General features: G+C 33.9%; 2 protein-coding genes and 2 long non-coding RNA genes across 6 annotated transcripts; 1 reads left to right on the top strand and 3 right to left on the bottom strand.

Annotated features, from left to right (window-relative positions):
- Positions 1–4,025: 4,025 nt before the first annotated feature.
- On the bottom strand, positions 4,026–36,433 carry LOC134250094 (uncharacterized). The gene is made up of 6 exons (XM_062732446.1): positions 36,259–36,433; positions 33,775–34,808; positions 30,078–30,144; positions 18,059–18,265; positions 11,720–11,857; positions 4,026–4,998 (listed from the first exon to the last, which is right to left on the bottom strand). Exons 1-6 carry the CDS (start codon positions 36,431–36,433, stop codon positions 4,355–4,357), a joined length of 2,265 nt encoding a protein of 754 aa, XP_062588430.1. The 3' UTR covers positions 4,026–4,354.
- A 3,955-nt stretch (positions 36,434–40,388) lies between these two features.
- Positions 40,389–84,766, bottom strand: LOC134250093 (uncharacterized). Of its 3 annotated transcripts, none has more exons than XM_062732443.1 (10): positions 84,531–84,766; positions 72,138–72,722; positions 70,159–70,704; positions 68,494–68,545; positions 65,037–65,261; positions 54,188–54,727; positions 48,754–48,851; positions 43,971–45,200; positions 42,437–42,479; positions 40,389–41,382 (listed from the first exon to the last, which is right to left on the bottom strand). In XM_062732443.1, exons 2-10 carry the CDS (start codon positions 72,717–72,719, stop codon positions 41,093–41,095), a joined length of 3,606 nt encoding a protein of 1,201 aa, XP_062588427.1. In that variant the 5' UTR covers positions 72,720–72,722; positions 84,531–84,766; the 3' UTR covers positions 40,389–41,092. The 3 variants fall into 3 exon arrangements, with proteins under 3 accessions (XP_062588427.1, XP_062588429.1, XP_062588428.1); XM_062732445.1 differs by having other exon boundaries at positions 65,037–65,258; XM_062732444.1 differs by having other exon boundaries at positions 68,494–68,542.
- LOC134250091 (uncharacterized) lies at positions 59,317–61,037 on the top strand. Its single transcript, XR_009988420.1, has 3 exons — positions 59,317–59,408; positions 60,489–60,654; positions 60,908–61,037. It is a non-coding gene; the product is annotated as an uncharacterized LOC134250091 (long non-coding RNA).
- A 28,391-nt stretch (positions 84,767–113,157) lies between the features above and the next one.
- Positions 113,158–114,814, bottom strand: LOC134250092 (uncharacterized). The gene is made up of 3 exons (XR_009988421.1): positions 114,575–114,814; positions 113,642–113,693; positions 113,158–113,553 (listed from the first exon to the last, which is right to left on the bottom strand). It is a non-coding gene; the product is annotated as an uncharacterized LOC134250092 (long non-coding RNA).
- Between the last annotated feature and the right edge of the window lie 447 nt (positions 114,815–115,261).

The raw sequence follows: 115,261 nt of genomic DNA, 5'->3' as shown, positions 1-115,261 counted from the left end.
TAAGAGGTGCATATTTAGTGTGCAAATCTTTGGTGACGTCACGCTCTAAATTGCAGTGACAGGGAAAATGATAGGCACACATCAAAAAAATGCACAGGCATATAACATCATTTTTGAGAGGATAGAATTTTAACTAACATGAAACTTGATAAAAATAAATAAATAAATAACATTTTCAGGTTTTTTCACATTCTTCTGTTCATACACATGCCCATATTTTTACTATAAAAAAGAAAACAAAAAGGTTGTCAGGCTTTGTATGTGTTACTGGGGGGGGGGGGGTAAGGTTTCGTGGACATTTTCTATAGACATAGAGTAAAAAGATATGGTTAAGGTATCTGGAAAAAAGTAAAGGAGGCACTGTCTAAAATAAATAATCCGTCCTAGATTGATAATAAAAAAAATAATCTTTCCTTGATTATCCCCCCATGGTTTTTTTTCGACTTTAATTTTGTTATTTTCATTTACTCATTTAATTTATTATTTTTTAATATATATATATATATATATATTTTGCCTGTCAGACTCTTTCGTTGAAGAAGGAAATAAATAATATGTCCTAATCTTATTAGAAATCGATAATCTGTAAAAGAATTATATGTAATATGACTCGGAAAAATTTGTTACCCCACCCCCTTCAGAATCACATGGTCGTCCCCATACAGTATCAGTGCAAATCTTCAAATTTCTCCTCGATGTGTGTTTAGTAATGTATCTCGAAACTAGCATCTTGATGTAATGTAAATACTAGTAGATATAGAAAGAATCATTTATTGTAGTTTGTAGCTGTGCTGTGTGTCTAATGCATGAATGTTTCATTGCTATATAATGTAGTCACATATCTTTAATGTAGTCACATATCTTTAATGTAGTCACATATCTTTAATTTAGTCACATATCTTTTTATCCTAACACTTTGCACGCTTGCTTGCTATAGTAGCATATGCACCCTTTGATCCTTAATCACCCTCTGCTGTGTGCTAGCTAGCTTGTAATACAACTGCATGGTGAACGGTTTTGTGCATCACTGCATGGGTCATTAACCAGTCACTTTCAGCACAGAAAAACTGGGGGTTCTAGCTAGTGCTACGCCAAAAAACGTAATACTGAATACAGAGTTTATTTACCCTGTTTTAAATCATGGGCGTCCGGAAGGGGGGAGGGGGTGAACTTTTAAAAATCTTCACAAGTAACACAGATAATTACAAAATATACAGGTAAGTACCTATCAATAATTTCCAATTCAATCTGTTTTTAATGCAGGAACAATGTACTTCATAAAAAATTTGTTAGCTTTTTTAACAATGCTTTGAAAAAGAACTTCATCAAAATATATTCTGTCAACAATAAAACCTTTCTTGATAAAAAACACAAAATCGCACCACTGTTTTTTACACACTCCTAATTGTCCTTGTATTTGAATGTACCAAGAAGAATATACTTTCAATTGGACATTTTCATTTTCATCTAAACGGACATGATAGTGGTCATCCAAACATGCTTCCTTGGGAGTTTTATTTTGATGTACAAATGAACACTTTACTTCTAACAATCCTTCTCCACAACATTTACATTTCACTATGCCATCTGGGGAAGCTCCTAAATAAGGGGCATCAGGATCAATAAATAAACCACACAACCTGATTTCAGCATACTTATGACTTTGTTTATATTGTTCAAAATACTGATGCCTAGCAACAGGTTCATTCAATGAACCAAATGACATAGAAGGGGAACATCTGTTTGTCGTCTTTCCCATTATCTGTTTTGAAATATAATTTTCAGCATTATCTGTAAATCTGAAGCATTTAACAGATGAAAATAGTGATGCAGTTATTCTACCCTTTCTGTGTTCGAACCAATCAAAATTTTGGTTTTGACCTACAGTTACCTCTTCAATTTCACTTATTAATCTAGAATTAAAAACATCTTTCAATTTGTTTGTAACTGAATCAATTTCAACACTATTTATATCCTTGAATGCATCAGTCATAGAAGGAAGAACAGTCTCATTATCATCTTCACTGTCAAATTCCTTGGAGTATAATGTCTGCAAAACTAAAGCATCAGTACCTTTACAAAGATTATAAAAATCTTTTTCGTGAGATGGTATCTCTTGAGCTGGTACCCTTGGGTCATAATTACACAATGTGGGCACAATGGATGGTTGTTGGGACTGGTCAATCCTCAAATCTATATTGCTTATTTCACTTGGTACTGATTTTTTCCTTGGCTTATCCCAGACACATTGTATGTCTGTACAGGCCTCTGTACTTCGGTCCCTGTGCCTTTCACAAAAACTGGACAAAATCGACATACTCGCTCTCGGTATTATGCGAGGTTATAATCTGATATAAATATAAAAGAACATTTTATCTATTTTTTTTAAAAAACATATTTATGATAATTTTATATTGTTTTAAGTTTTGATTTCGTCATATCTGAAAGATACCTCCAACTGAAGTTCGTTAGCTAATTCACACAGGCGAACAAGTTCTAGTTTCCTCCGCAAACTACACTGTATGCCTCTTTCTTGAAGATATCTCTTTAAATCTGGGACTTGCCAGCAAAAGAAATCAACGTCCTCGTCCATTTGTCAACGTAGTTTATGATTATTGTACAGAAAAATGACTGAAAAGCTATCAATAATTCAATTTCATTTGTTTCGATGGTAAACAATGTAAACCGGAAGTACCCTTGTGGAACATTTTTGATGCGGCGTGACTAAAAGTGGAATAAAAACGGTGTTCCGGCATAACTCGAAACGCGGCTATTACAAAAAGTTGTAATGGAACAACGATATATCATAGCATTGTACATGTAAAATTCTCTCTGAAAAATTCCAAACAAACCAATCACCTTTCTCTTACTGACATATCCATAGACAAAAGTAAAAAAAAAGACACAGTCTCAATTTACAACAAAATAGGTTGTTGTTACATATTGTATCATATTGTATGATAACATACCTTCTACTTTTATTACAAACCTGTCATTTGTCCAAATATCGTAATATACAGATATATATTTTTACTTGCATCCATACACTGCAAGTTATTGCATATACTATTCCCCTATTCCATTATATTATATTTAGGTCAATACAATGTTTTTGAAATTAGATACCTGAGATGTAAACTATTTATCGAGGCCGAAGGTTGACATGAATATTGTACTTCAACGATGAGTAAATCATCGTATTTACCAAAAACCAGCAACATTTTTATTCTATAATTCAACTAATAGATTGATTGATTGATTGTATATTGTTTCACGTCCCTCTCAAGAATTTTTCTTCATATGGCATTTGCCGGTGGAAAGCTGCAAATGTTGTCCTTTACTCCGAACTCAAGGCCATTGAGCAGGGAGTGATCTTTTTCGTGCCAGCATTTACAGCGACACAGGACATCGGTTTATACGGTCTCATCCGAAGGACCGGTCTCCACGTCCCGCAGTGGGATTCGAACCTGCGACGTAAGGATTGACTCCTTTCTTCGCCTCCCTAGAGCAGACGCTCTAAGCACTGCGCCACACGGGCGACTTGATCTAATTAGAGATAAAAGACAAAAATTATTTGTGGATTGATAAATTAGTCTGTCCACTAATAGAGATAACAGACTAATTTATCAATCCACAAATAATTTCATTTTGACAGGAGATCAGGTGTAAGTAAGATAATCTTTTTAAACTTTTTTGTTTCAATTGTAATTTCCAATGTATTTGTGTTGTGGTCCAATATACAGAAAAATCTGTCCTTATGTTCACTTGGGAGGTCAAACGAAGGCGAACATAACATACTGTAAAATCACATATTTCCGAGAGGTAAAATTTTCATGGTTTGTGGAAAATATATTAGCATATGGTTGATTTCGTGGTTGAAGAATTTTTAAGCTGTAATATATGTGAAAAAATTGCATTTTGTGGCGGACATAAATTTTTGGATCACTTTATAGCTTGAAAAAAAATTAACAAAAATTAAATTAAAATGAATGATATAACAGTAGTATTTTTACTACATTGCTTGATTTCAGCCAATCAGAGAATAGAGATTTGCAAGTAATAAATCATGTAACAAAAAGAAATCGTTTTCACTGCTCAATTATCAGCCTTTGTCACAGACAGGGTCAATGTACATGTAAATTCGCTTAACATATCCATGCACGGACGATGTACATGTACACATATCAATGACAAAATAAAACTGCGTATTTAGACACAAATTCAAAGTGATAATTATGATGCTTTTAAATAATACAGCTACAAAACACAGTTGTGAAATCATAATATATCATGGCGTATCGTCTTTCTCATGATATTTCAAGAGAACAGGGGACCAATTCACTGATCACGTATCTCAGAACAACTCCTGTTCAAATTCAGGTAAACAGGATTCAAGTAAAGATCTTATTTTTCTCATGGAGATCCCCGACTCTACCAGCAGATCAGGACGTTTCATGTCTTTCTTTTTGAAATAATTATAAAATATTTTGGGGTGTCCATGTAAAAGCATCCCGTACACTTTAATGGTGCCTTTATCAACGATAGTGAGAGGGGCACCTGAAGCACCATGAGCAGTGCTGCTGGAGCTATGAAATAAAATTTTGTCCTCAGATATAACACACGGGGCATAGTCATCTATTATATCGAGCTCCTTTTCTGGCCACTCCTTTTTAAAGAAAGCAATTCCTTCTTTTTTTAGTTCAGTAAGTTTTGTTTCGTTGTCTATGATTGTATATCCAGGATCATGCTGAAGTGGGATTCCATCAGGATGACCAAACACGTGAATCTTTTCTTCAGAAATGTTATATTCCACTAGATTAAAGAATCTCGGTTCCGACTCTAGCTCTGCAAGCTCTAAAATTAGGACATCATTTTCTGGAGATGCAAATGCTATATCAGATTTGAATTTGGCAATCCTTCCCACTGCTCCTTCCTTCAAAAATTCAAATTTAATTTCATGTTGCTCGGTTAAAATCGACGCTAGTCCCATTACTCTACCTGTGAAAAATACGGGGAAAAAATCACTTAAAAATATTTTGTATTAAAATACAACACTTTCATTTCTAGCGTAAAATTATTGTAAAGTGCATAAAAATTGGAATGGCAAAATCTATTTTCTTATTTCAACGGGCTTATTGCATGTTTTACCTCTTTTGGAATTAAAAGTGTAAATTATTCTTTATTGGCACCGTTTATGTGTGTTTTACAATGAATATATCGCGGTAAAGAAAGTTAATATTCATGACTCAAATGAAAACTTTGATTCAAAAACCAAAGTTACAAATGTAATTAGATAAAAATCACATGATGCAGTGATTCCAATGCCTTATCTGCCTTTCAAGTTCTTCTCACTAAACAATTGCGAAACAACCTGGATTTTCTACTTTCTGGTAGATCAAATAAATGATTTTACAATATGACATTTAACATCAAACCTTAATATGTGTGAATAGACAATAAAAAAAACTCTTTAAAGAAAACTCTAAACAATGAATAATATCATCGTCGATAGCGAGGGAAACAGGGTGAGGGTAAAGAAATCCACTGTTACAATGCAGTTTTATTTGTCACCATATTTTATAAACAATTTTTACATCATATAGCATTGTTATATTTTGTTGTTTTCATAGATTATGCAATTATGATATCAATTTAGTCTCTGTCAGAGCGATAAACAACCTTGTCGTCTGTATCAGCTGTTCCAGTTGGCGGTAATAGGATGTGAATTTATACCTATGGAGATTTAATTTGCACAACATCGTCTTAAAAAGCCTGGACTATCTTGATCGTAAGTTGTATTTAAAGCTGAAATACCGCAAGTTTTTATGTTATTTACTTTCTAAAATTCCCTTGCAGCATTTATGTATTAACATATAATTTACATGCCTTTTCAAATTATTTTTGTACAGTTCTTTTAAGTCTCACGGCTGTTTTGATGAGTATTCTAAAGGTTAAACCCGTTTATAATTTCGTTCTGAAGGATTGTATGAAGTGTAGGAAAGTAGTTAAGTTTTTGTAATTAATATCTTTATATTGATATTTTGGGAAGAACTAAAATATTTAAAATTGACATGCATAAAGAAAGACCTTTCTCCTTGCAAAGGGAGGATTACAACTTGATGAATTAAGTCCCAGTTCCTCTAAAATGCAATTAGATAACAAGCCTTAAAAACATTGTCTATGTTGTTGCACGCTTTTTATTTGATAGTGAAAACACGTTTTCTATGCTTCACGATGGAGAAAATAGTCAGGCTTAAAAGTGATGTCAATTTACAGGAGTGCGGAAAGAAAAGAAGCATGTACTTTTAACATTTCGAAAATGTTGATGAACAAGAGGCCCATGGGCCTTATAGGTCACCTGAGCATTATGCAACAACTTTCCAGTAGTTGAATTTGATTCAAGTTTTGAGCCAGATGCTATGGCATTCACAATTTTGAAAGAAGCAACATTCATCATCATAACTATACACTTAGCAGTTGCTTAGGTTGGTTACTTAATACACATACGCAGGGTAGGGGAACAAAAAATACATTTCAACTCATTAGTAGTATTCAGCTATAATCAGTAGTGACCCTACCACAAATGAACCCCTGACCCTAAGGCCTAGATCAGCACAATGCACAATTTTTGACAAGGCATCCTTGCTTTTCAAAAATATTCGATTACTAGTAATATCGTCGAAGAAGCAGATTTCAAACCAGTCATTTCTAATACATAGGTACAGCCTCCTCCTCGCAGGGGGAATAAGGAAACATACAGACTAAATCAGTGCTATATTATGATGTCATAGTAGACTGAATGACACCAATTTAAGAACACAAGTCTTGTTATCATTTAGAGATGTGTTATTAACTCTAGAAAATGAATAGAACCGTGTAAACAATAAACGCAAATAAAATGTTTTTATTTTGATTTGCTATGTAAGTCATTTTGAGTACAAACTACCAACGATGACGTCATATGTGTATATCAAGTAACTTGGCCTTGGGAATTGTTTATGTCGTGAATTTGGCTAACACAACAGGTACAGTTCCTGAAACGTTCTACTTTCCCACCTGAACCGTGAACGAACGCAGAGCGAACGGTGGGTGAACGATGTGCGAACGGTGAACGGTGAGTGAACGCAGAACGCGAACGGAGCGCGAACGCGAGCGCAAAGTGAACAGTGAACGCAAGATGATAAATTTATTTGGAATGCCTCCGATCTTTTCCTTGCACTGAAATTATTCTATAATTCTAATTTCAGGTGCTTAAATATAAAAAAACAAGTGATAAATAAATAAATAAAATACATTTTTGTTTTGTATATATATTTACATGTACCTATGTTTTTAAATCGATATTTATATAATACGATTTTATTTGCCGTAAACGTGTATTTGTTTCCGAACGCGTGTAGATTAAATATAAAATTAATCTATAAATATAGTGAATACGCTTATACTTTTCACAAATAAAATAACGTGGACTTCTGATGATAAAACTACTACTTATAGAATAAATCAAATACATTGTACGGGGTTGAAACAAACATATAATCTTTCCGAGCCAAAGCAATTCTCAGTAAGATAACGGATTTTATTCAAATTCACAATTATCTGTTGACATTGACTGTTATCGTACTGCATAAAAATTATTGTTTTATTTAAATTCTAATGCAAAATATTCTATATTTATTGATGTGCCTTTTGCATTTTTATGACGATTATTTTAGCTAACTTCTCCATGTATCTTTAGACATTTCCCGGCCGTGATTACCGAGGTATTCTCGGTCAGTCAAGATGTTGGAAAGTGACATTCAAATTATTTGTAATAAATCAAATTTTCAGGACTATATAAGCATAGGCGTAGTCACAGGGGGGGCAGCGGGGGCACTAGCACCCCCACTTTCAGATCTGGGGGGGCAAGAGTATGTTTGTGCCCCCCCCCACTTTTTAATGAAAAAAAAATTGAAAGTAAGTTGCCTTTGAAAAAAAGTTGGCCGTGCTAGTATCGTGCTTGTCCTGTCAATCAAAATCATTCGACACTGTGCAGGTGTGGAAATTGCGTTTCACCGAACATGCCGAAGGCAAATAGTCACTTAGTATTGCAAGAAGTTTAATATTTTTTCCTATCATTTCTAGATCTGATTTTAAATATACTGAATGGCAAACATATATTTAAACATATGTTAAGGTACGGGGAAGGAAGAAATTTTTCTTCTTTAAGAAAATAACAACTTGAGTCATGTTTTTATGAGTAAAATGACTAAAGTTAACCGCGTAATTTTCATTGAAATTCTCACTTAAATGGGATTCAAAGAGAAAAATATTTGTATAGATTAATAAGGATGGTGTAAGAGAAGTATAATGTCGAACACCATAGAGGGTTTACAATTTCTTTATATTTACTTTAAATTTATTTTTTACATCATTTTCAATTAAATAAGACCATAAAATATATACCAATCCAGGCATCCATTTTTTGTTTGTATCATCTGTCCTTAATACTAGACTATTTTAAACAATTCATCTTTTCTAAATATTTAAAACCACACCATCAATTTAATTACCTCTAAAGATATTAAATTAACTGAATATTTGTAGTACTGTTCAAAATTTGCAAACCTACATGAAGTTAGAATACGTGTTACTGTAGAAATATTTTTTTTATGTATTCCTGTCCTGTAAAAGACTCGAATTAATTATTATTCATCTGTTAATAATTCGTCCTCTTTAAATTACAACAATTTGATGCCGTGCGTGAAGCATTTGTACATTGCCCTTTTTCAAAGTTAATATTTTAGCATCGTTCTACATACATGTAGGTACTTAATGTATTATTTTGCAGGAAAATGTCATGAAATAAGTAACTGAGTTATAATAATAGAAATATAAATATCATAGTGTAACGTTCTTACAAATGTACAAATGATATATGATTGAGTTCGCTTAGGTTTCCTTCCTAAGAATCACGTTTATTATATAAAATGAACAAACTTCAATAGCAAAGGCGAACAACTGACTGAAATTCACTATATATACTTTTTTCCTTGGTCCTACCTGGATAATGATTAGTAAACTAAATAACAACGAACTATAACGAAGGAATCACTTACAATCAAACCAAATAATCAAATATAAAATTATCTCTGTAGCTGCAGACTGAGTGGTATAACGAACAGTTCTGTTGTTTCCCGACACAGTCTGCAACTACCCTAAACTACCCTAAACACACCAAAATAATCACAAAGTAACATTATCATATTAACATGATTAAGACACACAAACACAAGCTAAAGTCACCAAGACACCATAGCTACTAACAGGACACGACTTTTGGTAAGACACAAGCTAAAGTCACAGAGACACCATAGCTACAGTCACAAAGACACTAGGGAACTGGGTCCCTGGGCTGAGTGGTCTAACTAACAATTCTGTTGTTTCCCGACACAGCCCAGGTACCCTTCCCAAGTCACCTAACTCCAACAAGAGTTACACCAAAAGTAAACGAAACAAGATTGATCACTGTATTTATACTATTTCTCCTATGCCTAATTGCTACTCATTGGTTAATAAATTCTAATGATTTGGTTGGCTAAAATATCAACTCTGATTGGCTATTTATAATATGATTTGATTGGGTGATTCAAAAACCTATTTCAATCCACTTAACTAATTCTTATTCATTACAATAGATAATTTTTGCAATGAAATAATCATTCTTCAAACACGATATCTAAGTTATCTAATTTAAAAAACATGTAAATCCTTACCATAAAAAGAAAAAGTCCTTTCACTTCGGAGATCCGAATGACAATGAAGACTGAACGATAAGTGAACGGTAAACGCAAGGTGAACGGAAAGTTAACGGAACGAAGAGCGCACGGTGAACGCAGGCTGAACGAACAGTGAGCAAACGGAAAAATGGGAAAGCATAAGGTTTCTGGGACTGTACAGAGATACGTAAAATGGAGTTTCAAAGGAATATTGTGTGAAATTCATGTGTATTTCAGTTATCTAAACGGGTATGCAAAATCAATTTCAACGATTATATTCTATTTCGAAGACAGTCAGTTATATACGTAGCCCGGCCGGCCTTTTCACTGTCATTCATGGCATAAATAATGCGACAGAACAACAATAATCTGGATATTTCAAACATGAAATGTGTACAGAAGGAAAGTTTGCCTTTTGACAAAATTAGAAAGTGCTGCTAGAATACCGAGTGAAGCGGGGTTTTACGAAAAATCTTGCTTCACATGTGTTAAATTCATAACATAGGGCAGAGTTTCGTACGAATATGTGGAATAATTATTTTACTCACAGGAAAGTGGGATTCTAGCAACACTTTTTATGAAAAATAGATGTTTTTCAACTATATTATTTAATCAAAGACAACACCAAAATTGGGTATTGTTGCTCTGTTAGCTTTTTTATTAAGGAAAAGTTCGCTATAAATTGAAATCACGTGATGTCGTGGCGGTGGTACACGTCTTTGTGTTAGACACTTTTTTATCTGTATGCAATAGTTATATGTTTTAACAGTTTACGTTTATCAGCGGTTTTGGTAATTTATTAAACTTAATTTTCTTAAAAAGTCTAAATTTCCGGAGAAATGACTAATATGCTTCCATAACATACTCGAGGTGACCCTGGGTGCTTAAAACTCACAATCAATTCTTAAGGTCATTGCTCATCATGTCCTTGTCCTTGTATTTACATAGAACAGGGAATGTTTTTATAAAAATTCTTACTGGAAAAAAATTAATTAAATGTGTTTTTAAAAACGATTTAAGCTGGGTTTTTTTTTATAAAATGCAATCTTTCCAGTGAATGCAGATATCACCCAGTCTGGACTTCAATTTCTAAAACAAACATCAGTTACAGACAAAGTATTCATTAATCTTAATGTGACAGATAAAGATAAGCCTCTAAATTTTCTGCAACAAGCACGATAATTAATCCAAATTAATTAATGCAAAAGTTAAATAACTCTAACAAAAAATCACAGTGGAGAACAGCGATGTACAGTGCCTGTCTGGCACGCGTACATTGATCAAAAGTACTGTACTGTGCTTTACAGAGGTTGAGTATTGTACGTGTCTGTGATGCACAATGTTGTACTGTGGAGGCGTACAATGACAGGCAGTGGTGTACTGTGCTGTACAGTGGGGGCGTACAGTAATGTACAGGTATGTTCAAAAACTAACAATGAATCTGTGCTGTGATTAACCGAGGATTATAGTAGGTACAGGGATTTTTTGTACAGTGCTTAAACAGAGAAAAGCAGAACTTTGCGTTTATCAGTATCAGAGATTTTTCAGAATATCAGGGAATTTTAAGTTCAGTAGTGTTGGTTGAATCATGTCACAGAGGGGTATGCATCCTTTGTAAACCTTCCAAATCTATACATAAATAATCCATTATCTAACACATCAAACCAGATAATATCAACATTTGACTGCGTTTGCGAAGAGGGTCACAGTTAGGAAGATATAATTTCCAAATTTTTGATTTTAAACCAAATAATATAAAAATAAGTAGCATCAAGTGAATTTCCAATTTTCCGTATATGCTCTTTGACATGAAATCAACTTAAAGGTATAAAAACAATATTCATTTAAATTTTGAAAAACTACTTCATACATTATGGAAGCTGACGATGAAAAAGCAAAAAATATTTTCATTTTTAATAGAAATGATATGTTAAAAAAGAAAGATCAAAAAGCACAGTTACCTTTCCTCTTATGGTCTAATGATGGAATGAGGTTAGATATATTCCAACTTCCAGTCACCGGCAATTTGTCTTTAGTCCATTCTATCATTTTTCTTTCTTCTTCAGTCAACAATTTATGTACTTCGCTCCAAAGTTTCTCTACAAAAAAGTCTAAAAAGTCAGAATTCAGAATATTTTCCACCTTACCTACAACAAAACACTTGATGAATTTTTCATTCTTTTTTTATAACTTGTATTTTTTGCATCCATAAAATATAAGAGTTTCATCGGTCACAACTGTGTAAATGTGATCCTTTGCTCTTTATCAACAGATTCATTTCCTCTTACATGTACATAGTCATATGTTAACGTTTGGTTACATATAAAAGCATCAACCCCTCGCAAGAAATTTTGAACAAACTTCTTTATTAATATTGATAATAAGATACTGTCTGTTATGCGTCGTTGTATTGACTTTTAATTTTTCTAATACATGTTTATATTATCGGCCATAAGAAAGATCGTTCCATGATGAAATATTTTCAGAAAATTTAAAGTAGAGTGCTTTAGATTTATATAAATTCATTTCTAATAATAGGATTTCTCTTTCATTTGAAAAATATATATCACATCTTTAAAGCATCCGAATGATAGAACTGCTAGTCATTTTGGGTGATATCAAAACATAATTTTAATAGGGACCATAGATCACTTTTTAAAAGAATAGGTTTGTCATTTTTTAACTTTTCAAAGACTTGATAATTTTTGCATTGTATTTAAAAGGATGTTTTGACCTTTGTGCTTAATATATCTCACAAATACGAGTGTTGTTCCAGAAGTTCGTGGATTTTCTTTCTAAAATTTTATCGCGATTTGATGAAACCAAACAACAGGCATATTCATAATATAGAGTCATAATGCGACAATATTGGAAAATTTTACAACTTTCCAATTACCAATGAGGTTCACACGAGCTTTCTGCAAATGGATAGTTGTGAAACCCGGGAGAGACTTCGACGTGACGTCTTAGATATGTCACGTCACGTTATAGATGCAACTCGCCCTCATGTCCAATTTGAATTCGTACTTCTACAAAAAGCTGTCTTTTTTAAAAAAAAAAAAAATTTCTCTCAAAAAAGCTTGGATATCCTCTCGCACCAATTTATCTTCATTTTTCACTCATATTTCAAATTACTACCCATCTTTCCATCCGATGTTTCAATGATGATCCAATTTCAGTAGCAATGTCAAGAACTGTGCTGCAGTTGACAACGTCCATTAACGCTTTTAATTTTTTTAAAGGGGATCTGCACCTAAAACAGTCTCTTCAAAAATCCTCTACACCTTTAATCAACTTCCATGGCAGTTCTATTCTCTTAAATTTCTCATGCCACCGAAAAACAAGTAACTAAATGCATTTTCACCAAGCCTTTGTTTATTATATACGCGTTTAAGATAGAGTGATCCTGGATTTTTCACAAAACGTATGACCTGACCGAAATTTGACGTTGTCTAACAACTAAAAGATGAACAATAAATAATTAATTAATGAACTTAATATCCAGTAAAACTTTCAAAAAAAAGGTTTATTAAAGACCAAGCAATCGTAATAATGACATAATTTTCGTTTTATATACCACACAGGCCGGTTTAAATATCATTTCACGTATTAAGAATTAAATGAAAATGAATGTGTTAATGTCTCCCCCGCATTACCAAACAACCGTTTCTATGGCAACTACCATATCAAAGATATTTAAAATGTTTTTAAATTTAAAATATTCATCAAGTGTCTATATTTTCAATTGTAATTTTCAACCAATTCAACTTAAAAATGAATAAAATATAAAAAAAATTCTACGAACTTTAGGATCAACCCTCGTATGCATCAATAATTCCTAATTTTTCTGCATAGACATAATCTGATTTAATATTTTCCCTCGCCTAAAGATAGTAAAAACCTTATCAGTTGATAGAATCGAGTCTTTAAAAGCGAATATCACAAACTGTAAATACCCTTTCAACGAATGTATTTTGAAAAATAAAAGAAGAATGTTAAATGAACTTTCTTAAAAGACTTATTTGATCTATTGCTTACGAAAGAAGATGGTTTACGATGTGAATTTTATAAATGCTTCGGTAACATATTGGCTCTTTCTTCTATCAGGTATTTCTGTCCATTTTTGACAATAGGGAGCTGAGTTTTACTCAATGTACATGTGTATCTCTTGTACAGTTTAAAGTCAAAGCGGAGATAAAATGTTTTAAGAATAAATAATACAAACTTTTACTTAAGAAATCAAATTATCTTGTTGTGTTCAGAAACCTTTTCCGTAATGTAGATCATTTTACATTTTTTTCTAATTGACTTTCAAATGTAATAAATATGGAAAGAAATGATAAAAGATGATTTAAAAAGTTTATAAGCAGTCTTAAAATATGGGGATATTGTTAATGAAGAATTACATTTGCAGAAATAAGGAACGAACTGGGTACCTTTCCCACACATAAAAAACAAAAGAACAAAATCATTTACACTGGAAAAACAACTTTATTCAACCAGGTCAGGAAAGGATGTCTCCTCTAATGTCAACAGGAAATTTGTCTGAACAAATATAATTATTATGCCCACGGATCGAAAGATCGGGGGTATATTGTTTTTTTCCTGTCTGTTTGTTTGTTAGTCCCACTTTAACCTAGCACATAACTATTGAGTGGTTGGTGCTATGGCTTTCATAATTCATAGGTGTGTTACTTGTGACATGACCTTTCTTTGGGTATCACCAAATTTGACCTCTTGATCTTGACCTTGGAGTTTGACCTACTTTTATGTTTGTTTGTCCCCCAACTTTAACCTAGCCCATAACTATTGAGTGGTTGGGGCAATGGCTTGCATAATTCATAGGTGTGTTACTTTTGACATGACCTTTCTTAGGATACCACCAAATTTGACCTTTTGACCTTGACCTTGGAGTTTGACCTACTTTTATTCTAATATGCTATCAACTTTAACCTTCGCCATAACTTTTGAACAGATCGAGATAGCGACTTCATATTTAAAATGCATACTCCACTAAATAAGCACTTTCAACTGACACCAAGGACAATGACCTTTTGACCTTGACTGTGACCCATATGCTAAAAATAGATTTTTCGAACTTTCGGTATAACTTTTGAACCATAGGAGATAGAGACTTTATATTTGGTATGCCTACTTCACTAATTAGGTGCTATCAAACGACACCGAGGTCAATGATCTTGTGACCTTCACTGTAACCTTTATGCTAAGAATATCTTTTTCGAACTTTGTTACGGCCGGGGGCACAGTGTTTCACAAACACATCTTGTTTTGTAGAGGAATTTTGTCCGAACAAAAATAATCATTTTCGACAAAATGTATTATACTTGTCATTTCTTTTTTTTATTCAGACACCTGTAATATTTTGCTTCGCTGAAAAGAAATCAACTTGTTAATAAGTAGTCCTCATTGAAAATGACAAAAAACTTTAAAGTTTTATAACCTCACAGAGCAGCAGATAACGATACAATTTTGCGTTCTGCTTAGGAAAAATCCTGATTTGTCTTTTAAAGGCATATATAGCGTAACTGATCAAAAAAATATTTTTTTTGAAAAATGCAAAATTAAGTAAAGAAATATATATAATACATTTAAATTAAAACTTTTCATACAATTCTGTACAAGGAGAACACCTCGTTTTATCTAAAAATACGATTTTATCTTCTCTGTAATGTGTTATTTTAATCTTTTGTATTTTCTTCCGTATCGGAGAAAATTCTAAGGAACCAAATTAAATTGTGATATCTTTATAACGTAATTTTGTAATTTACGGAAAATTTCTATCTTTATATAAAGTAATGATACAAATAATAAGTTCTTATAATTTTAGTATCATAATTTTTATTGTACACACGCCATATATGGCATTACGATGTTTGATGAATGAAAAAATGTTAAATGCTAATTGTGCAAGTGGGGACCAATAATACCTGTCAGGCAGTTTTTGAGTAACTGCAGAGATTGTGTGTTGGATGAGGACAATCCGTGAAACAAGAGGCCCATGGGCCACATCGCTCACCCGAGCATTGTGGCAAGGAAAAAGTAGAAATTGGTTTACTATTGAAAAGATTAAACCTAAAAGTTTTGCCCAATTATTTGAACAAACTTGTTCTATATATTTCTATATAAAACTTTGATCAGCCATTGTGGTCCCGCCCTACCCCCGGGGGTCATGATTTGAACAAACTTGAATCTACACCACCTGAGGATGCATCCATATAAATATGAGCAATTATGACTTTGCTATTCTTGAGAAGAAGATATTTAAAGTATTTTCCCATATTACTAAATAAAACTTTGGTCGGCCATTGTGGCCCCGCCCTACCAAAGGCGGGTCATGATTTAAACATACTTGAATCTACACTACCATATAAATATGAGCAATTATGGCTTTGTTGTTCTTAAGAAGAAGATTTATAAAGAATTTTCCTATATATTTCTATATAAAAATTTGATCAGCCATTGTGGTCCCGCCCTACCCCCGGGGGTCATGATTTGAACAAACTTGAATCTACACCACCTGAGGATGCATCCATATAAATATGAGCAATTATGGCTTTGCTGTTCTTGAGAAGAAAATTTTTAAAGAATTTTCCCATATATTTCTATATAAAACTTTGATCGGCCATTGTGGCCCCGCCCTAACCCTGAAGGTCATGATTTGAACAAACTTGAATCAACACTACCTGAACATGCTTCCACATAAATATGAGCAATAATGGCTTTGTTATTCTTGAGAAGAAGATTTTTGAAGAATTTTCCTATATATTTCTATACAAAACTTTGGTCGGCCATTGTGGCCCCGCCCTATACCGGGGGGGGGGGGGGGGGCATGATATGAACAAACTTAAATCTACACTACCTGAGGATGTTTCCCCATAAGTTTCTTGGCACAGTGGTTCTTGAGAAGAAGATTTTTTAAACATACCACCAAATTTTCACAAATTCTCAATTATCTCCCCTTAAATGAGGGTGTGGCCCTTCATTTGAACAAACTTGAATCCCCTTCACCCAAGGATACTTTGTGGCAAGTCTGGTTGAAATTGGCCCAGCGGTTCTTGAGAAAAGTCGAAAATGTGAAAAGTTTACAGACGGACAGACAGACAGACGGACAGACAGACAACGGACAGACTGGTGTCTTCAGCCAGTGTGTATACCTTGTGCACATTGGTGATCTTACCGACCATCGAATTAACATTCGGGCTTTTGATGACTACCGCATATGCTAACATGATCAAGAAGCAATCAAAGCGTTTACTTTTAATTCATAAGAATATGTCATAGATATAACCAATCTGTCAAATAATTAATAGTATAAACCATGCCTATATCGTTATAATTTTGATTCTAGAAGGGGGGATTTCATTTCACGATTACAATTTTAAAACTGGTATGTCAAAACACGTTAGTATACGTCTTCCAACATTAAATTTCAAGAAAATAAAGCGACCTGCATTTGAAGTTTCACGGAAGTTATTCAATCAAATAAATAATATTATTTAAAAAAAAAAAACAAACAGTTACGGTACGGTATATTAACCAGTTTCAGAGAGGAAATTAGTAGGATAATAACATCTTGCTTTGCATTTAATATTTGAAATTATTAATCCCGAAATAAAAAAAATACGATGAAGGCTATTCAATTCCTGTCTCACCTAAGCTGTCGGGGAATCATTCTCGGTCCGAAGCTCTGCATGCCATTATTTTTTGCATACCCTGCATTAAAATTACCTTCGATTTTTCTTAAATATTTATTTAGACTATTATATTTTGTAACAATTTATCCTCAAAACATCGTATCTATTAGTTTGTTATTTACCAAGAGACTTATTTATGACCAATGCACTTTCTTCTTTCATTTTGTGTAGTCTACACGACGTGTATTTTGAATTACTCCCCTTTTTGTCGCCTGCATGATTAATAAACAGATCTTGGTACTATATGATTAACAAACACACCGCTAGTATATTGGAATTGTCGAACTATTAAAAAAAATTAAAAGATAGAATTTAAGAAGGATTCTCTTAATTCTGTCAGGAACAAAAAAAAGGTTTTGGCTTCGTTGTACAGTGTGATAGGGAAACGCATACAGGTAATACACTCGGGTAACATCCTGAGTATATAGGTAGTATACACAACCCAGCGTCGTTCCCTCGGGGCTTCTAAGCCGCTTCGATTAAGCTCCACCCCACACCAAACTTACCTGAGGAAAACCGTACGGTTGAAAACCTCGGTCTTTAAGAGAAAATTGTATAATATACATGTATATCCTTAGTACATACCCAATTTTTTCTCCATGACATGGTAGGCTGTCATGACGTACTTGCTGCCCACTCTAAATCCTGTTCCCACATCATAAACATCACCACCTTTAGTAAATTGTATGCGGCCTACCCGTTTTTCTATTTCGTATTTCCCTATGATCTGGGTATGCACCAATGGATAAGAATCATCTCGATCCTTTCGGAAAGGCTCACCACGCTGTCGTTCTGATGAAAATTCATTTTCATTTAAATTCACATATTTAGTTCTTTTTGAATAGAATATATAAAAAGCTAAAAATAAAATCAGTATTGCTTTGTCACTGTCGTCTTAGAATCTATCTTTAAATACGTTACATTTCCAATTTAAATTGATATTTTATACTTATCAATGTAAACAAAACAAGAAGCCCATGGGCCTTTTAGGTCACCTGAGCATTATGCAACAACTTTCCAGTCATCGAATTTGATTCATGTTTTAAGCCAAATGCTATACGGTTCACAATTTTGAAAGAGGCACCATTGATCATCATAACAATACACTTAGTGGTTACCTAGTTTGTTTACTTAATACCCATAGGCAGGGTAGGGGGACCAAAAATGCATTTCAAGTAATCAGTAATATTCAGCAATAATCAGTTATGCCCCTATAGCACATGAATCACTGACCCTTAGGCCTAGATTCACACATTGCACATTTTTCTAAAAGGCACCCTTGCTTTTTCAAAAATATTTGATTAATAACAAGGTGCAGATCTCAAACAATTCATCCAGTTTTAGTATATAAGTACACCCCCCGCTATGGTATCCCTGACCCTGGGGCCTTGAAATACACAATTCTGGAAGATTAGGGCCCTTGCTCATCATAAGTATAAAGGTAGTTCATCTGCTTAATACCCAAGAGCAGAGAAAAAAACTTTTAAAGATTTAATGTATTTTCACTAAATAATCTATAGGGCCCCACCCTATCACCAGAACCCCTGACCCTGGGGCCATAAAATTCACAATTTTGGTAGCAGCACTCTTGCTCATCATAACTATGCACTTAGTTAGTTTGATTAAAACCCAGGAGCAAAGAAGAATATTTTCAGAGAATTCATGAATTTTCACTATATAATCTACAGAGTTCCGCCCTAACACCAGAACCCCTGATCCTAGGGCCATAAAATTCACTATTTTGGTAGAGGCACTCTTGCTCATCATAACTATGTATTTAGTTAGTTTATTTATTACTGGGGCTATGAATTTCACAATTTATTACCCAGGAGCAAAGATGAAGATTTTAAAAGAATTCATGAATTTTCACTATAATAATCAATAGAGCCCTGCCCTAGCACCAGAACCCCTGACCCTTGGGCCATACAATTAACAATTTCTGTAGAGGCACTCTTGCTTATCATAACTATGTACTTAGTTAGTTTATTTAATACCCAGGAGCAGAGAAGATTTTCAAAACAAGAGGCCCATGGGCCACATCGCTCACCTGAGAAGCTTTGACCATTCTGTTCTTTACTAGATTTCCCCCTTGTAATACATATTGTGACCACACCCTACCCTACTGATAATAATTTAGACAATTTGAAATCTACACTACCCAAGGATGCTTCCACATAAGTTTCAGCTTTTCTGGTCCAGTGGTTCTTGAGAAGAAGATTTTCAAAGATTTTTCCTATATATTTCAATGTTAAACTTTGATTCCCCATTGTGGCCCCGCCCAAGCCCCGGGGATCAGGATTTGAACAATTTACAATCTACACTACCTAAGGATGCTTCCACATAAGTTTCAGCTTTTCTGGCCCAGTGGTTCTTGAATAGAAGATTTTTTAATGACCCCACCCTATTTTTGTCTTTTCTTGATTATCTCCCCTTGTGAAGAGACTTGGCCCTTCATTTTAACAATTTAAATTCCCCTTCACCCAAGGATGCTTTGTACCAAGTTTGGTCGAAATTGGCCCAGTGCTTCTTAAGAAGAAGTCGAAAAAGTGAAAAGTTTATGGACGGACGGACAGCTAGACGGACGGACGACGAACAAATGTGATCAAAAAAGCTCACTTGTTCGGCTTAAGGTCATACGCAACGTAGTTTGAACTTTTTGGGGTTCTTCTCTGGAGTTGAAGAGTTCCACAAAATGAAAGACCCGTGTGCAATATTTTTAATGTCTATATATGGATTTGTACACCTCTTCTTAAACAATTTTTGATGAAAAAAAATCTGGAATTTATGTTTTATAATTTTTGTACATTTTTATTGGAATAATGCTAAATTTTTCAAAATTCGATATCTTTTCAAAACCCCCGGTAACGCATGCTGATTTTTTGTCTAAGAACATGTAATAATATTATAAGTTTAAATTTAGAATATCTTGGAAAATTATCAGTAGGTAAGGTACGTTGCGTGTGTCCTTAAGTGAGCTAAAAAACATAAATTTTCACTATAAACATGTAATCTATAGAGCCCACCCTAAAACCAGAACCTCTGACCCTGGGGCCAAAAATTCACAATTTTGGTAGAGGCACTCTTGCTCTTCATAACAATGCACTTAGTTAGTTTATTTTATTACCCAGGAGCAGAGAAGAAGATTTTCAAAGAATTCATGAATTTTCACTATATAATCTATAAAGCCACACCCTTAGACCAGAACCCCTGACCCTGGGGCTATAAAATTCATAATTTCTGTAGAGGCACTCTTGTTCATCATAACTATGTACTTAGTTAGTTTATTTAATACCCAGGAGCAGAGGAGAAGATTTTCAAAAATTCATGAATTTTCACTATATAATCTATAAAGCCCCACCCTATTACCAGAACCCCTGACTCTGGGGCCATAAAATTCACAATTTTGGTATAGGCACTCTTGCTTATCATAACTATGTACTTAGTTAGTTTATCTTATACCCAGTGAGAAAGAAGAAGATTTTCAAAAAATAAATGCATTTTCACTATATACTTATATCGCACCGCCCTAGCACTAGAACCCCTTACCCCCGGGCCATGAATTTCACAATTTTGGTAAAGGACTCAATGCTGATTACAATCATGCAAACAGTTTGACTGTTTGATGTCCAGGAGTAAAGAAGATTTTTAAATATTACATTAAAATTAGTGGTTTTTGCACCACCTCTAAGGCCCCAGGGGGGCAGGGATCATGAAATTCACAATTTTGTTCCCTTTCACCCATAGATGCATTGTGCCAAATTTGGTTGAAATTGGTTCAGTGGTTGCAGAGAAGAAGCTGAAAATGTTCAAATGTTAACGGACGATGCACGACGCACAGACGCACGACGACGGACAAAAACAGATAGCAATAGGTCACCTGAGTTTACTCAGGTGACCTAATAATATAAATTTATATATGAACAATTATCTTGATCCGAATCCATCACATACCATCACATCGAGTTGACAGCTGCGGATTTTTAGATCACGCTAAGTGTCTTATTTGATCTGATAGTGTGTGCCTGTCAACGAGACGTGACACGCCCCTTCGGATCAAGTTACAGTCATAATAAAAAATTAATTATATAACCCATAATAACTAGCTTGATATAGCAAGAATAAAAACAAAAGTATGATACATTTTGCCTATTGATGCGCAATAAAAAAAAACGTTCTGTTTCTGCGTACCATATCAGTTTCTTAGAGTGGTGATATGGATTTTGAAAACCAGAGAGTGGTGATCTCAAAAGTCTGGTCACAACGACACATATTTGCGTAGAATTAACAGCAAAACTAAGTGATACACAACAATTCTCATTTGAGGCTTATCTGTGGTCCCCGGATACTCATCAAATTTCGAACATTTATCAAAGGCTTTAAAAATGAAATATCATTATTAACTAGTGTCTTTATTATTTGAATCTTCATATAAAAATATCAATTGTTATACACAGCATACGAAGCTGCGTTTTGAGGTTGGGGTCCTTTGATTTTCATGTATCAAAAGAAATCATTGACAGGTACACACTTTCAAGCTTTCGTAAACACCGAGCACAGATTTGTTCAGAGTCGAGTTTGATATATAATGTGTATATTATATGTGTAAAGGTTGTGTAAAAATATCTTTGTTGAACAACTTTGTGCTCTATGCTTTTTAATTAAATGTATTGTGATTCTGAACCTCGTCGCTGTCTTTATTTACATGCGAGTAACCTCTTTATGACCTGTTTCGATTCACAATAAGCCACGTGGACTTGTGTCGTTACAGGTAAATGGCCACAGTAAACGTGCTGGCAAGCAGTCGGTTGAAATGTACTCAGTCGATCATATTTCGGTCAGCATATGGACTTGTTTGGTTAAGGTTTCGTCAAAGTTCAACATATCCAAAAATTTATTTTTACAATAGCCCCAAAACTATGTGAGGTATAAAGTTAAAACTTTTACAGTGTATAAATTTTCCATTGATTAACAGATAGAAAGTATCACTTGATAAAAAAATACTTGGAATAATATTAATTGAGAAAAATTCTTCTTAAAAATGCATGTATTTTCAAAAAAATACACCTAATTAATTCCGTGCTCCTAGTGAAAACCATCATTGCAGAAATAAAATATGTTTATCAATGAAGGGCAAGTTGGACTTGGATAGCCTCTGGAAAGTTGTTTTCCCTGTTTATTTTGTCCAAATGTTAAGACGTGAAAGTACATTGCAAATGGCAGATTCTATAGGGGTCTTGTCTTTGTACATGTCTTGCTTTCAATAACAGCCTTTCAGAGACCATTCACGTCCAACTTGCCCTTCAATAATAAACATATATTATACTTCTGCAATGATTGTTTTTTACAAAAAGGACAGAATTAAGCAGGTGCATTTTTCTTTAAATATGCACATTTTCTGATACAATTTTCTAAAAAAAACTATCTTTTTAAAAATATTTGTTATCAAGTGATACTTTCTATCTATTAATCAATGATATATTTATAAACTGTAAACGTTTTGACTTTATACCACACAAAGTTTTGGAGCTATTGTAAAAATAAGTTTTTAGACTTGTTGACCTTTGACGAAACCTTAATCTTGCTAAAGTTGTTCATTCACATTGCTGGAGTTTTGTGCATAGAAAATTGTATTTGTTGTTGATTGTGAATCTTGAACAAATAATTCGTCTCTGAAAGGAAAATTTTATATATCACGGGTATTCTTTTTTTAGAATCTAATCTGAATGTCTCCGCCCATTTACATGTAACATAAAAACCGTAGTCTGATGGAGGAGAAAAGATCCGGCATTTTTCAGCGCGATGGGTGTAAAAAAAATTGCATGCATACTTTGATATGTTTAATAATTCATTATGAATGCACAATGATTTTATTAGAAATACTTTGTTATACACAATGAAATCAAACAAAATACCCGTTACTTCTATCTATCCAGTAAACCAAGGGTGTAAAAAGGGACCACGCAACTATACTTAAGTGGAATACTCCTTTAATTTGTAATACGAATTTATAAGAATTTCAATGAAAAATACTTGCGTATAAATACAAGAGTCGATCCAAAATTAATGTCACTATGTCCATATCTTTAATATTTGTCGTATTATCGAATATAATGCATTAAACAGGTTGGAGAGAAAACTCGAAATCGGGTATTATCCGTGAAATTGCGTATAATACCCGATATTGGGGTATAGTTGAATCTGCAAATCGGGTATACTGTACAACTTTCTATAAACATAGGTAATCAAAGATTACGACGCTCACCTCGATGAATGTTATCAGTTTAAGTAATGCAAATCTCACATCATATTTTTTTAATAAAAGTATTCATCCCAACAACAATATTCTTGCAAGTTGTGTTTAACCCCTTAACAAATGGCATATACACATTTCTATCCGTGTGCCATGAAAAACATGTATCGTGTAAACAAATATTCATAAATGTTAATACTGCAGATATCAAGGACTTCAAGTTCACTGGGATTGATCTGTTCCCAAAACTCAACCTGGTCTCTTGTATGGAAAATAAAGGTCAGATCCAGCATCTAAAGCAAGTCTGATAGTGTCCATTCCTAGAAACATCATCCATGCAAGTTTGGTTTAGCTAGGGCTAATAGTTACTTGGGAATGAAAATGTAGGTCAGATCCAGCATCCGAAGCAAGTCTGGTAGTGTCCATCCTTAGATGCATCATACATGCAAGTTTGGTCCAAATAGGGCTAATAGTTACTTGGGAATGAAAATGTAGGTCAGATCCAGCATCCGAAGCAAGTCGGGTAGTGTCCATACCTAGATGCATCATCCATGCAAGTTTGGTCCAAATAGGGCTTATAGTTCCTTGGGAATGGACCTACTCTATAAACTTGAACCTGGTCACTCATCTGGAAAATATAGCTCAGATCCAGCATCCGAAGCAAGTCGGGTAGTTCCTTTCCTAGATGCATCATCCATGCAAATTTGGTCCCGGTAGGGCTTATAGTTCCTTGGGAATACACCTGTTCCTAAAACTTTAACCTGGTCATTCATCTGGAACATGAAGGTCAGATCCAGCATCCGAAGCAAGTCTGGTAGTGTACATCCCTAGATGCATCGTCTGTGCAAGTTTGGTCCGGGTAGGGCTTATATTTCCTTGGGAATGGACCTCCTCCAAAACTTTAACCTGGTCACTCATCTAGAAAATGTAGATCAGATCCAGCATACGAAGCAAGTCGGGTAGTGTACATCCCTAGATGCATCATCCATGCAAATTTGGTCCCGGTTAGGGCTTATAGTTCCTTGGGAATGGACCTGCTCCAAAAACTTTAACCTGCTCCAAAAACTTTAACCTGGTCACTCATCTAGAAAATGTAGATCAGATCCAGCATCCGAAGCAAGGTCGGGTAGTGTACATCCCTAGATGCATCATCCATGCAAATTTGGTCCCGGTAGGGCTTATAGTTCCTTGGGAATGGACCTGCTCCAAAAACTTTAACCTGCTCCAAAAACTTTAACCTGGTCACTAATCTAGAAAATGTAGGTCAGATCCAGCATCCGAAGCAAGTCTGGTAGTGTACATCCCTAGATGCATCATCCATTCAAGTTTGGTTCAGGTAGGGCTTATAGTTACTTGGGAACAGACTTGCTCCTAAAACTTAAACCTGGGACGCCGACGCCGGGGGTATAGCACAAGCTCATCTCGACTTCGTGGAGGTGAGCTAAAAACTAAAGAATAAAGCCAGTTACTTTTACATGTACAGCAGTATCTTGTGGATTTATTTTTATTAAACCTAATTCATAGCGTTGTCAAATAAGTTTAAATCATACGACAAACACTGCTTGGTAACAAAGAGGATACAATGACGCTTTTATTTTTCAATATAGTTTCTAAAAACAAATAATTACATTTCGTTTGTCTTTTATTTTCCATTAAAGTATTCCATAGACTTAATTTTCTAAATTGTGCACTATCGACAAAATGTGAAACTTTAAAGAAATTAAACGACTAACGCTGTGGTATGTATTTTTTTCTGAAAAATGTATGGTGTCCCTTTTACGTGATATATAAATTATTCCTAAAAGTTAGTAAGTACAGTATAACCTAGTCATAATAGAATACCAACATTATTATAAAGAAGAAAATAAACTAAGATCAAATAAATACCAACAATAAAACAGGTTGAAAATAGCTCATTGAAGGTGAGTATCTTTTAATGTCAATTTACATGTATCATGGAAATTTTTATTTAAAGGCACCATAAATGTTTTGGTTGCATTTTTATCGATAGAAAATACAGTGCTCCCCCGTTATAATCCCCCCCGTTATAATGCCACCCCCGCCTACCGCCAAAAAAAAGTCAAGTCCTGATTTCCTCGCTATATAAAACCCCGTTTTACCGCCATCCCCCGCTTATCGCCATCCGCCAACGTATTTCAGGTACAAATCTGTCCATTACCGTTATAATCACCCCCGATAATTACCGCCAATTACATCTTCAGGGAGGGAATTTCAGTGAACAGTCTTAATCAATTATCCGCCATTAGTCTTCCAGGTATCAAAGTTTGGAGTAGATAATAAGTTACATACATAATTATAACTTGAGTTCAAATCTTTACTCTTCTTTTTGAAGTCTGAATATGGCTGACTCGCCGAAATCAAGGCGCGTTATCTTGGAATTGAAACAAAGACTGGAAATCATTAAATATCACGAGTGGATTGTTTTGACAAAAATAATGCACCGAAAGTATTATTAAGTGAAGGTATTCCCTTTATTAAACAAGCATGGGAAAGTGTAACCCCCGACACAATTAGAAATTGTTGGATCCACAGCGGGTTAGTCACAGATAAAAATCGATCTATAAATAGCACACCTGTTGACGATTGTAACCTTACGGTGTCTTTGTCAATTGATATGTTTTTCAAAAAACAGTGATTTTTTGACAAGCATACGTAAGCTTTTGATCCGAGCTTTTATATTTGATAATTATTTGTTAATTTGTTATAAAAGCATTAAAATCTTGAAATACATGTAGTACATTGTTAATAAATTTGTTTTCATTTATTTGTGCACGTCAGCCCCCCCCCCCCCGATATAACGCCACCCCCGTTATAATGCCAAAATGACGAGGGTACAAATGTTGGCGTTATAACGGGGGATCACTGTATGCTATTTTACCTTTATTCGTGTGAAAATTGAGAGCGAGAAGTCATGTGAACAGGATTTTCTCCTTGTTTTTTTTTTTTTGGGGGGGGGGGGGGGGGGGGTTATAAATAAAAGTCAAGTGTGTACCATCTTTTCATGCGCTTAATAAACATTGCATTTCTCAAAATAGATCGAGTTAGTCATATTCAAATATGAATAACATAGTCAAATTTTAACATTTCTTATAGTTTTACATTTATGAGAGCGTGAATTTTCTCTTTTTGGGGGGGAGGGGGGTTATAAATAAAAGTCAAATGTGTACCATCTTTTCATGAGCTTAATAAACATTGAATTTCTCAAAATAGATCGAGGTAGACATATTCTAATATGAATTACATAGTCAAGTTTTCACATTTCTTATAGTTTTTACGTTTATGAACATGTTAACGAACAAACTGAAATAATAGAGTGTTCAATTGCGCCTTGGGCACTCTTGTCTTACTTTTGGGGGACATAATTCCTCATCGGATATTAAAATTTCATTAAATTTGTAGCCACTTCCTTTCTTTCTTATACTATTTGATAGACATGGTAGATTTTACTTTCTGTTGTGTATTTTACACGAATTTATCGCTATCTTAAAACCTCATTATAATATGCTATACAATGCAATATCTGATTGGTTCTAGACAATTTGTCACAGTTTAATTATATATTTTTAATGGTAGGGAAGATTTATTCATCAAATAAAAATTATATACAATTTAATTAGGTAAACAAAAAGCAACCTGTTAACATAATATGATACTACAAGTATTTAAAAAATAACTAAAATTCATGTTAACTTTGTAACACATTTTTCATTATAGATGAGTATTAGGAATAGTTATTGCCCTGAATAATATGTATCACAGATGAAATAACTAAAAGAAAACTGTGACAAAATGATGAAATTCAAAGACGTATAGAAAAAAAACTTAATAGCATTATCATTTAATTCAATGATTGCGAAAGGAGGGGTCTCTTGGACATATGCAGAACACAGTCGAGGTTGTTTTGTCAGAAGTGGTCAAGAAGCCTTTAGCCCCCCCCCCCCCCCCCTTGAAGTCGCCAAAAAATGGTAAAATATTAATGACTTAGTGAAATTTAACGATCAACAGTAACGGTCTCTCATAAGTTGTATTCCTGAAACTATCATTGTCTATGCTAAAATGTTGAAGACATATTCTTAAAATATGTATGAATACTGTATACAGGGAAATTTTCGCCACGTTTAATTTTCGCCCCATTCGCCCTAGTCTGGCGTGGGCGAATTTAAAACGGGGTGAATTCAATGTAAACAGTATATCTTAAATCAAAAATCTTTTTGGGCGAATTTAAAACGGGGCGAACTTGTTTTCAGATGTGAAAGGGCGAAAATAAAACGGGGTGAAAATAATCCTGTATACAGTAAAAAAAAAGATATTTAAAAAAAGAGAGAAAGAAGGTTTTAGCCGAAATTTTAAACATTTTTATCATAAAATTATTTATGCATTCATAAATAAATCTGATTTTATGCACAAGATGAATGTGAAAGAAATTATTGACGCATAATTAGATATGAAATACAGTCCCTAATTTATACATGTCAAATATCTTGTGTGTGAAATGTGTTTCCGTAGAATTTTGTTTATTTACAATTTGTCCATGTTTGTCGTGTTGATATGGAATTATTATAAATTCCCGAATTCTGATACTGTACAATTCTGTTGTGTTAGGAATGAACATGGGGAAGATGCATATTCTTTCAACATTATGAAAAATATAAGCAAATCGAACGCCCAAATTTTTACTTGCCTAGTGATACCCTTAAAAAACATTTGTTTCTAGATGAAAGTTAAATCGGCAACATGCGCCATCCCATTGTTTTAGTTTTATTGGGTGATTGCACCTCCAATACCCGATAACGCGGATTCAACGATACCCTAATATTGGGTATTATACGCGAATTCACGGATAATGCCAGATTTCGAGTATTCTCTCCAACCTGTTTAAATGCACTAAAATAAATCTAATCAAAATTGAATATTTCCTTTCAGGTATGTTAATTGTCAGCTTTTTAGAAAAGTTTGCGCGAACCTCTTACTTAAAAACTATACATTAAAATTCAATTCTTTTTAACATATTTTAATTCTACAATTTAATAGTTCTGAATTTCAACAAAAATGTGCTCATAATGCTAAAAGAAACAAGATTTATGAGGGACTATATTTTTTGTGGTGGAATGATATTTAGCAGATAATCCTGCAAATCAGCACATTTATTAAATTATCCTTGAACTGTAGCCTCACATACTCTTACTCGGAGAATATTTCAGTTGTGATATTGCTAGGAATATTCAATATAGGTCTTATTTTATATTTTTAGAACAAGTTTTACATCTTCCTTTAACAAACTTTGCAAAGAAAAAAAAAGATATGTCACATAAGTCAAGATAAAATTTACATCATTTTTCGCCTGAAAATCACATATTTTGACAAATATTTCAAAATTTACACCACTGACCCCAACTTTTTCTTTTATTAGTTTAAAGTACTCGATACTTGTGACTGATCAGGACTTAAGTTGTAAAAAAGCTTGATTTAAGAAAATGTTTTATTGCCTATTGAGTTTTTTAATATCCCAAATATGTTACTTTTTAGTGCAAAAATGTCATACAATAAATTGAGTGCATTAATTTGCAAGTTCAATGATAAATATTATTCAAACTATTTTACGCAAAATAAAATTATATTTATTTCCATGATTTTATCTTATAAAATACGATAAAGGTTAAAGTAATTTACCAAAGTATTAAGGTTTAAGTGCAAAATGGTCAACTTAATTGTACCGTAGATCAGTAAGATACACACTGACCCCCTATTTTCTCTTCGATTTTAAATAACACTATACGAGTACTTATCTAAAAATATACTACTAAAAAAATCCCATACTTATTAAATTTCATGAGTGGCATACCTTAATGATGTTTAATTTAATTAATTTTATAGACATTAAACATATTAAGGGGTTCTAAAGATTTGATGACAGGCTATGTGAGTAATTGCCCTTTGTTTCCCTTAGATGTCTATGTAATTATCATCAAACCCTTAAATTTTTTAAATAAACTGTAGAAATAGTGAACATCTTTTAACACAATCAAATGCTTACGTTGGTTGTTTGTACGGGTATTCATGTCGCAGACGTTGAAAAAATCTATAACCCGCATTAGCGTCACTGTGCGCATTACTGATCCAACAGTTATTGTTCAAGAAATATATGCGTGCGACTTGCTCAGTGTAGTTTATGGACAGTTTAATTTCAATGTTTTTTAGAGGAAATAAGGGAATAAATATTCAGTAGATGTAGATATAATGTCATATTAAATCAATTTTTAAATGTTGAACTTTATTTTAACACAATTTTATTGTAGAGTATAAATTATGAAGAAAAAAAATTAGTTGCTTTACCTCTCCCGTCAGTCCTTTCAAGAGGGAACTGCGATACAGTTGGGAAACTTTCAGTCTCTTTAAGATTCTAAAAAGGATAATGATCATCAATCAAATATTTAAGTTTAATTGTAATACATGACTATATAAATTTCACTAATATTATATAAGTCTGATGCTCGAACATCGAAATGATGCTTACAACAGGTTGGGCCTGTCGTAACAGAACTGAGACACGGGGACGAAAACGTAAAATTTCAATCAATCATAAATTTTTACAGAGGCTTAAAATACAAATAAAGTAATATGCAAAAAAATGTCAACTAACAAACATAACTAGAACTGTCCAATAGGGACAAATACCCCCGCTGGGTTTTTCAGAGTAGGTGCCAAGTCAGAAATATTTTATGGATCTAGTAAGATGTGTTCACTATTGTCTAATCAAGTGCCCCGCCACAGCATGATACGCCCATCAAATATTGTTCGATAATCATAAATTGGTTAGGGTGCAAGAAAATCAAATAACCTTGATTAACAGATTGACTCAGATTTCAATGATCTAATTTCCATTTCTTATCTTGTTTAAAATATTGTACATACATCTCTAAGAGACTTACAGTGTAGGGATTAATTAAGACAAATAATACATCATATAATTCTAAACTGGCTGTGTTAGAGCTTAACAAATATCCATCTGCAGCTTTAAATTGTTTATTGCATATTTTGTGGTATAATGGAAATGCTGCAGTCTAATAAAAAAAATCAAAAGTTAATTATTCTTTAGACTATAAAATTCTAAGTGAGACATGACTGCAATTTGTTGCAAATATATAAAAATTGAAATGTATTTTTTTTTCATTGAACACATGTATAATTAATATTAATTATATTATACAATACTAATTCAGTTTTAATCATACACTAAAACATCAATTTGTTTTAATTACATTACACCAATTGAAAGATCCTTATCTGAACTACAGCCATCAAGAACTCTTAATTAACACAAGCAACTATAAGGCCATTTCTTTTTGCCAAACTCCCAAGAGATGAATTAAGATAATACTGCATGATGCTCTTGCCAGTTAACTCCCCGACAATGAACTCATTAATTTCTCTCTAATTTGACATGCACATTTCTGCTATCAAAAATTTTCCTTGACCAGTGCTTGATAATTATGCCCATGGGACAAACTGAATTCCTCTCAAATCATTAACATTTGTTACAGAATTGGCTGTAAAGTATATGATAAAAAATAAGTTTTTACTTAATTTAGCATTTTTTAATAAGGATACAACTATATTTTTACATTTTTTAGGATTATGAAAATTAAAATTTTAAAGACTTAGTTTTTTTAAAAAAATCACTTAAATTAAAGGTCACAGTGACCTTAAAATAGGTCGGGACACACCGTCTACCCAAGATGCATAAATTAACCAAGTTTGATGATTGTAAGTCTAATAGTTTTCTAGTTATGAGCCAAACAAAATCACAAAATAAAAAAGGAAAAACGCCTGTAAAATGCAGAAAAATCATCCAATCATGATGAAAATCCCAGGTGCACACCTTCATATGGTGAATAATAAGTGTATAAATTTTCAGACAAATCCATCAAACAGTTTCTGAGAAACGGTCCGGACAAAATCTTGTCTACAGACAGACAGACGGACATGTTGATTCCAATATACCCCCCTAAACTTCGTTTGCGGGGGTATAAAAACTTGTAACTAATGACAGTCACTACAGGAAGCATGTTATAGGTGGAAGAAGACAATATTTGCCATTCATTGTATCCTAACAACGGTCAACAAGAAAATGTAATTCAAATTCAGCATCTGAAGCAAGTTTGAGAGTTTTCATTCCTTGATTCGTCCTTTGTGCAAATTTGATTGATATACGCTTATAGTTTCTTGGTTATAGACCTGCAAATATACATTTTACCTGCATTATCTGGAAAATGTATGTCGAATTCAGCATGTGAAGCACGTCCATTAATGTGCATCTGTAGATTTGGCATCCATGCAAGTTTGCTCAGTATAAGACTCTTAGTTCCTTTGAGATGAAACCTGCATAGAAACTTACCTTTTCACTCATCCAGAATATGTAGGTCCGATTCAGCATCCGAAGCAAGTCTGGTAGTATGCATCTTTATATGTATCATACATGCAAGTTTGGTCAATAAAGGGCTCATAGTTACATTGAAATGAAACCTGCATCAATAAGTAAACCTGTTCACTCAACCGGAGAATGTAGGTTAGATTCAGCATCCGAAGCAAACCCAGCTGTATGCATCCTTAAGTGTATCAACTATGCAAGTTTAGTCAACATAGAGCTCAAAGTAACTTGGAAATGAAATCTACACCAAAACTTTTAAACTGTTCACTCATCTGGAAAATGTAATTCGAATCCAGCATCCGAAGAAAGCCTGGTTGTATGCTTTCTTAGATGTATCAACCATAAAAATTTGGTCTTTATTGGGCTCAAAGCTACTTTTATCATTGAGTCAAGACTTGACTGACATCTTTCATACTAATTGTTAGTCCAGTTTTTATATATATTTGATTTTCCTTATTTCCTGATCATGACAAGAAGCACACAACAGTCTTGACCGATAAGCTTGGATGCACACTTTTTTATGGCACCTGAACCCACCTCTGATGTTTTGGCGGTCCGTGTTTTCTCTGCTCTTATTTTGTATTGTTTTATTTCTATCTTTTGTGGATTTTGAGATTGAATACTGTTCGTTATCTCCATATCCTTCTGTGAAATGAGACCAGCACCAAAAACATAAACCTTTTCAAACATCAAGAAAATGTAGGTCAGATTCAGCATCTGAAGCAAGCCTGGTTGTGTGCATCCTTAGATGTATCATTCACGCAAGTTTGGTCAACATAGGGCTTATAGTTACTCGGAAATGAGACCTACACCAAAAGCTGCATCAAAAAATGTTAACCTTCCCAAAAAAACATTACCCTGGTCATTCCTTTGCTGAAATAACAGCATTTGAAACATTGACTGGTAAAATGAAACACACAAGAACCATCTTCCATGCATGTCTAATTCAATATAGGACATAAAAGTACTGAAAAAAAATCCGCTTCAAAAAAACCTAACCTTAACCCGGGACGCCGACATCGACACCGACGTTATTACACAAGTTTCCCAAACTTCATGGAGGTGAGCTAAACATAATGTACGCAAACAGGAACATGTTTAAAAAGAAACCATCATCCAAATCAAGCCATAATTTTTAACATGATTAAAAAAAAGACCCTACCGCGATCATAATGCGCTTATAAATACTTTACTACGTTTCTCCTCCAGTTTTCGGTCACGCTTTGATCATGGTAGAAGTGCGTCTGTGTGAAGGGGGGGGGGGGGTATTGCGTAGACATTTATTGTAACATCTTGCTTAAAACCAAAAAAGCACGTAAAACAGGGGATAAATAATATTTCTTGATATAGATTTTCATTTTTAAGTAGATAAGGACAGCAAAGCTACAGATATGGACCTATGAGCGGCAGTCAAGGTCAGTAAGCGATTATTTTTACACCTACTGCAACAAAGGACCTTCGTTTAGATGGTCTCACTCAAAGGACAAATGTTCACGTCCCAAGTTGAGATTCGAACCCACCACGTAAGGATGAATCCTAGCTTACTCAGCAACTCTAAAACATATAAGCGACTGGAAGTAGAGACATATTCATATTATATACCTGTTCCCAGAATCTCCTTGTTTCTTGTACATTTATTTGGTGGTTTTTTCCAATTGGACAGCAGGAACACTCGATGTTTTCAAGTCCTAATTGACAAAGATCCTCTACTAGTGTAAACGACATATCATTTTCGTCACAAAATATCTTTTGGCATTTGTATCCTCTCTGGAAAGTCAAATTTGTGTTTTCAAATGTTTGAGTGAGTTCGTTTAGGCCCATGTCGATTAAACGACCTATTTCACAGGAGACTTCAGTTCTTATGTCCAAAGCATTGACCACGACTTGCAACTGGATGTCTTTATCACAAATACCGAGAAAAACAGTGTGGTTTTTGTATTTAAAAACTGCTGCTGTTTGAAAAAGACATCTATAGGTTTTGTCCGGTACAACTTTCCATTTGAGAGAACTCACGCAATAAGCTACGAGCCTATAAAACACAAATATGGCAAATGATGTGTATCGAAAACACAAAATTGAGGAGCATGCTTTATTTGCTTTAATGATGTCTTTTGTAAACGGCTTTTTGTTCATACAAGGCACATACCAAGACTGGCCTTTACCTATTTCACCAATACTGACCAACATTCGGAGTCTCTCCATATAACTCATTAGTTCCGTTTTGTACTCTATGTACGATGGCGCATTTGTTGAGTCCACTTTTTCATCTTTCCAGAGAGCTTCGACCAACTTATGGTTTAGTTCTCCCGTCTGATTGAAATTTTCCCATTCTGTAATATGTTGTCTCTTGCAGTCTCTGTTGATATGCTTTTTATCCGCTATAAGCCTAGAGAATGCATCAGAAAACCATTGTAAGCTAAGGATTGCGTGTGTGCCAGTCCCTTCTCCCTTGAAATACAATAGAATTCCATGATCATGAAAGAATGTTAAAAAATTAGGTATTTCTTCTTCGCTTTCTAGGCGATATTGCTCAGGAACTTCTCTATTCATTTCCTGAATTTCCTCGTAAGATATGATTGGTTTTCCAGAATCTCTTAAGAGGTGTTCCAGTAAGGCCCAAGATGAGTATATATATACTCAACAAAAAAAGAAACGCATATTCAGATTTAACAAGATAATCTAAGTTTTCAGCTTTCTCCTTATTTTTAGCTCTACTGGACAGAGACCAGAAGAGCTTATGCGATAGTAATGCGTCCGGCGTCCGTCCGTCTGTCTGTAAACAATTTTTCAAAATGCTACTCCTCCTACAGTTTTGGTCTAATTTCAATATAACTCGGCACACAAGTAGACTACACTAAGATACATAACTCTGTGTATCGGTTTTTGATGTCGTTGGATGGTGTTGCCGTGGTTACTAAAAATAAAAATTTCTGTGAAATTCTTTCAAAATGCTACTCCTCCTACAGTTTTGGTCTGATTTAAGAATAACTTGGCACACAAGTAGACTACACTAAGATACATAATTCTGTGTATCGGTTTTTGATTTCGATGAACGGTGTTGCCGTGGTTACTAAAAATAGAAATTTCTGTGAAATTCTTTCAAAATGCTACTCCTCCTACAGTTTTAATCTGATTTCAGTATAACTTGGCACACAAGTAGAATACACTTAGATACATAATTCTGTTTATCGGTTTTTGATTTCGATGAACAATGTTGCAGTGGTTACTAAAAATAGAAATGTCTGTAAAATTCTTTCAAAATGCTACTCCTCCTACAGTTTTAATCTGATTTCAGTATAACTTGGCACACAAGTAGAATACACTTAGATACATAATTCTGTTTATCGGTTTTTGATTTCGATGAACAATGTTGCAGTGGTTACTAAAAATAGAAATGTCTGTAAAATTCTTTCAAAATGCTACTCCTCCTACAGTTTTGGTCTGATTTCAGTATAACTTGGCACACAAGTAGACTACACTAAGATACATAAATCTGTGTATCGGTTTTTGATTTCGATGAACGGTGTTGCCGTGGTTACTAAAAAAAGAAATATCTGTAAAATGTTTCAAAATGCTACTCCTCCTACAGTTTTGGTCTGATTTCAATATAACTTGGTACACAAGTAGACTACACTAAGAACATAAAGATACTTTATCAACGATCATTATTCTATTTATTGCTGTTGTAAAGTTTCAAATCCCAGCTGCTTAGGTACTTTTCTCTTCCGTTGCTATAAGTTCAAACCAGTAGAGCTTCAGTCTCGACAGAGACTTCTGGTTTTATAAGTGATTTTGAAGGGTTTTGATAAAAATCAAACATGTCCTGTTTCGCGAGTAGTAAAGTGAAGTTTATGTCATTGTCGACGCCTCCAAATTTTAGGGGCATACCGTCGAAAACAACCATAGGTCCTTTGCGACGTCTAAGCGCAACTGGATTTCCAATGTACGGATGTCGTGCACAAATAACAGCTCCCCTGTCTCTTGTGAACAATTTATGCACAATTTTTACATCCAGCAATTTTAGCAGCAGTTTTTTAAAGCAGTTCTGAATCGCATGAGGTGCTGAAAAAGGGGGGGGGGTCTGACGGTCCTGCCTGGGTGTGGTTACCTGCCGATAGCCAATCCTTTGGTCTTCCCACGTTGATTTAACGGCTGCAAAGCCCATTGATGTGTTCCAAATGCTCTTGCAACTTCCTGTTGCATAGCACCATTTAGTATCATCATTAGCCTGGTTGTATTCATCATTGTTTCGGCGTGGCATTGCGGCATCAACACTGCAATCAAATCTTAAATATAGGAGTGATAATATTTTCTCTAAATCCAAAATATCAACGAAAATAGACATCCAATTGTGAAGAAATCATGAAAAACAATACTTTCATAAACACCTTTAATCAAGGGAGATGATTCAACACTTGGGTTTTAAAGCCCCATATTATCCTTTAAATAGGTCACAGGTATCCAATGATATAAAATATTGTTGTTCCATGTACATTTTAAAAAATTCTTTGACGAGTAAAACAATATGCGTTTCTTTTTTTGCTGAGTATATATATATATATATATATATATATATATATATATATATATATATATATATATATATATATATATATATATATATATATATTCCCTATACTTTTTTCTTGTTTCTTTGTTACTATGTTCGTCTGTTTATTTACATACCTATATATTGTATGTTCATCTTGACCTTGTAGGGAGAGGGTTAAAATAGGCTTTGCCTGCTGCCCTATCCCATTCATTGTATGTAAATACAATTTTGAATGGATAAAAAAACAAAAAAAAATAAATTAAAAAAGAACTCATGACAATCCTAATCTTTAATCCAATGATCAATATCCGTGCATGGGCTCGAATTTTTCAATGCAATGATCAAATCCTTTCTTTCCTCCACCTTGAATGAGTCAATCTTTGATTTAAAATGCACCACCAAGGCGACAGAAAGAAGTAGTATTTTGTACTATTGTTTTCTCCAAACGTTAATTTTTAAGTTCATTAAACATTTCGATTGAACATCATTAGGACAAATTCTTCTTTTCAAATGTCTTCTTTGTCATATGCAACATTTTTATACTATGCATTAACTTAGTGCAATTTCCTGTTGTAATTATGAAACTTGAACAAAACATATTAAGGACGCTCTAAACACTAACAGAAACTGGTTTTTAGGACTCAGAGCAAAACACATCATATTAAGATATGCATATTGAAACTTTTTCCATCATTTAAAACATAGGGTACGTGCCTTATTTGCGCAGGAAAAATGTTCTATGACAATGGACTATTTGTAAACAGAAATTACTGTTGTTTACTTACTTTGGTAAAATTAATGAAAATAATTAATTACATTCCTTACTCTTGATCTTATATAATGCCAAAAATATTTAAATCTATTATAAATTATTTAATTAGCGTTAAATAACTATTTCTTTAAACTTACATCTAAGGGCAGATCACTCTAACTGCATAAAACTACCCAATAAATAGAGCTCTTTAGGGTGCAGTGTTTAGAGCGTCCTTAAGTTTTTATTTACATTCATGGTTATATTTCACACATAAATACAGATAAGCATAAAATAATATAGAATAAAAATTTTTTTGAATTGTATAAACGTTTCGACAGAGTTTGAAAAACAAGAGGCCCAGGGGCCATAGCGCTCACCTGAGCACATCGGGCTTGAATTTAACCCCCCCCCTTAACCACCCCCCCCCCCCCAGGCGTTCATCATTTGAACAAACTAGAATCTACACTATCTGAGGATGATTCCATATAAATAACACTAATCATAGCTTTGAAGTGCTTGAAAAGAAGATTTTAAAAGGTTTCCCGATATATCCGTATGTAAAACTTGGGTGGGCCATTTCGGCCCCATCCTAGCCCCAGGGGTCATCATTTGAACAAACTTGAATTTACACTACCTGAGGATGATTCCACATGAATTTCATCTTTCCTGGCCCAGTGGTTCTGGAGAAGAAGATTTTTAAAGATATTTTCCTATATATTCCTATGTAAAACTTGGGTCGGCCATTTTGGCCCCACCCTAGATCTGGGGGTCATCATTTGAACAAATTTGAATGTACACTACCTGGGGATGATTCCAAATGAGTTTCATCTTTCCTGGCCTAGTGGTTCTGGAGAAGAAGATTTTTAAAGATTTTTCCTATATATATTCCTATGTTAAACTTGGGTCGGCCATTTTGGCCCCACCCTTGCCCCGGGGGTCATCATTTGAACAAATTTCAATCTAACCTACGTGAGGATGATTCCACATAAGTTTCATCTTTCATGGCCCAGTGGTTCTTGAGAAGAAGATTTTTAAAGATTTTTCCTATATATTCCTATGTTAAACTTGGGTCGGCCATTTTGGCCCCATCCTAGCCCCAGGGGTCATCATTTGAACAAACTTGAATCTACACTATCTGAGGATGATTCCACATGAGTTTCATCTTTCCTGGCCCAGTGGTTCTTGAGAAGAAGATTTTTAAAGACTTCTCCTATATATTCCTATGTAAAACTTGGGTCTGATGCATAAGCAACCCTTTTCTGAAGAATGATGCTTAGACTGTAAGCTATAACAGAGACCTAAACAATGTCCCTGGCAATATGCAATAGCTACCACGGGCAGTTTAAAACATGGGGGAGGGAAAAAAATTACAGTTACTTTTGAAACGAATACATAATTATCTCACCAGCATGTCATTGTGCAACAAAGTCGTCAGCATTTTACTTGTCCTTTGAACGGGGGAAACGTTTTGAATGGCACTCTTATCGATGAATTTTACACTAAACCAAGCTATCTACATCTAGCTTTATTTACCCGCCGTTTCAGAAAACCGGAAGTGCGAGTTCGTAAATTTGATATCTCGATCCCGACTCAAATTTGACATCGGAAAGAAAAGTTTTTTATTTTTTTTCTGAAAATTTAAAATCTTTAGCGGAGGGTTTGTAAAACTGAAAATAGAATAAATCCTGGCCTTCAATATGTAATTAGATCATTAGCATATTAACCAGGAGCAAAGGATAAGATGTTCAAAGAATTCATGCATTTCACTATATAATCATTAGAGCCCCACCTTAAAACAAGAACCCCTGACCCTGGGGCCATGAAATTCACAATTTTGGTAGAGGCACTCTTGCTTATCATAACTATGTACTTAGTAAGTTTATTTATACCCACGAGCAGAGAAGAAGATTTTCAAAGATTTCATGTATTTTCACTATATAACCAATAGAGCCCCGCCCTAACACCAGAACACCTGACCCTGGGTTCATAAAATTCACAATTTTGGTAGAGGCACTCTTGCTCATCATAACTATGTACTTAGTTGGTTTATTTAATACCCAGGAGCAGAGAAGAAGATTTTCAAAGAAATAATGCATTTTCACTACCTACTTATTTAGCCCCGCCCTAGCACTAGAACCCCTGACCCCAGGGCCATGAATTTCACAATTTTGGTAGAGGACTCATTGCTGATAACAATCATGCAAACAGTTTGACTGCTTGTATCCAGGAGTAAAGAAGAAGATTTTTGAAGATTGCATTAATTTTAGTGGTTTTGGCCCCACCCCTCAGGCCCCAGGGGGGTAGGGATCATGAAATTCACTATTTTTGTTCCCCTTTACCCATAGATGCTTTGTGCCAAATTTGGCTGAAATTGGCCCAGTGGTTGCAGAGAAGAAGCTGAAAATGTTCAAATGTTAACGCACGACGAACGACGACGGACGAAAACGGATAGCAATAGTTTACTCAGGTGACCTAAAACCAAAAAGTTGTTGATAGTTTAGTTGCTGAGAAATGTATAAAAGAAAATATGTGTTTGTGAAACCTCCAGCGGCAACAAATTTCGCAAAAAGCTATTTTTGCATATGGGTCACAGTCAAAAAGAGTCTATTGTCCTTGTTGTCATTTGAAAGAACTTAATTAGTAGAGTCTCTCCTATGGTTCAAAAGTTATGATGAAAGTACGGAAAGATATTTTTAGCATATAGGTAACAGCCAAGGTCTCAAGGTCATTGTTCTAGGTGTTATTTGAAAAAAAACTAAATTTATGGAGTATCCATACCAAACATGAAGTCTGTATCTCTTACGAATCAAAAACTATGGCAAAGGTTAAAGTTGACAACAGACAAACAAACAGATAAACAAACAAGCATACAGGACAAGAACAATTTACACCTCGGATCTATCGATAATTAAAACAAAGTGAAGCGAAACATTCCATAAGCAGAAATTATCATTTGTAGAACAGTATACATTGTTAACAACAAAAACGTCAAATAGAGCTAAAGGTATAAAAACTTGTATTTACTACTCTTTGACAAAAAAATGGTATCTACTCAATATTATATGTTTAAATATCAGTACATAATATGTATATGCTTATATATTCAATGCAAAAAAGTACTATATGTATAGAATGATATAAAAAAAAAAACTCGTATTAACAATTTGTTAAAATATCAGTATATGATTACATAAATATTATTCAATGATACATAAGAATGCATACTATTAAGAGGTTCCCTACGTATTAAATAAAAAAAGATCCTTATTCTAGGCTTTGGTATCTCTTGGTTAAATTTTGTTGTTGTTTTTTATTTTACATTTTTATGTTAATAGATGTAGCTAGTGGTTAAACTTCATGGGAAAATAACGAAAAGTGATTTATGTTTAAAGTTAAAGTATGAAGAATAAATATCTGAGAAACGTACAATAACAACTGACACCCCAGAAATCCTAGATTTTATCATAAGGTACATAGAAAGAGTAAGTATTCTTCAAAATATAAAGCCTTTAGTTTTTATCAGGCAAACGAGATATTCATTGGTCACTTTTGATGTGGAAACGAAGACCCAACAATTGGTATAAAACTGGTGAGTCAACACAGTTTTGTGTTCATCACAGATTAAACACGCTTTTAATTTTTTCAATATCGATTTCCCCTCCATGGGCTTCTATGGCGTCTAGGAACTCCTTCACAGTGGCTTGTTTCCCTTCTTTCTCTTTCCAGGCGCAAAGCATTTGAAAAATCTGTGTAATCACACCGTAATTCTGGTAATCCATCCTTATTTGTTGGATTGTAGCGTTTTCTAGGCCAAGCTGAATCCCAAGTAATTGAAAATCGGCTCCAATATGTCCACTGACGATCTTCAGTTGTTTGTCTGTTGGAGGTCTGTTGAGACGATCATCTAAAATGTATTTTTAAATAAGCACGAACCGTCAACAAGTCACTGGAAAGGGGGTATATGCAAAATTACGAGGGATAGTCAAAAAGTTTTCGAACTATCTCAATATTTACGAAACCACAATTTAGATTTGAATGAAATTCGGCACACCTATAGTCATGTACATGATAGAAGATGAAAAGTAATGATTTTATGTTTTCTGACGATTTTGTGACGTTACAAAGTGGAAATGATGTCATTATATAGGTGACTTGTGTCGAAAAATAGTACTTACAACAAATAGCACTAGGAACAAACGGTAGTAAAATTTAATGCATAACTTGGAAATTCCTTTAAAGTATCTTATAATTGAATAAGATATAGAATACATCTTATAATTAAAATAATTATTGAAGATAAATATTTAATTTGTTCGCAAACTTTTTGATCACCCATCGATTACAACATATAAGCTGAATTTATTTCAATAATATTCTTTGTGTTTTTTTTTTATACTTCGCTTATTTTGTTCTCTGTCATTCTTAACAACAAATGGAAAAGTTAAACAGAGTCCTACTTTAGTTTTTCGATCTATATTGTTTATGAAGGTTGATAGCTTGTAATTGTAGTCTAGTATTGCAGAATACAAGCCTTTTATATTCATAAGGACTAAATTTCTACAACCAGTCCTGATAGATTCCTAAAACAAATTGAGGAAAGTTTAAATCCTTAGATTACTTGCAGTAAAATTAATTGAAGTAAATTACATGTATTAAAAAAATTGTAGCAAAATTATTTCTTTGACGGGACAGTAAAATGATCTTAAAAAAAAAATGGTATAATGTTGAAAGTTTAAATATTTTCAGTACATATTTTGGTGTTTTAGTGAAAAATGTTAAGATAGCAAACAGTTAACGATCTAAATATCTATATATACGTCGTTTTTGATCGCTTTCCTTTGCTATAGAGTATCTGATTATACACGACAGGGCCTTTCAGAATGTGGTACACAATTATTCAGAAATTTTATTTTTGATTAAAAATTATTCAATACAAATATATATAATATTGATCATACCTAGACAATGACAATTTCCCTCTTTGTCCTCTCCCATCTTTTGCTATGTGAAAACAAATCATACATTTTAAAAATCTATATTTCAAAATTAGGTGAAATAAAATCTGCGTTAACTCGGGTTAGAAATAGGGATGCTCACTCCTCCATGGCACCCGATCCCATCTCTGATGGTTCGTTGGTCCGTGTTTGCTTTGCTCCTGTTGGTTTATGGACCTTTAATTTTGAATTCTGTTCGTTATCTCCATATGTTTCTTTCTCATTGTTTGTTTTATGGCCATACCAAATATGAAGAAAACAATCAATAATCAAGCTTAAAGGTCCATTTAAATGATGCAGAACGGAAACACACTAAACGAGGTCTTCCTAAACATCAGAAGTAAAATAAGGTACCATAAAGGATTAAGCATCCCTTGTCGACCGATCACACTCGCCTTGTGATTATTGTCATGATTGAACAGGTGGAAAAATGATCTTTTAAACAAAATGACCAAACAATTAGTATGCAAAAAGTCAGCCAGCCTTCATCATACAGAATCACCGTCTAAATAGTTGAGTATGCTGGGGTATCACCGATAGTTGGAATCGGGCGAAGCCTGTTATGCATAAATTATATGTCCCCCATTTGCAACTTTCGTTGAATTTCCTGGTACAATCTACTAACTACAGGGTGATTTTTTATATTTCCAATTCATTGTGAAAAAAAAATAGATTTTAATAATGTAGACTAATATATTTCAATTACACAAAGCCCCAAATATCAATTTTAATAATCTCCGCAAACTTACATCAATCACTAAAACAGACACACGAGATTTACATAAATATTGGGAATTCTTAGCGCCTGGCCTATTTCTTGGCGAAATTTACAAGCCGGTAGATTTATATGACTCAGGTCTTTTAACTTTTAAAAAGTTGTCACAGAGAAAACGAATAGATATGCTAATATGATATATTATATTTGCAGAACGTCTGCTCTAGAGTCGCGAAGTAAGGAGTCAATCCTTACGTCTCGGGTTCGAATCCCACTGTTGGATGTGGAGACCAGTCCTTCAAATGAAACCGTATAAACGAGGCCCCTTGTCTCAGTAGGTGCTGGCACCAAAAAGATCTCTCTGTCTCTCTCTCTCTCTGCTCAAAGGCCCTAAGTGCCGAGTATAGGACAAAATGTGCAGCTCTCAACTGGCAAGTGGTGGCGTCTCCATATGAATGAAAACACTCTCGAGAGGGACGTTAAACAATATTCAATCGATATATTTCTTGATGCTTTCTAGCATTATGATCTAAACCAGTTAGTTCGTGAGTCTTCTACATTGATCAGGTAAACTGATAAAGCAAGTTGTAATTTAAATATATGGTGTAAAATAGCAATTGCTCATTTTACTTTAATGATACGCTTATGATTCTGTATAATTTTTGAGAGCAAATGAACAAACCAATATGATAGATTGTGTTTATGTAAAGTTGAAACCGAGTTGCGTACAATATATGTTGCTAGCGTGCAGAGTGGTTCGGTAAGAATATATTTAATACAAACCTGTTCCCAGAATCGTCGAGTTTGGTTTACTTTTATGAGGTGTTTTTCTCCCATTGGACAGCAGGAACATTGAATCTCTTCAATTCTTAATTTGCAAAGTTCCTCCTCTGGTGTGAATGAAGTATCATTTTGGTCACAGAATATCATCTGGCATTTGTAACCTCTTTGAAAACTCAAATCTGTGTTTTCAAATGTTTCGGTGAGTTCATCTAGAGCCTTGTGGATTGAATTACCTACTTCACAGGATACTTCAGTTTTTATGTCCAAAGAGTGGGTCACAACTTGCACCTGAATGTCTTTATCACATATCCCTAGTAAAACAGTGTGATTTTTGTATTCAAACACTGCCGCTGTTTGAAAAAGACATATATCCCTTTTGTCTGGTACTACTTTCAAATTAAGAGAACTCATGCAATAAGCTATGAGCCTATAAAACACAAATATGGCAAAGGATGTGAATCGAAAGCACAAAATTGAGGAGCATGCTAGATTAGCTTTGATGATATCTTTTGTAAACGGCTTTTTGTTCATACATGGAACATACCAGGACGGGATTTTGTCTGTATCACCAATACTGACCAACATTCGGAGCCTCTCCATGTACGACATAAGTTCCGTTTTGTACTCTTCGTATGATTGTTCATTTGGTATTTCCGCTTTTTCGTCTTTCCAAACGGCATCAACTAACGTACTTTTCAGTTCTCCAGTCTTATTGAAAAGTTCCCATTCTTTTATATGCCGTCGCTTGCAGTCTTTATTAACATGCCCTTTGTCTGCTATTAGCCTAGAAAATGCATTAGAAAACCATTGCAAGCTGAGAATTGCGTGTGTTCGAGTAGCTTCTCCATTGAAATACAGTAGAATTCCATGATCATGAAAGAATGTTAGAAAATAAAGTATTTCTTCTTCGCTTTCTAGGCGATATTGCTCAGGAAACTTTCTATTCATTTCCTGAATTTCCTCGTACGATATGATTGGTTTTCCAGAATCTTGTAAGAGATGTTCTAGTAAGGCCCAAGATGAGCGAACTGGAATTTTTGTGTCCAGTTTATTTGACACTACTTCAACAAGGGCGTTCTTCAGCAACTGTAACTTCTGCGTTCTTTCGCCTTCATTTATGTTTATAAGTTCAAATGCAAATTCGTTTTCTTCACTGCGATGCTTGGACAGCCATGTCTTGTCTACCTCCGATAGGGAACGCCATAGACATATGAAATAATCATCTATGTCCTAAATTAATTAAAATTTAATATTATTATTAATTTTATTATTAATATGTTCTACGGTGCGACAGTTGGGGCGAGCGCAGTTATTTAATTACTATCAAAAACATTTACACAGCTTTGACTTCCACTGCCTATCCTCAGTTCATTAAAAAAGAAGAAAAGAAAAAAAAACAAACAAAATCAATTCCCAGGCATCGGGATCGAGATTCCGAACTTTTCGGAAGTTTCTGATATAATCGGAAATACCCGAGCTTTTAAGGTAGGTCCCTATTCGTAGAATTAATTGGATAACGGTGCAATTTTTGTCCTGATTTACATAAATAGATACTTTATCTACTTCAAAAGCACAAAAAGTACAAAGATAATCGATATTTTTAATGAGATAGGGTGTGAAACACTCATGTACCCTCTTGTAGAAAAAACAAAATCATCACTGTTATAATGACTGTCTACATTTTATGTCATAGCACATGGCAAATAAATTCTTTTTAACATAAATTACAAGGATAAGGATAATATTTAATAATTTCAGGCTACGATACACATTTCTGCTTAAAATTAAGAAAATATTGAAGAATAAATCTCATTTCACTAATAAAGTAACAGAGCTCAAAACTCAAATAAGACTCTCTATTAGAATAACTAGTTTGTTTACCCTGATTTTTTTGTCTTAAATTGTAGCAACCAATGCTTGAAGTATCTTATAGGCATGATAAATGTATTGGTCATCTGTTTTTTCACCGAGATATGGGGTAAAACATACAGGTACCCCCATCGCAGTTCAATAGCTCAAGCCTTTTATGTTGCGAAGATATTTATAAATCAAATAAAAAGTGAAATATTCTTTTTCAGAACAATTTTATCATTATTTACACACCTTTCCCTAACCACAAACATAAATTTAATTCTCAATTTAATTCTTTATTCATTATGTACTGTGAACATGTCCACTACTGATGATCTGACTTTCCTGGATGCTTATTACTAGTTATAAAAAAATTATAAGCGATGTCTTTCAAGCATAATTATGTCTGAAATTGCATGTACATCATTAGAAACATGTGTTGTTGGTTTTTAATTATAACCGAGTACCTGAGTTCGTATGAGAAAATTTGCCGTCAAAAACGAAAGTAGGAAAATCCCATCTGCACAGCATACAAATTGTGCATAAATGACACCAACAAACGAAAAGTTTTATTCAATGACATAATAGCAAATTATTCACCACGTTTTCTGTACATAGGTATCAGAAATATCGGAGGTGTACAAATGCAATGTCTAATATCAGTGAAACCTCCTAAGGCAAAAAATATACCGCATCTGAAAAGCATGTCCGGCATTTGACCTCGCGCTTGTGTTTTAAATCGATTAAATTTTTTGCTACATACTGTATGAATCTCAATTCTTGCACAAAAATACACTCAATCATCTTTATACACCCCTGCAACATTTCTGTAGACGTTGTTTACATTTTTGCTAATGTTATATGAACCATAATTTTTAAACCAAAAACGGTAATTCCGGCTTCCGGTTTACCACGAGTAGCCCCCAACTTTAAGTGACGAAAGTATGTCAAATAAAAAGTCCTCTTGAGTTAGAATGCAAACGATAGTTTTGTGGCATGAAAATTGCATTAAATCGTTGTTTGTAATTTTTTTCAAGTAAGTTGTTGCTATGTTTTAGCCACCATGTTGCTATGCACCGCAAAGGACTATTGGGATTGAAGAATGTTTTCACGTGGACTCATAAAAATTTCTTGGATCAATGTGCAGATTTCAACCCGAATTTCCTCCGTTCGTACACGTTGTCTATTGAGCTCGCTACGCGAGCGGCGCTTCGCGCCGCCTCGCTGCGCTCGCTATTAAAGAGTTATAATATTTAATTAACATTTCCTTCTCCCATTTGTATCTTTATCATCTGTATCAATTTGAATAAAATCCTAACAAGAGGCCCAGGGGCCACATCGGCTAAGAAAAAGCATATATCAGATCAGAACTGAAAGTTTAGTAACATTGGGGGGGGGGGGGGGGGGAAGGGGGGGGGAGGGGGGCTTGAATTTTAATCCCATGGGATCATGATTTGAACGAACTAGAATCTACACTACCTGAGGATGATTCCATATCAATATTACTAATCATGGCTTTGAAGTACTTGATAAGGAGATTTTAAAGGGCTTCCCTATATATTCCTATTTAAAACATTTAACGGCCATTATGGCCCCACCCTAGCCCCGGGGTCATGATATGAACAAACTTGATTCTACACTACTTAAAAATGATTCCACATGAGGTTCACCTCTCCTGGCCTAGGGGTTCTTGTGAAGAAGATTTTTAAAGATTTTTCTTATATCTTCCTATGTAAAACATTGATAGGCCATTATGGCCCCACCCTAGCCCCAAGGGTCATGATTTGAACAAACTTGAATGTACACAACCTGAGGATGATTCCACACGAGTTTCATTTTTCCTGTGCCTATAGATCGTGAGAAGAATTTTTTTTCTATATATTCCTATGTAAAACTTTGATCGGCCATTTTGGCCTCACCCTACCCCCAGGGTCATCATTTGCACAAATTCGAATCTACACTATCTGAGGATGATTCCACATGAGTTTCATCTTTCCTGGCCCAGTGGTTCTTGAGAAGAAGATTTTTAAAGATTTTTCCTATATATTTCTATGTAAAACTTTGATCGGCCATTGTGGCCACACCCTACCCCCAGGGGTTATGATTTGAACAAACTTGAATTTACACTACATGAGGATGCTTCCCTATAAGTTTCATCTTTCCAGGCACAGTCGTTCTTGAGAAGAAGATTTTTAAAACATACCATCAAATTTTCACTATTTCTTACTTATCTCCCCCTTGTATAAGGACATGGCCCTTTATTTGAACAAATTTGAATCCCCTTTACCTAAGGATACTTTGTGCCAAGTTTGGTTGAAATTAACCCAGTGGTTCTTCAGAAGAAGTCTCAAATGTGAAAATTTAATGACAACAACGACGACAACAACGACAAAAACGACGACAACGACGACGACAGACAATGGACAAATTTTGATCAGAAAAGCTCACTTGAGCCTTCGGCTCAGGTGAGCTAAAAAGTCCTATACCCTTTCTAAGTCTGGAAAAAAATGATATGAAGAGAAATTTACATAAGACAACATTATTAATGATTTGAAAATGAATATATTTTTAACTCTAAAAGAAGAAGAAATAATACCTAAAATAGAAATAAAAGTTTTGAGATCATTTCGAAGAAATTTAGTACATTTAACTGATAAAGGCGGAGTTGTGGTTATTAAAGACATGAGCCTAATTATCAAACAAAAAGGATAAATGTTTTCTTCAAAATTTTGCATATATGATATCTTTACCATAAATCATAATGGTTACTTCATAAATATTATCATACGTGATTCCTGAATTATCCATCAGAATTTTACATCTGATCTTAATTTCGTTGTCTTCTTTTATAAACTAAAATGAAAATTGTTTGGAGACATCGGAAATTATCACTGTTACTAATGATGATAAAAATGCATAAATACACTCGTACATCTTCTGTTCTGCCCTCTGTGTGTGTGGCTGCAATGAGAATGGGTGCTTCAGGGCCGCCAAATGATTTAATAGAATTCAGCCAGAATTCTACATACTCTATCAAAAATGCAATGAAAAAAATTAAACATTACTTACCGGTATATTTTTTCGTAAAATGTTTTCTCTTTTTATATTTAATTAGTAAATAGATATAAAACATTAATTTCTGAGATCTAGACTTAAGAGATCAAACATTTCCTAGATTATATTTTGCCCACCGTTAAAAACGTATATGAAATAAAACAATATTAAGGAACACAATTACAATGTATTTTAAAAATGTCACTTTGCTTGAAAAATAAAGATTACAAAAAGAACATGCTCTTGCGTATCGAATAAACTGGAAGACATAACCCCAACATGCTTTTGATAAAGATATATAGTTTTATGAATAAGAGAACTTTACAGTGGAAAATTGAAGTCATCACGTTTATTAGAAAAGAGTATATTAAACAATTTCAAGTTAAATATGATATATAGAGTGGAAGTATAAATGAAAAAAAGTACGATTTAAAAAATGTGTCGCTTGTTCTTCAGGAATTTATGTCAATTTTTTCAAATATACTCAGACTCAAAAGAAAGGTAACATCATAATTTTAGGGTGAAAAATCTATATGGGATACAACTATGTACAAAGAAATAGGACATCCTTAACTTTGATTAATTCGTTTATTGTATATTGTTTAACGTCCCTCTCCAGAATTTTCACTCAAATTGACACGTCACCGTATGTCGGTGAAGGGCTTCAAATTTTGATCTTTACTTGGCACTCAGGACCATTGAACAGTGAATGAGTTTTATCGTGCCAAAGCCTGCCTCGGTTTTTTAAAAGTCTCATCTGAAGGACCCTCTTTAACTTTGACAAATCAGTTATGTAGTGTATATTTAAATATGCAGTTCTCCTTTTCTTTATTTATGCATGCTTTCAGTTTCAGGAAGTATGTATAAGCATCACATCCGAAAAAATAAAGAGAGATTTTACCGCGAATATTAGTATATGAATTACGATTAACAGGAACAAATCTTAACAAGAGGCACATGGGCCTTATAGGTCACCTGAGCATTATGCAACAACTTTCCAGTGATTGAATTTGATTCATGTTTTAAGCCAGATGCTACGGCATTCACAATTTTGAAAGAGGCACCATTGATCATCATAACAATACACTTAGCAGTTGCTTAGTTTGTTTACTTAATACCCATACGCAGGGTAGGGGAACAAAAAAGTATGTCAACTAATCAGTAATATTCAGCAATAATCAGTAGTGCCCCTACCATACATGAACCCCTGATCCTTAGGCCTTGATATTTGATTAATACCAAGGAGCAGATTTCAAACCATTCATTTTCAGTATACAAGTACAACCCCCCACCCCCCCCTATCTATGGTACCCCTGACCCTGGGGCCTTGAAATTCACAATTGTGGAAGATATGGGCCCTTGTCCATCATAACTATATTGGTAGTTCATCTGCTTAATACCCTGGAGCAGAGAAGAAAATTTTCAAAGATTTAATATATTTTCACTATATAATCTATGGAGCCCCACCCTAACACCAGAACCCCTGACCCTGGGGCTATAAAATTCATAATTTTGGAAGAGGCATTCTTGCTCATCATAACTATGTACTTAGTTAGTTTATTTAATTCCTAGGAGCAGAGGAGAAGATTTTCAAAGAATTCAGGTATTTTCACTATATAATCAATAGAGCCCCGCCCTAACACCAGAACCCCTGACCCTGGGACCATAAAATTCATAATTTTGGTAGAGGCACTCTTGCTCATCATAACTATGCACTTAGTTAGTTTATTTGATACCCAGGAGCAGAAAAGATGATTTTTAAAGAATTCATGTATTTTCACTATATAATCAATAGAGCCCCACCCTAACAGCAGAACCCCTGACCCTGGGGCTATAAAATTCACAATTTTGGTAGAGGCACTCTTGCTCATCATAACTATGCACTTAGTAAGTTTATTAAATACCTAGGAGCAGAGAAGAAGATTTTCAAAGAATTCATGTATTTTCACTATATAATCAATAGAGCCCTGCCCTAACACCAGAACCCCTGACCCTGGGGCTATAAAATTCACAATTTTGGTAGAGGCACTCTTGCTCATCATAACTATGTACTTAGTTAGTTTATTTAATACCCAGGAGCAGAGAAGAAGATTTTCAAAGAATTCATGTATTTTCACTATATAATCAATAGAGCCCCGCCCTAACACCAGAACCCTTGACCCTGGGGCCATAAAATTCACAATTTTGGTAGAGGCACTCTTGCTCATCATAACTATGTACTTAGTTAGTTTATTTAACACCCAGGAGCAGAGAAGAAGATTTTCAAAGCATTCTCACTATATAATAAATAGAGCCCTGTCCTTACACCAGAACCCCTGACCCTGGGGCCATAAAATTCACAATTTTGGTAGAGGCACTCTTGCTCATCTTAACTATGTACTTAGTTGGTTTATTTAACACCCAGGAGCAGAGAAGAAGATTTTCAAAGAAATAATGCATTTTCACTACCTACTTATTTAGCCCCGCCCTAGCACTAGAACCCCTGACCCGAGGGCCATGAATTTCACAATTTTGGTAGAGGACTCATTGCTGATTACAATCATGCAAACAGTTTGACTGCTTGATGTCCAGGAGTAAAGAAGATTTTTAAATATTGCACTAATTTTAGTGGTTTTGGCCCCACCCCACAGGCCCCAGGGAGGCAGGGATCATGAAATTCACAATTTTTGTTCCCCTTCACCCATAGATGCTTTATGCCAAATTTGGTTGAAATTGGTTCAGTGGTTGCAGAGAAGAAGCTGAAAATGTTCAAATGTTAACGCACAACGCACGACGCACGACGCACGACGACGGACGAAAACAGATAGCAATAGGTCACCTGAGTTTACTCAGGTGACCTAAAAATCCAATAATTTCATTAAACATGCTCTTATTTTTTATTTCTGTTAAGAGGGATTACAGACAACTTCCGGTAATGGGGTGAACATTCAACATTTAAATAAGTGATTTAGCAAAGTAAAAGATGTCTTCACTATTTTGGGGTATAAAGTTATATCCCGTTTATAATCTTCACAAGGTGTTATATTTCTTATGATTGGGTGTATATTTCAAAAAAATTTTATTATTAGTTATTTATTTTATTAGGTGAGTGATCAGACAAATGAAAGATCCAGTTTCAAAATGTTTATGCAGTTGAAAAGAATTCACCAAGGTGTACCAGAATTTCAAAGTGATAAATATCTTGAATTAATTTCCTTCAAAATGAGCTAAACACTTAGTTGATGGATGGAAAGACGAATGAATGGAGATCGACGATCGGAAGACGGACATGACACGCCAATCAAATTATCTTAAACAATTTACAGTGCAAGAAAATAATGTCAAGATTTCTTTAATTTATCCATCCCTTGAAATATTTGTTTGTCCATCCCTTGTGGTGTAGGGATTAATTATAAGAAATATAAAATCATTGATAGATTTGCTATTCTTTTTTTATAAAACTGGTTGTGTTATACCTTGTCAAATTTTTATCAAATTAATCAATATCAGATTAGTCTTCACAGCTTATTCAATGCCAAATAAATTTTGAAAAAAAGACTGGCCATCATATGATATATGCTATAAACTGACAAACAGTTCTGTGTAATTCCCAAAGGATATAGATACATGTAAGACTGCTTGGTTAGAGATGCTCTATAGAAATGATTGAGAGAGCTAGTCTTTCTACAATTATCTTTGACTCCGAAGAGATAAATTGAACTACACTTTCAATGCTAAAATGTTTTTAAAACATAAAATATCCGATGATTTTATTTTCTTTAGGTCAGAGCGACCTACTTTTTGTGTAAGACATACCCAAGATGTATCAGCTGACAAAGATTGATACCTCTAGGTCTAAAAGTATTAATTTTATGAGTCGGACATGGGAAAAGCTTACAGACAAATGAAAAGAGACAGACGGACAAGAAATCTTTAACATAATGAGTCACGTCAAAAGACGTGTATAAAAAGTAAAAACAGAAAAAAACAAAAATAGATATGGGCCTTATGGGTCACCTGAGCATCATGCAAAAACATTTCATTGATTTTTTTTATCATGTTTTAAGCCAGGTGATATGGGGTTCAACATTTTGAAAGAGGTATCATTGATCATCATTACTATACCCATAGGCAGAGTTGGGAAACAAAAATGCATTTCAACTTATCAATAATAATCAACAAAAATCAGTAGTGCCCCTGCCTTACATGAACCCCTGACCTTTATGCTTCGATCCACACATTGCACAATTTTTGAAAAGGCACCCTTGCCTTTGGAAAAAAAAAATTCATTATACCAAGGAGCAGATTTCAAACAATTCATTCATTTTCAGTACATAAGTACAGCCCCCTCTTTGGTACCCCTGGACCTGGGGCCTTGAAATTTACAATTCTGGAAGATTAGGGCCCTTGCTTCTCATAACTATATAGGTACAGTGTAGTTCATCTGCTTAATACACAGGAAGAGAAGATTGATTGATTGATTGATTGATTGTATATTGTTTAACGTCCCTCTTGAGAATTTTTCACTCCGCCCTAACACCAGAACCCCTGACCCTGGGGGCATTAAATTAACAATTTTGGTAGAAGCACTCTTGCTAATCATAACTATGCACTTAGTTTATTTGATACCCAGGAGCAGAGAAGAAGGTTTTCAAAGAATTTGAGCATTTTCACTATTTAATCTTTAAAACCCCACCCAAACCCCAGAACCCTGGGGCCATAATTTTGGTAGAAGCACCCTTGCTGATCATAAGCATGCACTAAGTTAGTTTATTTAATACCCAGGAGCATAAAAGAAGATTTTCAATAAAAATAATGCATTTTCACTATATACTTATTTACATGTAACTCCGCCCTAGCACTGGAACCCTTGATCCCAGGGCCATGAATTTCAAAAATTTGGTAGAGTACTAAATGCTGATTACAATCATGCAAACAGTTTGACTGCTTGATGTCCAGGAGTAAAGAAGAAGATTTTTAAAGATTGATTAAATTTTAGGGGATTTAATTTGACCCCACCACTTAGGTCCCAGGGGGCAGGGATCATGAAATTCACAATTTTTCACCCATAGATGCTTGTGCCAAATTATTTGAAATTGATTCAGTGGTTTCAGAGAAGAACCTGGAAATAATTAAATGTGTACGCACAACGCATGATGACGAACACGAAAACAGAGAGCCATGAGTCACCTGGATTTTTTAGGTGACCTTAAAATAGAGATTCTTGAGAAGTGCTCCATTTTCTGTAAAGTTGATGCAAACTGAACATCGCACGAATTTTAATTCCTTAACTTTTGACTAATTATCTCTAAGCATTTGACTGAGAAGACTACCTTTGTATTTCCAAGTAGAAAAAACAGAACCCTTCTTGTCTTCTTCTTCTTCACCAAAGACAACTTCTTCAAAGCTCTTTGACATGTCCATTACCAGTATGTAAAAAGCCGATGATCTCATGTAAATTTGGTGACATGCATAATATGCAAACTGTCCAGCGAAATCAATCATGCTGACACTAATCTCGTTCTCCTGTGCATCTAATATCTTCTTGATTACTTCTGGGGAGAGTGTTTCAGCAATTGTGTCTTTGACTTTAGTGTCTGAAGCTGTAGTACTGTGATCCTCTACCTTGACATCAGAGGTGAGGTTAATGCTGCTTTCTTCCGGCCCTATGTTTTCAGTATTCTCCTCACATATATGGTTTGTGTCATGCAGTTTACAATTATTGCCTGTGTTGTCCTTTTCTTTTTGATCAGAAAGATCGCCTGTGTTGTCTTCTTCTATTCTATCAGCATCTTCATTATAATTGCCATTTTTCTTTGCAAGCAAAGATCTTGGAACTCTGACCAAGAATTTTCGTTCAAGATTCTCTGTAGCTACAAAGAAATAAAAGGATTATAGAACAATATGGAATAACAAACATAAGTAAGTCTCAAAGTCCATAAAACAATACAAAGAAGAGCCGAGCAAACACGGACCCCAAACATTCAGAGGTGGGATCTGGTTCCATGGAGGGGTGAGCATCCCCTGCCAACGGGTCACATACGCCGTGTGCTCGTTGTCATGATCAGGAAATAACGAGAAAAAAATCTGTCGTCCATTCAGTGTATAATTAATGGACTAACAATTGCTATGAAAAACGTCAGTCAGCATTTGACTCTAATCAATGATAAATTGTATTTGCTGACAAGGTCATTGTATCGACCATAGCAAGTACGAAATGATGATTTTAAACAAGACTGCTGATATTCTTGATTCATCAAGTTGTCAATGATTTACCTCATTCAAGAAATCGTTCCTACGCAGAGCATGCTCTTGGGTTTCGAATCAACTGAGATATATATACTCCGTATGCAGGTGATGAAGTTATATTTCTATGTAAAACTTTGATTCCCTATTTTGGCCGCGCCCTACCCCGGGGTCATGATTTGAACAATTTAGAATCTACACAACCCAAGCAAGCTTCCACGTAAATTTCAGCTTTCCTGGTCTACTGGTTTTTGGGAATAATTTAAAGACTCCACTCTACTTTTGTCTTTTCTTGATTATCTCCTCTTGTGAAGGGACTTCGTCCTTTATTTTAACATTTTCAAACTTCAATTCAAACCAAGAATGCTTTTTATCAAGTTTGGTTAAAATTGGCCCAGTGAGTAGAAGTCAAACATGTGAAAAGTTAACAAACAGACAGACTTACAGCTGGTTGGACAGACGGCGGACAAAATGTAATCAAATAAGAGGCCCAATTTGGCCACATCGCTCACCTGAGTTACTTGGGTGATGCAGTTCTTTACCAGATTTCCCCTCTTGCTATACCTATACAATCTAATATCTACACTACCCGAAGATGCTTCCACATAAGTTTCAGTTTCCAGGCCCAGTGGTTCTTGAGAAGAAGATTTTTAAAGATTTGTACTTTGTATTTCTATGTTAATTTTGGATTCCCTAATGTGCCCTACCCTACCCCCGGGCAGTCATGACTTTAACAATTAAATATCTACACTACTTAAGGATGCTTTCACATAAGTTTTAGCTTTTTTGGCCCAGTCGTTCTTGAGAGGAAGATTTTTAAAGATTTGTTCTATATACATGTATTTCTATGTAAATTGGATTCCCTATATATGTTCCTGCCCTACCCCTTGGGGTCATGATTTGAACAATTTAGAATCTACACTGCCCCAGGATGCTTCCACATAAGTTTCAGCTTTCCTGGCCCAGTGGTTCTTAAGAAAAAGATTTTAAGTGACAAACCCTATTTTTGTCTTTTTTTTGATTATATCCCCTTGTTAGGGGACTTAACCCTTCATTTTAACAATTTAATTCCCCCTTCACCCAAGGATGCTTTGTACCAAGTTTGGTTGAAGTCGAAAATGTGAAAAGTTTACAGACGGACAGACTGACGGACGGTCAGACAGCTAGACAGACGGACGGACGACGGACAAAATGTGATCAGAAAAGCTCACTTGAGCCTTTGGCTCAGGTGAGCTGAAAAGCTCACTTGAGCCCTCGGAGGTTTTAATGGGGGACCCAGTCCCCACCCCCTGTGTCTAAAAAATACACAAAATTTGATAAATCAATGGGTTTTTTCATGTGGCTGAAGACCCCTATCCTGAAGGAAAACTTTTCAAGATTTGTGGATCTGCCACTGTCAGAGAACATGGTAGTTAGATTTCCATCAACATCTTTTTCAAGTAAAATATCCAAATATGAAACATATGTGTCTGACTCTGTGTTATCTTTTATGTAAAGCTCACCGGAATCTATCATTGACAGACAGGCTCAGGTGATGTAATAAACCCCAGAAAATTGTATTTACACCGAAAATGCATCCTTAGTAACTATTCCATGAATATCTGAACTACCATCCAGTTAAACATAAATTATAGTCTGTCCCACCAAGTTACTGTAAGCACTTTTCGCAAAATATCTCAAAATATATAAATACCTTGGCTTTCAACCCAGTTCCGATCGATAGATCATTTTTTTTCCAACCTTCCGCCGTTTATCCGAACCCTCGAGGTCAACCAGTGTATACACACGGCGGCAAATTCAAAGTCTACGGAGATTTAACATTGTAAACTCGTCCATTAGCGTCTAGATTACGGGGCCGGGAACCAGTTTTCGAAGGGAGTAGTCGTCCTTTGCAAAGTAAATTTCCAAAAAATCGTTAAAAATATAAGGAATTAATTTAAATTGCTTTTATTGATAATATAACTTTTACTTTGAATTAAAATAAATTTTAACAGCATTTAACAAATTTAATTATAAACTACGAGAAAATAGTCCGAATCTAACGAAGTACAACTTGTGGATAATGGCTGTGGGCATGATGATGCAAGCATGCCAGGCGCAGTGTTTAAAACGTAAGTAGTTTATATATTCTATGGTACTTTTTGCAGCTGTTGTTGTTTTCCTAACTTATATACACACAAGAAAGAAGTGTCTACAAATGCTAAGAATATAAATATATTTCAAAACGCGTGATATTGCTGACATTAGAACAACAGCTCTCTTGTTTGTGCTCATGGTTAACCGTTCGTGTTCAGTAACGGTCTGAATGTAAGCCCATGTGTGGAAAATGAAAAGGGGTGTTTCTATGATTATAAAAGAACACGAATATGGTTAAACAACTAGGTGAAATAATACCAAAAAAGAATATAACAGCTAGTTAACTTAGTAACTAAAGTTTTAAAATTTTATTCCTACTTTCATTTTCAATTTATAACATTCCATGTACATTTTTATTTTTTCATTTATGTGTAGTATCAACACCCTGGGGACATCAAAATAGTTTTCAATAGATGACACATTTTGGAATTATTTTTCAGAACTTTTTATAATATTAAAATGTGCATGTAATTTTTCATCAAGTCTTTGGATTGAGTTCTATAATGGTCATTTATGTACATGCATGCATATTGATGAACTAATTAGCAGAACCAGGCATAAAGAAGATGAATATGCACGTACTGTTTCAGAAAATAATGATTTGTCTTGACCTTGCAGTTTAAATGAGAAAGTAATTATATATGTAGTATTCATGAAAGGAAAACAGAAAAACTAAATAGAAGAACATGTCTGAATAGTTTGATCAGCACAAGAAGTTAAGATAGGCTGAATTATTTCATCAGAGTACAGACTTTAAAATAAAATTGATATACATGTAACATCAAAGGGAATCTTCCATTACCCGGTAATACTAGCTGTCATGCACATATTCAGAGTTCAAATTCTCAGTCTGGTCATCTCGAAAAAAAAAATTGATTGCCCTGTCCCAACCAACTGACTAAAATGACTCAAAACTTTTTTTTTATGTCCAAGAAGTAATTAACTTTTTTGTATTCTGGAGAACACATTATTAATTTATAATTACTGTTAATTTTTCTGAGAATAATTTTCTCATCTACCTATATACCAACCTAATCCTGAGTTGGGAGAGGGCAGGCCTCAACAGCATTGTTCTTTTCTGTAAAGTCCTATACTGCTCAAATGTGAACTTAATTTGAAAATTTCTGTTTCCTTAATTCTAAGATTTTCATTTAAAGTACTTGTTTTAAAAAACCGTAGAGCATAATTAAAATATTTTTGTTTGATGTACCCTGACACACATTTTTCAAGGTGGGTAGGTACGTATCTTTTTGGCTTAATAATATTGATCAAATTGATATCAAAGTGTCATTAAAGAATTCCAGACTCGACAGAAATTTATTAATATTTTCAATACACACTGGATATCTAGACAGATGAAATATATTTGTTAAAAAATTATTAATCTAAAAGCATCCAATAGAAATCACATACCACAATTTTAAAAGGAAACAGTATCTATTTCTAATAAATAAAACAATTTTTTTTTAAATCAAAAATTCAAAGTGCTGAAAAAATGATTGGGTTTGGGTATTTTTGATGGGTCAGTCTGAGTACATCAAAGAAATTTGTTTATATTGTTGCCCTTATTTGCTAGTACTGTATTTGGTTGACTTGAACTTTGACCTACTTTACAAAGATACCCCTAGAAACTTTAAATTAACTAAAGACTTTTTTAAATATTGAGTGATGTATGATGATAATTTACATTAATTTTATACATGTTTATGAGCTCATAAAACTGTTCTTTTAAACTATATGATATTCAGTAAACCACAAAAACTGATATCTTAATATTATGAAAATACATTGGGATGGAATCTCACAAAGTGGATCGTGCAATGTGACAATTGCTTTGAAACATGTAACACATGTAAAATGATAAATAATTATTTATGATGATTTCAACTAAATTATTCAGTTGAGGGTTGCATTCTGTATATGCTAGTAGCATAAAAATAGCTGACCACTCTTAGATTTTATAGATACATCTTTAAAGAAGCTAAAAGCAGGTGACATATGTGTTCCTTGGAACACTTTAGTTTGTAATGATATTGATATCCTGTACTCTTTTATAACACTTTCTCTTCCTTCAGCAATGCAATGTTAAGCTTGATTTAGCCACTGCAGTATAAGGAGAGAAGCAGACAAGAAACCCTGACTGAAGTAAAGATGATTTGCATAACAAAGGCAGTAAGTTTACCATATAATATTCAAGATCTTCAAAATATCCCGTCTCTTTTAAATACATGTATTGAGAATGATTTGTTGAAGCTCAGCACCTGTCAGATGTGAATACATGTTACATTTTCCTCTCATCATTCGTAATCTTCTTCCAAAGAACCACTGGCCAGAAAAGTTGAAACTTATGCAGAAGCATCCTGGGGTAGTGTAGATTCTAAATTATTTAAATTATGACCCTTGGGGTAGGGTGGGACTACAATAGGGAACCCATCTTTTACATTGAAATATACAAGAAAAATCTATAAAAATCTTCTTCTTTGGCATTACCAGTACTAGGCAAGCAAAACGGAAACTTATGCAAAATCATTGTGGGATAGTGTAGATTTTAAATTGTTCAAATTATGACCCCAGGGGTTAGGTTGGGTCACAAAAGGTATAACAAGGGGGAAATCTGGTAAAGAACTGCATCGTCAAAGCTATTCAGGTAATTATAAGTGATGTGGCTCAAGAGCCTCTTGTTATATACAGGCACGTAGTATCCGGGGGGGCCAGGGGGGGGGGGGGCCTGGCCCCCCCACTTTTTTCCCCAACATTACCTTTACTATATAAAATGTCTATTGAAAAGGTGGTTGCCCCCCCCCCCACTTTTTACCAAAGTATATGCATAGCAAGGAAATATAGGAAAAAATTGGAAGTGAAAGGAAGTTTGCCTTGAAAAACTTGGCAACTATCCCCCCCCCCCCCCCCCCCCCCCCCCCCCCCCCCCCCCGAAACTGGTTTTCGACACATTTGGGTAATTTTCCTTTTTTTTTTTTTTTTTTTTTTAGGTAAACAAAAAAAATTTTCTCAGGTTGGCCCCCCCCCACTTTCAAAAACGATGCTACGTGCTTGATATAAGTTGTGATATTTTACAGAAAATTTGAGAAAATATTAACTGCAAATCTGTGTCTAAGCACCTGTAATACATTGTACTGCACTATCTCACCATTTGAAAGAATAAACAGACATTGATAAAAAAAAATGTAATTATAACTGAAGCATAGAATATTTGATTATACTTTTATTGCTTACAAAATTATGTTTTTATAGGATGAATAAATCACAAGAGTCCAAAGTTTTGATGACCATGCAGAGTCGAGATATTGAAACAAAGACATGCCTGCACTGTTCACTCAATTTTTCAGAATAACGTGTCAAATTGAAATCCATCTTATGTTGGACTAAACAATCAGGACATTTTTCTGGATCACAGGTTGTAAGTGTTTTCATTGTATATGAATGAGAAAGATTTTGCTCTTCCTATGTATACTTCAGATTGAAACCTGAAAATGAGAATTGACCAAGTATATGTATTTTTGATAAGTAAACAATTCATATTAATATGATGAGCACAATCTGAATTTTTATTGGATCTTTATATTTCACTTTGCACAAATTTAAAAGTATTTTTTATGCACTGAAATCTTTATAATGACGATTTAAAATGTTTTATCATTAATTTTTTTCAGGCACAAAGTATTGACAAAATCAAAGATTACCTGGTAGTCTGCAAATGGAGTGATCATTGGATGAGCCAGACAACACCATTTTCCTCAGAAATTTTAGTATAGAGGCAATCTCCATCTTCATAGATGACTGATGTCGACATTTTCTCACTTCTGTTTCATGTCTTTTCTACAGCATGGACTCCAGCATCAGTGGGCACTTGACAATTATTCTTCTTATTTTGTTCCAATATCCTTAAATATAGGACAAACAATTCATTTATCTTTTAAAATATTGTTAAATTTTACTTAATAAAACGATGAAAACAGTGCAAACAAACTGGTTTCCCTTACAGAAAAAACTAATAGAAACTTATAAGTGTTTTATAATCCACTTATAAGCAATTTATAAGTCACTTATAAATTTTGAAATTTACTTATAAGTGTACTATAAGTCAAAGTAAGTATAAGTGGGGGACAGATTTTGTTAATACTTCACTTATAAGTAAAGATGAGCTACATATCAATGAATATTTCACTTATACCTCACTTATAAGTGAAGATTAGTATGGTATGAGCGAGTATAAGTGTGGACTTAGAATTTTTACCCTATACTAGACTTCTCTCAAGGAGCACTATGGGTATTCAAGGTAGCCAATCAGAAAGTCCGTCTCTCCAGAGATCAGCAACAAGAATTTGAAACCAAGTTTGTGTCTGTGAGAGGATGTTGGAGATTTTAGATTTATTTTGAGTATACCTTCACATCAGGTACAACAAGTAGGTTCTATTTACATCATCTCTCTATTTTAACTTCCTTTGCCTGAAATTTTGAATCGATTGACTCAGTTGCTTTCAGATTTCATAAATTTGAAGAAGCCTCAAGGTCATTAAATCTTGTTGCCTTTTTGTTTAACATTTTTGTTTGTAAACTGAATTAATATGTTAAGTTTGCATCATCAAAGAAATGTCATATAAAAGGGATTTTTTATTCATACAATTTTTACTTGATTATTTCATCTAAAGTGCAGATTCATGTGTATATCTAAAAGATAGCTTTGAACATATCATGCAACCCCTGCATGGTTGGAAGTTCTGTTCTAAATTAAGATCTTATAGGTAGTGTTGTACTTTACTTATAAGTGACTTATAGATGACTTATAGATGACTAATACTTGATAAAGTATGAAGGGTTAATGCTTGACTTATAAGTCACTTATAGTCACTTATAAGTCACTTATAGTCACTTATAAGTGACTATACTTGCATAAAGCATAAGTGGCTAATACAGGCTTATAAGTCACTTATAGTCACCTATAGGTCAAGCAGCTCATTTGCATATAAAATCCTAATGAGTAACTTATTAGTCACTTATAAGTTAAATGTATCAGTGAAGTGTAAGTCCAGAATAAACAACTTATAAGTAAAAGAATAAAGCACTTATAAGTCACTTATCAGAAATTTCTGTAAGGGTTATCCTATAATCTAAAGCTGTTTTATGGTTCAAGCATTTATAATTTTACAAGACTTATTAAAAATCTGTTAAGGTACTTGGATTCTCAGCCAAGAAGGATAACTCTTTAATTTATAATTTAAATCAGAATCTCGAAATGAATCTTGAAAAATTAAATCTCTTCATGCAACAGTTTTTATTTTATCATGATAATGTTTTTAACTTCTCAATGTCCTTTAAGGTTGTTTGAAGTTCTCAGAAAGGTCTTGTAGAAAGTCGAAATGTTAACCTTATATAGTAAAACTCTGTTAAAGAAAAGTCAATGGGACCTATGAAAATACTTTGCTATAACCATAATTTGTTTTATCCGTTTAAGGAATTCATTAATTTACATAGCTGGGGATCCAAGGTAACCTCGCTATATCAGTGAATTCGCAATATCTGTGTTCATATCTAGACAAATTTTTGAAATAAAATCTCTTACTTAAATATGAATTTTACTCTTAATTCACACAAATAAACAGAAATAATGATTTGACATTTGAGGGCGAGACAGCACCATGACAATGGGCCGAGACAGAGATATCTCAGCCCCGAGGAAGAGACAGCTGTACTCAGGCCCCCAAAAATTATAGTCTTGTTTCCTGTTACCCAACCTACCTTAATTTTTCGCACCTGACCCTACAGTTTTTTAGGTTTGGAAAAAATCTGGAATTTCTGTAATTTCATGTTCCATGTTCTAAAACTGAAAAAAAATAATGTATATTCAAGTGGTATTTTACGAAAGACGAATAGGGCCACATAAAAATATTTGTATCTCGTAATTACGAGATCTTTTCTCGTAATAACGAGATAATTAACTCGTAATAACGAGATCTTTTCTCGTAATTACGAGATAAAAATATTTTTTTATGTGGCCCTATTCGTCTTTCGTAGTATTTTATGATACTACCAAGTATATGTTTTAAATATGGACTTTCATAACATACTACTTGAGTCATGCATCAAAAGACAAAATTTAATTTGTAATGAAAATATTGGTCTATGACATGTTTGATTTGGTTTTGTATTAGTTCATATCGAAAATAATAAGAAATTAAAAAATAAAATAATTTTCCTGCCTACCTACCCAATTTTTTTTCAGGCTGGTAGCAGGAAACAAGATAATAATTATTTTTTTTGGCCTTACAAGGCACTGTCTCACCTAGTCCAAAACATCTGTATCAGAGCTGATACACTACTAGGTATATGATATAGGCATATATGCATGTTTGCGTACTAGGGAACTGTCAATGAATAAACTTACTTTGAAAATTTACAAATACAAAAGGAAAAAAATTGCTGGGACTCAAAAATCAAACTCAAGAAACCTGCATTATTTCATACCTTCAATATATCTGCAGGTACTTATGGCTTAATATGTATAATGTACATGTTTGTGCTTTTCTATCTTGTAGTTGCACCAGGCAGCTATTCAGATTCCTGCAATGAAAATTTTTGTTCTGAAAACTCATAAAAATTAACAGGCTTTCTGTTAAATTGTTTTATTGAAATAGAGAAAGGAAAAAAATTATAATATATTTTAAAAAATCATAATCCTTCACACTTGCGTTATGTATTTTAATTTTATGTGTATATAGGAATATTTTAAATTTTGGTATAATTCTGTTATATTTAAGGTAAACAAAAATGTATATCCTGGATCTGAATTTACCTAACACCGATACATTACAGGAAGGTTTGGAAGGGCAAGGTCAAAATTCATTGGTGACGTAGTTTAATTGATGCAGACAACAAACGTTGTTTTGCACCGAGATTACAAATAAAATATCAACGAAGGATTTATGTGTTCAAAGAGTTGGAAGTATAACAAAGTCAAGAAATACTGCATGTGGCATGTGCATCACTTGTTCACATACTGTGACATAGAAACGATAATATGACTTATTTTGACCGTGTGTTACAGTTTTTTAACAAACGTAAAGGAGTTGGATTTATAAGGAAAGCTAAGGTGAAACGATAAGGTAAGGCAGCAATTATAATTTTTAAAAATCTTAATCCTAGTGATATTACTTTGATTGATCTCTAATGTTACGTGTTGGCTATAAATTATAAAACTAATTTTACTTGAGCTAAATTTGCAGTAGCTTAGCCTCGATTATTCTATCGAAATGTTATGTATGAATTGAGTCATACCTCGATCTTTGCCTTTATGCAGTGACTAACCCTTTTATGAATCTTTGGTCCCTTGGGTCTCAGTCTGGGTATGAAAGTTTGTTGAAGAAGTAATATTTCTTGCAGTATAAATATACTTGGAAGTCTCGGGCGTTATAGGTTTTTCGGACGTCGATAACCATAGAGCACTCCCGAACGTATGTGACGTCATTTCCTTACTGACGACGACGTACGGAAAATTACGAACAATGGATGATCCCCTTCCGAAGTGGTGGCCATTTTGACAATGTTAAATCTCCGTAGACTTTGAATTTGCCGCCGTGTGTATACACTGGTTGACCTCGAGGGTTCGGATAAACGGCGGAAGGTTGGAAAAAAAATGATCTATCGATCGGAACTGGGTTGAAAGCCAAGGTATTTATATATTTTGAGATATTTTGCGAAAAGTGCTTACAGTAACTTGGTGGGACAGACTATAGTAAGAAGATTTTAGAATTGAACTGAAATAGTGAGTAAAGTTTTTTTTACCAAGTAAAGACCCGTCTCCCACAGTAAATATATGCTCGTAAACTTGTAGTCCTCTTGTTGATTTTATTTCTTTTATTTCATCAAGACTTTTTCCCATGAGACTGTAGAGAAGTGTTGTTTTGCCAGCACCAGCACATCCAACCACAAGTCCTCTTGCATGTCTTACTGTTGTAACTTCTGTTCGCATGTGTTGTAGAAGATCTTCTTTAGGGTTGTCAAGATCTGCTGCAATCAATATTTATACTTTTACTTAATGAAAATATATGTACAATTTTCCATTTAATTATTATCTTCTTAAAAATCAATAAAAACAACCAGAAGTCTCTGTCGAGACTGTAGCTCTACTAGTTTGTACCAGGTATTTAAAACAAAGAAAGGAAAAGTGGTAGTTGGGACTTGAAAATTCATAACAGTAATAAACAGAATAATAATCTTGTATCTCACTGTACACTACTTGCATGCCACATTATACATGTACTATGATCAGACTATGTTTAGTTTTGAATTGCGTATTTGAAGTATATTTCACAGACATGGTTATCTATTCCTAGTAACCAAGGCAACATCGTTTATCGAAATCAAAAATCGATATACATAATTATATATATAATTATGTATCTTAGTGTAATCTACTTGTGTGCAAAGTTATATTATCCTTCATAATGATACATTCAATCTGTTTGGTTTAGAGTAGGTCACTTGCAGGGAGACAACTCGTAATGTGAGCTCAACATGGTTAAATAAGGACCCTCGCTGACAGTATTGATTTCCTTTTTCATTTGATAATAAAGTATAAGGATCATACTGGATCATATATTTTATTTTTCATTTACCTTTTACCTTTTAAGGTTTTGTTTATATGGAATCAATAGTGTACACCACTATTGGTCTAGAATTCAGCAATGCAAATAATAAATATTTTTCTATTACTGCATCCAAACAAGAGGCCCACGGGCCTTATAGGTCACCTGAGTATTGTGTAACAACTTTCAAACAATTAAATTTGGTTTGTGTTTTAAACCAGAGGCCATGAAATTCAATTCACAATCTACAATTTTGAAAGAGGCACCATTGCTTATCATAATTATTAACTTAGCTTACTCTATTTACTTAATACCCAGAGGTAGATCAGAGTACAAAAAGAAAATTGCACTTCCATTTTATACCCAGTTGTGTACCTCACCCTAAAGGAACCACTGATCCATGGGCCACATACCGGAATTTCAAAATTTTGAAAATGTTGTCATAAAATGGTTGATTAAGGTAATTCCACCCTCCTATGATGTCATAAGTTTTTGCAAAAACTATAATTAGTTTAAATTCATACCTTATAGAAAAATATCTCTTAAAAGAATGCTTTACAATAGGTGTAATGATAAATATTGTATAGTTAAAGAATTTAGAAAATGCAAATTTTCTATATTTAATCAATATTCAATCTTTAAAAAATGTTTACAAGGGCAATAACTCCTTCTAAGGTCTCTTCATTCAGGCATTTGCTTTTCTGTAAAATAGTTTACCTGATATTCACAATTCAAAAGTATCTTTTAAGTAGGAAGTATTTAGAAACACTCAGCATCAGAATTATGCATTTTAACCAGTTTTTACATATTTTTCTTAACACCGTTTACAAAAAATGTCTAATTTTTAATGTTGACATACACTTCTGTTTATTGTTGTTTCACATCTTAAATAATATGGTGACCTATACATTGTTTGCAATAAATGGAAAGTTTAGAGTATATTGAATGAAAATAAATACAGTTTATATACTTTGAACCTATAAAATTGTGAGGGTGGAAATTCCTTAATACCAAACGCAGATTTCAAAGCATTAATTTATTTTCAGACTATGTACACCCCCCCCCCCCTCTCTGACTCTGGGGGCATAAAAAACCACTTTGCTAGATGCAACATTATTCATCATAAATGTATGTATACTTGGATCATTGGCACAAAACCCCGAAGCAAAGGAAAATATTTTCAAAGAATTAATGTATTTTTACTATATAATCAATAGAGCCCCGCCCTAACAACAGAACACCTAACCCTGGGGCAATAAAATTCACAATTTTGGAAGAGGCACTGCTGCTCATCATAACTATGTGCTTAGTTAGTTTATTTAATACCTAGAAGCAGAGAAGAAGATTTTCAAAGAATAAATGCATTTTCACTATATAATCAATAGAGCCCCGCCCTAACACCAGAAACCCTAACCCTGGGGCAATAAAATTCACAATTTTGGAAGAGGCACTGTTGCTCATCATAACTATGTGCTTAGTTAGTTTATTTAATACCCAGAAGCAGAGAAGAAGATTTTCAAAGAAATAATGCATTTTTACTAAATAATTTATAGAGCCCCGCCCTAACACCAGAAACCCTGACCCTGGGGCCATAAAATTCACAAATCTGGAAGAGGCACTCTTGCTCATCATAACTATTTGCTTAGTTAGTTTATTTAATATCCAGGAGCAGAGAAGCAGATTTTCAAAGAAATAGTGCATTTTCACTATATAATCTATAGAGCCCCGTCCTTACACCAGAACCCCTAACCCTGGGGCCATAAAATTCACAAATCTGGAAGAGGCACTCTTGCTCATCATAACTATTTGCTTAGTTGGTTTATCTAATACCCAGGAGCAGAGAAGAAGATTTTCAAAGAAAAAATGCATTTTCACTATATTATCTATTGAGCCCCGCCCTAGCACTAGAACCCCTCACCCTGGGGCCATGAATTTCACAATTTTGGTAGAGGACTCAATGTTCATTACATTCATGCCAACAGTTTGCCTGCTTGATGTCCAGGAGTAAAGAAGAAGATTTTTAAAGATTGCAATAATTTTAGTGGTTTTGGCCCCATCCCTTAGGCCCCAGGGGGGTGGGGACCATGAAATTCACAATTTTTGTTTCCCTCTATCCATAGATGCTGTATACCAAATTTGGTTGAAATTGGTTCAGTGGTTCCAGAGAAGAAGCTGAAAATGTTCAAATGTTAACACACGACGCACGACGACGGACGAAAACAGATGGCAATAGGTCACCTGAGTTACTCAGGTGACCTAAAAATAGGTACACCTCTCTGGGTTTTCTACAATCACTGTTCAATGATTAGATAATGTATATTTAAAACTCTTGCAGGTACATATAACTTAGCAAAGTATGGCCCCCTGATTCCTGATATTTCACAATTTATAATGTAAAGTGAAATTGTGCAAAGTGACTGCAAACATATTTTCAGAAAAATACCATGCACCCAATCAGAACCTAAATCTGGGTACTAACACATGCAAAGTTAATCCAAAGATTTTTAAGATGGTATACAGATAAATGTTATGACAAATTGTAGTTTGCTAAAATACAAGTTAATGTTAATCAAATATGGCACAATATCTCAGTTACTTGTGCTGATAATAATTTCAATATAGTCAGATGTAAGGATTGGCATTAAGATACATACTTGGACTTGAAGTTCTTTCTTCTTTGTTGGCAAGCTTTTTCAGTTCTTCCTGCTTAAAGGAAAAAAATATAAAATATTTATAACCTTTAATAAATTCAGCAGATGAGCATATTTAAGATTTTAAAAAAATCCCGACTTATATGTTACTGTAGCATTTCATATGAAAATATTATAAAAATTTTTTTTATGGAGGTTATTGAAATAATAGAGTAGTCAGGCAAAACAAAATATCATTGAGATGGTGGCCATCTCAAGGGCCCTGCTTTCAGCAATGAACATGAGAATGTAAGGTCGCTGAAAAGGGGTTTATTTTGAAGGTGTTTGAGTCTAAAGAAAAAGTAACTTTTCTCTAAAAATGATAAAAGAAACTTTTAGAAAAATAGTTGCATATCCTCTATCAAAATATGCAAGGACAATCAGAATTGTTCCGTACCACAAGTCAATTAGTAAAGTTGGAGGCTGACTGGGCTTAGGAGGTTTTTTTTACCTGTTTACCTTGACCTAAAAATTTCGTCTAAAGACACTGCCCATCCTATGACCAATTTCACTCTGAGAGAAGTATGAGCCACATTGAGCCGAGGAGAGAGAAGATATGCTCTGGACATGATATCCCGGATGGATGGACAGACAGATGGACAGGTAGAGGAATTGATGGACAGACTGATCTCTATATGGCGCCTGCCGAGCGGGCCCTGATGAATTGTTAACAATAGGCCCATTGGCCACAACGCTTACCTGAGTCACTTTGGCCATGCAGTTCTTCACCAGATCCTACCCCTTGTAATACCTATTGTTTGACAACCCTACCCCAGGGTCATGATTTGAGCAATTAAGAAGCTATACTATTCCAGGTGCTTTCAAATAATTTTAGGATTTTTGGTCCAAGTTGTTTTTTAGAAGAAGATTTTTCCTAAATGTTTCAATGCAAAACTTGAATTCCTTGTTGTGGCCCCGCCCTGATTTTCACTGGTCTTAGTTTAAAAACAATTTGTAAAATAAAGTTCCTACAGAAAGAGGTATGAAAATATCTGACGTTTTGCAATTTTACTTTTAGAAAATTTGGAAATGGCCCTTTGGGGTTCAAAAGAAATAGGAAATCTTACAAATATGTAAAAAGGGCATAAAAACGGACCACTGGAAATCCACAGAAGTGTGATCAGTTGCCTAGGAGTAAGCACCCCTTGTTGACCGGTCGAGTCACAACACAGGGGTAATAAGGAAGCATACAAAATATTTTAACTTGACTAGATCAGTCCTTCATTATGACGTCATAGTAGGCAAGATGACGTCAATTTTAGAACACAAGTCTTCGTAATATTATTAATTTTGAGATGTCATTTAACTCTAGAAAATGAATAGAAACGTGTAAACAATAAAAACAAATAAATTGGTTTTATTTTGATTTGCTGTGTCAGTCATGTTGATTGAAAATCTACCACCGATGACGTCATACGTGTATATCAAGTAACAAAATGCCCATTTAAACGCAACTTCAAACCATCAGTGAGTTGAATGTCTCGTTTTTAAATTGATTGCAACAAGATCTTGAGTAACAAATAACTAAATATTATAATAGCACATTTGTACTTCATGTTTGCTTTCAGACCTCAGTACTGATGATTTCAGTACTTTATTGATTGCTTTCACCATTTCATGCTGACTTACCATTTGAGTCTTTTCTATCGGATTATCTTCAGTTTCAGTTTCCCCTCTGATCGTCAGTTTTTGAATAAGATTAAGCTGATCCAGGTACTTCTTTCCAGTGAAGGTTTCCAATCTTTTGCAGATATCAGACATTGTAGACCAGGTGTCGTTGAATTCTGTCTGAGAGGTGGAGGCTGAGCTTACATATGCTGTTAAACCATTCCGGATTGATCTAATTCTCTCGATATCATCACCCACGGTCACCTCTCCTGCTGCAGGCTCATATCCCCATTTTCCTTTTGTTGGTAAAGGAATATTTTTACAAATGTTTCTGATCAATGTGTATGTTAATGAGATGTCAAAATTCTTATATCCCGAATGCTTAGCATCTAGCAAGGTATGCTCTTGTTCTGGGCGCAATCTTTTATAAACAAGTGACGCTTTAACTTTGCTGAAAATGTCGGAAGGTGAAACCTCCATCTCTAGTATATCTCTGTATGCCTGATTTAACACATCGTTTGTTGCCATTCTGAGTTTGGCAAATCTAGTTCGGCCAGTCTCCTTTCTCTGAAAAAAAATTCATTAAGTTAATTATTTACAAAGAATCAGTAACTTGTTGGATATACTTCTTAAGCCTCTATGATGAATGATTTGAATTTGATAGGCCACATTCGACATACAGTCATTACAGTTCATACTGAAATGGTTAGTTTTGATGTAACGAGCCTCTATACCAACATACCGCATACACTTGGACTAGAAGCAATCGCTTTTTTGATAAACAAATTATACCATAATCTAATTAATGAAAGATTTTCCAAACACTTTAATGGCAACGAAATAAAAAAGAGTTAGAGAATAAACATTTTTCTGTTCATAGAAATTCAAATGAAGGCAACAGCAATGGGCAAGAAAGTTGCCCAACCTATGCTACATGTACCCTAGTTCTCGGGTTTTTAAGAGTAAAAATCATCAATGATTGTTTAATTTTCTGGAATAGATCAAATGAAGATTTACAAGAATTTCATACTATTCTTAACAATCTACACCAGTCTATTCAATTTACAACGGAAAAGGGCGGATCAGAATTACCCTTTTTAGATATCCTTATAATTAAGGAGAGTCTTAAAACCATAACACATTTATACTACAAAAAACAGATTCCCACCAATACTTTTTTTAATTCCTGTCATCTTTCACATGTAAAACGTAACATATCCTTTAATATAGCAGGACATGTTTGTAATCAATGTCATGGATGAAACAAGAAAAAATGGGAATTAAACATAACCATGCATCATCTTCATGTTACTATAGTCCTGCTGGACACGTTATTACAGCTGACCTAAATATAATTAATAACAAGAAAACATTGATGTAACCATCAATTGTCGCCCGTGAAAATATGTTCAGTCTATGTTCCTAATGATAATGATTAGACTTGATTACTCATTTTGTAAACTTTAAAAAAATTTTACAGCAAGTACGGTGCCTTTGATTAAAAAAATAACTTCACATTAGATTTCCCAACTTAATATCCGGAATAACATATAAGATCAATTTTAACATTGGCCGCAGCAAACAGGATTGAAAAGATGCTGCTAAATCGAAACATTGTTGCGCTATAAAAATATATGTAAGTTTCATGATTGAATCACGTTCATTGCTGCCAAATTTTAAGTGAAGTTTGTGATCAAAGATATAAAATCTGCAATTTTTGAAGAATTTTTTGATACATGGTATGGTTTTGAAATTTACGTAGCATTTGTGTGACGTTTTGGCAACATTTTACATCCGTGATCAGATAGACCTGATCGTGTAAAATATATCAGCACTTGATTTCTGAAGATATCAATGTTTATTTTTGACGAATTTACTAGGCCATATTTTGTTCTTATTACATAGCACACCTGTACATGTACTTCATGCTTGCTTTCAGACCTCAGTATTGCTGTCTTCAGTTCTGAATTGATTGCTTTCACCATTTCATGCTGACTTACCATTTTAGTCTTTTCTATCGGATTATCTTCAGTTTCAGTTTCCCCTCTGATCGTCAGTTTTTGAATAAGATTAAGCTGATCCAGGTACTTCTTTCCAGTGAAGGTTTCCAATCTTGTGCAGATATCTGACATTGTTGACCAGGTGTCATTGAATTCTGCTTCAGGTGTGGAGGCTGAGCTCACATTTGCTGTCAAATTGTTTCGGATTGACCTAATTCTCTCGATATCATCTCCCACGGTCACTTCTCCTGCTGCAGGTTCTTCTCCCCATTTTCCTTTTGTTGGTTTGGGGATCATTTTGCAAATGTTTCTTATCAATGTGTATGTTAATGAAATGTTAAAGTTTTTATATCCCGAATGTGTAGCATCTATCAAGAGTTGTTCTTGTTCAGGGCCCAATCTTTTATATACTGATGATGCTTTCACTTTGCTGAAAATTACGGAAGGGGGAACCTCCATCTCTAGTATATCTCTGTATGCCTGATTTAACACATCGTTTGTTGCCATTCCAAGTTTGGCAAATCTAGATCGGTCTCCCAGGTCCTGTCCAGAGGCCATTGGAGTGATGGAATCAGTCGCCATTCTCTGAAAAAAAAAACTCTTTCAGTTAATATGAACATGGTGAATAGGACAGTTTGAAATTGCCAATAACAAAAACATATGTACCTGTAACCCTAGTCCATAAAGCGGACTGGAATCGAAAAAGCCTTTTAAAATGTGATAGCAACTTTCAAAAACCACTGTTTACTTCAAATTAGAACCACACCAAAAAAGGAGAATCAGCAATAAAGAAGTAACAAGGTTGGATCCTAATTTTTAAAGCCTTAAACTTTTTTGTCAAGTACATCCTTAGTTTCTATACACATAGCTTAATTAACAAGAGGCCCACGGGCCTTATAGGTCACCTGAGCATTATGCAACAACTTTCCAGTTACAGTGTATTGAATTTGATTCATGTTTTAAGCCAAATGCTAAATTGCATTCACAATTTTAAAAAAGGCACCATTGATCATCATAACAATACACTTAACAGTTGCTTAGCTTGGTTACTGAATACCCATATGCAGGGTAGGGGAACAAAAAGGCACTCCAAGTAATCAGTAATATTCAGCAATAATCAGTAGTGCCCCTTACACAGTGACATAAACCCCTGACCCTAGGTCCAAACATTGCACAAATTTTTAAAAGGCACCCTTAAAATTGCCAATCAAAAAAATAAATAAATGTTTTATAAATACAAAGGAGCAGATTTCAAACAATAAATTCATTTTCAGTTTATAAGCAGAGCCACCCCCCCCCCCCACATCCAACCCCTGACCCTGGGGCCTTAAAATACACAATTCTGCAAGATTAGGGCCCTTGCTCATCATAACTATATAGATAGTTTATCTACTTCATACCCAGAAACAGAGAAAAAATTTAATGAATTTTCACTATATAATCAATAGAACCCCGGCCTAACACCAGTACCCTTGACCCTGGGACCATAAAATTCACAATTTTTGTTGAGGCACTCTTGCTTATCATTACTATGCACTTAGTAAGTTTATTTAATACCTAGGAGCAGAGAAGAAGATTTTCAAAGAATTCATGAATTTTCACCATATAATCATTAGAGCCCCCCCCCCCCAACACCAGAACCCTTGACCCTGGGGCCATAAAATTCACAATTTTGGTAGAGGCACTCTTTCTCATCATAACTATGCACTCAGTTTTTTAATACCTATGAAGAGAGAAGAAGATTTTCAAAGAATTCATGTTTTTTCACTATATAATCAATAGAGCCCCCCCCCCCCCTCTAGAACCCTTGACCCTGGGGCCATAAAATTCACAATTTTGCTAGAGGCACTCTTGCTTATCATAACTATGCACTTAGTCAGTTTATTTAATACCTAGGAGCAGAGAAGAAGATTTTCAAAGAATTTATGTATTTTCACTATATAATCAATAGAGCCCCCCCCCCTCCCCAACACAAGAACCCTTGACCCTGGGGCCATAAAATTCACATTTTTGGTAGAGGCACTCTTGCTCATCATAACTATGCACTAAGTTAGTTTATTTAATACCTAGGAGAAGAGAAGAAGATTTTCAAAGAATTCATGTATTTTCACTATATAATCAATAGCCCCCCCCCCCCCCAACACCAGAACCCTTGACCCTGGGGCCATAAAATTCACAATTTTGGTAGAGGCACTCTTGCTCATCATAACTATGCACTTTTTTATTTTATTTAATACCTAGGAGCAGATAAGAAGATTTTCAAAGAATTCATGTATTTTCACTATATAATCAATAAAGCCCCCCCCCAAACCACAACCCTTGACCCTGGGGCCATAAAATTCACAATTTTGGTAGAGGCACTCTTGCTCATCATAACTATGTACTTAGTTGGTTTATCTTATACCCAGGAGCAGAGAAGAAGATTTTCAAAGAAATAATGCATTTTCACTACCTACTTATTTAGCCCGCCCTAGCACTAGAACCCCTGACCCCAGGGCCATCAATTTCACAATTTTGGTAGAGGACTCAATGCTGATTACAATCATGCACATAGTTTGACTGCTTGATGTCCAGGAGTAAAGAAGAAGATTTTTAAAGATTATTTTTAGTGGTTTTGGCCCCAACCCTCAGGCCCCAGGGGGGCAGGGATCATGAAATTCACAATTTTTGTTCCCCTTCACCCATAGATGCTCTGTGCCAAATTTGGCTGAAATTGGTTCAGTGGTTGCAGAGAAGAAGCTGAAAATGTTCAAATGTTAACACACGACGCACGACGGACGACGACGGACGAAAACGGATAGCAATAGGTCGTCACCTGAGTTTACTCAGGTGACCTAAAAATCAAATCAAAAAATGGAGACAATTTGCTTCTTTTGGCTCTACGATGCTCTACAGTACATCAAATATGACCTTTTTTCCCTGAAATTCTAATGTTTCCCTCCTAAATTCTTATCCAATTAAAGCATGGAACAAAAGAAATTATAAGTCTTTTTAAAATAAGACACTGTATTGTATAATTTTGACTTATAAAAATTTTGCCAAAAACATTAGAGTGAAATTTAGTTACCTTGCCTTTATTGTAGTTAAATGGGGAAAACGTCCCATATACTTGCAATGTAGCAAATCGGAGCGGATCCACTTCGAAACGATTTTGAAGAATTTAAAACGATTTGCACTGGAACTCACTATCAAATTAATCAAATCAAACCTTTTTGTGGATGCATATGCCTTTTATCCCCAAAAAATAATCCATAGAAGGAAGAAAATCCAAAAAATTATCTCATTTTTTTTCTCTTGCTTCAAATTTACCTGCCATATTTACATTCGGGACTCTTTAGAGTGTTGGTAGTAAATGTACAGTAAACAGTCAGGGGCATAACTTAAAAAAGTTATAAAAAAAAAATAACTTAAATAAGTTATTTTTCATTATTTCACACAAATAATTTTTTTTTAAAAAATAACTTAAATAAGTTATTTTTATATCCTACTTGGACATTGATTTCTTGGATATTTCGTGTTTCCTGCCCATTTGCATTGCATTTTGGGATTCCATTATGTAATACTAGATGGAGTTCACTGACTCCAATGGAGAATGGGTGAGGAGGTGGAGATAAACAGCATTTTACTCCTTATTTTGTGGTTTTATCCACATGGTGTATATGTACAACTTTTATCATTAAATAAAAAAAATTCCCCACTTTTCCCAAGACTTTGGACACTTTTCCTGCATTGAGCAAGGTTTATATTTAGTCAAACATTTGTTTTTGTCTTGGTGCACGAGCAAAATCCTTTGGTGCACGGGGTGTGAAGTTAGGGAGGAATGACACAAAATAACTTAAATAAGTTATTTATTTATTGAAGCTATTTTGGAAAAATAACGTGTTTGAGTTATTAAGGTTGGGAAAAAGTAGGTCATAGCAAAGAGAAGTAACTCATTGAGACAAAAAAATAACTCATTTGAGTTATTTTTGAAAATAACTTGTTTAAGTTATGCCCCTGACTGGTAAATGTACTAGTGCGAGTTATCACCCTTGTTTCTTTTGCTACATTATGAATACACGGAACGAATTCTATCGTTAAACCAGGTCCATAGGACATTCATCATTTTAACGATAGAAAATTCTATCTAGAGGTTTTTAAATCAATACAACGAGGGGTGATCAAAAAGTTCGCAAACAACTTGAATAACTTCCATACAAGAAACAATATTTAGTTTTAATGTTGATTATATTTTAAATTATTCATCCCCGATTTTAATGTACATCAACCACCGTTCTGCGCATGCCCAAAACACGTGATATTGGCGGTCACTTGACCCCCTCCGTAGCGTTCTGTCAACAAACGTTGAAAGATTGTTCTGAGTTTTATATTTCTTTCCATGTGAGCTAATTTTTATGACAAGAACAGTTCATTTGTCAGAAATGGTCATATCTTGACAACAGAATGGGTGGATAATAATATCCTTTCCAAAAAAAAGCATGGCGACCATTAAAACACAAATCTTCTATCTCGGAGAAACCTTTATTCAAGGTGGATAGAGAATGAATGCATCCTTATTATCATATCTATTATGTTTAAAATCTAACGTAAACGATATCTTAGGTATTTAAAATTATATCATTGTTCAAATATTCAACTATTTTTGGGAGTTGAACTATGTTCAATCTCCCATGGTCATCACGTATTTAACATGCGCAGTAATTTGTGTTGATTATATAGACCCGAAAGCGAGGCTACTGTGTCGGCTGATTTACTCTGATGATATTCAACAGAAAACATGCATAAACATCCGCCACAAATAGTTCATGTCATTTTCTCATGAATTAGTATAATTTTCATAATTTGAAATGTAAGTAAATGTAATAATGATAAAGTAATCTTTTTTTGAACATTAGATTTCGTTCAAAGTAAAACTGAATTATAAAGAACCTGAAAAGTTTTTCGTAATGGAACTAATTTTTTGTGTGGCGTCATACACTGAAAGAGATACGATCGACAACTCTACACACTAACGGCAAGCGGTAAATTTAGTTGTCCCGACGCACGACAGTCCCGGATTTTTAGCAATTTCTTTTTTACCGGTGCGCAGAATTTATTCAAACTTTTCATGAACATTTCTTGGTTTAAGATAGGATTCTTCTCATATTTCTAATGATTAAAAATTAATGAAATTTTCACAGAATCAAGAAGACAATATCAGAAAGTGATAGTATCAGTAAAATTAAATTTGACCGTTTTATACTAGAGGCAATGTCAGGTCAAGGTCATTATCTTTTTCCTTGACATGAAGAATAAAAAATAACTGTTGCCAATCATGTGATACCTACTTCTATTTCAAATGTTTAATGATTGTTCTTTTTGAATAAAAACTTATTACTATATCGGTCTATAGCATGATATTACCAAATTTACATAAATAATTTAACTTAAGTGTATATTGGCTAATCCGAATTTTCTCTGTTTTTCTTAATTTTTTGTCCCCCGCTTTCGCGGAAGCGAGGGGACATTAAATCTCATTCGTCTGTCCGTCAGTCTGTCTAGCTGTCCGTCTGTCAGTCTGTCCGTCACAAAAACTTTATTCTTGCCCATAACTTTTGATTAAGTGGAGCTATGACTTTCATATTTTACAAGTGTATTTCTTGTGGCAAGACCTTTCTTTGGGTACCACCAAATTTGTCCTTTTGACCTTGACCTTGGAGTTTGACCCATTTTTAAACAAAAATTTAAAACTTTTACTTTGGCCATTACTTTTGAAAAGCAGGTACTAGGACTTTCATATTTCACATATGTATTGTTTGTGGCAAAACCTTTCATTGAATAACAACAACCTTGACCTTTTGACCTTGACCTTGGAGATTTACGTACTTATGAAAAAACTTTAACCTTGACCATAACTTTTGATTAAGTGGAGCTACGACTTTCATATTTTACATGTGTATTTCTTGTGACAAGACCTTTCTTTAGGTACCACCAAATTTGACCTTTTGACCTTGAGCTTGGAGTTTAACCCACTTTTAAACAAAAATTTCAAACTTTTACTTTGGCCATAACTTTTGAAAAGCAGGTACTAGGACATTCATATTTCACATCTGCATTGCTTGTGGCACGACCTTTCATTGGATAACAACAACCTTGACCTTTTGACCTTGACCTTGGAGATTTCCTAACTTATGTAAAAACTTTAACCTTGACCATAACTTTTAAAATTGTGAGGACTAAGGCTTTTGTTCTTCACGTATGTAATCCTTTTGAGAAGACCTTTTAATGGATACCAACAACTTTTACCCTTTGACCTTGACATTGGAGTTTTGACTACTTTTAAAAATACTTTAACTTTGGTCACAACTTTTGAACGGTAGATACTAGGACTTTTATATTTCATATATGTATTCTTTGTGGCAAGTCCTTTCATTAGATATCAACAACTTTGACCTTTTGACCTTGACCTAAAAGATTTGTGTACTTATGAAAAAAATTTAACCTTGACCAAAACTTTTGAACAATAATGGCTGGGGCTTTCATACTTCACATAAGTATTCCTTGTGAGAAAACCTTTCATTGGATATCAACAATTTTGACCCTTTGATCTTGACCTTGGAGTTGACCTACTTTAAAAAAAACTTTTTACTTTGGTCATAACTTTTTAACGGTCAGGATTAGGGTTTTCATCCTTCAAAAAAAATCAACTTCAATGTTACTTTCTAAATAAATGACATATGATAGGATGTTCATAGTACACACAATATGTCATAAAAAATAACATCTCACCCACAAAGACACCGAAAGCGCCAAGCGGGGGACCACAATTCTTTGAATTTGCTTGTTAGGATATATATTCGCCTATAAGTCGGTCCGCATATTAGTCGGTTGGATTCAAGAAGCTTATATTTCAGATGTACTGACTTCATATAATATCATTCTTTTAATAGCTCGCCTGTAAGTCGGACACAGAGCTTTGGACAAGAAATTAACTCCCAAAAAACCGACTTATAGGTGAGTATATTCGGTATATATCCTAAAAAATTAAGAAAAACAGAGAAAATTCAGATCAGCCAATATCCAGTAAAGTTGAATTATTTTTATTATACTTTCATGTTAAATACTAAAATCTGATTGGTTTAGACCCAGGTAACAATCCGTTCGATTACCCTGAGCCTTAGCAACACACGTGACAACGGGTAACACAACGGTAATGCCACATGCGTGGAAATTATGCGCGTACGGTTCACCGTAGAATTCTCAAAACGTCAGTTGCGCGTTTGAAAGAACCGGAATTAACTTGACGTCAATAAAAGCTTGCGTTCGATATAGCTCTCTTGAAAACAACAAACGACAGACGATACATGCTTGCGAGTGTAAGAAACATGCTTGCGAGCCAGAAATAACTAAACTTTATATGATAAATGACTCGAATTCGAGTATCAAACAAACAATAAGGAGATTAGTGAACCAGTGAGTGTGAAATCTTTCTATACATGAACGTAAAGACGATCGACTTTTTTTTTTTTTGCTGACGTCCGTAATCAATAAGACATTCAGTATAATAAAATAAATAGTGCCTGTTTTGGAGGGTAACATTTGAAATTGACACCCCTCGGAAAACCATTGTCAACCTCCGCTGACGCGTCGGTTGTTAATGGTTTTCCTTGGGGTGTCAATTTCAAATGTTACCCTACAAAACAGGCACCATTTATATAATATTAATGAAATATGCATTTTAACCAGCTTTTACATATTTTTATCAATACTGTTTAAAAAATATATACAATTTTTTATGTTGACATACACTTCTGTTTATTTGTGTTTTGAATCTTAAATAATAAGGTGACCAATACATTTTTTGCAATAAATGGAAAGTTTAAAGTAAATTGAATGAAAATGCATTTATTGTACTTTTAACCTATAAAATCGTGAGGGTGGAAATTCCTTAAAATCCACATTTTATCAACATTGATATTATTCCTGCGAAACTGAAATTTTCCTAACACATGGGTAAAGGTGCCAAGGAAAAATATCTTACAAATTTAAAGACTGTGAGTAGTGAATTTTATAAATGATCATCCGCCTCTAATATGAATATAATGGCAGTGTCCGTGTTCTGCAATGGGAAACCCAAAATATGTGTAGGATGGAAAAGTAATAGAAGGTGCACAACGGCAATATGTGATAAAGATTCTATGAAAATTTTGTCCTGTAGTGTAAGAGGAGTTGCGTATCAGAGATGTGCATACCTAAAGCGTTACAAACAGATAAACGAAAATCTAGAATTTAATAAATACCCTCCCGCTTTTCAAGCAGGAAACAGTATAAAAAAGGACTAATGTAGGAAGGCAACAATATGGCCCCTGTATTTTTTTGCTATTCAATGTCTCTAAATGTCTTTCTCAAGATTTTTGCAACTCAAAAAATCTGATACAGTTGTCTGTATTTGATATAATAATATTGTTCACTCACTTAATCTCCCGATCAAAGATTTTACAGTGAAACCTGTCTAATCCGACATGCGCTGGGAGATAAATTTTGTGTCGGAATAGACAGTATGTCGGATTGCACAGTGGTAAAATCAAGGAAAATACTATAATGGAAAAGAAGTTAAATGTCGGAATCCACAGTGTGTCGGATTATTCAGGTTTCGGATTAGACAGTTTTCACTGTAATTAACACCACGTTCAACTCCCACGAGTGCTTTAGGTACTTTGATTCAAAGTGCTAATTGGAGGTCTTTGATTGCAAATTGCTAAATTAAAAATACATATCTTTTCAAACTTGCTTTCACTGGGCAAGATGACAAGTATCATTTTTAACCATCAGCCTTCCTTCACTAAAACGATTTATCCAATCATTAATTGAATTTATAGGAATTAATTTATCTCAATAAACTGTCTACAAATTATTAAATGATACTGTAGAGGGATTTCAAAGATATACAATAAATTGTACAGTCGTTTGTTGAACGAATTCGACTGAGACAACCATTTTTCGTCACAAGTGACCTTAATAGTGACGTCATTTTAACATTGTGACGTCACAAACAAGGAGAGAAACTTTATTCAGCATAAACTATTTATAGAACTTGTGTATGGCTATGTGTGTACTGATTTTCATTCTAATCTGAATTGTGGTTTTCTATATATAGAGATAGTTTGCAAAATTTTTGATCACCCCTCGTACACTGACAAATAAAATTTTCTTTTTAATATTTGAATTTATAGTATGACATCATATTTTTTACATGGGTAAGCATGATGGTAAGGGTGTTGCTAAAACGCGGAACGGAAAACGGAACGGAAAACGGAACGGAACGGAAAACGGAAAATATAATTCAGATTAAATAATCTAAAATACACAAATTTTATCAGAAACGGTAAATTTATGCATATTTAATCCCACATTAGTAAATGCAAGTTGATTATAGTCATGTTAAGTCTCTTATTCACGAAAACCACTGACATAGCAGTGACGAAAGGGGGGGTGTCGGAGAAGAAACAATCAATTTACTAGTACCTGAAAAGAACTGGACAAGCGAAAAAAGAAAACAATTGTTCTATTCGAAAGGGGGGGGGGGTTAAATTTCGACTCAAATTCTTTCAGTACTTATTTTTACACTAACTTAATACGTTAATTTAACAGAAAGTGTTGGGAGTTTCAATGAACGATTCTATAATGAAAACCTTATGTCTGAAAAAAAAACGGGGAGGGGGAGGCAAACATTTGATATCTAAATGAATCATGTTAAATTGGTAAGAGAAATAAACATCTAAAAAAATATCTTAAGATTACTGTTAGAGTACCCCTTTCGGATAAGCACCTCGAGTGCAAACTTGTTAAAAATTTGTATAAAATAGAGCTGCTTTCTATCTATTAAAATCCTGGATAAATAGATAGAGTCATAAATCTTAACTGTGGCAAAATTTATGTATCATCTGTACAGTCAATGAAATTAAAGTGTGTTTGGAGGTGAGGGTTGGGTATGAATGACCCCGTAAACATTTTCAGATTCCCTGTTTTTCGTCTCATATCTGAAAAGTTGCAACTAAAGAAAACAGTTGAACATGTAGCTACAGATCTGTACATAGCTCTCCGAAAAAAATATATTGATAGACCGGAGAGCTACAGAGCCACCCATTGAAAAAAAACTGTATATTTATTGCGCACAAAAAAAGTGCGCTCGGTTTTTGATTAATTCTTCCAAATTCTTACCTCAATTGCAAAAAAAGGGAAGATCTTAAACATTCCTTTCTCCTCTATCACCTCAGTACCCCCTTGCTTGTCGTAAAAGGCGACTAAATGGGGCAGTCCTTCGGATGAGACCGTATAAACCGAGGCCCCGTGTCACAGCAGGTGTGGCACGATAAAGATCCCTCCCTGCTCAATGGCCCTGAGTGCCGAGCATAGGCCCAAATTTGCAGCCCTTCACCGGCAATGGTGACGTCTCCATATCAGTGAAATATTCTGGAGAGGGACGTTAAACAGTATTCAATCAATCAATCTCCTCTATCAAGTACTCTCATAGTTGACATCTGAACGAAGCATATTGGACCGAATTATATTTGAAACCAAAATGGCAGTATACATAAGCGAAATGTTCTATGATTACAATATCAGGGTTAGGAGGACAATTAACAACAATTATGAGGAATGCCATGTTTGGTTGTGGAAACAGCGAAAAAATATGCTCGGAACACAGGTTAGTAATCATGGTAATGTTTTTGTCACAGTTTAAAAACATGGAGAAATAAATCGAGAACCGAGCGCACTTTTTGTGCGCAATAAATATATACAGTTTTTTCAATGGGTGGAACTGTAGCTCTCCGGTCTATCAATATGTTTTTTTTTTTCGGAGAGAACAGATCTGCAGCTATTGAACATGCTGTTAAATTCATTTGTTAAATTCATTTGAAAGAACTTTTTTCTTATGTTCATATTTTAATTTCTCAATATGCATTGATATCTTGTCACTGATTTAGAGGGACCAAGACCCACCCCCCCCCCTTAACCTATTTTTGGAGACAAAATATACATGAAATTTATTACATCAATTTTTGTGTTGCTGAGGGCACCTATTCCGACCCCAAACTGCCCCCTCCCCCTTTCAAGATTCCTGGATACGCCACTGCATGAATAATCTGAATGTCAAAACGGGTGCATTTTTTTGTGTTTTTTTTTTGTCTTTACCATAGGAGTCGGAACCGGGGGGGGGGGGGGGGGTGGCGCAAGGGGGGCTTAGCCCCCCCCCCCACTTTTATTCCACTTTCATTCCAAACATATACTAGTATCTAGTATAGATATTGAACATTGCTTTGTAGTTTTTGCCCCCCCCACTTTCCACAGACACGTCGCAATATAGGTTAAAAATTGTGAAAGTGATGGTGTTTGGGAAAAAAAAATTGCCATTGAAGTTCGAACCTCCAACCCCCCCCCCCCCCCCCCCCCCAACGAAATAGGATTTCCGTGTTTGGGAAAGGTTCATCATATCCTCTTTTTTTTGTGCTTGTCAGGTTTTCCTGAAGGTATATATTTTTTTACACCTAGCCCCCCCCCCCCCCTTCTTTCAATTTGCTTCCGACGCCAATGTTTACAGAAACATGTATGTACATACTAGCAGTTTTTTCCTTCCGCCTATTCATATTTTTCGTTTATGAATGAGCTTTCTTAAAAAAATTAATTTGAACGAAACCTTCAGATGGATACCCTGGATTTTTAGTCTAGTAAGTATATATCTCACAGACTATATTAATTTATTGACCATCCCATGTACATGTGCCAGTTCTGAGGGGTGCATCAGGTTAATGAATATATCGTATTTTACTATAATTTTTCATTAGAGGTGCCTTTTATATAATGAATATTGCTTTTTATGTGTGATTTATATCAAATCTAGGTTATTTGCTTGACATTAATTTTCCGTTTTCCGTTCCGTTCCGTTTTCCGTTCCGCGTTTTAGCAACACCCTGATGGTAAAGGTGTTTTCAAACATTCATAACTTAATCAATAGCCTATATAATCAAGAAACCTTTTTACTAATTTAAAATTGTCTCAAATTACCCGACACATGCAAGTAAAGTTTTACACCTGTGTATTAAATCATACTCTGTCACTAAAAGACTATGTTAGTATGTAACTAATAATTCCCCGCACGTATAGTGATCAGGAGACAGATGACCACAAGGCACAGGTAGACTGGCTATCAATCAATGTTTTCATGCCTGTACAGAATAAACCTGCTGAGCCCTAGCCTGGAATTTAACACTCGGTAGAAAAAAATCTCTGCCTTTCAAAAATTTAAGTGTCGTGAAAATGTGATTTGTCAGATTGTCTCTCAATTATGAGCAAAAGGTGTACAAGACAAAATATGAACAGTAAAATCTAAAATAACGAGTCTATCCAAATTACCTGATGTCTTATTGCGTCATGATTTCCTCAATGGATCTGTAAATGTATTATAGACCTTCCCATCCTCAGATCTTTGATTAAAATGGCTTCCTGCTCAAAACGAAAATAGGGAATTTCCGATTTTGATAAAAATTCGAGCGACAGGAAGTCAGCTCTAAGACAGGCGCGGATCCAGATTTTTTTCCAGGGGGGTCCACCCCAGTCAAAAAAACATCCAACCCAGAAATTTCTTAACAAGTGAATAAAAATTTTTTTTTAGGTAATTCCCCAAACGTGAAAATCCTACTTCGTTGGGAAAGGGGGGGGGGGGGGGGGCTCTCGTTCAGAGTTAATGCCATGCAATGACTTTTACATTCCAAATTCACATAGAAGTGCGTTTTCAAGGGGGGGGGGGATATAATGCCCTGATAGTATAATGCCCTGATTGACCTGATTACACATATACACTGAAATAAATAGTTTTTATGTGCACAAACAATATTATTTTTATTGAAAATTATTAATAATATCATGTTCTATTAGAATCATGAAGAAAATGCAAAATAAAGTTATTTTTATTACGCCCTAAGTTTTATTTGATAGATAAAATTGACATGGGTATAACTTTGAATAAAAAAAAAGAAGAAGAAAACTGCGCGGTTAAACTTGCCATTTATATTGTAAAAAAATCATTTATATTGTATAAACTTCCATTTGCATTCTATATTTTTCATTTGCATTCTATAATGTTTCATTTACTGCATTTTCCACAAACCCTTGATAGCTAAGAAACAAACAATTAAAATCAGAGAACCGGTATTTAAATTGATATTTTAATTGTCAATTCTGCATTTAAACATACAATTATTTACACTATAGAATACACCAAAAACGTCCATACAAAATTTCAAAATTGAATTAAAATGACATCTATTGCAGACAGGGTTTACTATAAATAAGGCGTGTGTTTATTGCAGAGTATATTTCCTATATATATAATGTTCAAAATGAAATGGTTTATGAAATATGGACCCAGTTATACTGAAAGTAAGTTTATATTAGTTCTGTTACCAGTATGATTACTAAGCTAAAAATATTGTAAAATATCAGATGCATGCAATAAGCCCAACTTCAAATATTCCCTTTAATTCTAAATTAACACAGATTCTCGAATTTATTAGGAAACTGGTATAATTTAACATTTATTTTTAGCTTTTACAGTGATGGATATGGGGAGATTCTTTCACTTTATTTTTTTCACCTGTGAACAAGATGTGTTTATGAAACACTATGCGCCAAGCAACAAATTTCAAAAAATCTATTTTTAGCATATTGGTCACAGTCAGGGTCAAAAGGTCATTGACCTTGGTGTCGTTTGAAAGAACCTAATTGGTAGAGACAAACAGATAAACAGACAAATAGACAGGACAAAAACAATATACGCCCTGGATCTATCGATCCGGGCGCATAAAAATTATAACCCATGGTATCAATAGACAATGATATAATTTTGAAAAATAAAAAAAAGCTGTTTGCCTTATAGATGAGTGGTGCTTATTTACTAAAATACATGTACAGATAGTGAAATTGTGTAAAAAAGAAATCCACCAATGTATTTTGCATTTTTTTCTAATGAAGCAAAAATTTATTTAAAATACTAATACCTTAAATCTATGAAACATCCAATATAAAATTGCCATTTGCTAAATAAACAACAGTAGACAAATAAAAGATATTTACTCGATACATGTATGAATAAGAACATTCCTCTTTAAAATTTTATTACTAATTGATAGGCAGTAGTCTTATACATAAATAAATTCATGTTGTTAGCATGTTGTAAATTTATCTATGAATTCCTATGCTTATCAAGTAAACAGTATTTTAAAATATCTATTTCACCAGAATATAAAATCTTAGATTTAGAAACGTATGGTTCCCTTATGAATTTTATTTTGATTTACTATGATAGCGCTGCTCAATGGCCCTTATTGCCGAGTATACGAGGAAATTTGTAGCTCTCCTCCGGCAAGTGATGTCTCAATATGAGTGAAAATTTCTTCATTGTTGCAATTTGTTTTATGTTTGATAATTAAAATACAATATTGTTTATCTGTATTTTTAAAGCTACTGAAAGTAAAGCGCAAACACAGACCACTTGCTGAAAAAAAAAACAGCATTGTCAGATTTTTTTTTCTTTTCATTCTTTTTAAATAGTTGTTAGACATTTCTTTATCGGGCATTTACAGTTGAGTAGACAGTTGTAAAATGTGTCGAAAATATACAAGGATCAGTGAACCTAACTCGACGAGGTCAACTTACAATGAGAAAGATTACTATAATCTTTGTCATCTGACACAGGACAATAGTTGTTTCTAAAGATGTCGTTCATAAAGATAACCTTTTTTTGAAACCTTAGCATTTCACCTAAGGGGTACCTATTATTTTATGATGAGAATGCATCTTCCAGTCTCCAATTTGCAGATTGATTATTTGACATACAACCTTTCATTCTTTCGCTTAAAAGATACGCTATTCAATGACTCCAATTCATAAAATATTCTATAACACATAATATAAAGAACATGTCAAAGATAAGCATTTTGCGTGGTCCCCGGTTACTCGTCAATTTTTAAACCTTCGTAAATACTTAAATAATACATTATATGATTTTCTTATGTCTTAAGTATATGTTTAAAAATATCAAATAACTGCAATAGACGAAAAGCGGAGCTGTGTTATGAAAATGGTGTCCTTTAATCTTCACAAATATCAAATAAAATGAAGCAACAAGTATCTTGTATTTGAAAAGTAAAATCAACCATTTTCATCCTTTAAAGGACAAGATAGGGTAAGACTGGTATTTGGCCCCCGATATTGGGTGTCTTTCAGAATGATCCAACAGTTTACCCATAAAACCTGTTGCCACCCCTGCCACAAAATGAGTGTTGGTTTTAAGATTTAGCATATACAAGCGTCACAGTGAGGTCAGAATATAAGTCAATTTTCGAAATTTCTCATTTTTATGCAAATTTTCATTACTTTTACAGCACATTTTCTTTCGGAAAACATATAGCACACGCTTGTCTATCTACCAAATTTATATATTTTATACACTGATATCAGACGAAATTTATATCTTAAAATCTCAGATAGGCAAGGTTGTGCTTAATGTTTTCCGAAAAGAAATGTATCCCAAATAAGATGAAATTCCACAGAATTTAGGAAATTTGGAAAAATGTCCTATTTCTGCAGCATCTAGTGGCTTCCAGGTAAGCTTTGAATCAAAATTAGTGATTTTCTTAATATAAGATTCATTATAACTTCTTAACTACAAACTATCACAATTTTACCAGTGTTCTGATTTTTATATCAAATAAGGGGCCAGATTCGGCTATTACCCTATCTTGCCCTTTAAAACAATGTTCTCACTAGACTTCGATGAATATTTTCATTTATCTTACACCTTGCGGTTTGATGATTTTTTGGGACATGTTTTAAATCTTATATACATGTAATTGCAATTTTCCTTAGCATTGTCAATGAGAAGAGCACGAGAATAAATATAGTAGTAGATGTATATATTTATGCATATTTAAATAATTTCAGGCGAAAAACAAAAAAAAAAAACGCTAACGATTGCAAAGTAATGACAATTTTTTCACATTTAAGCTAAACAACTACATATGTACACTAGACTAGACTAACGACTTGAATATCCAAAGAAATATGACACTCTATCCACGGGCTCATATAAACTCGGATTTTTTTATTTCTAATGTGTTAACAGAATGCAACAAAAAATAGGATTATTAAGTTTGGATCTCATCACCGAATCTTGTGAAATTTTGAAGACAGAGAGAATCCGTGTGAAATATACTGATATTGTTTCTTTATTCCTACAACAAGTGTATTATTATGTATTTGTTCACGCCATGCATTGTTAAATTATCAATAAGTAAATCAGAAAATGTATTACAGCATTTAGCGCGAAAATCAGAAATACAAGTACATATGTTTGTCAGAAAGGTATTATCAGAGGGGGGAGGTGACACTTTCTTTTTCGGAGATAAATCTGCCCCCCCAATCCCCCCCCCCGTAAAAAATCTGTTTCAGCTGTAAGCGGTTATGATATCAATTAATACACATTGATGTTAGTATTATTTTTTTTACTCGAAATAAGTAAAAGATATATTACCTTTATTTTGAGTTTGGAAACTGGGTTCCTCTTCTTCTTTTGCTTTATCAACTTTTGTGCACGTATCCATTCCTGTCTACATTTTTTTCTCAGCTCACCCCTTACAAACTATGCCCCGTAAGTGCATAAATTACTGTGTGTATTTGCAACAAACCAGCGTTCGCTCTTTTGTACTCTTTGAATGCTATTATAAAAGAAAAAATTGGTATAGTGCTTAAAATACTATGACATTTGATTCAACAGTAATAGCTTCAAATAAATAAAAACGTGATAAAGAAATTGCAAAATCTGCGACGAAAATACCCAAAAGAACGAAAAGAAAACCCACCCACTCCAAGTTTAGAAGAATACGAATAATCTGTGAAATAAAAAAAAAACAAGAATTGATATTATTATTTTTATCTTATCTCACGCTACTGCTCACAATATCTTTCTTTATATAGTACCTTATTAAATGTCTCCGTCAATTTTCATGTAGTAAAGAAACCGTACTCTGTTTGAAAGAAAATGTGATTTGAATGTGAGTAGGTGGAAATTGGCTTACATTTCTTCATATTAAAAATTATCAATAATAATCATTTTAATTAGAAATACTATACTATACTATACATCATGAAAATAAAAAAAAGAATTCCATATCTTGAAGTTTATTCTGTAATATAATTGCGAAACAAGGGACCAAGCTACTATACTAAGTCGAATACTCCTTTAGATAAAATGAACATGTACCTATGTATTTGTTTCCACCTTTCCAATTTTTTTTCAATTTGTAACCTATTTGTAGTAATCTGTTTTTTGGCTTGTTGTCTTACAGGAATTCCTTGATTAATAAAATTCTATAAAGAGTGAACCAACCAACTAACCCCCTCAAAAAATTTCCTTATTTCACGCCTGTCTCTGACACAGCTCTTGTTAAAGTACGACTGACAAAACTGGTCATTTTTAGTGTATTTTTGTAAATGTCCGCGGCCCCGGACGGACATTTCTACTCTAGATTTTTATTTTTTTTTCTATTGTTATTTTAATTTTCACTACTAAGGAAATAATATATAATAATTAATATGAATGCATGTTTGAATAAAAAAGGCAAGGAAGGCACAAAGTTTACACCATCATCAAGATTTAAGTTACCCATGCCAAAATATAGTACAAATTTCACGTAGTATTTACAGAAAAAAAAATAATTAAATTCTAAAGAACATATTGAAAAGTGTATTTTAGAATTAAACGCCTTCGGACTCTACTAAGGTATAGCCTAACTTCTTCCTGATTTTTAAACTTCATACTTCTGAACACAAAGTTTTATTTTTACTGTCAATAAATGTATTAGAACAACTTGTTGTTTTAAAATGTATCCTACAGCTCCACTTCACTTATCGATTTGAATCTTATATAGTATTCCATGCAGGTTTATTTTGCTTAAGAAGTAGAAGATGTAGATGCCGTTTTCTGATCTTCTACCTTCATAGAATTTGTTATAAAATGTCTTTTTTTTTTGCTTTGATACTCTCAGTCGTACGTTTAGTTTTGTAGATCCCACTAAAAACGAATATCAATGAATTACAATATAAATAACATCTTACTTTTTTTTATAAAGCAACTGTTTCATGTAATTTTGTAAAACAACCTAAATAATGAGTTGACCAGGATTTTGAATTAACCTGACTGAAAAGGTCACCTTCAAATTAGAAAGACAACGTTAATAGTATCTTTCACGCAACACCGAAACTTTAGTCATAAGTGGGGTCACAAAGATTTTACTTCCAATCTTGCCTTTACATTTTCTATTCAGTTGCACTTTTATTTGATATTCATTTTACAAAAGCTAATGTGGCTCACGTAAATTTCATGTGAAATTCACATGCATATTGTGAAAACCATTCACATAAGAAGCCGAAACCTATTTAACACTCCATACATGCTACACTATATAAGCCAACTTAAGACAAACTATTAGGTGCCGGTATGCTCCCTCTGTTGTACGTTCAATCACAGATATATTTTTGGCTTTTCCATCGTTAAAGGGAACACAGCCATTCTTTCTATAATTGTTCATAGATGTATCTAGTCCCTATAGGAACATTATATTCCTAAATTCAATGGTGAATCTTTCGAAAGAACTTGATAAATTATTGTCAATTTATATTCTTATAGGAGTAGAGCAAACACGGGCCTCTTAAACCCTATGAGAAGGGAAAGGTTGCAATGGAGGAGTAAACATCGAATTGTCACACCTGCCGTGTACACCTTGTCATAATCAGTTTAAAGGAAAACTCTTAGAAAATGCAATTTGAGTTTTGATGCTCATTCTTGAAAAGGATTTCATTATCCAGCCATACTTTCGCCCAGCTTTCGCCATTTCGGACCATTAAATGGACTTTTTGTTATAAAAAATAACTTGCATATTGTATGAAATATAAGAGTCGGAAAATATCTAAGCTTCTTTGACAAAACGCTACACAGCATGTCACGTACCGCCTATTTAACGTGATCCGCACAAGAGCAGAACAATTGCAGATGCGTGTTAAATTTGAAGAGGACTACTTTGAAGAATCTTCAACAATGTAACCCTATATTATGTCTTTTTTGGATTTATTCAATAAGTTAGCAAAAGTTTTAATTACCTCTCGTATACTTCTCTCTCCGCAATAAACTGTCTGAAATTTTTCTGTTTTAGTGCTCCCTTGAATACTTTTTGTAAGTTTCTACCACATTTTACTATATTGATTCATTGTATATTGTTTACTGCCCCGCTTGAAAATTTTTCACTCAGATGGAGACATCACCGTATGCCGGTGAAGTGCCGGTGAAGTGCTTCAAAGTTAGACCTATACTCAGCACTCAGGGCTATTGAGCAGTGAGGCTTCTTTATCGTGCCAGCGCCTACCGTGACACGAGTCCTACGTTTTTAATCTGAAAGATTCCTAATAAAGTTGATAGGTCAAGTTTTAATTTTCCTCAGCTCAGCCACAAAGCATTCATTTTAGAAGGAGACAATTTAGTCAGTGCTGAAAAACTCAATGACATTTATGTAACGACAAGTGAATATAAAGCTGCGCATCACTTTTCATATAATACCCTTGGCATTCTAAACTGCTGTTCATTTATATTAAGCCGGTAACATCTCTAAATTTGATCTAAAGCATCTGAAACTAGTGTCGACAATAAACATGTTCAAGGACCAGTGAATTTTACTAGACTAGGGTATTTAAAACGTGAAAGATACCTATAATATTTGTCATCTGATACAGGAGATCAGTTCTTTTTAAAGATGTTAGATCATTATAAAATAATTTTTCTCAATTTGAGTATTTTAACTTACGTGTTCCCATTATTTTATGATAAGGGGATGTATCCTCCAGTCTCCAAATTGAAGATTGGATTCTTGACATAAAAAGCTTTGATTAAAAATGAAATGGCTTCTTTCACTGAAGTGAAATCGTGTATCAATGAACTGGATTCCATAAAACTTGTAAAACACACAATGTAAATTAGGATACGACGTACAGAGATACTTGTTTCCACCTTTTTAATTGTTTACATTTTTTTTTTTGCAGAACTAAGGATTTTGGTCTTTCTTTCATTTTCTTCATTTTTTTTATGTCTAATAAAACAATGCGAACAATTAATATGAAAGCATGTCTGACAGAAAATGGACATAGCTGGCTCAAACTGATTTGCACCAATATAAAAATTTAAAATGATCATATATGCGAACATAAAAGGTATTTTTGTTATAGACTATATTTAAAAGAGAGGTTATTAAAATGAAATGCTTTGGAAATCGACTCACGTGTAGCTGACGTTCTTTCTTGTTTTTAAAAGTACAATAATAATTATAACCACACAGTTTTAATTTACTGTCAATGTTTGTATTATAATAAACAGTTGTTTTTAAATGTAACCCATCCCTCCACGCCTTTTGCGATATGGATTTTAGGTCGAATTTTTTTTTCCAAGATGATGTAGATTTCATTTAAAGAACATTAATTAAGGTCTTGCAATAAAATGTCTTTTGTTTTCAATACACTGTTTGGTATGGTTTCCATTTCCGTCAATACGGATACACCCAATCAGACATATAGTTTTGCCGATCTTACCAAATATTAATAAATGAAAATTTATTTTTAAACACATCTTAAGAATTTTGATACCAGTATAACAACTGTCAATTTTGAAAAAAAAAAGTCCAAATTAGTAAAGCTTGCAAGAACCAGTGAATTTTTCCTGACTCTAAATGTTTACCTTCATATTGTGAGAAAGATGACATTAGTAGTACCTGTCGTGCAACACCGAGACCCTAGTGCTAAATGAGAGTCATAAAAGAGTTTATTTTCATTCACACCTTTACATTTTCTGTTAAGTTAAACTTTGAAAATTGTCTTCGATACCAAGTCTTTCACATGCAAATGTGGCTCACGTAAATTTCATGTGAAACTCACATGCATATTCTGTAAATCCTTCACATAAGAAGACGAGACCTATTCAACAATGCATGTATGCTATATAAACCAACTTAAGACTAACTATTAGGTCCTGGTGTCTCCTTTTTTCGACGTTTCAATCAGAGACACATTTTTGCTCTCCCATCGATAAACGTGGACAATGTCATTCTTAACCTTATATTCCTAAAGCCAATGGCGATTCTTCCGAAGGAATTTGATAATAAAAAGTAATAACTTGCATATGGTAAAAAATATTCTTGTCCAAAATTCCCCACATTTTTTTCAAAAACTTCAAAACATTAACATCAAGGTACTAGTTGCTTACAATTTTGCCTTTAATTTGCCATACTTACCTGGAAGGGCCTAAAAATAGTAATCGAATGTGTAATTACTCGACCATGACAGTTTTTTTAAAGCATGAAGTTCGAGTTTCATATTATGTTTTTGGGTGTAGTCTTCATGTGATAACCAGATTTGTTCTTTTTATAAGTTTATTAATTATGAATATCAATGATCTTACAAATTATGATAATGGTAATGATATTGGCAGTAATGACAGTGTGCCCAACTAGGGCCACAATGCACAAACTCAGGTCAAGGTCACCACCGACCACAGTGATACTGTACAACAGTTGGTACACCTAGCTAGAGATAATTCAGCTTCAACAATGTGTTGAACAGGGTTTTAATAGCGCGAAACATTTCGTGCAAAATCACAAACTATGAAGTCACGTGATCACAGGAAGTGATGTTGAAATTATCAAAATATTAAACAATACGTTTAAATAAAAACTTGTGTGTATTTTCCATCATCATTTGAAAGATGACAATGACAAAAATTTTTTTAAATGAAAATCTTAAATACTTTAGCTGAACAGAATTTCTGTTACTAAAAATAGATGCGGAAATTACCCTCAATGACAAACAGTGTATGAAAACAAAGAGAGATAACTCTATTGTAAAAATCACTACATAACATTCTTCCCTGCTAAGTATTTTTGCTTTCCACAGCAAAAACTTGAAAAATATACACACACACAAGAAAAAGATTCTTCAGAAGAGAACTATACACTAATTTTCAAAAATATTACAAAATGTTTGATTCAAATTATAAATTACACAAAAATTTCTTGCGATTCTAAAACGGATTGTGGCAACTTGTTCGGATTTGAATGTTTTCCTGCTGTAGTTCTTAAAGATCTGCGCAACAGAACCGGCTTTCCTGCTTTTTCTCTTGCATCCTCTGAATGTACGGAGTTTCCAGTATTTGTAATGAATTCACATTTTTCACTAGATTCACATTTTTCACTTGATTCACATTTTTCACTTGATTCACATTTTTCACTATATTCACATTTTCACTATGAATTCCCGCTGAAGAATCCTCACCATTCACATCTGGCTGTAACCGGTCTGCTGGTATGTCTGATTGTGTTTCTTTATCCTTGGAATCTTTCTGAGCTGATATTTTCTCCATAGGTTGAGGATAGAGAGTTGACCATCCACTTCCCTCATCTTTTTCGGTGTTGTCCACAGCATCAACTTTCTACAGGGAATCGCAAAACTCTCCTGTATTTAACAGTTCTGTTCTGGTAACTGTTTTCTTTTCTCCTGAACCATCTAACAACTGTACTGTATATACGTTATTTTCATGTTTTTCAAGTACTTTGTATGGAGTTAAGTTCCAATGATCTTGAATCTTGTTTCTGCCCAAAATGTGATTCTTCAGTAACACTATGGATCCTACTGGAATAGGTTTTTCATGTGCGTTAGCATTATAACGATCTCTTCTATTCTCAGCATTTTCCTCTATGTTATCTGAAGCTAACTTCATCATATCCTGCATTTTCTTGTTATGCTCTAGAATCCAGTCATCCACACCTTCCTGATTCTCCTCTGAATTTAAAAGCAAGTCTATCGGTAAACGTGGGTTTCGTCCGAACATCAAATAGTATGGCGACAAACCTGTAGACGCATGTGGAGTTGCATTGTAGATGTATGTCTTCTCAGCGAAATAATCAGGCCATCGCGTTTTCTTCTCAGGTGGTAAAGTTTTTAATCTGTCATGAAACGTACGATTATATCTCTCACATTGTCCATTCCCAGTGGCGTGTTAGGGAGTCGTCCTTGACTTTTGAATGTTATAGATCTTGCACAATTTCTTGACTACATCACTTTCGAAATTCCTTCCTCTATTAGAATGAATACGATGAGGTATGCCGAATTTGAAAAACCAGTCTTTCACCAATACCTTTGCCACTGTAACTGCCTTTTGGTTTGAGGTCACTATAGCTTGTGTAAACTTTGTAAAAACATCTGTTATGATAAGCACATTTTCTTTTCCATCACTTGATTTCTCGAGGAGAGTAAAATCTATAACAACAATTTCAAATCGCTTATGAGCTATTGGCGGTCTAACAGTTGGTATAGGAGCCTTGGCAATCATACAGCGCTCACATTTCTTGATCCAATGTTGAATGTCGGAATACATTCCTGGCCAAAAAATCTCCTTTTCACGAGTGCGAAAGTTCTCTCAATTCCTTGATGACCAGAATAATTATGCAGAGAGTCCAATATTTGATATTTCAAGGATTCTGGAAGTATAAACTGCAAAAATTCTCCCTCTGAGTCTTGACATTTCTTGTATAGAACATCATCTTTGAGAACTAATTTGTCCCATTTATGCAGTAATTTTCGTGCAATGGATGGTTCCTTCCCGATTAATCTCAATTTTGGTTTATGTCCTTTCTTTAACTACGATAAAACAGCAGCCAACGAAATGTCTTCCAATTGTAATTTTGCAAGCTCTTCCTTGGAAAATTCTGGAAACATCTTAGTTGCTGTAAACTCAGAACCATCTTTTGATTTTTCCTTAGACTGCAGGCTCTAAACATCAGTTAATGTTGTACTTTTCACCAAATTGGTAAGAATTTCTTCTGAGTATACATGTTCTATTTTCTCTGCACGCCATGCCACTGACATTTCCTCGGTTGAAATGGATTCTGCATGAACAGTTTTTCGACTAAGTGCGTCAGCATTCCTATTTGAACGTCCTGATCTGAACATGATCTCAAAGTCAAATTGCGCAAGTTGAGCAGCCCATCTCATTTCTACGGATCCTAACTTAGCAGTCTTAAAATGGCTTAACGGATTGTTGTCGGTGTAAACAACGAATTTTCCTCCTAACAAATAGTCTCTGAATTTTTCTGTTATAGCCCATTTCAAACTAAGTAGTTCAAGTTTCATAGAACTGTAGTTAGACATATTTCTCTCTGTTGGACGAAGACTTCTTGAAGCGTATGTTATGACAACACGTCCTTTATCCTGATCTTGCGATAGCACTGCGCCTACCTGGTCGTAACGTGCATCAATTTCCAAGATGAACTGTCTTTTGAAGTCCGGGTATCCCAAGATAGGAGTTGTCGTAAGTGCTTCTTTCAACTTCATAAATGCATGATCTCAGTCTTCATTCCATCTCGCACAAAATGAACCATCTACCATTTTTATCCTTGTTCGTTTGATTTTCTTATCCTGTTTGGTAAGGATACCATGTAATGGGGCAGCTATTTTACTAAAGTTCTTCACAAATTTTCGGTAGTACGAACATAATCCAAAGAATGAACGCAATTCCTTCTCAGATTTTGGTTTAGTCCAAGTAGTGATGGCAGATATTTTGCTGGGATCAGTTTCAATGCCTTTACTGGAAATTTTATGTCCCAAAAGCTTGACTTCTTGTTTGGAGAAATGGCACTTCTTTGGGTTAATTTTCAAACCGTGTTGGTCAGTCTTGAAAATACAAAATCAAATCTTTCTAGGTGTTGTTCAAAAGTTGATGAGTACACCAAAATATCGTCTAAGTATATCAGTAGAAACTCAAAATTCTTGTCTCCAAGACATGCTTCCATCAAACGTTGAAAAGTTCCTGGACTGTAACACAAACCCATAGGCATTCTAAGGTATTCGTACAATCCTCCGGATCCTATACGGAATGCAGTCTTTGGTATCGACTCATCATCTAAAGCGACTTGATAGTAACCTTGCGCTAAATCAATGGTGCTGTAATACTTTGATCCACATAAAGCATCCAATGACTCTTCAATTGTCGGTAAGGGAAAAGCATCCTTAACTGTCTTTTGGTTAAGAAGACGAAAGTCTACACATAATCGAAGTGATTTATCCTTTTTCCGAACCAATACAGCTACAGCTCCGTATGGACTAGTACTTGGTCTAATTACTTGCTGCTCAAGGAACTTCTGAATGAGCTGTTTCACCTCTTGCATCATGTGGGGTGGTACCCGTCTATGTGGAACAGCGATGGGTTTTGTTATCAGTCAGTTCTATGTGGTGCTTTACTGTGGCTGTAATCCTAAGTCGTCTTCATCTTTACAAAATGCGGCTTTATGTTTCTGCAATAAGTGTGCAAGTTTTCGCTGTTGTTCACTACTAAGAGTGGTGTCTATATCAAAGTCATGTCCGTGTAATTTGATTTTTCCATTTCCATGTTCAGTAATATCTGAAGCTTTTTCTGTCTCTCCATCAATTTGGACTTGAATTGCATTATCCTTCACAGTCACTTGAACAGAATTATGTAAGGAATCTGCTATTTCTGCTTCTCGAACTGTCCCTATCCTCGTCTTAGGATTTAACTACACATCCTCAGTCCGTAAATTTATCACTCGTACTGGCACTCTTCCATTTGAAATCTCTGAATAAGAGTCTATCACCATCACGTTGCGTGGTAAATTTCCATGAGGACTTTGAATTGCCTGTACTAGTACATTCGAACATCCTCGGCTTTGTCGTGTAGTACACATCACAGTAACCATGGATTCAGCTGGTACTTTTACTGTTACTGGAATTCGTCCAACTTTGGCAAAACTAAGCCTGTTAACTTCTGATGTCATTTGATACATGGATAACACAACATTCCATGCGTCACACAAAAGTTTATCTTTGGTATCAGACACGGACTCCAAATGAGTTTTCAGAAGTTTGAAGAAATTACTTCCAAGGACTCCTGGTACTCGGCTCTTCCGTTCTCCACCAAAATCGTCAACGGGATCCGTCACAACTAATACACCGACATTTGGAATTGTGACTTTACTTGGGATGCTAATCTCAACTTCCGCATATCCAAGGTATGGAATAGGTAGGTTGTTAGCTCCAGTCACCTTCATCCAAGAAGTAACATCATGAAGCTTTGAATTATTATCAAGTAGACTTCTAAAAATGTTCTGTCACTGTTGAAATTTGAGAACCAGTGTCTAACAAACACATTGTATCTTGGTTTTCAATTTTCACTGACTTTACGGGACAAGGTCCAATTCCTTTGTCAAAAACTCTGTCACGAATGTCTGTTTGCGAGTCTTCAATTTCCACTCCTGCAGTTCGACTCTTCACTACAGAAGTTGTTATTCCCCCTGCTTATTAACATCTTGCTTCCAGTTGCTTTTCTTAGCTTCTGATGGAAAAACAGATGGACACTGATTTGCTTTATGACCCTTGCCACTGCCCTTGAAACATGTCACATAGTTTTTCTTAACATTGTCAATCTGTCTCTTAGGCTGTTTGGGTTCTGCACATCTTGCGGTAGAATTGAACTTTTCTGTTAGCGTCTGCAATTCTCTGCTGTGTCTGTCCAATTGCTGTTGTTGCTTCAGTAATAACTTCTTTATGTCTTCCAACGAATCAACTAACTGTACTTTAGCTCCATTTGATGAACACTGTTGTGGTAGAGTACGACTTCTATAATCTTCTGACCAGTCAATCACTGTCTCTCTAAATTTAGGAAAGTTCATATCCTTGAACTGATGTAAGTAACGTCTCATCTCTCTTCTCAGACTGTCATCCCGAATTCCATCAACAAATTTTTCTTTCAACATTGTGTCCTTATCGGTAATCACACTTGAATCCTTGTTTTGGATCTTCTCCATAAGCTTCATCAACGCCAGTGAGTACTTTTGTAGAGTTTCACCCTGTTCTTGGATGCGCTGGTAAAACTGCTGTTGTAGTGCTGCAATAGTTTGGTAATTATTTAACACTGAACGTATAATGTTAAATATTTTATTTCTGGAGTATACCTTTCATTCTGGTCGTAAGCGTATTTCGCCCTTACATTATCCACCAATGTTGTCGTAAATGAAATCAAGTTTGGCATCTAGTGGTTCAATTGTTTTTAAGTGTTGTTTTACATCATGAATCCACTTGCATATGTCTGGGTCATTAACGCTTATAGGTCGTCCACACAGTTTTGGTATTTTCTTCTCCCTTGCTATGAAAACAGTTTTATCCTGCAACTACCACTTGCATTGACCTAATAAAGGTAACCTAATAAACCAAAGCTTTATCCGGTCACTGCCCTAATAAAGCCTCGTGCATGTATTCCGACGTTCCAAAAGCATTGTGACGTCACGATATACTGCAATGTTTACACCATGGCGTCATAGTTTCAACTGCAGAGATGTGCCTAAATCTGTCGGAATTAGCTTGTTTTGAACGCTCAAATGTAAAATTTTGTTGCAGGATAAACAAAATACATGATAACTATTTTGAAATATAAGCGATATTTGGGCTCGGGTCGAAAACGTAAGAGGGCTCGGCAAGCCTCGCCCTCTATCACGTTTTCTTACCCTCGCCCAAATATCGCTTATATTTTAAGACAGTAACCATGTATTTTATATTTATGTTCTTCTGATTTAGCGAAACTCATGTTATGTACATCGGCATTTAATTTTTCAATAATGGTGTTTGCTTTTATTAGTTATTATTTATTATTTTTATTTCCATGTGTTCTCCATCTTTAATTGATAAAGAAAAACCGAAAAAAAAGTTTGATTAAAATGCTGTGCATGTCCACTCAACAATGTGCAAGTGAAGTTGAAATGCCCCCAAGCTAGTCGTAATTATCTTTACTGATACCTTCACTTAGTGATATTGTCTTTTTGAATCTGTAAAATTTTCATGAATTTTTAAATACAAGAAAGATGAGAAGAATCCCTCTTTTATGCATGTAATGTAACGATGTAATTATTCAAAATAAAGAATCTGATGCATAATATTGCATTAAAATTCTTGTTAAACATGTTGATTATTCGTTAAAATGTGTTTAATCAAAGTAATTTTGATAATATTTTTCATATGTAAAATTAAGGGTATGGTATAACTGTTCAAAGGAAATTATTTGTACGTCGATGTATCTTCGGCAAACATGTCAATTCAGAAAGAATATTAATTACTAGTTAACAGCTATTACAAAATCGTAAATACATGTAAATCAGGGTCAGTTAATATGAGAGTAATTAAACCGTGTTTTCTTTTTCTAATATTAATTTCATACAATTATTGATAGTTTGCACAAAATTTCATAATTTAAATTTATCCCAAGCTCTCGCTCTCTCTTTGTTTTTATTAGAGACGCGCTTAATTATTTACCTGTCAAAGATCATTGACGGATACGTAATGATTGGCTTCAATTATGGAGTACATGTACTACCGTTATGTAAAGAAAGAACAAATGCGGGCATTTGATATCCTGCATTTAGATAAAAGGTGCAGAGAAAATTTTAATTTTGAAATTAAATACATTGGATACATATTGATGTACAGTTTTTATTGCACTACGTACATGTTTACAATTCAGAAATTCATTGTACTAGTATAATGTGATAGCGTAGGTTAATTACTGCAATCTAGTCCGTAAAAGACAAAAAGTGAAACTGGTAATAATTTAAGTTCAACGAATATTCGACTATCGTTCGACTAAAGCATCCGACTATTCAACTAAGCTGTCCGAGTAAAATTTACATCCCTAATTTTGTGTTCCTTGGTAATAGTGAACGGATCTGGCGCAATTTCACTGCATTAAAAAATGGACTTTTAATTTATTTCAATCGTAAATGACTCTTAAAACATTAAGTACTACCCGGTAATGATAAGATGAAACAAATTTAACAGTGTTTTTTGTATTAACATGTGAAGGCATAAAATTGTCGAAAAAAACAGAAAGGTTGTCAAAATTTGATACACATGTGCTAATAACATTGTATAAAAACAGGAAAGAAAGAAGACAAAATCACAATGGATAATAAAAGATAAGGATGAAAATTTCATCATGAAATACTGAACATAAGGAAACAAGAACAATATGCAAACATCGAATGCTAAAAACATCCGTTTATTAAATAAACAAGACATAATGCAAATTTGAAGGAAAATTTGGGAATCTTTAAGCTTAGAAGGAAATATTTCAGTATCAAATAATAAGCCCTTCACAAATGTATAAATGAGCAGGCATATCGTATCTCAAAATGGAATAAAAGAGAATTGTTCGGGTTCTTTTTTATTTCCTCGGCTCAGCCACAGAGAACGATTGAAACATAAACAATTTAGTCATTGAGGATGAAAATAATGATATTATTATAACTACATGTACAACTGAATATATGATTGCCTATACATCCTTAGCAATGCTGTTTTAAATGTAACAGTTGTCCATTTATATAAAGCAGGTAAAATCTTTAACTTTGATCTGAAACAGTTATAACTGGCGTCGACAATATACAAGTATCATTGAATCTTACTAGACTAGGTCTAAGAAATACTTTTTATTACTTTTTGTAAAAAGTAAGCGTAAAATTCAAATATAGAAAAATGATATTTTATCAAAATTCGATAAAGATTTTTTAATACCTTTGCATATAAACGGGTTAGAATAAAACACAATGTACAATAACTCAAATGTAGACGAAATTAGAACAATATGTCAAGATCGAATACACATTTAAAACATCTGTTAATATAAAATAAACAATTCAATTACATAATGCAAAATCAAACAGCATTATGAGAAATTTGTGACTTAAACGGAGATATTTCACTATGATATAAAAATAGGTTTTGAATGAAATGGTTGTGTTATAATTGTAATTGAGGGAACTAAAATACAATACTGATTAATTTGACTATGGTTTCTATTTTCTGAAGTTAATGAAAATAATATCAATTTGAACTTTGATTTTCCTAACCTGTATAAGTATGTCAATTAGCAGATACTGCTCATCAATCGAAAAAGCTTTTTCAAGGTTGAGAAATTGAGGAGAACGTTAAAATAGATGAATCTGCTACCCATCCCATTCAATTTGGTAAATAAAATATTGCTTACATAAAAAGATGAAAATACTTTAATGAAAACAGTGACTCCATTTGACACTAAAATGCAAGATCAAAATATCTGCTTCATTTTACAACATTCTATAGATTCTTCATAATTGGTGGTTTGGGTTTAAATATTCCTCAGCTCAGTCACAGGGCATTTATTCTAGTATAAAAAATTTTTGTCAGTGCGGATAAACTTAACGATATAAATGCAATGACAACGGAATATAAAGTTGTGCATCACTTGTTATATTACACCTTTGGCATTGTATTCTAAACTACAGTTCATTTATATAAGGCCGGTGAAATTTCTAAATTTGATCTGGATCAGCTGTAGCTGGCGTCGAAAATATAAAAGACTAGGACATTTAAAATGAAAAAGATACCTATAAAATTTGTCATCTGATACAGGAGATCAGTTCTTTTTAAAGTTGTGGAAGCTTTATAAAAGATTTTTTTCTCAATTTGAGTATTTTAACTTACATGTACCCATTTGTTATGATGAGGGGATGTATCTTTTAGTCCAAAAATTACAGATTGGTTTCTTGACAAAAAACTTTGATAAAAAATGAATTGGCTTCTGTCACTGAAGTGAAATCTTTTTCAATGGACTGAAATCCACAAAAACTCAATATAAATTTGGATAAGGCATACTTGTTTCCACCTTTCAAAATTGTTTGAACTGTTTTTGATTTGTTTTTGTTTTTTTTTTTTTTTGAAGAAGTATTTTGAACTTTTTCATTACTTTCATATCTTTTCATTACTTTCATAAAATACTAAATAACATTCTTTTTTAAAGTACAATAATAATTTTGAGCACAAAATTTTAATTTACTGTCGATGCTTGCATTAAAACAAATAGTTGCTTTTTAATGTAACCCTCTCCTCCACTGTACTTGGCGATCTAAATTAAAGGTTGGAAATCTTTTTTTTAAAGATGATGTAGATATCGTTTAAAGAACCTTTAATAGGGTTATGCAATAAAATGTCTTTGTTTTCAATACAATGTATGATATGGCATCCTTTCAGGCACTACGTCATCCATATTTTTGGAGATCTTACTGCATATTAATGAATGAAAATTTATGTAACACATTAAGAATTTTGGTACTAGTATAAAAACTTTCAATTTCGAAAAACGATCCAAATTAGGTAAAACGTGCAAGAGCCAGTGAATTTTACCAGACTGTAAAGGTCACCTTCAAATTATCGTGAGAAAGACGACATTAGTTGTATCTGTCACGCAACACGAAGACTCTAGAACTAAATGGGAGTCATAAAAAGATTTTATCTTCATTCACACCTTTACATTCCATGCTTAGTTGTACTTTTAAAATGTTCGTCGATATCCAGACTTAAACAGACAATGTTCTTCGTGTAAATTCTATATGAAATTCACATGCATATCGTGTAAATCCTTCGCATAAGAAGACAAAACCTATTTAACACTGCATGCATGCTACGTGTATATAAGCGAAATTAGGACTATATATAAGGTGTTCTTCTTCTATTGTACGTTTCAATCACAGATATATCTTGGGCTCTCCCATCGTTAAATGTGGACACTGTCATAAAGGTCTTCCGTCTTCAGCGGAAGACCATCTTGTTTTTCTAAGGTTTCTTTTCCAGTATTTTTCTTCTTATTATTTTTTTTCTTACCGATTTTGTGCACGCGAGTTCTCGGAAACGGCTGCATGGATTTTCATGAAACTTTCAGGTCTGATAGAACATCAAAATGTCGAGCTTAATCTAATGATGTCGTCGAAATACGTCCGGCGACGTCACTTCCGGTCAAACCAGGAGTAGTCAAAAATTACATATTTTTGCTGATCTTGACAGGTTTTTTGGATATCATATATCACTGGAAGCTTAAATCTTAATTTTCCGTCCGTCGACGGTACTTCCGCTCGAACCGGAAGTTGCAAAAATGGCTTAATTTTGCAATAATCAGAATAAATTTGGATGATTAAACCTTTTTCGGAATTCATTTTTCTTTTTTTTTAAATGAAAGTTTCTTCCGGTCAAACAGGACGGAAGGCCTACTCGTTGCAACGAGCTCAGCTCTAGTTCTAACTATAATTGGTCATCTCTGATCCCTATAGGAACCTTATATTCCTATATCCAATGGCGATACATTAGAAGGAACTTGATGAATTATTGTTAAATTTTGTTCTTATAGAGGTAAAACAAACACAGACTTTTAAAACCCTATTAGAAGGGATAACGTACAGTGGAGGAGTAAGCATCTCCTGTCGTCTTGTCACACACACCTGTTTACCTTGTCATAATCGCGCAAAACTAAAAACTCTTAGACAATCCGATTATGGTTTTGTTACTTATTCTGGAAAAGGATTTTATTATCCAGCCATACTATTGCCGAGCTCTGGCCATTTCTGAAAAATGGAAACTTTTTGTTAAAAAAAGTAATAACTTGCATATGGTAAGAATTATTCTTGTCCAAAAGTTCCTCCTTTTCATAATATAAATTTTTTCCGAGCTCTCGCTCTCTCTTTGTTTTTATAAGAGAAGCGCTTTAATTGTTTACCTGTCAAAGATCATTGACGGACACGTAATGATTGGCTTCAATTATGGGGAACATGTACTACCGTTATGTAAAGAAAGAACAAATGCGGGCGTTTGATATCCTGCATTTAGATAAAATGTGCAGATGAAATTTTAATTTTGAAATTAAATACATTGGATACATATTGATGTACAGTTTTATTGCACTATGTACATGCTTACAATTCAAAAATCCATTGTACTAGTATAATGGTGATAGCGTAGGTTAAATAGTGCAATGAAGTCCGTAAAAGACAAAAAGTGAAACTGGTAATAAATAAAGTAAAACAAATATTCGACTATCGTTCGACTAAAGCATCCGACTATTCGACTAAACTGTCCGAGTAAAATTGACATTCCTAATTTTGTGTTCCTTGGTAAAAGTGAACGGATCTGGCGCAATTTGACTGCATTATAAAATGGACTTTTAATTTATTTCAATCGTAAATGTCTCTTAAAACATTAAGTACTACCCGGTAATAATAAGATGAAACAAATTTAACAGTATATTTGCATTAACATGTGAAGGCATAAAATTGTCGAAAAAATCAGAAAGGTTGTCAAAATTTGATACACATGTGCTAATAACATTGTATAAAAACAAGAAAGAAAAAAGACAAAAACACAATGGACAATAAAAGATAAGGATGAAAATTTCATCATGAAATACTGAACGTAAGGAAAACAAGAACAATATGCAAACATCGAATGCTAAAAATATCCGTTTATTGAATAAAGAGGATATAATGCAAATTTGAAGGAAAATTTGGGAAACTTGAAGCTTAGAAGGAAATATTTCAGTATCAAATAATAGGCCCTTCACAAATGTATAAATGAGCAGGCATATCGTATCTCAAAATGGAATAAAAGAGAATTCTTCAGGTTTTTTTATTTCCTCAGCTCAGCCACAGAGAACAATTGAAACATAAACAATTTAGTCATTGAGGATGAAAATAATGATATTAATATAACTACATGTACAACTGAATATATGATTGTCTATACATCCTTAGCAATACTATCTTAAAAGCAGGTAAAATCTTTAACTTTGATCTGAAACAGTTATAACTGGCGTCGAGAATATACAAGGATCATTGAATCTTTTTAGACTAGGTCAACTTAAAATGAGAAAAATGGCTATAATCTTTGTCATCTGATATAGGACATGAGTTCTTTCTTAGGATGCTGTTCATAAAGATAACCTTTTTTTAACCTCAGCATTTTTCACTTACCTGGTACCTTTCATTTTATGATGAGAGTATGTATATTCGCGTCACCGATTTGCAAATAGATTTCTTGATATACAACCATCGATTCTATCGCCGAAAGCAATGCTTGGTTTAATGAGCTCAAATCCATTACAACCACTTGCATAACACACAATGTAGATTTAAATAAGATTTACTTATAGCTAAGATCTTGTTTCCAAATTGTTTTCCAAAATGAAAAAAATATTAACATAAATGGATGTCTGAATACAAACGGACAAAGAAAAGCACAAACTTATGTGTACCATCATCATTATCATCAAGATTTAACTGTATGATGCGAAAATAAGGTGCAAATCTTATTAACGTAGTATTTACGGAAAAAAAAAATTAAATTTCATAACTCTGAACAAAAAGTTTAATTTTACTGTTGATAATTGTATGAAAGCAAAATGTTGTTTTTAAATGTAACCTACAGATCGACTAGAATTTGTTACTTGAATCTTAAGAAGTATCTTATGGAAGTTGTAAAAGTAATGCTAATTGTCATTAAGCTCACTCCCTGTAGGCTATATAATTAGTATACTATCGGTATTTTGAGCAATCATCAATTTGGAATCATACAGTTAAATCTCAATTAACCTGACGTATAAATTATACAAACATCGTCAATCAATCAATCAGTTGGAACTACCTGGTTACCATTTTTAAAAAAAGTATTTTTACGAGACTATAACTTCTGATAATTTTAATGATTTAATTATTAAAGGTCTTCCAATTACACCCGTGTTTTCAATCTTTGACACTTTCTTCTGTTTCATGTGCTTTGTATAAATTTTCGACTTCTTAATACACTGTGCATGTATACTTTCACTGTCTCTCTTTGTTTTAGGTAAATACCAGACGAGCACATAGTGTGCCCAGCTATGTTTATGATAAAAGTGATGAGTAACTTTTCTATCGTCAACTTCCCTTACTTATGCAGCAATATACCTTCATCACCTGCATAAGGAGTATTTATATCTCAGTTGATTCGATACGCAAGAGCATGCTCTACGTATGAACAATTTCTTAAACGAGGTAAATTATTGACAAGCAAGTTGATGAAACAAGAATATCAACAGTCTCGTTTAAAGTCATCATTTCGTAAATTCTATGGTCGATAAAATGACCTTGTCAGCAAATACAAATTATCATTGAATGAAATGCTGACTGACGTTTTTCATACCAATTGTTAGTCCATTATTTATACACTGAATTGACCACAGATTTTTTCCGTTATTTCCTGATTATGACAACGAGCACACGGCGGGTGTGACCTGTCGGCAGGGGATGCTCACTCCTCCATGGCTCCTGATCCCACCTCTGATGTTTCGGAGGTCCGTGTTTGCTCTGCTCTTATTTTGTATATTTGTTTAATGGACGTTGAGATTGAATACTGTTCGTTATTTCCATATCCTTCTTTTATAAAACATGTATAAATGCACGGTACATTGTTCATGTATATAAAGGTAAATGATTAAAAAAATCATACAATATGTACTTTGTTACGTGCATTATTTATATTGTTATAATTACATCATTCTGATGATTTTAATTTTTACGGGCATGTTCAATTCGTAAAAAAAATAACGCGTAGAATTTTAAATTACCCTTTTTACAAAAAATTCATAAAAATTTACAGCAGTAAAAATTATCTGTTATATGGTATTTTAATACTTGCATCGTAAATGTTGACACTGCCATTCTTTCTATAATCGGTCATTTCTTATTCCCATATATTCCTGAATCCAATGGCGACACTTTCGAAGGAAATTGATGATATACTGTCATATTTTATTATTTTAGGAGCAGAGAAACAAGGATCTCTAAAACCCCTTGAGTAGGATACTGTACAAAATATAGAGCAGTAGGCCAAAGAATAATATCAAAATTGCATAAATTTTGCATTTTTGGATGTACACTTTTTTTTGGGGGGAGTATTAAAATTTAATGTTTAAGGTATGGAATTTATTTTGAGAATCCAAATATTTGAAAACAGGCTTCGAGAAATTACAATGTTCTTGAAATTTGCAAAAAATATGAGTACAGTGGACCTTCATTTATCCGGACGCTTTGGTTCCCAGTCAATTTGTCCGGATATGTGAAGCGTCCGGATACCTGAATCACCAGTTTAACAAGACAAAATAACATTTAAAAATGCTGTCCCTATGAAAAATCGTACGGATACTTAAGCATCCGGATATCTGGCGTCCGGATATCTGAAGGTCCACTGTATTTGACTACCTTCAGCAAAGAATTAAAATATGAGCACAGCCCACGATCCAAAAAATAAAACATGTTTTTTGATCTTCAGAAATAGGCCTTTCACTATGTTTTGGCATATTTTGGATCAGAGTTGTGCTCTATGTACAATATTGAAAAAACGCTTCAACTTTACGTCATTTTCAAGGAATTTACAGGATATGAGGAAAATGACGCATTTTATGACGTCATAATGCATTGACTAGATGTGAAATTACGTCACAATTAATAGATACCTGGTCACCAACAGTCCAAGTGATAAATTCTAAATTTGCAACCTAAACTGAGCGGTTTTTAATTTTCAGAAATTCTCAGGGCCAAATAAGGCCCAAAGTGGCTCTACCTCAAAAGAACAAAAAATTAAAAAAGAACTTTTAAATTTAACAAAGGTTACAATGTATGTATTATCTTGATAAATGCTCAATCAGTGTATTAAATATCACTAGGACAAATGAAAAGCATGCACACTGTAGTTTGAAAACAATAACTTGTTATCAAAGCATAAATACAACACCAAAAAATCAGGGCCAATTAACTTCTTAGAATATACATATTCAGTATACAGACACAAGCTTCATACATTTACGTAAATTTATAGACACTGGTATATATAGTTTTAGTTTTTTAAATGCACAAATGTATATTCATGTCTCCATGTTATGCTTCAGTATTGAGTATAGTGGGATCATACATAACTTTAAAACACAAAGCTATTTACAATGTATATACTTATTTTAGTAAATGATTTTTCTTTTTTACTAATTAAGTAAATATAGATTAATGAATGCAATAGATATTGATATGCGTGTGCTTAAATTCAAAAAGACAAACACGTGTAATGGGAAAATGATTACACTAACAGGAAATTTATTTCAGTTCCTTTCAAGTGAGCTAAGACACCATACCTTTTGAAAAAAAAACATATTTTAGAAATACAACTGTTACAGAAACTTGCATGTACTAAGATTCATAGAATTTTTACATAATTCAATGAGAAAAAAAAAATAATTTAATAAATTTGAAAAATTTAACAATTACAGTACAAGGGGTCATCAAAAAGTTCGCAAACTAGCAAACTTAATTCCATACAAGAAACAATATTTGGTTTTAATGTTGATTATATTTTTAATTTATCCTCCCCGATTTTAATGCACATCAAACACCGTTCTGCGCATGCGCGAATCACGTGATATTGGCGATCAGGTGACCCCCTCCGTAGCGTTCTGTCACAAAAGTTCAAAGATTTTTCCGAGTTTTATACTTATTTCCATGTGAGTTTATTTTTATGACAAGAACAGTTAATTTGTCAGAAATGGTCATATCTCGGCAACAGAACGGGTGGATGATAACGTCCTTTCCAAAAATAGGTGGATAGAGAATGTGTGCATCCTTTTTATCATATCTGATATGTTTAAAATCTAAAGTAAACGATATCTTAGGTATTTAATACTTATATCATTGTTCAAATATTCAACTATTTTTCAAAGTGCTAATTGGAGGTCTTTGATAGCAAATTGCTTAATTAAAAATACATATCTTTTCAAACTTGCTTTCATTGGGCAAGATGGCAAGTATCATTTTTAATCATCAGCCTCCTTCCCTAAAAAAGATTAATCCAATCATTTATTGAATTTTTAGTAACTCATTTATCTCAATGAACTGTGTACAAATTATTATATGATACTGTAGAGGGTTTTCTAAGATATTACAATAAATTGTACAGTCGTTTGTAGAACGAGGACGACTGAGACAACCATTTTTCGTTACAAATGACCTAAATAGTGACGTCATTTTCACATTGTGACGTCAAAAACAAGGAGAGAAACTTTTTATTCAGTATATGCTATTTACAGAACTTGTGTATGGCTATGTGTATACCGAATTTCGTTCTAATCTGAATTGTGTTTTTGTAGATATAGAGATAGTTTGCGAATTTTTTTATCACCCCTCGTAAAACTCGGTTATAGCGACGTCCTGGGGACCTGTCAATTTTATTCGCTATATCCGTAGTTCGTTATAACCCTATAACGAATTCATAAAACCGTATGTAGCGAATTTGCAATATGCATGTTCTCCTTCAGGTGTAACTATAAAATGTGTCAGTGAAGCAAATATACAAAACATACTTCCGATAACTAAAAATTTATTATGAAATGAATTTTATTTACAGATGCGTAAAGAAAACAAAGTCAGTTCAATTTATCACATTTTAAGATCTTTGAAAGTTCGTTTTAAAAGATGTAAATTTCATTATATTTAATCTCAACGGGACTCAAAATCAGTTCTCTATATTCTTAAATTAGTTATTTCAGAGATCGTTACAACCGTAGAATTTTACAAAGATTTGTTACAAATTTTGCCGGGGACCAAAAACGTCGCTATATCTGTAAATTCGCCATACATGTATCCGTGTTCGTACTAAACGAGTTTCACTAATTTATTACAAAAATACTGAACCTCTACTGATTAAAACAGGGTTAAGGGAGAGGTTTACTTGCTGCCGAATATCATCCCCATTTGTTTGTCAATAAAATTTTGCCTGGATAAAAAATCAAACTTGATTGACTTTATAGCTCCTTTAATGGATTCTTTTAAAAGCTATTCTATTTATATTTTATCAGTTCGGAAAAATTTATATTCTTTAAGTGATTGACAAAGTGCAGTTTCTTGAATTGTCAGAAAGATAAGCAACTTGTGCATGTTTATTACCTGCAATTCACGACTATCCTTCTAGTCATCTATTTATGGAAATAATGAAAAACTGTTTATATTTAAGTTAAAATAGTTAAAAAAAAACACTGGCCTACTTTCTCAAAAAATACTTGAATAATTTAATGTACAATAGGATAGTAAATAAAAGATTGAACCAACACGTTTTAAAATGATAAGTACAGTGTAAAATAAGGTTAAACTAGAATGCATTATAGCAAAACAGGAAAATGATACAATATGCTTATAGCTTGTGAGACTTCTTTACACTTGCGATTAATTTAAACAAATTATTTTTCTTAAAACAAAATCTCAGGTGAGCTGAAAAAAGGCAACATAATTTTTAGAAAGATAATAAAAAAGATACGATATTGAATGATTTTGATTGACATAGCGGTTTATTTAAGTTTTCGTTTCTTTATTTTGGAAACAAGGATCGCGGAAGCCACAAATCATCCTCTTGCTCTGGTGTAAATAATTGACAAAATGAATGTAAGTTACCACCAGAATGTAACAATGCACATCCAAAAATCTTTACTGTAGGTTTCACATGACTTCTTTTTCGCCATTCTTGCAATAGGCGTTTGATTCTCTTCAGAACGTTATATCTGTGTTCGTCAATGATTTATTCGATTCGGCTAACAGTAAGGCCCAACTCTAGACTCAGCTGAAAATATCCTCGTCCAATGTATCCTGTCACTTGATCCAGTTCCTCATCGGATAGAATTTTATCCAGTTTATTACTGGGGATATCTTCCATGACTATTAAAATGGTAAAAGTATGTATTATTGCAAATTATTATGCTTCCTGTTAGTTTGTCTCAATATAACCCATACCCTAGTATTCTCGCATAGTGGTCTAAGGATTTATATAGCGTAAACATACTATGCCGAAATAGAGCACGGCTTCCATTTTTGAGGAAAATCCGACAACGCCCACAACGGGGAGCGAACTCACGACCCCGAGATTTATAGTCCGACGCGCTACCGATTACGCCACAGACACCGTTATCTATGATGATGTACCATAATATATATAAACTTAGTTTCAAATATTATAATTAAAATTAAAAATAAAGAAAATAATTCTTCTAAAATAGTTTCTTGCAACCCCCCTTCCTTCACTCAAATAATATTCTCTAAAACTATCTGTAGATTATACCTAAAGCAATGGAACGTTCAAAATTAAAGAAAAAGATTATGACGTTCATGTTGCATAAGGTGACGTCATAATAAAGTAGACGAATGTAACATGTGATGAAACATTGGGAGTGAAGAAAATATTGCCGTTTTTATACAGTAACAACAGTCAGCATAATAATAACAATAGTGTTGTGTTTTGCGTGCACTATGCCTAAATAGTAGTCAGGGTTTGACACATAGTGCACTCGCCTCCGGCTCGTGCACCATGTGTTAAACTCTGACTACAATTTCGGCCTTATGCACGCAAGACAGAACACTATTATATAAATAATAAGATAGATAAATAAAAGAAAGTCCTCAAAAACAGTCCACCCTTAAAAGAATAAAAAAAATTGTTAATGCTTAAACCAAAATATATCACAAAGGGTATGAGCAATTTTAATTCCTTTTGTCTAGTCTTGAAAAATGGCGTTTTGTCGCAGGACAATCACGACGGTCACGTGTCCTTCGCAGCAAATCAGATTCTGATTTATTAGCAATTGCATTTGTATACTTTGGTAATACATAAAATAACTTTAACCCTTACAAATAAATACTAACTTTCAGAAGTATGTTTATAGATCAAACGCACGTTAAAGCTTGAATTTTTTTGTTCTAAGAGAGAGAGAGGGGGGGGGGGGGGGGGGAGAATTAATATCTAGGGAAAAATTTTATTGGTTAATGGTGTTTGAAGATTGATTTTTAAGAAGAAAAAATCATCAAGTAGTGTATGAATTTAAAAAATGCATTCTTCTTCCTCCTAAAGCAGTAACTTTTTTAAAAGTAATCTAAGATAGCACTTACCTTTTATTTCAAAATTGCTGCTTTTAATGACCTGAAAAATTGATGGAATCTTTGAAAAGCTTTTTGTCACATAAAATCAAGGACAAAGAAGATGATAGACTGGATTTGCGTGTAAGTGTTGGGACATTTCAGGGAAAATGGAGAGAGGGATAAAGGAGATATATCTGTATTTACAGAACGTTTTACTCAATATATATCTATTTCTTCACCTCACAGAGTGTGTGTTTGTCAAGTTGCAATTGCGCCAACACTCATCCCAGATCGGAGAATGTAGGTTGTGATCTTTTACGCCATTCATGTAGGACGTAAAATCTCTGGTCATCAATTGATTGGTGCTCTCTCTCTCTCTATCCGTTTGACTTCCATGTTGAGGATTCCGAGTTCTGTAGCAATTCTCCCTAATTCATGTGGATTTAAGTATCTCGCTAGCCGTAAGAGTTCCACATCTTCTACCAACCTTTTTGAATAACATCCAATACCTTTAAGCAGATCTAGACTCAATACTTAACTGCTTAAATGCACAACTCAGCCAAATTTCCAGAATATCTTTATTGATTTTTAACCTACCTGGGCAGTTGTCTTTGCATTTTTGTGTCTCCTGGTATGAAGCATCGTCATGCTATTAAAGAAGGAATGAATTAAGAATGCTTGGTTTGTGTACAGGAAAAAACTATTTGGAAGAAGCAATAATTACATTCATAAAATCCAGTGAAAGAAACCATGGTGAACTAGACAGAAACGCGAAAACTTTGAAAAATCTACATGAGAAATTATGTTCGAAGGAAGAGTATTCATCACTGGTCGAGCGGTCGCACACGGTGTTTACTGTTCTATCAAAAGGGATAAGCATCACGAAGAAAAAGGTAACGTGTTAGTGTTTTTAAAGTAAGACTAACTGAAGTCAACAGCATTTTTGTTTGTGTCAGGACCGGTAATTATCCATGTGTATCAGGTCCAATGTTCAAAGCAAAGGCAGACCAGACAAGAACCAAAAAAAGTGAAAAAAGTTATCAAGTACATATGTAGATGATAATCATGAATCTTGAAATCAATCGTTAATTGCATTTAAGAGAAAATTGAATTCATTTATTCAAGTCGTTATTTATTTTACTATAAAAATGCATTCTCGTAGGATGAATTCATTAAAAAAAATGCAAAGTATTGTTTAAATAAGCAATCTAATTGTACTGAGAAGTACATGTACTCCAACGTTAATACAAAGAATGTTGTCAATTATGAATTATTCATTATTGTTCATACTTCATTCGGTATATATCTGTTTACGCTCGAATCAAAGGTACTACAGAGGCTGACACATTTGATGAAATCTTTAACGCTTATTTCTGGGACAAAATTTCAAACTGAAGTCTACAGATTGTTCACATGGATCAAGGAGGACATGCTTGGTGTGATATACTAGGATATGAAGATAACGAAGATAACGAAGAATATTCAATATCAAGGTGCATAAAACAATACAAAATAGGAGCAAACACAGACCTCCAAAACATCAGAGGTGGGATCAGGTGCAATGGATGAGTAAGCAAATTCTGCTGACCGGTGGTGTGCTCCTTGTCATGATCGGGAAATAACGGGAAATCCCGTCGTCAATTCTGTGTACAAATAATGGACTTACAATAATCAGTCAGCATTTGACTCAATGACAGCTTTTATTTGCTGCAAGGTCATCGTATAGACCAAAGGAACTTACGAAATGATTACTTTAAAGGACATTTCTAATATTCTTGTTTCAGCAATTTATTTGTGAATAATTAACCTCTATTTAGAAATTGTTCATACGTAGATAACTCTCTTGCGTATCGAATCAACTGAAATGTATAAACTCCGTATGCGGGTGATGAAGGTATGTTACTTCATAAGTAAGGGAAGTTGATGATAGATATATAAACGTCATCACGTTTTTCAGATTGCTTTGTTGTTAGATTCCCATTATCGTCTATTTAAATACAGTCTGATTGGAGATAAGTGTTATGTACGTGTTCGACTGTAAATTACAATTTATTTGTAATGATATCTTGTTTGCCGTAACTCATTTTAATCATCAGCTTGCTGCAAATATATGTACTTTTGTTTTCTTTGGAAAACAACACACGCCAGTATCTTTTAATATTTTGTTTGTTACAATTTTTTTCTCATACATCGAGCTCACACATATATGTTACCAAT

Source organism: Saccostrea cucullata, unplaced genomic scaffold (assembly GCF_032062105.1).
Source record: "Saccostrea cucullata isolate Sc308-1 unplaced genomic scaffold, CSIRO_AGI_Scuc_v1 ctg3875, whole genome shotgun sequence".
NCBI lineage: Eukaryota > Metazoa > Mollusca > Bivalvia > Ostreida > Ostreidae > Saccostrea > Saccostrea cuccullata.
This window is presented reverse-complemented; position numbering and strand designations above follow the sequence as displayed.

Excerpts from the sequence above, each read along its gene's own strand:
- LOC134250094 (XM_062732446.1), bottom strand. The coding sequence starts at position 36,433 with ATGCCACGCCGAAACAATGATGAATACAACCAGGCTAATGATGATACT. Across the intron at positions 18,266-30,077 it reads TGAAAGGACTGACGGGAGAG|AACGACAGCGTGGTGAGCCT; the intron begins GTAAAGCAACTA and ends AATTTTCATCAG. Across the intron at positions 4,999-11,719 it reads ATTAGACCATAAGAGGAAAG|GTAGAGTAATGGGACTAGCG; the intron begins GTAACTGTGCTT and ends TATTTTTCACAG.
- LOC134250093 (XM_062732443.1), bottom strand. The coding sequence starts at position 72,719 with ATGGCGACTGATTCCATCACTCCAATGGCCTCTGGACAGGACCTGGGA. Across the intron at positions 68,546-70,158 it reads CGATAGAAAAGACTCAAATG|CAGGAAGAACTGAAAAAGCT; the intron begins GTAAGTCAGCAT and ends TTTTCCTTTAAG. Across the intron at positions 48,852-54,187 it reads TTCTACTTGGAAATACAAAG|AGTATGTAGAATTCTGGCTG; the intron begins GTAGTCTTCTCA and ends CATTTTTGATAG.